At 34.5% G+C, this 141,902-nt stretch overlaps 6 protein-coding genes and 3 long non-coding RNA genes across 15 annotated transcripts; 3 read left to right on the top strand and 6 right to left on the bottom strand.

The window, feature by feature from the left end:
- Window positions 1–20,481: 20,481 nt before the first annotated feature.
- p (WD40 repeat domain-containing protein pink) lies at window positions 20,482–26,001 on the bottom strand. Its single transcript, XM_067763908.1, has 7 exons — window positions 25,901–26,001; window positions 24,469–24,689; window positions 24,028–24,387; window positions 23,811–23,957; window positions 23,276–23,752; window positions 23,007–23,214; window positions 20,482–22,942 (listed from the first exon to the last, which is right to left on the bottom strand). Exons 2-7 carry the CDS (start codon window positions 24,550–24,552, stop codon window positions 21,675–21,677), a joined length of 2,544 nt encoding a protein of 847 aa, XP_067620009.1. The 5' UTR covers window positions 24,553–24,689; window positions 25,901–26,001; the 3' UTR covers window positions 20,482–21,674.
- Window positions 26,002–27,965: 1,964 nt separating this feature from the next.
- ema (C-type lectin domain containing ema) lies at window positions 27,966–35,425 on the top strand. The gene is made up of 12 exons (XM_067780665.1): window positions 27,966–28,436; window positions 28,554–28,693; window positions 29,251–29,399; window positions 29,473–29,615; window positions 29,826–29,912; window positions 29,996–30,903; window positions 31,857–31,973; window positions 32,048–32,506; window positions 32,572–32,879; window positions 32,948–33,216; window positions 34,483–34,686; window positions 34,755–35,425. The coding sequence occupies exons 1-12, from the start codon at window positions 28,234–28,236 to the stop codon at window positions 35,089–35,091; spliced, it is 3,324 nt and encodes a 1,107-aa protein (XP_067636766.1). The 5' UTR covers window positions 27,966–28,233; the 3' UTR covers window positions 35,092–35,425.
- A 757-nt stretch (window positions 35,426–36,182) lies between these two features.
- Usp8 (Ubiquitin specific protease 8) lies at window positions 36,183–50,045 on the bottom strand. 6 transcript variants are annotated; one of them, XM_067780672.1, is made up of 9 exons: window positions 49,658–50,043; window positions 47,970–48,680; window positions 47,747–47,909; window positions 47,142–47,678; window positions 46,689–47,069; window positions 43,713–43,943; window positions 40,808–41,265; window positions 37,785–38,003; window positions 36,183–37,716 (listed from the first exon to the last, which is right to left on the bottom strand). In XM_067780672.1, the coding sequence occupies exons 1-9, from the start codon at window positions 49,759–49,761 to the stop codon at window positions 37,584–37,586; spliced, it is 2,937 nt and encodes a 978-aa protein (XP_067636773.1). In that variant the 5' UTR covers window positions 49,762–50,043; the 3' UTR covers window positions 36,183–37,583. The 6 variants fall into 6 exon arrangements, with proteins under 6 accessions (XP_067636773.1, XP_067636790.1, XP_067636782.1 ...); XM_067780689.1 differs by lacking the exon at window positions 49,658–50,043 and adding an exon at window positions 49,255–49,549; XM_067780681.1 differs by lacking the exon at window positions 49,658–50,043 and adding an exon at window positions 49,328–49,549.
- A 749-nt stretch (window positions 50,046–50,794) lies between these two features.
- Window positions 50,795–52,353, bottom strand: LOC137238880 (uncharacterized). Of its 2 annotated transcripts, none has more exons than XR_010949237.1 (4): window positions 51,864–52,353; window positions 51,599–51,787; window positions 51,306–51,532; window positions 50,795–51,019 (listed from the first exon to the last, which is right to left on the bottom strand). It is a non-coding gene; the product is annotated as an uncharacterized lncRNA (long non-coding RNA). The 2 variants fall into 2 exon arrangements; XR_010949236.1 differs by having other exon boundaries at window positions 51,306–51,536; window positions 51,864–52,351.
- Window positions 52,354–64,378: 12,025 nt separating this feature from the next.
- Window positions 64,379–66,494, top strand: LOC137249304 (protein transport protein Sec24D-like). Its single transcript, XM_067780646.1, has 6 exons — window positions 64,379–64,524; window positions 64,586–65,117; window positions 65,183–65,409; window positions 65,470–65,703; window positions 65,759–66,102; window positions 66,156–66,494. The coding sequence occupies exons 2-4, from the start codon at window positions 65,016–65,018 to the stop codon at window positions 65,591–65,593; spliced, it is 453 nt and encodes a 150-aa protein (XP_067636747.1). The 5' UTR covers window positions 64,379–64,524; window positions 64,586–65,015; the 3' UTR covers window positions 65,594–65,703; window positions 65,759–66,102; window positions 66,156–66,494.
- A 1,698-nt stretch (window positions 66,495–68,192) lies between these two features.
- LOC137249308 (uncharacterized) lies at window positions 68,193–69,991 on the top strand. Its single transcript, XR_010952336.1, has 3 exons — window positions 68,193–68,452; window positions 68,530–68,650; window positions 68,771–69,991. It is a non-coding gene; the product is annotated as an uncharacterized lncRNA (long non-coding RNA).
- Window positions 69,992–91,409: 21,418 nt separating this feature from the next.
- LOC137238879 (ubiquitin carboxyl-terminal hydrolase 8-like) lies at window positions 91,410–92,924 on the bottom strand. The gene is made up of 2 exons (XM_067763907.1): window positions 92,403–92,924; window positions 91,410–92,260 (listed from the first exon to the last, which is right to left on the bottom strand). The coding sequence occupies exons 1-2, from the start codon at window positions 92,504–92,506 to the stop codon at window positions 92,011–92,013; spliced, it is 354 nt and encodes a 117-aa protein (XP_067620008.1). The 5' UTR covers window positions 92,507–92,924; the 3' UTR covers window positions 91,410–92,010.
- A 16,711-nt stretch (window positions 92,925–109,635) lies between these two features.
- LOC137249285 (uncharacterized) lies at window positions 109,636–113,166 on the bottom strand. The gene is made up of 2 exons (XR_010952323.1): window positions 110,629–113,166; window positions 109,636–110,486 (listed from the first exon to the last, which is right to left on the bottom strand). It is a non-coding gene; the product is annotated as an uncharacterized lncRNA (long non-coding RNA).
- Window positions 113,167–125,804: 12,638 nt separating this feature from the next.
- Window positions 125,805–129,394, bottom strand: LOC137249254 (microfibril-associated glycoprotein 4-like). Its single transcript, XM_067780582.1, has 4 exons — window positions 129,230–129,394; window positions 128,789–128,875; window positions 126,176–126,844; window positions 125,805–126,104 (listed from the first exon to the last, which is right to left on the bottom strand). The coding sequence occupies exons 1-4, from the start codon at window positions 129,361–129,363 to the stop codon at window positions 125,978–125,980; spliced, it is 1,017 nt and encodes a 338-aa protein (XP_067636683.1). The 5' UTR covers window positions 129,364–129,394; the 3' UTR covers window positions 125,805–125,977.
- Window positions 129,395–141,902: the final 12,508 nt, after the last annotated feature.

Here is a 141,902-nt window from a genome sequence, read left to right as displayed (position 1 = left end):
TTGTTTGGGAACAAATATAACTTAATTAGTGGAGTATGTGTGCTTTTCCGTATTTAATCTGGTTTTATGGCAGTAAACAATAGATCACATAATTAGTTTGGGAACAAATATAACTTAATTAGTGGAGTATGTGTGTTTTTCCGTATTTAATCTGGTTTTATGGCAGTAAACAATTAGATCACATAATTAGTTTGGGAACAAATATAACTTAATTAGTGGAGTATGTGTGCTTTTCCGTATTTAATCTGGTTTTATGGCAGTAAACAATAGATCACATAATTAGTTTGGGAACAAATATAACTTAATTAGTGGAGTATGTGTGCTTTTCCGTATTTAATCTGGTTTTATGGCAGTAAACAATAGATCACATAATTTGTTTGGGAACAAATATAACTTAATTAGTGGAGTATGTGTGCTTTTCCGTATTTAATCTGGTTTTTATGGCAGTAAACAATAGATCACATAATTAGTTTTGGGAACAAATATAACTTAATTAGTGGAGTATGTGTGCTTTTCCGTATTTAATCTGGTTTTATGGCAGTAAACAATAGATCACATAATTAGTTTGGGAACAAATATAACTTAATTAGTGGAGTATGTGTGCTTTTCCGTATTTAATCTGGTTTTATGGCAGTAAACAATAGATCACATAATTAGTTTGGGAACAAATATAACTTAATTAGTGGAGTATGTGTGCTTTTCCGTATTAATCTGGTTTTTATGGCAGTAAACAATAGATCACATAATTTGTTTGGGAACAAATATAACTTAATTAGTGGAGTATGTGTGCTTTTCCGTATTTAATCTGGTTTTATGGCAGTAAACAATAGATCACATAATTAGTTTGGGAACAAATATAACTTAATTAGTGGAGTATGTGTGCTTTTCCGTATTTAATCTGGTTTTATGGCAGTAAAACAATAGATCACATAATTAGTTTGGGAACAAATATAACTTAATTAGTGGAGTATGTGTGCTTTTCCGTATTTAATCTGGTTTTATGGCAGTAAACAATAGATCACATAATTTGTTTGGGAACAAATATAACTTAATTAGTTGGAGTATGTGTGCTTTTCCGTATTTAATCTGGTTTTATGGCAGTAAACAATAGATCACATAATTAGTTTGGGAACAAATATAACTTAATTAGTGGAGTATGTGTGCTTTTCCGTATTTAATCTGGTTTTATGGCAGTAAACAATAGATCACATAATTTGTTTGGGAACAAATATAACTTAATTAGTGGAGTATGTGTGCTTTTCCGTATTTAATCTGGTTTTATGGCAGTAAACAATAGATCACATAATTTGTTTGGGAACAAATATAACTTAATTAGTGGAGTATGTGTGCTTTTCCGTATTTAATCTGGTTTTATGGCAGTAAACAATAGATCACATAATTAGTTTGGGAACAAATATAACTTAATTAGTGGAGTATGTGTGCTTTTCCGTATTTAATCTGGTTTTATGGCAGTAAACAATAGATCACATAATTAGTTTGGGAACAAATATAACTTAATTAGTGGAGTATGTGTGCTTTTCCGTATTTAATCTGGTTTTATGGCAGTAAACAATAGATCACATAATTAGTTTGGGAACAAATATAACTTAATTAGTGGAGTATGTGTGCTTTTCCGTATTTAATCTGGTTTTATGGCAGTAAACAATAGATCACATAATTAGTTTGGGAACAAATATAACTTAATTAGTGGAGTATGTGTGCTTTTCCGTATTTAATCTGGTTTTATGGCAGTAAACAATAGATCACATAATTTGTTTGGGAACAAATATAACTTAATTAGTGGAGTATGTGTGCTTTTCCGTATTTAATCTGGTTTTATGGCAGTAAACAATAGATCACATAATTAGTTTGGGAACAAATATAACTTAATTAGTGGAGTATGTGTGCTTTTCCGTATTTAATCTGGTTTTATGGCAGTAAACAATAGATCACATAATTAGTTTGGAACAAATATAACTTAATTAGTGGAGTATGTGTGCTTTTCCGTATTTAATCTGGTTTTATGGCAGTAAACAATAGATCACATAATTTGTTTGGGAACAAATATAACTTAATTAGTGGAGTATGTGTGCTTTTCCGTATTTAATCTGGTTTTATGGCAGTAAACAATAGATCACATAATTAGTTTGGGAACAAATATAACTTAATTAGTGGAGTATGTGTGCTTTTCCGTATTTAATCTGGTTTTATGGCAGTAAACAATAGATCACATAATTAGTTTGGGAACAAATATAACTTAATTAGTGGAGTATGTGTGCTTTTCCGTATTTAATCTGGTTTTATGGCAGTAAACAATAGATCACATAATTTGTTTGGGAACAAATATAACTTAATTAGTGGAGTATGTGTGCTTTTTCCGTATTTAATCTGGTTTTATGGCAGTAAACAATAGATCACATAATTAGTTTGGAACAAATATAACTTAATTAGTGGAGTATGTGTGCTTTTCCGTATTTAATCTGGTTTTATGGCAGTAAACAATAGATCACATAATTTGTTTGGGAACAAATATAACTTAATTAGTGGAGTATGTGTGCTTTTCCGTATTTAATCTGGTTTTATGGCAGTAAACAATAGATCACATAATTAGTTTGGGAACAAATATAACTTAATTAGTGGAGTATGTGTGCTTTTCCGTATTTAATCTGGTTTTATGGCAGTAAACAATAGATCACATAATTTGTTTGGGAACAAATATAACTTAATTAGTGGAGTATGTGTGCTTTTCCGTATTTAATCTGGTTTTATGGCAGTAAACAATAGATCACATAATTAGTTTGGGAACAAATATAACTTAATTAGTGGAGTATGTGTGCTTTTCCGTATTTAATCTGGTTTTATGGCAGTAAACAATAGATCACATAATTAGTTTGGGAACAAATATAACTTAATTAGTGGAGTATGTGTGCTTTTCCGTATTTAATCTGGTTTTATGGCAGTAAACAATAGATCACATAATTAGTTTGGGAACAAATATAACTTAATTAGTGGAGTATGTGTGCTTTTCCGTATTTAATCTGGTTTTATGGCAGTAAACAATAGATCACATAATTTGTTTGGGAACAAATATAACTTAATTAGTGGAGTATGTGTGCTTTTCCGTATTTAATCTGGTTTTATGGCAGTAAACAATAGATCACATAATTAGTTTGGGAACAAATATAACTTAATTAGTGGAGTATGTGTGCTTTTTCCGTATTTAATCTGGTTTTATGGCAGTAAACAATATATCACATAATTAGTTTGGGAACAAATATAACTTAATTAGTGGAGTATGTGTGCTTTTCCGTATTTAATCTGGTTTTATGGCAGTAAACAATAGATCACATAATTAGTTTGGGAACAAATATAACTTAATTAGTGGAGTATGTGTTGCTTTTCCGTATTTAATCTGGTTTTATGGCAGTAAACAATAGATCACATAATTAGTTTGGGAACAAATATAACTTAATTAGTGGAGTATGTGTGCTTTTCCGTATTTAATCTGGTTTTATGGCAGTAAACAATAGATCACATAATTAGTTTGGGAACAAATATAACTTAATTAGTGGAGTATGTGTGCTTTTCCGTATTTAATCTGGTTTTATGGCAGTAAACAATAGATCACATAATTAGTTTGGGAACAAATATAACTTAATTAGTGGAGTATGTGTGCTTTTCCGTATTTAATCTGGTTTTATGGCAGTAAACAATAGATCACATAATTTGTTTGGGAACAAATATAACTTAATTAGTGGAGTATGTGTGCTTTTCCGTATTTAATCTGGTTTTATGGCAGTAAACAATAGATCACATAATTAGTTTGGGAACAAATATAACTTAATTAGTGGAGTATGTGTGCTTTTCCGTATTTAATCTGGTTTTATGGCAGTAAACAATAGATCACATAATTAGTTTGGGAACAAATATAACTTAATTAGTGGAGTATGTGTGCTTTTCCGTATTTAATCTGGTTTTATGGCAGTAAACAATAGATCACATAATTAGTTTGGGAACAAATATAACTTAATTAGTGGAGTATGTGTGCTTTTCCGTATTTAATCTGGTTTTATGGCAGTAAACAATAGATCACATAATTAGTTTGGGAACAAATATAACTTAATTAGTGGAGTATGTGTGCTTTTCCGTATTTAATCTGGTTTTATGGCAGTAAACAATAGATCACATAATTAGTTTGGGAACAAATATAACTTAATTAGTGGAGTATGTGTGTTTTTCCGTATTTAATCTGGTTTTATGGCAGTAAACAATATATCACATAATTAGTTTGGGAACAAATATAACTTAATTAATGGAGTATGTGTGCTTTTCCGTATTTAATCTGGTTTTATGGCAGTAAACAATAGATCACATAATTAGTTTGGGAACAAATATAACTTAATTAATGGAGTATGTGTGCTTTTCCGTATTTAATCTGGTTTTATGGCAGTAAACAATAGATCACATAATTTGTTTGGGAACAAATATAACTTAATTAGTGGAGTATGTGTGCTTTTCCGTATTTAATCTGGTTTTATGGCAGTAAACAATATATCACATAATTAGTTTGGGAACAAATATAACTTAATTAATGGAGTATGTGTGCTTTTCCGTATTTAATCTGGTTTTATGGCAGTAAACAATATATCACATAATTAGTTTGGGAACAAATATAACTTAATTAGTGGAGTATGTGTGCTTTTCCGTATTTAATCTGGTTTTATGGCAGTAAACAATAGATCACATAATTAGTTTGGGAACAAATATAACTTAATTAGTGGAGTATGTGTGCTTTTCCGTATTTAATCTGGTTTTATGGCAGTAAACAATAGATTACATAATTAGTTTGGGAACAAATATAACTTAATTAGTGGAGTATGTGTGCTTTTCCGTATTTAATCTGGTTTTATGGCAGTAAACAATAGATCACATAATTTGTTTGGGAACAAATATAACTTAATTAGTGGAGTATGTGTGCTTTTCCGTATTTAATCTGGTTTTATGGCAGTAAACAATAGATCACATAATTTGTTTGGGAACAAATATAACTTAATTAGTGGAGTATGTGTGCTTTTCCGTATTTAATCTGGTTTTATGGCAGTAAACAATATATCACATAATTAGTTTGGGAACAAATATAACTTAATTAGTGGAGTATGTGTGCTTTTCCGTATTTAATCTGGTTTTATGGCAGTAAACAATAGATCACATAATTAGTTTGGGAACAAATATAACTTAATTAGTGGAGTATGTGTGCTTTTCCGTATTTAATCTGGTTTTATGGCAGTAAACAATAGATCACATAATTTGTTTGGGAACAAATATAACTTAATTAGTGGAGTATGTGTGCTTTTCCGTATTTAATATGGTTTTATGGCAGTAAACAATATATCACATAATTAGTTTGGGAACAAATATAACTTAATTAATGGAGTATGTGTGCTTTTCCGTATTTAATCTGGTTTTATGGCAGTAAACAATATATCACATAATTAGTTTGGGAACAAATATAACTTAATTAGTGGAGTATGTGTGCTTTTCCGTATTTAATCTGGTTTTATGGCAGTAAACAATAGATCACATAATTAGTTTGGGAACAAATATAACTTAGTTAGTGGAGTATGTGTGCTTTTCCGTATTTAATCTGGTTTTATGGCAGTAAACAATAGATCACATAATTAGTTTGGGAACAAATATAACTTAATTAGTGGAGTATGTGTGCTTTTCCGTATTTAATCTGGTTTTATGGCAGTAAACAATAGATCACATAATTAGTTTGGGAACAAATATAACTTAATTAGTGGAGTATGTGTGCTTTTCCGTATTTAATCTGGTTTTATGGCAGTAAACAATAGATCACATAATTAGTATGGGAACAAATATAACTTAATTAGTGGAGTATGTGTGCTTTTCCGTATTTAATCTGGTTTTATGGCAGTAAACAGTAGATCACATAATTAGTTTGGGAACAAATATAACTTAATTAGTGGAGTATGTGTGCTTTTCCGTATTTAATCTGGTTTTATGGCAGTAAACAATATATCACATAATTAGTTTGGGAACAAATATAACTTAATTAATGGAGTATGTGTGCTTTTCCGTATTTAATCTGGTTTTATGGCAGTAAACAATAGATCACATAATTAGTTTGGGAACAAATATAACTTAATTAGTGGAGTATGTGTGCTTTTCCGTATTTAATCTGGTTTTATGGCAGTAAACAATAGATCACATATTTAGTTTGGGAACAAATATAACTTAATTAGTGGGGTATGTGTGCTTTTCCGTATTTAATCTGCTTTTATGGCAGTAAACAATAGATCACATAATTAGTTTGGGAAGAAATATAACTTAATTAGTGGAGTATGTGTGCTTTTCCGTATTTAATCTGGTTTTATGGCAGTAAACAATAGATCACATAATTTGTTTGGGAACAAATATAACTTAATTAGTGGAGTATGTGTGCTTTTCCGTATTTAATCTGGTTTTATGGCAGTAAACAATAGATCACATAATTTGTTTGGGAACAAATATAACTTAATTAATGGAGTATGTGTGCTTTTCCGTATTTAATCTGGTTTTATGGCAGTAAACAATATATCACATAATTAGTTTGGGAACAAATATAACTTAATTAGTGGAGTATGTGTGCTTTTCCGTATTTAATCTGGTTTTATGGCAGTAAACAATAGATCACATAATTAGTTTGGGAACAAATATAACTTAATTAGTGGAGTATGTGTGCTTTTCCGTATTTAATCTGGTTTTATGGCAGTAAACAATAGATCACATAATTTGTTTGGAGAACAAATATAACTTAATTAGTGGAGTATGTGTGCTTTTCCGTATTTAATCTGGTTTTATGGCAGTAAACAATATATCACATAATTAGTTTGGGAACAAATATAACTTAATTAATGGAGTATGTGTGCTTTTCCATATTTAATCTGGTTTTATGGCAGTAAACAATATATCACATAATTAGTTTGGGGAACAAATATAACTGAATTAGTGGAGTATGTGTGCTTTTCCGTGTTTAATCTGGTTTTATGGCAGTAAACAATAGATCACATAATTAGTTTGGGAACAAATATAACTTAATTAGTGGAGTATGTGTGCTTTCCCGTATTTAATCTGGTTTTATGGCAGTAAACAATAGATCACATAATTAGTTTGGGAACAAATATAACTTAATTAGTGGAGTATGTGTGCTTTTCCGTATTTAATCTGGTTTTATGGCAGTAAACAATAGATCACATAATTAGTTTGGGAAACAAATATAACTTAATTAGTGGAGTATGTGTGCTTTTCCGTATTTAATCTGGTTTTATGGCAGTAAACAATAGATCACATAATTAGTTTGGGAACAAATATAACTTAATTAGTGGAGTATGTGTGCTTTTCCGTATTTAATCTGGTTTTATGGCAGTAAACAATAGATCACATAATTAGTTTGGGAACAAATATAACTTAATTAGTGGAGTATGTGTGCTTTTCCGTATTTAATCTGGTTTTATGGCAGTAAACAATATATCACATAATTAGTTTGGGAACAAATATAACTTAATTAATGGAGTATGTGTGCTTTTCCGTATTTAATCTGGTTTAATGGCAGTAAACAATAGATCACATAATTAGTTTGGGAACAAATATAACTTAATTAGTGGAGTATGTGTGCTTTTCCGTATTTAATCTGGTTTTATGGCAGTAAACAATAGATCACATAATTAGTTTGGGAACAAATATAACTTAATTAGTGGAGTATGTGTGCTTTTCCGTATTTAATCTGGTTTTATGGCAGTAAACAATAGATCACATAATTTGTTTGGGAACAAATATAACTTAATTAGTGGAGTAAGTGTGCTTTTCCGTATTTAATCTGGTTTTATGGCAGTAAACAATATATCACATAATTAGTTTGGGAACAAATATAACTTAATTAATGGAGTATGTGTGCTTTTCCGTATTTAATCTGGTTTTATGGCAGTAAACAATAGATCACATAATTTGTTTGGGAACAAATATTACTTAATTAGTGGAGTATGTGTGCTTTTCCGTATTTAATCTGGTTTTATGGCAGTAAACAATAGATCACATAATTAGTTTGGGAACAAATATAACTTAATTAGTGGATTATGTGTGCTTTTCCGTATTTAATCTGGTTTTATGGCAGTAAACAATATATCACATAATTAGTTTGGGAACAAATATAACTTAATTAATGGAGTATGTGTGCTTTTCCGTATTTAATCTGGTTTTATGGCAGTAAACAATAGATCACATAATTTGTTTGGGAACAAATATAACTTAATTAGTGGAGTATGTGTGCTTTTCCGTATTTAATCTGGTTTTATGGCAGTAAACAATAGATCACATAATTAGTTTGGGAACAAATATAACTTAATTAGTGGAGTATGTGTGCTTTTCCGTATTTAATCTGGTTTTATGGCAGTAAACAATATATCACATAATTAGTTTGCGAACAAATATAACTTAATTAATGGAGTATGTGTGCTTTTCCGTATTTAATCTGGTTTTATGGCAGTAAACAATAGATCACATAATTAGTTTGGGAACAAATATAACTTAATTAGTGGAGTATGTGTGCTTTTCCGTATTTAATCTGGTTTTATGGCAGTAAACAATATATCACATAATTAGTTGGGAACAAATATAACTTAATTAATGGAGTATGTGTGCTTTTCCGTATTTAATCTGGTTTTATAGCAGTAAACAATAGATCACATAATTTGTTTGGGAACAAATATAACTTAATTAGTGGAGAATGTGTGCTTTTCCGTATTTAATCTGGTTTTATGGCAGTAAACAATAGATCACATAATTAGTTTGGGAACAAATATAACTTAATTAGTGGAGTGTGTGTGCTTTTCCGTATTTAATCTGGTTTTATGGCAGTAAACAATAGATCACATAATTAGTTTGGGAGCAAATATAACTTAATTAGTGGAGTATGTGTGCTTTTCCGTATTTAATCTGGTTTATGGCAGTAAACAATAGATCACATAATTAGTTTGGGAGCAAATATAACTTAATTAGTGGAGTATGTGTGCTTTTCCGTATTTAATCTGGTTTTATAGCAGTAAACAATAGATCACATAATTAGTTTGGGAACAAATATAACTTAGTTAGTGGAGTATGTGTGCTTTTCCGTATTTAATCGGGTTTTATGGCAGTAAACAATAGATCACATAATTAGTTTGGGAACAAATATAACTTAATTAGTGGAGTGTGTGCTTTTCCGTATTTAATCTGGTTTTATGGCAGTAAACAATAGATCACATAATTAGTTTGGGAACAAATATAACTTAATTAGTGGAGTACGTTTGCTTTTCCGTATTTAATCTGGTTTTATGGCAGTAAACAATAGATCACATAATTAGTTTTGGAACAAATATGACTTAATTAGTGGAGTATGTGTGCTTTTCCGTATTTAATCTGGTTTTATGGCAGTAAACAATAGATCACATAATTAGTTTGGGAACAAATATAACTTAATTAGTGGAGTATGTGTGCTTTTCCGTATTTAATCTGGTTTTATGGCAGTAAACAATATATCACATAATTAGTTTGGGAACAAATCTAACTTAATAAGTGGAGTGTGTGCTTTTCCGTATTTAATCGGGTTTATGGCAGTAAACAATAGATCACATAATTAGTTTGGGAACAAATATAACTTAATTAGTGGAGTGTGTGCTTTTCCGTATTTAATCTGGTTTTATGGCAGTAAACAATAGATCACATAATTAGTTTGGGAACAAATATAACTTAATTAGTGAAGTACGTTTGCTTTTCCGTATTTAATCTGGTTTTATGGCAGTAAACAATAGATCACATAATTAGTTTTGGAACAAATATGACTTAATTAGTGGAGTATGTGTGCTTTTCCGTATTTAATCTGGTTTTATGGCAGTAAACAATAGACCACATAATTAGTTTGGGAACAAATACAACTTAATTAGTGGAGTACGTTTGCTTTTCCGTATTTAATCTGGTTTTATGGCAGTAAACAATAGATCACATATTTAGTTTGGGAACAAATATAACTTAATTAGTGGAGTATGTGTGTTTTTCCGTATTTAATCTGGTTTTATGGCAGTAAACAATATATCACATATTTAGTTTGGGAACAAATATAACTTAATTAGTGGAGTATGTGTGCTTTTCCGTATTTAATCTGGTTTTATGGCAGTAAACAATAGATCGCATAATTAGTTTGGGAACAAATATAACTTAATTAGTGGAGTATGTGTGCTTTTCCGTATTTAATCTGGTTTTATGGCAGTAAACAATAGATCGCATAATTAGTTTGGGAACAAATATAACTTAATTAGTGGAGTATGTGTGCTTTTCCATATTTAATCTGCTTTTATGGCAGTAAACAATAGATCACATAATTAGTTTGGGAACAAATATAACTTAATTACTGGAGTATGTGTGCTTTTCCGTATTTAATCTGCTTTTATGGCATTAAACAATAGATCACATATTTAGTTTGGGAACAAATATAACTTAATTAGTGGAGTATGTGTGCTTTTCCGTATTTAATCTGGTTTTATGGCAGTAAACAATAGATCACATATTTAGTTTGGGAACAAATATAACTTAATTAGTGGAGTATGTGTGCTTTTCCGTATTTAATCTGGTTTTATGGCAGTAAACAATAGATCGCATAATTAGTTTGGGAACAAATATAACTTAATTAGTGGAGTATGTGTGCTTTTCCATATTTAATCTGCTTTTATGGCAGTAAACAATAGATCACATAATTAGTTTGGGAACAAATATAACTTAATTAGTGGAGTACGTTTGCTTTTCCGTATTTAATCTGGTTTTATGGCAGTAAACAATAGATCGCATAATTAGTTTGGGAACAAATATAACTTAATTAGTGGAGTACGTTTGCTTTTCCGTATTTAATCTGGTTTTATGGCAGTAAGCAATAGATCACATATTTAGTTTGGGAACAAATATAACTTAATTAGTGGAGTATGTGTGCTTTTCCGTATTTAATCTGGTTTTATGGCAGTAAACAATAGATCACATAATTAGTTTGGGAACAAATATAACTTAGTTAGTGGAGTATGTGTGCTTTTCCATATTTAATCTGCTTTTATGGCAGTAAACAATAGATCGCATAATTAGTTTGGGAACAAATATAACTTAATTAGTGGAGTATGTGTGCTTTTCCATATTTAATCTGCTTTTATGGCAGTGAACAATAGATCACATAATTAGTTTGGGAACAAATATAACTTAATTAGTGGAGTACGTTTGCTTTTCCGTATTTAATCTGGTTTTATGGCAGTAAACAATAGATCACATATTTAGTTTGGGAACAAATATAACTTAATTAGTGGAGTATGTGTGCTTTTCCGTATTTAATCTGGTTTTATGGCAGTAAACAATAGATCACATAATTAGTTTGGGAACAAATATAACTTAATTAGTGGAGTATGTGTGCTTTTCCATATTTAATCTGCTTTTATGGCAGTAAACAATAGATCGCATAATTAGTTTGGGAACAAATATAACTTAATTAGTGGAGTATGTGTGCTTTTCCATATTTAATCTGCTTTTATGGCAGTAAACAATAGATCACATAATTAGTTTGGGAACAAATATAACTTAATTAGTGGAGTACGTTTGCTTTTCCGTATTTAATCTGGTTTTATGGCAGTAAACAATAGATCGCATAATTAGTTTGGGAACAAATATAACTTAATTAGTGGAGTATGTGTGCTTTTCCGTATTTAATCTGGTTTTATGGCAGTAAACAATAGATCGCATAATTAGTTTGGGAACAAATATAACTTAATTAGTGGAGTATGTGTGCTTTTCCGTATTTAATCTAGTTTTATGGCAGTAAACAATAGATCGCATAATTAGTTTGGGAACAAATATAACTTAATTAGTGGAGTATGTGTGCTTTTCCGTATTTAATCTGGTTTTATGGCAGTAAACAATAGATCGCATAATTAGTTTGGGAACAAATATAACTTAATTAGTGGAGTATGTGTGCTTTTCCGTATTTAATCTGGTTTTATGGCAGTAAACAATAGATCACATATTTAGTTTGGGAACAAATATAACTTAATTAGTGGAGTACGTTTGCTTTTCCGTATTTAATCTGGTTTTATGGCAGTAAACAATAGATCGCATAATTAGTTTGGGAACAAATATAACTTAATTAGTGGAGTATGTGTGCTTTTCCATATTTAATCTGCTTTTATGGCAGTAAACAATAGATCACATAATTAGTTTGGGAACAAATATAACTTAATTAGTGGAGTACGTTTGCTTTTCCGTATTTAATCTGGTTTTATGGCAGTAAACAATAGATCGCATAATTAGTTTGGGAACAAATATAACTTAATTAGTGGAGTATGTGTGCTTTTCCGTATTTAATCTGGTTTTATGGCAGTAAACAATAGATCACATATTTAGTTTGGGAACAAATATAACTTAATTAGTGGAGTACGTTTGCTTTTCCGTATTTAATCTGGTTTTATGGCAGTAAACAATAGATCGCATAATTAGTTTGGGAACAAATATAACTTAATTAGTGGAGTATGTGTGCTTTTCCATATTTAATCTGCTTTTATGGCAGTAAACAATAGATCACATAATTAGTTTGGGAACAAATATAACTTAATTAGTGGAGTACGTTTGCTTTTCCGTATTTAATCTGGTTTTATGGCAGTAAACAATAGATCGCATAATTAGTTTGGGAACAAATATAACTTAATTAGTGGAGTACGTTTGCTTTTCCGTATTTAATCTGGTTTTATGGCAGTAAGCAATAGATCACATATTTAGTTTGGGAACAAATATAACTTAATTAGTGGAGTATGTGTGCTTTTCCGTATTTAATCTGGTTTTATGGCAGTAAACAATAGATCACATAATTAGTTTGGGAACAAATATAACTTAGTTAGTGGAGTATGTGTGCTTTTCCATATTTAATCTGCTTTTATGGCAGTAAACAATAGATCGCATAATTAGTTTGGGAACAAATATAACTTAATTAGTGGAGTATGTGTGCTTTTCCATATTTAATCTGCTTTTATGGCAGTGAACAATAGATCACATAATTAGTTTGGGAACAAATATAACTTAATTAGTGGAGTACGTTTGCTTTTCCGTATTTAATCTGGTTTTATGGCAGTAAACAATAGATCACATATTTAGTTTGGGAACAAATATAACTTAATTAGTGGAGTATGTGTGCTTTTCCGTATTTAATCTGGTTTTATGGCAGTAAACAATAGATCACATATTTAGTTTGGGAACAAATATAACTTAATTAGTGGAGTATGTGTGCTTTTCCGTATTTAATCTGGTTTTATGGCAGTAAACAATAGATCGCATAATTAGTTTGGGAACAAATATAACTTAATTAGTGGAGTATGTGTGCTTTTCCATATTTAATCTGCTTTTATGGCAGTAAACAATAGATCACATAATTAGTTTGGGAACAAATATAACTTAATTAGTGGAGTACGTTTGCTTTTCCGTATTTAATCTGGTTTTATGGCAGTAAACAATAGATCGCATAATTAGTTTGGGAACAAATATAACTTAATTAGTGGAGTATGTGTGCTTTTCCATATTTAATCTGCTTTTATGGCAGTAAACAATAGATCACATAATTAGTTTGGGAACAAATATAACTTAATTAGTGGAGTACGTTTGCTTTTCCGTATTTAATCTGGTTTTATGGCAGTAAACAATAGATCGCATAATTAGCTTGGGAACAAATATAACTTAATTAGTGGAGTATGTGTGCTTTTCCATATTTAATCTGCTTTTATGGCAGTAAACAAAAGATCACATAATTAGTTTGGGAACAAATATAACTTAATTAGTAGAGTACGTTTGCTTTTCCATATTTAATCTGGTTTTATGGCAGTAAACAATAGATCACATATTTAGTTTGGGAACAAATATAACTTAATTAGTGGAGTATGTGTGCTTTTCCGTATTTAATCTGGTTTTATGGCAGTAAACAATAGATCGCATAATTAGTTTGGGAACAAATATAACTTAATTAGTGGAGTACGTTTGCTTTTCCGTATTTAATCTGGTATTATGGCAGTAAACAATAGATCACATATTTAGTTTGGGAACAAATATAACTTAATTAGTGGAGTATGTGTGCTTTTCCGTATTTAATCTGGTTTTATGGCAGTAAACAATAGATCACATAATTAGTTTGGGAACAAATATAACTTAATTAGTGGAGTATGTGTGCTTTTCCATATTTAATCTGCTTTTATGGCAGTAAACAATAGATCGCATAATTAGTTTGGGAACAAATATAACTTAATTAGTGGAGTATGTGTGCTTTTCCATATTTAATCTGCTTTTATGGCAGTAAACAATAGATCACATAATTAGTTTGGGAACAAATATAACTTAATTAGTGGAGTACGTTTGCTTTTCCGTATTTAATCTGGTTTTATGGCAGTAAACAATAGATCACATATTTAGTTTGGGAACAAATATAACTTAATTAGTGGAGTATGTGTGCTTTTCCGTATTTAATCTGGTTTTATGGCAGTAAACAATAGATCGCATAATTAGTTTGGGAACAAATATAACTTAATTAGTGGAGTATGTGTGCTTTTCCGTATTTAATCTGCTTTTATGGCATTAAACAATAGATCACATATTTAGTTTGGGAACAAATATAACTTAATTAGTGGAGTATGTATGCTTTTCCGTATTTAATCTGGTTTTATGGCAGTAAACAATAGATCGCATAATTAGTTTGGGAACAAATATAACTTAATTAGTGGAGTATGTGTGCTTTTCCGTATTTAATCTGGTTTTATGGCAGTAAACAATAGATCGCATAATTAGTTTGGGAACAAATATAACTTAATTAGTGGAGTATGTGTGCTTTTCCATATTTAATCTGCTTTTATGGCAGTAAACAATAGATCACATAATTAGTTTGGGAACAAATATAACTTAATTAGTGGAGTACGTTTGCTTTTCCGTATTTAATCTGGTTTTATGGCAGTAAACAATAGATCGCATAATTAGTTTGGGAACAAATATAACTTAATTAGTGGAGTATGTGTGCTTTTCCATATTTAATCTGCTTTTATGGCAGTAAACAATAGATCACATAATTAGTTTGGGAACAAATATAACTTAATTAGTGGAGTACGTTTGCTTTTCCGTATTTAATCTGGTTTTATGGCAGTAAACAATAGATCACATATTTAGTTTGGGAACAAATATAACTTAATTAGTGGAGTATGTGTGCTTTTCCGTATTTAATCTGGTTTTATGGCAGTAAACAATAGATCGCATAATTAGTTTGGGAACAAATATAACTTAATTAGTGGAGTATGTGTGCTTTTCCATATTTAATCTGCTTTTATGGCAGTAAACAATAGATCACATAATTAGTTTGGGAACAAATATAACTTAATTAGTGGAGTATGTGTGCTTTTCCGTATTTAATCTGCTTTTATGGCATTAAACAATAGATCACATATTTAGTTTGGGAACAAATATAACTTAATTAGTGGAGTACGTTTGCTTTTCCGTATTTAATCTGGTTTTATGGCAGTAAACAATAGATCGCATAATTAGTTTGGGAACAAATATAACTTAATTAGTGGAGTATGTGTGCTTTTCCATATTTAATCTGCTTTTATGGCAGTAAACAATAGATCACATAATTAGTTTGGGAACAAATATAACTTAATTAGTGGAGTACGTTTGCTTTTCCGTATTTAATCTGGTTTTATGGCAGTAAACAATAGATCGCATAATTAGTTTGGGAACAAATATAACTTAATTAGTGGAGTATGTGTGCTTTTCCATATTTAATCTGCTTTTATGGCAGTAAACAATAGATCACATAATTAGTTTGGGAACAAATATAACTTAATTAGTGGAGTACGTTTGCTTTTCCGTATTTAATCTGGTTTTATGGCAGTAAACAATAGATCACATATTTAGTTTGGGAACAAATATAACTTAATTAGTGGAGAATGTGTGCTTTTCCGTATTTAATCTGGTTTTATGGCAGTAAACAATAGATCGCATAATTAGTTTGGGAACAAATATAACTTAATTAGTGGAGTATGTGTGCTTTTCCATATTTAATCTGCTTTTATGGCAGTAAACAATAGATCACATAATTAGTTTGGGAACAAATATAACTTAATTACTGGAGTATGTGTGCTTTTCCGTATTTAATCTGCTTTTATGGCATTAAACAATAGATCACATAATTAGTTTGGGAACAAATATAACTTAATTAGTGGAGTGTGTGCTTTTCCGTATTTAATCTGGTTTTATGGCAGTAAACAATAGATCACATATTTAGTTTGGGAACAAATATAACTTAATTAGTGGAGTATGTGTGCTTTTCCATATTTAATCTGCTTTTATGGCAGTAAACAATAGATCACATAATTAGTTTGGGAACAAATATAACTTAATTAGTGGAGTATGTGTGCTTTTCCGTATTTAATCTGCTTTTATGGCATTAAACAATAGATCACATATTTAGTTTGGGAACAAATATAACTTAATTAGTGGAGTACGTTTGCTTTTCCGTATTTAATCTGGTTTTATGGCAGTAAACAATAGATCGCATAATTAGTTTGGGAACAAATATAACTTAATTAGTGGAGTATGTGTGCTTTTCCATATTTAATCTGCTTTTATGGCAGTAAACAATAGATCACATAATTAGTTTGGGAACAAATATAACTTAATTAGTGGAGTACGTTTGCTTTTCCGTATTTAATCTGGTTTTATGGCAGTAAACAATAGATCACATATTTAGTTTGGGAACAAATATAACTTAATTAGTGGAGAATGTGTGCTTTTCCGTATTTAATCTGGTTTTATGGCAGTAAACAATAGATCGCATAATTAGTTTGGGAACAAATATAACTTAATTAGTGGAGTATGTGTGCTTTTCCATATTTAATCTGCTTTTATGGCAGTAAACAATAGATCACATAATTAGTTTGGGAACAAATATAACTTAATTAGTGGAGTACGTTTGCTTTTCCGTATTTAATCTGGTTTTATGGCAGTAAACAATAGATCACATATTTAGTTTGGGAACAAATATAACTTAATTAGTGGAGAATGTGTGCTTTTCCGTATTTAATCTGGTTTTATGGCAGTAAACAATAGATCGCATAATTAGTTTGGGAACAAATATAACTTAATTAGTGGAGTATGTGTGCTTTTCCGTATTTAATCTGCTTTTATGGCATTAAACAATAGATCACATATTTAGTTTGGGAACAAATATAACTTAATTAGTGGAGTACGTTTGCTTTTCCGTATTTAATCTGGTTTTATGGCAGTAAACAATAGATCGCATAATTAGTTTGGGAACAAATATAACTTAATTAGTGGAGTATGTGTGCTTTTCCATATTTAATCTGCTTTTATGGCAGTAAACAATAGATCACATAATTAGTTTGGGAACAAATATAACTTAATTAGTGGAGTACGTTTGCTTTTCCGTATTTAATCTGGTTTTATGGCAGTAAACAATAGATCACATATTTAGTTTGGGAACAAATATAACTTAATTAGTGGAGAATGTGTGCTTTTCCGTATTTAATCTGGTTTTATGGCAGTAAACAATAGATCGCATAATTAGTTTGGGAACAAATATAACTTAATTAGTGGAGTATGTGTGCTTTTCCATATTTAATCTGCTTTTATGGCATTAAACAATAGATCACATAATTAGTTTGGGAACAAATATAACTTAATTAGTGGAGTACGTTTGCTTTTCCGTATTTAATCTGGTTTTATGGCAGTAAACAATAGATCGCATAATTAGTTTGGGAACAAATATAACTTAATTAGTGGAGTATGTGTGCTTTTCCATATTTAATCTGCTTTTATGGCAGTAAACAATAGATCACATAATTAGTTTGGGAACAAATATAACTTAATTAGTGGAGTACGTTTGCTTTTCCGTATTTAATCTGGTTTTATGGCAGTAAACAATAGATCACATATTTAGTTTGGGAACAAATATAACTTAATTAGTGGAGAATGTGTGCTTTTCCGTATTTAATCTGGTTTTATGGCAGTAAACAATAGATCGCATAATTAGTTTGGGAACAAATATAACTTAATTAGTGGAGTATGTGTGCTTTTCCATATTTAATCTGCTTTTATGGCAGTAAACAATAGATCACATAATTAGTTTGGGAACAAATATAACTTAATTAGTGGAGTACGTTTGCTTTTCCGTATTTAATCTGGTTTTATGGCAGTAAACAATAGATCACATATTTAGTTTGGGAACAAATATAACTTAATTAGTGGAGAATGTGTGCTTTTCCGTATTTAATCTGGTTTTATGGCAGTAAACAATAGATCGCATAATTAGTTTGGGAACAAATATAACTTAATTAGTGGAGTATGTGTGCTTTTCCATATTTAATCTGCTTTTATGGCAGTAAACAATAGATCACATAATTAGTTTGGGAACAAATATAACTTAATTACTGGAGTATGTGTGCTTTTCCGTATTTAATCTGCTTTTATGGCATTAAACAATAGATCACATAATTAGTTTGGGAACAAATATAACTTAATTAGTGGAGTGTGTGCTTTTCCGTATTTAATCTGGTTTTATGGCAGTAAACAATAGATCACATAATTAGTTTGCGAACAAATATAACTTAATAATTTAACTTAAAAACAAACTGTATTGTACTATTCACGTAAGCATGCCTTTCAGGTTTTCAGCTCATTTACTTATTTTTTTAACTTGATAAGCAGCATAACGTAAATAGCCCGTATATTTTATTTTCTCCTTGTGGACGGGGCCGCGGATAAAGGCTATCTAATATATATTATAAATGTGAAAGTTTGGATGTTTGTATGTTTGGATGTTTGGATGTTCAGATGTTTTCTTTGTGGCTCAATCACGCAAGAACGGCTGGACAGATTTGGATGAAATTTGGCACACATATAGCTAATAGTCTAGAAGGATACACTAGCTATATATTTTTCAAAAGGGGGGAGGTCCCCACTCCCTAGGAACAGTTATAATTTAATTGTTGTATTTTTTCGTCTTTGTGACTGAATCACGCCAGAACGGCTACACGGATTTTTATGATATTTGGAACACAGACAATAGTCTACTAGCGACATTTTTTTCGATCATGGAAAGGGGGTAGGGGTCCACGACCCCTTCGAAAAACTACTTTTTAATAATTTTTACACATTATAACTTTACCTTTACTGACCTTCACCACTATTACAAACTCAATAGGTCAAATAAGTCGAGGGCTTACCAAATGAGCAGTGACACCCTCCGCCCCCTCTCCTTCTCTCCTCTCTGGTGTAAAATCTATTAATTGATATAACACAATATAAATGTTCTCCTAAATCAATAATTTTTGGTATCTGTCTCATATAGATCGCGACCTAAACAATTTTGGAAAAACGATCGGTGGTGCTCTCCATCTCCTCCCGCCATCCACCCTCCTTCAATTGTTTTTAGTAGCACGCTTTTATTAGCTTCACCTGTATGTTTTTTTGTAACTTTTCATTCGCTCCAACGCGCCTGCTGCCTTATTAAACTGGTTTTATAATTAGCTTCACCTTATTTATAATCCCGTTAGGGTCATATCGAGACCCTTCCGGGATCATTTCGGGACTATTTCGCGATCATTTGGGGACCCTTCCGGCATCATTTCTGGATGGGTTTCGGGATCCGTCCGGCATCCCGTAGGGGTATTTTCGGGATCATTTGCGTATCTTTGAGATAAATTCTTGATGGTGTCCGGGATCATTACGGGATCCCGTCAGGGTAATTTCGGGACTATTTGGGGATCATTTGGGGTACCTTCCGGCATCATTTCTGGATGGTTTTCGGGATCCGTCCGCGATCCCGACGGGGTCATTTCGGGATCATTTGGGGTACCTACCGACATCATTTCTGGATGGTTTTCGGGATCCGTCTGGGATCCCGTCAGGGTCATTTCGGGACTATTAGGGGATCATTTGAGGACCTTTCCGGCATCATTTCTGGATAGTTTTCGGGATCCGTCCGGGATCCCGTCGGGGTCATTTCGGGACTTTTTCGGGATCATTTGGGATCCCTTCCGGAATCATTTCTGGATAGTTTCCGGGATCCGTAGGGGATCCCGTCAGGGTCATTTCGTGACTATTAGGGGATCATTTGAGGACCTTTCCGGCATCATTTCTGGATAGTTTTCGGGATCCGTCCGGGATCCCGTCAGGATCATTTCGAGACTTTTTGGGATCATTTGGTGTACCTTACGGCATCATTTCTAGATGGTTTTCGGGTTCCGTCCGGGATTCCGTCGGGGTCATTTCATGATAGAAAGAGAAAACTGAGATCAGAGATTCGCTTTCACAGATGCAGTACGACCTTTATGATTTGGTTTTGTTTCGTCGGAAAATAATCGGAATGAAAATCTATTAGTAGTTAAGAATCATTTTATTCATTAAATATAAATAAGTTATACATTGGTGAAATACAATATATATTATACTTAAAACATATATGTTAATATAGGGATGTTTAAAGCTCAATAATGTATTCTAAGAAGCAAATATGAATGTAGCTACTTAAAAAGACAATTGCTATGTGTACTTAAATTTCCATTTTTTTCGTATATGTAACTAAATATTATAGCTTTAGTTTGTTTATACAGTAAATTAAAGTTCGAATAAATAAGCGCAGTACATTTTTTTATTCATAATGTATGTATATATATGCGGTTTTGTATGTCGGAGTAATGTTGTTGTTGTAGTGTTAGTACGTGCACATGTTTATAATAACAGTACATGAAGACTCATAAATTGTTTCAATTGATCTCTGTGGCCGATCATAACAGTCATACAATAAAAACAGTATGTACATAAATACATATTTTTTGGAATATTTTGAACACAGCTTAGTTATATTTAGTTCAAATATGTATGTTGTTATTATACAAATTTTGTGTATATATATTAAATATAATACTTTGTGTAACTTTATGCAACGCGAGATTTCTAATGCATGTAATTGGCAAAAGCCAATATTCATATGTTTTTTATATGGCAAATATTTGTATTGCAATCGAATAACATTTTAAATTCGTCATAACCTTTTTCCATCTATATTAGAATTTATTTTATTTCCAAAGTGCTTTATTTTTTTAATTGCTGTTACCAATTTTATTAAATTTATAAATAAATACGTAATAAAATTTTCTTATAACTGGATACCTTGACAACAAAATTACCCAATTCAGGTAAATAACTACCTCTTTAGTATACAAATCTGCCTCATATTTTTAAAGGAGTCAGCCGGTTTAGAAAACTATTATAAATTGGTTTATCCTATTTCGGCTTTCGTTGGGAAAACGTTATCTCTCAAAATTGCAGAACTTAGCCCAAAAAACCTCCTTGTGCAGAATTTAATTATAATAAGCGCATTATTCGTTAATTTTCTCAATTAGGGCGTTCTTAACGAAAATTCGCTTGTAAGATGCCATAAGATGTCGTTCTGTCGCAGTGATGAGTTGCGAGCGCCAAGGCATGTATTACGAAAATATATTCCACAAATGCATAAATTGATTTTGTATTTTACCAATTGTAAATGCAATATGTTCAAATTTACACATTTAACCTTTCAGCAAACAACGAGTATAAAATTCACGATCAATGGCATCATTCGCTATAAAATTCGACCATTTAAAAATCATAGCTAAAATCTCTTGCGCTTGCAAATATTCCAATGCAATGCTTAAAAAGCAGTTCCATGTATAGAAAAAATGCTGGTTAACGTTATCAACCATTGTCACACATTCACAATTTACACAACATAAACGTCCTTGTTGCAGGTCTACAAATTGTTCAAAACAACGCGCCCATGCTGCTAGATTTAAACTTTTGCCCACTCCCATTAACAATTCTGGCTGTCGATAACTTAACAAAATTGGTACGACTTTTTCCACATTATTCTCAGCCATATAGAATTTAGCCAGAACATCTAATAATGCTGGCACTTGCATTAAAACATCAAAACATTTGACTTGCTCATTACGTGACCAATAATAACGCAACAGCACTGCGCCTAGTTCATGAAATGAGCAGGTGTTATCAAAACGCAATGGAAAGGCACAATTATCGCAACGCATGATGTTTGTTGAGGTATTGAGAAGAGTAAAACCTTCTGCTATATAGTCGCGCGTATAATCATCCATTTCCCATATAAGCTCAGAATTCAGGTAATTAAAGTACATTTCAAAGCAATTTTTACGTGACTGTTCAGCGCTATCACCATGTTCTTGCATTACTTTTTCTAATTTACTTAGTAAATCAATTAATTCACGCGCTGTATATTCATCAAATAGCGTGCGATAGCGTTCTACAAAATTTATATTACTTATTTTTGCACTTTTACAAATTAAATACAAATTATAAATCGTCTTCTCTTCAGCGCTTATTTGTTGACTCGTATTTGTAAGTTGAGAGTTATGTTTGCTATTTGCTTCAGCGTTTAGTGATTTTTTTGTTCGACATACAATCTCTTCATCGTTTTCATACATTGCCTTAATATCGTTAAAAGGTATTGATCGTTCATTCGAAGGTATAAGATCATGCACCAGTTTCTTTTGCTCCTCAGCGAATATATTAAATTTGTATTTGATGATGTTTTTACCAAATTTACCGGTAACTGTAAGCAGTGCGTCTTTAAAATGTTTTTCACTACCCTTTGAACTTTTAATATTTTCGCAAAATGCATTTTCTAAGACATACACTTCTCGGGCTGGCGGTTGTGTTGAATTGTTATTCGACGCCTGTACGTTGGGATAACCAACAGCGCCAACGCTTGCGCTACGCTCTGCCGTGCCGGAACTACTACCAGAACTGTTATTATCACCAACAGCTGAGAAGAACGAAAGATTTTTTTTTAGCAATGGAACATAAGGTGATGATTTAGTTTAACTTACCTTCGCATTGCATTATAGCATCAAAAATTACAGACAGATCATTTAGTAATTCAAATTCGTGACGATTGATCAAAAAACGCTTAACTTGATTGAGTATATTCAAATCATAATCTTCACGTGCTTTATCAGCAAAGTATTTCACATTCTTACGCATGAGACAAGCACATTCTAATAGTTTTTCTTGACGCACTAAAGTGCAAGCATGAGTCTGTGTAAGAATAAAGTTAAAAAGGTTGTATTGAACACACATTTGTAGATATATAACTTACTCTTAGCGAATTCAATTGCACACTATACAAGGAACCACTTTGTGTGAATATAACAATTTCTTTTCCAATTACACGACAATCAACAATTCTCTCAAACTGATTACACCACAACACCACAGTGGATGCACGCATGTCAAACACATACAAAGCAAACTCAGTGAAAGCAAGCAAAAAGCCTTTGTTAAGCATTTGAACTTTGGCGAATTGCAAATTTTGTGGCTGATACTCAAGCATTTCATCATTTTCTTCATACTTGCCATTTGCATCCTCTTCAAAACCCTGGAATTTATGTATTTTTACTGGTGGTATGGCAAGAGCAGTCTTGAATTGATGTGTCTGCAAGACTTCTCCTTCGAAGTCGACTTCCCAAATACGTGAACCTGGACGTGCGCAATAAATACGCGAGGGCTGTGCAGCTTCATTGGTAGAAATGGCAAAACAAGCACCAAATGCACCATCACGTGGACGATTGCCAATCTGAAAGTAGATGCATGCTTTTGTAAAGTATTTTGAGAATGTTAATACGATTTAATACCTGTTTATATTCCTCGTACTCTGTATTACACAAAATACATTTGGTGGAATTTGACACAAGCAGCAAAGATTGAAAATCATCAATTTGTATAACTGGCGATTCTAGGAATAGTATGGCGTGTACACCCATGCTAAGTAGGCTTTTCCCCTATTGGTAAATAACATGCAAATGTAAAATGTTTAAAAAATTTCTCAAATTAAAAACTGTGGCTACTTACAATAAAGGATGTTAGCAACACCAAATTAACTTGACCACGCGTATCACCATAGTAAAATTGTTTCTCATCTTGTGTCCAATGTATGCATGTCACTTGCAACGTCTGATCGCTACCTAATTTTGCATATATAACTTGAGGTGTTGTAAGCGCGGACAGATTTACTGCATAAACGCATATCATTGAACGTTGCGTAGAAAATGCAACATATTTCTCATTAGCTGATATAGCTAAATGAGTCACTGGTCCATGTTTGTTTGGTACGAGGTGCAGGAATTTGCCTGAACATCGATTGAATAGATACAATGAACCAGATGAAGCTCCAAATATCACATAATTTGTTGAAATATCAAAGCAGGTATACTAAAATTGATAAGAAATTTAATAAGCATACATATATACGTAATGGTTTTCATCCAGTAATTTCATGACTGTGACCCTCACCTTTATACGATTGCTGTGCTTGAGCGGTTCATTGAGCGCTGGTGAAAAATCAATAAAGTTGGAAAGGCAATATAGCTCAGTCATTTTGTATGCATGCCACACCAAGCACTTTGATTCTTGTTCAGATTTATTAAGCTTCAAGTTATTGGTTTGGATCCCTTTCTTTTTATTTATTTTAAGCAACAAATTCACCCACTATTTATTATTTTGTATGCACCTGCCTGAGTGAAAGAAGGTAAAGACGGAAAATTATTGATAGCTGAACATTATCGCGCCCATTGTGGCGATTGTTATCAAGTATCGGTCTTACTATCGCAACTATGGTAACTACCATCGCTAACTTTCTAGACGGTTTTAAGCGCCAAACGAACATTTCCGCGAACATTCCCGTTATGTCATGTTTCTGCGACCTTTTCTGTCGGGTATGGTGGTTTTAATTTTTGGCAAACATTTGCGCGAACTGTTCGTGCGTGTATGGCGAAATAGCTCATAATCGTAGTAATTTCTGAACGGAACAGACGTGCGCGGAAAAGTAAAATGGACAATAAAAAATTTCTGAGTGAATTTATTGAAATGTATAAATCTTTGCCATCATTGTGGCAAGTAAAAAGCAAAGATTATTGTAATAAAATTAAAAAGAATAATGATTATGCGACTTTAATCGAAAAATTAAAAGAAGTAGATCCTGATGCCACAAAGGATACAGTTATAAAAAAAATAAGTAGTTTGGGGCGCAATTGCCGTCAAAAATTTTAAGTCTTCAAAGCTATTGCCACTAGCTAGAAAGAGCAAAGTTAAAGCAAGGCGGTGATGAAGGGGAATCGCTTCTCTCATTATTGTATCCCTTTACGTTATGAGTGGCAAAATTTTTTGTAAAAGTTGGTCAAATGATGCCTTGCTCATACGAACGTAATTTTTAAAATCATTTTGTGACGTGAATTCCAGTTCTTTAATAAGCTCACTTTGTCCAAGAACTGCTCGTTTTTTAAACCATTCTTTGCACCAAATTCTTTTTTTGCGATCTTCTCTCTTTTTTTAAGCTTAATTGCCACAGCGAGAAATATTGCTGCAGCACAATTGTTGTCCGTGTTCATCGCTGTCTGAAAGAGAACTAATGTTCGGCCAAAAGTTCGTATGGTGTATGGCCAAAGCTGCGAACAAGATTGCGGAATGTTCGCGGAAATGTTCGTGTCGTGTAGTTGGCGCTTTACCGATATTGAAAATATATGTGAGCTGGTATCGCACTACAAATATCGAGTATGAATGAATCTTCAAACAAAAACACAATATCGATATAAATTTTACAATACAAAACCAATTTCGTGTAGACTAAAGTATTTGGTTTACTTTCAATCAAATGACGATTTATTTAACAAAAATCAATGTTTGACCCAAAGTCGGATGATAAAACAACATTGAGCTCGGTACTTACACAATAATAGTTTTAAAAATGTTCAGATCGATGGGAGCTAACGGTATGTTTCCGACTCATCTTCACTGAGTTTCAAAGGTAACAGAAGTTATATTAAATAGAAATGTCATCGATTCCTATGGAAAATCCACGTTGACAATAGAGTAACCACGACCATGAGAGCAAACATAATGGCTTGAATTTACACCATGATAGCTAGACCCATAATAGCACACAAAGTGGTTAAACAGGCATCTCAAGCAACTTCGATTGCAGGGAAGAAGTCATTCATTATGTACCTATCACCGGAGATGGAGGTGCTCATCGACACATAGTAGTATTACAGACAATCAAGCGAACCCTATCGAAAAAGGAAGGTTATGATACAGCTTCCACACATTACCAAAGATATAAGGTTCAGTAGAATTTTAGAGTGGTGGTAGGGGGCAAATGTAAATTGAACATTTCTAGATTTGATTTTGATCGGAACGTATATAGGGCCGAAAGTCTAAGATATTTGTATTTGTATTTATTAGGCAATTCATCCCAGCGCAACAATTTGGCAAACATTATTTTATAGTGCTAGTCGGCAAAAGGCATAAAATAGGAACAATTTAAACTTGCAACTTAAAGCTAATGACTATGGCTAACAAAAGGTTACAATAAATAATATATTTAATAAATAGTAAATAAATAAAATAAACGAATGATAGAGTACATTTGCTTAGAAGAAATCAGTATTTTAATTGTCTAGGTTATTATAGAAACTTGTTAATTCTTTATTGAAGAGCAGAGCATTGCTTATAAGCCTAAGTCTAGAAGGGAGCGAGTTCCAAAGACGTATGGAAGTAATGAAGAACTGGCGATCAGATATTAGCGTACGATGTCTGAAGTGGGTAAGGAGAACAGATCTAGACGACTGGAGAAAATTTAGCCTCCGATACAGATAGTCAGGTTCCTTCATATATATTAATTTATGTAGCTTAGTGAGCGTTTTAAGTTTAATAAGGTTATCGAAAGAAATGTTTAGCAACCTGTAAGCATGATGAGAGACGTGGTCAAGTCTTTTCAACCCATAGACGTATCTAGCAATGTTGTTATAAACAACATTAAGTTTCCTATTACATGCATAGTCACAATTAGAGTAAACCTCACAACCATAAAGGAGCGTAGGTATTAAGTACGCTTTTGCTATTAGTAGATGAATATGTAACGGAGTAAGTGTACGAAGCATCCCATACACTTTTCCCACTGTGCGGAAGATGTGATCTTTCCATGTCAAGGTTTTGTTGAAAACTACACCTAGATTTTTTGCCGTGTCAACGTATTCTATAATAGTGTTGTCTAAAATTAAATTTTCCATTCCACTTTTATCCAGTGACCTTATATGAATGACTATACATTTCGACTTCTTAGGGTTAAGACATAAGCCGTTCATAGAAGCCCACGTACCAATTTGACACAAATCGTAATTTAAGTTATTAATACATGAACTGGTACGATATATAGGTAGAGATAAAGTCCATGCTGACTTCTAACTGTGTGATGAAACGTAAACACCTAGCAACAGTGGAGTGAATGACAATCAGCAAGTGAACAGCTTAGTCAGAAAGAAGAACTAGCCGTGGATTAAAATCATAGGATTGTGTACAGGCATAGGAATTGGTGGGGGATAAAAAACAAAGCGTTGCAAAGCTATGACGATAAATAAATGAATTTGGCATTAAGTAGCCAAGGACTGTTGGCAGAGACTCTTACAGGTCATTAAAGCCTCAAAAGCCATTTGAACAAGCTGGAAATCTGCGAAATCTGCTCCAACAGCATCTGTTGTTCTTATTAGAGTTCGGAATTATAACACTGAAATAACACTTCCTAGTTCAACGCTCTATTCAAATAAAACATGTCTTAGTACTTGCTGTGTGAGTATTATAGTAGGCTTTAAGGTTTGAGTCGTAATCAGATAGTACTTTAATATCGAATGTTTCAAGATATCGATACCTCTTTCAATAGCTGAAAATTTCGTTCGCCTTCAATAATAATAATTTGACAATCATGTGTTTTTGACAGTTGACATAACCACAACAATATTTGTATAACTGTCAACGTAGTATGGCTCGAGGGGATAAAATCGTGTTTTTTGCGCTGAAGAGAATCAATTAAAAAATAAAGTGAATACGCAATTAAATGGAAGGATAGCAAAATAAAAACATTGCCACAATTATTTATGCATTCCAGGAACGGATGCAATATTTCAACAAATTACAATCAACATTTGTTATATGAAAAAGAAAATTGAGCCTTGGTTTGGTTGTGCAAAAAAAGAACAAACCCAAATTCATAAATAAAAATTGAAAATGTTTCGCAGTCGTAGTTGGTTTGGTGGGAACTGGAACCGCCCAAAGAATCGTCTTTCATTGGAGCATCTTAAGTACCTTTATAGTATATTGGAGAAAAACACAACAGTTTCAGAGAGCAATCGTGGGCTATTAGTAGAATCGTTGCGTTGCATTGCAGAAATACTTATCTGGGGTGATCAACATGATTCCTCTGTGTTTGAGTGAGTATAGTGCTACAAGGGCATATATGTATATATATACAAATATCTGCATATGTGTTTCTAAATATTTTCGACGCGCTGATAAATAATAATAATACCCTTTCCCTTTATTTGCAGTTTCTTTCTTGAGAAAAATATGCTGTCCTACTTTCTGCAAATAATGCGTCAAAAAAGTGGCGGATCGAGCTTTGTTTGTGTGCAACTATTGCAAACGCTAAATATTTTATTTGAAAATATACGCAATGAGACCTCGTTGTGTAAGTAAGAGCAATAATGCAAAATAGTATCCACACTACGCTTAACTAAATATGTATATTAAAGTGGGTCGTTTTTTTCCGACGTGGTTCTTAGAAAATTCGGATTGCCCAAACAAATAATGCTTCTCAAATTAGTAGAAGCTGGTTTTAGTAATTTTTAGTTTTCAATTTCAGTAAAATTTTAAACCTTATTACTTTTCAATTTTTCATATATAATTTTCATGCATGGTTTGCCACGACTTTTCGGCCTTGTACGGTTTCGGTAGTCTTCCGTTTCTGTTCCGCATTCAGTTTCAATTCCGGTTGGGGTCCTGTTCGGGCTTCGGTGGCGGATCCAATTCAAGATTCGGTTTTTTACAAAACAATTCAGGCGGAACAATATAGTCATCATAATTTTACTGTTTTTTCTTCCTAAAAAACAACAAAAGGTTTCCACACAAAAAATTTTAGTCTTAAAAATCGACCCACCCTAATGTATGTATGTATACGTACATACATGTACGTAATACTAAAAATGTGCAATTATCATATATAATTATTTTTATTTGTTTTTGTAGATTACCTTTTGAGCAATAATCATGTTAACTCAATAATAGTACACAAGTTTGATTTTTCCGACGAGGATGTAATGGGCTATTACATTTTATTTTTAAAGACGCTGAGCCTTAAACTCAATACACATACAATACATTTCTTTTATAATGAAGTAAGCATTCACTATCAATTTACATTGATTGAAATATAAATAACTTATTTAAAAAATATATTTTTCGTTACAGCATACTAATGACTTTCCGCTATACACAGAGGCTATTAAATTCTTCAATCATCCCGAATCTATGGTTCGCATAGCAGTACGCACAATAACGCTAAATGTATATAAAGTGCAAAATGCCAGCATGCTTCGCTTTATTAGAGACAAGTATGTGCATCGGATACGGATGATACGGATATAAGTACTCCTTAACCCGACGGCTTCAGGAATGATTTTTTTATACCAAACCACTATGTTTTATTACTTCTGTAGCCACTTCAAATTTTAAGAAATTTATATTCTTATTATTTCAACTCCTTATTCACCACAATTTATAACATAACTAAATTAAATATATATATGCCTCTGTTTCCACAGAACCGCTGCTCCGTATTTTAGTAATTTGGTTTGGTTCATAGGGAAACATATCTTAGAATTGGACACCTGTGTGCGTACTGATATAGAGTAAGTATTTTGTATTATTATTTTTATTACTTCTATTCTATCTGTTGAACTAAACCACATTATTTTTATATATCTTGATACAGTCACCAATCGAATCAAAAACTCTCTAATTTAGTAGCCGAACATCTGGATCACCTGCACTATCTGAACGATATACTATTACTTGAGATAGACGATTTGAATGCTGTACTCACCGAGCATCTATTGCATAAGCTCTTTGTCCCTTTGTATATTTTCTCATTAACGCCTGCGCCGCCTCCTACCTCACTCGCAGTGGTCACACAAAATTTAGCTGCTGTTTTGAATCGTCCAGTCGATATTGATATACAAGAAATTAGCAACCCACGTGTATCATCAATAGTCGCCTTGTACCTGCTATCTTTGGTCTTCTTGGTTGTTACACATGCGCCACTTGTACATGCACTTGCTTGGGTAATACTAAATGGTGATCATAGCGTATTTAAAGAGGGTGCTGCTGAAATATTAAATGCTTATGATGAGCATCGTTTAGCAGTTGTGCCTAGTTTTGGTGAGCCACGCGAAAGTTTAGAACAAGCATTAGAGACTGTTGGCGCGAATTCCACTAGTTATAGCTATGAGGAAGAGAGTTTAAATACAGCCGATACAGTTGCTAGTACAAGTAGCAGTGCAGCTTTAACGTTACGCAACAATGCACATAGCACAATAATAACGCCGGCAATACAAACAACTGATAGTACAGCGAGTGAGGAAGGGTTTTCAACGCGTAAAGTTTCGATAGGAAGCGCAAGTGCAGCGGCAGAGATTGTATTACAAAACGCTAAATTGGCTAATATCACCGATGAGGAGAAGGAAAAGCTACAGAAGCTAGTACAACAGCCGGTGTTAGTGGCATATAATGAATTGAGTCGTCCATTTTTAGAAATGGTGCTATCATCATTGGATTGCACAGAAAATGATTATTTAGCGCTTTTGTCTCTTTGCCTTATTTACGCAATGGCCTATAATAGAGGTGAGTAAGGTTGGAATGGGTGAGAAAAAATTTATTATAAGTGCATATCATAAAAGAAAAATATGTTTAATTTTTAATTTGCTCATCGCTTTGTATTCATGTAACAAACGCTAAATCAATTTACTACTAATGTACATTTATCGTTCATTTTCTCTTCCTTCATTTGTATTTAATGCAATCCATTAAAACAAACTCGAATGGTGATGTGTTTCTATTTTCACACTACTTAATTGCTTCATTAATTGACACCGTAGATGGTATGTATCGTGCTCATTTTGAATTGTATGTACATATCATTAGTATTTCATGAAAAGGGCATAGTCAAAGTTTGTAATATTTTTGCGGAGAACGCAAAAATCTTATGCATTTAAGGAGATGAAATTGGAAACATGGGAAATATAGTAAAAAAAAACATTTCACATTTTAGATACGCCTTTTTCATACTTTACTAATGAATGTTGCATCTAAATGTAATTCAAGTTTAAAAATATTAGATAAAGTTATATACCCAGTTGTGCTAGTATACAACTTGAGGATTCTGTGAGGATGGCCACTAAGAAGGAGCAGGAAAGGCTGCCATCTGAACGTATAAGTGGACCAAAATTGCCTTTTAAAATAGACAAAATTCAACCTCAGATATGTATATATGCGCTGATAAAAAACATAGTGTGAGGAATATTAGCAACACTAAGGGATACTATGATCTCTAAGCCGATACTAAGCAGTCACTTGTATCTACATAAACAAATCAATCATTAATTTAGCGATACGAACGTTAGGAGAAGGTGTGAAATAAGCGGAGTTTCCCTAAATTCGTGACAATAGCTTTCATTAAGATAGGGTCTATTAGCTGTTGTAAAGGCACAACTGGGTATATATTGCTCGGTACTCGAATTTAGACTTTTTTATTTGTTTAAACCACAATTCCGCCTTTATTTGCAAAATGTCTGTAGGCGTGAAAAACGATTGGTTCGAACAAGTACTCTCAAAATCCGCCAAAGGTTCCTACAGCTATAAAACGGAACTTATCGAACGACTACTACACATAATCACTCTCTCTAATCAGCTTTGTAAGTAAACATGTATACTGGAATATATATTTACAGTTTTCAAATTTTGAATTCTTTTTCTCTTCATAACACAGCTTGTCGCATACGCCTCATAACCATTGAAATATCATTGAAATTGTTAGTTACATTCACTAAACCCTGTACGGATGATGCTTGCATTACAGAGGCTCAGCAAGATGCTTTATTCTCAGCACGCAATCAATCTATGGTAGCGTTGCGCAATTTTTATAAATCTGAAGATATATTTCTTGATTTATTTGAGGATGAATTTAATGAAATGCGTAAAACCATTTTGAATGTTGAATTTTTATGTATGGATTCAACAATACTACTGCCACCAACTGGCACACCATTGACGGGTATAAATTTTACTCGTCGTCTACCTTGTGGTGAAGTGGAGAAAGCGCGTCGTGGTATACGTAACTTTTTTCTGCTACGCAAAACATGTCAACAGTTTTTGAATGAAAAAGAAACGCTACTGCCGCTAACAAATACAATGCAACTTGTACAGGTGGATGCGGTGTTGGACTTGAGTAAGTCGATTGATTCATACACTCGCCATTATTATAACTTAATTTTATCTATCTTTTTCATTCAGATAATAGCGATTTAATTGCTTGCACCGTTATTACAAAGGACAATACAAAGCAACGTCGTTTTCTTGTCATTGATTCGTTGCAATTAATACTCGTTGAACCAGATGCCAAATTGTTGGGTTGGGGTGTTGCTAAATTTGTTGGTTTTCTGCAGGACGTAGAAGTCTTGGGTGATAAAGATGATTCGCGTTGCCTTCATATAACAGTACATCGTGGTGGTGCTACACATAATCGTTCGCCGCTACTTTCAGCTAAATTTCTTTTTGACGATCACATACGCTGCATGGCTGCAAAACAACGTTTAACGAAGGTGCGATAAGTTTCTTTATTTCAAGAAATAAATTGTTTGCGTAACTTATATAAATATGTTATGTGTAGGGTCGCAGCAAGGCGCGTCAGAAAAAAATGTATCAAATTGCTCAACTTATTGAAATGCCTGGTCAAGTAGTTGACTCGCCTGTTTATGCAGTTGCGGGTTTGCGTGCTGGCAGCGTAGCGAGCAATAGTTCACGTACCTCACGCGAACATCGTCCCATTTTGTCAACATCGAATCGTGTGCCTGGGTTTGCTGCAGCTCTAAAACGTGATACTAATAATGGTGGTGGGGTTAGTCGCATCCAAATGGCTCAAAATCGTTCGATTGAAGGGTGAGTGAATGCAATAAGTTTTAAGTTTTTAATAAAATGTTAACTAAGTTTATAAAAACCCCTGTTAGTTGTTCATTTAATATGAGTATAGTACAGCTTTAAGAGAGAAGTTCTCCGGAAGATTTATGGTTCTGTCCGTGATACCGACGGCGAGCACAGAAGGAAGTATAATGATGAGCTGTATGAACTTTACGCAGATATGCTGATAGTGCAGCTAATAAAAACCCAAAGGCTTCGCTGGCTAGGTCATATTATGCGAATGGAGGAAGACGCTCCGACCAAGAAAGTATTTCAGTCGACAGCGCAGTTTGGAAGCAGAGGAAGGGGGACACCTCCACTGAGTTGAAAGAGACAGGTGTAGGAAGACTTGACCTCGCTTGGTGCTCCCAAGCTATCACGCAGCAGGGATAGCTGTCGTTACCTGCTACGAAACGGCTAAAATCGCTTAGAGGGCTGAGCGCCAATTAATGATGATGATAGCTTTGGTTTAGGTTTAAATTTCGATATAATTTTGAGATTCTTCTCGGGGTAACATTTTTGAACTAATTCGGGAAGAGAACATTTCAGGATCATTTTGGTACTATTTCGGAATCGCTTTAAAGAGCCAAAGTCATTTCGGGAATATTTTAGGAGTCTCGGGACTACCTGCAAATCGTTTGGCATTATATCGAAACTTTCTCCAGATCTTTGAAGCAATGTTTTCGATATTGTTTCATTTGGGGACAAAAATTTTGATATTTTCTGGAGCAACTATTTCGGGACTGTTTTTGCCATAATTATCTGTAAATTATTTAACAATTTACTTTCGAAAACATTTCGGGCCTATCTTCGAATTTTTTTGGATCATTTCGAATTTAATTCAAGACTAGTTCCTGATCTCTTCTGGGTTAAATTAGAACTATTTCAAAAACGTTTTATTTCAGGACATCGGCACTATCAACTGGTCAATTTAGAACTTTTTCGGAATTGTTTTGGGTATTTCCGAATCATTTAAGAATTTTTCACGAGATGATTTCAGGACTTTATCCGGATAATTGAGCACGCTTCGCTATTGTTTTCGGGATAATTTCCGGCACTATCTCTGGATCAATTTACCTACCGATAACACAAATAAAACCCCTTGTAGTCCTAACTGCAACGCAAACTAAGCTGAAATTCTTGGAAACAAAAAAATGTCTAAATATTTAGGGCAAAAGCTTCAGTTTCTTAGACCAAAATGACTACATCTTTATCCAATCGTTCTATTTTCCAACATTTTTGTTTAAGCATACGCAATGAGAGTGTCGGTCGTCCACGCAGGCGCAACTCCAATTCAAGTTCACATTCGTCTACATCGCAAAATCGAGATGTAAACTCTTTATCGGGGCGTGAACATTCGCCTGGTGGCAGCTCAACACAATCACGTGAAAATTCACAAAACCGTACCCCAACGCGTTCGCGTGATAACAGTCCGCGCATGCCCCGGCCAAGGTGTGTACCACATAAATACACGCATTTGTATCTCAGAGCTAAACAATTTTGTATCTACATATTTCTAGATCCGAGGAAATACCACTTGAAGACTTTCAACATTCACGCAACAACAGTCCACATTCGCGAGCCAATACAACAAATTCGAATACACCAACACGTGCGCTTACACCAGCACGTGCTCTAAATTATGAACAGATTTCTATTGCAGTGCATAATAACGCAACAACGCGTGAAACACATCACTCACCAGCATCGTATCATGCTTCACAACTTAATGGTGTTGCTATAGCAAAAGAAGTTGTCGTACCTGCAACCAGCTCGGAGGAGACATCGTTCATTGGAGGGGCGGAAGATGGAAGTATGGGCGAACAAAGACGTCGAGGTATTATCGAAACAGTATAAGGAGCGCAATAAATACTATAACAACTATATATGTATGTATGTATGTAAATAAAAGAAAGAGTTTATAACTACATATATTTTAGTCGAAGCTTTCAATTAAGTATACGATAAATAGTAACTGTTTGGACAAATTTAAAATAATTCATCGTTTATTTTTTTAGCTTGCTTTTGGGGTATTGAATAAAAACCATAACTAGCATTTGTTTATATTTAATTATACAAGGAAATCAGTAATTAAGAGTTTTTGACCCATGTTTAGAATATTAAGCTAATAAGCCACTTTTAATTCGAATTGTAAAGAATATTTATTAAATTTATTGAAACATTAAAACAATAGTTTTCTTTTTAACCAGTCCCCTTCCTACGAGTACACATAAGATCCCATAACTTCAAATAATTTCTACGAATAGGTTGACAGATTCATACTATCATTTGAGTGAAACTGCTTTGCGATACGTGATCGTATAACACGATACGGGCCCAGATTAACTTACGAAAGTCGATTGTGGCGGAAGTAGTCTTTGAACAGTCCCAAAACTACACGAACTGTGCCTAAAATGAAACCTAACTATGGGAGAGATTAATGGCATTGTACACTTTTACAAAATTTCTTAGAACTTTATATATGAGTCGTTGCTTTCAATAGTGGTAAAATTCCACTTAATTATATTTTGTCTGGTTTCCCAGTGTTAAGTTTAACGGCTCATATATGACCTATTTTCCAAATATCATTATCTATATCAAGTAGACTGTATTGAATGCCCCATGTTTCGCCCGAATTCGTCCAACCGTTCTGGTATGATTGAACTATACAAATGATTAAAAAGAAACCTGCTACCAGGGGGCGCTGAATCTGTAGTTATATCTCCCTATCAGTAAATGAATAAAAAAACATGTTTTTTACATAGTCATATATATATGCATGTATATTTTATTCACATATTATTTTTCTCCTAAAAATAGTACGACTCTTCAAAAACTTTTCATTTTTTAGCTTTAATATAATACGCGTGTAGTCTTAATTTCTTTAAATTTTAAACATTTAATTTTTTTTCGCTTTGCACATTTTTTTTCTTTAAACAATCCAAGGATTACTTTAAAATATTGCATAAAATGTTATATTTTATTTTGTTTATACATATGTATTTGACTTGTATAAATTCGCGCATAAACAATGTAGAGTGAAAATTGGAAACGATTTCCAAGTAATTTAGTAGGTAGATATATGTACATACATAGGTCCACATACATATAAATAGTGTAAGATAGTGTACTTGCATAATATGCAAATATGCAATTTTAGTTATTAGAATTTCAAATTTACAATAACAATGAAGGAAGTAAACGAAAAAGGAACAAATTTTTAATTTTTTTTTTTAATTAAATTTTTATGCTTACTTTTAAGTATGCGCATTTTGCGTTATTAAAGAAAATTTCAGACCACAAAAAATTGTGTTTAAGGTCAAAATGTAAAATTCATTCATTCCCAACAAAAGTTTTAGACCCAGCTGTTACTATAGGGTCTGTTTGACTATTAATTTATTATAACAAATGTCGAAAAAAACGACAGTTTAAGGACAAAAGGAAAGTTTAAAACGACTTTACAGTGACGTCGATTTTTATAGACAACAGTCATTTTAACAGTATTTTATCTGCGACTAGACCATTAAAGTCGTTCAAAAAATTAATAATTAACAAATGCAATGACTGTTTGAATTGCCTTCTTGTTTTTCTTTATATAAATTTTGCTTTCGCTTATAGAGCAAGAGCCCGTGATTGCCAGACCTTCGTCATTTTATAAAGACTGATTTTCATACATGGTCTTCGTCACGTTATAAGCAGCCACTAGCCTCATTGCCAGACACTTGCCATGGTGGCTTTGATTAGCCAGACACTTAATCCTTCTAAACTTCAAAGAACATCGAAGCAATTTTATACTGAAATTGGAATACAAAATTACAAAAAAAAACTTGAAATTTTGTTTGCCGTAAAAAAACTTTCAGCTTTCATTTTATGAAAAAGTTTAGTTTTGCATTACAAAAAGTGTCTGGCTGGACAAAGCCACTATGGAAAGTGTCTGGCAATGAGGCTAGTGGCTGCTTATATCATGACGAAGACCATATATGAAAATCAGTCTTTATAAAATGACGAAAGAAAGGTATATTTTTCTGCAAAATTTTTGCACGATATCTGTTAAAGCCGCTATGACTCAAGTTTTATAATAGACCAACGATCCTGCTTCAGTTGGAAGTATGCGCTAACGAAATTTCAACTTTTATAAAATGACGAAGGTCTGGCAGTCACGGGCTCTTAACAGACTATTATAACAGTTATCAACCTAACGTGATTGTTACCTATATATGTATGTAAGTAGTCTTCAAATTTTATATGTATATATTTTATGTAGGTACGAAAGCAATTCTTAGCGTTAATTTTGATACGCTTATCAAAGTATGGTCGTCAATTCGGATTTCTGTGAGTAATTTATAAGGCTAGTTCGTGTTGTTGTTGTTCTCGGTTATTTGTATGGGCGGTAACCAAGTATAGAAAAGTATATAAGCACCACTGGAGACTACATTCGATGTATCTAATGGAGTAACAACTTGATCATCAAATTTGAACCATCTATGCAAGAAACAGGAAAGTTGGTAAATCAATTTCTGAATACAATTTACAAAAAGCTCTGTTCGTACCTGCCATAATTGCCGCTTTTGCAGAAAGCTGTATAGTGTCCACTCTCCATGGAACCATAATGATTGGAAACGCCATAAAGTTGGTAAGTTTTCGGTGTTACTGAACGTAATTCGGATTTGGCTATGTAAGGCGTCATATCGAGGTTTTCCAGCGGAAAACGAACATAGTTTTGTTTCTTTTTGTACGAATTGCCAATAATATCAGAATCGGCATAAAATCTGTAATTGAGATGAGAAATACTATGATAAGGTACAAGTATTTAATTATTTTTATCAAATTATATTTTTGTTAAAAGCAGGTCTGTTCCATTGCCGGATGTCATCCTCTCGCCCTTTTTCTGTGACTCGTATGTAAAAAATTTCTATAATTCCAGTGATTTTTTTTTCAGATAGTATTATATTTAACGGTTAACCAGTAAAAGCAATTCGGTCTTTCAGGGATAACAGCCGATATCCAAGAACAAAAAAGGGAATTTTTCAGTGAGATAGGTTTCGGTCTTTCACAGTGATTAATTTTTATTTTCAAATGTTTTCTCGCTATCACTAACATCACCAAGTAAGTATATGACTAAATCGGGGATAAGTCAGCAAATATTTCGCGACTATTTTGGTATAATTTAGCAGAGCTCGGAAGAATGTATTTATGAATACGAAAAGTGTAGGGTTACTTGGAACGCGTTTATAGACCACACAAGTAGTCAAGTTATACTGACCCACATAATTACATGAACTCAGCAGGAGTTCAACATCATACGTATTAGTAATGTCGAAATATTTTGTATGAAAGAAAGTACTTTGAGAATAAAGAATTCAATCATATTCTATCAACGAACCTATGTTGAACACTTTTATCATTTAATCCTCTTCAAAAGTTTATTGGTAGATTATCGACGTGTTATGGGATTACTATAGAAAAGTTATTTATTTTTATGTATGTTTGTTTAATGGTGTGTTCCGTTTATACTTATATTTAAGAATTCATGAGCTTAACACCGGCTTATAATAATTGAATTTCAATTATTATGTTTTCTAAGAGAAACTGAATAGAGAGAAACATTTACTGGCATATTGCGATGGAACCATTTCGAAAACCGCCAACGTAATCATCATCAGACAATTTTGTAATGTTATCATAGGTTTCACCGGGATTCGAACCGTGAATCACATGGTGAAACTGCAGTTGCCTTAACCACTAGGCTATACTGCTGCTATCCGAAATAAAAAAAAATTTTAATTCGGATAAGCCGTTTCTTTGTTATCAAACGGGACTTTTATTTTGGCCGTAAAAAATAAAAGTCCGGATTTAACTTTATTTGTGGACTTTTATTTTTAAAAGTCCGAGTTTAACTAGTTCTATCGGACTCAAAAAATAAAAATACAAATTTTACTTTTATATGTGGAGTTTTATGGAAAAGCTCGAAAAATAAAAAGGATGCATGATTCGACATGATATTGCTATAAGGATACCTGGGAACTCAAACATTTTCACCTAGGACAATTTTTTGACCAGGACTTTTTCGAATAAAAAAAAAAAATTATTCAGGGCTGTCATGGAATCCAAGTCGGTTTTGCGTTTTGTCGGAATTACAAATCAATATTGATTTAAATTGGTGTCATAAAACCGTATTGGCTTTGCTCTTTTCGAATGTAAATAAAACCGATGTTCGAATCAGCTGTTTTGTGGTGCACCGGCAATTTTGATGATAATTTTTGGGATTCAAGGGGTTGTGTAGCGCAATATATAGCTTCTCCAACCCAATTGTCAACCTCACCTTCGAGCGGAGAATCCCGTTTCACTAACAGACGACCCCAAGCTCCTCATGGAACTTGGGGGTGGGGAGGGAGGGATGGCCTGAAGGTTTAATGTGGGCATATAAATCGTTCCCGAGATGGTCGGGCCAGCACCTTAATGGTGCTGTGTTACCGGAGCGTATCGGATCTGTATCCGACAAAGGACCATCACATCGATAACACTCCCCAAAGCCTTCGGGGAGTAACTAATCGCTACAACAACAACAACATGATAATTTTTTTGGCAAAATTTTATAAAATAGTTATTTTGTGCCTTTAAACAGAAATAAACAAATTTATTGACATCAAAATGGCATCAGCAGTTGTAGCATTTATATTATTGGAAGAAGAAAGTTGCGAGAAGGTCAAAAGGAAAATTTTGAGAGATCGCAGCAATCCATTTGAGTTTCCAGAGACAGCGTAATTAAATATTATTTCTTAATGTGGGTTTATAAATATTTATAGTGTATTTGCAGTTACATTGCATACTATCGCATAAACAAAGAGGCTTTCCGAATGGTATTGGACACCATTGAAGGGCGCTTAACTCGGTCGGAAGATCTGCCAGTGCTGCAACTAGCAGCTACGTTACGATTTTTAGCTGAAGGACCATATCAAAGATCAGTTAGCAAGGATTCTAGCATGAGTGTAGGTAGAAGCACGGTGTCAACTATTTTAGATGATGTGCTTCGTGAAGCCCTTCGCAATATCTGAACATTTTTCCATAAATTCAGTCAAAATACTGTTTTGCATTGAATTTTTATGTTTTCCCTTATTAAGAATGAAAATATATGTAAATTTACATTTATTTTTATAAAATAAACCTTTATTTACTTACATTTTTAGAAAATACTCAACTGCAAGAGAAATACAACTAGGAAAAAATGAAATCCAACAGCATTTAACTGATTGGATTGTTTCCGATAGCAAAATCGATATTATCGGATTCTGTGACACCTAAAACCGACACTAATTCCAATTCGAACATTAAACCGATAACATTGGATTTCATCACACCAAAATAATTATTTTGTCGTTTTTAAATCCGATTCCGACAACAATTGGATTCCATGACAGCCGTGATTATTTTCCGTCCCTGATAATAATTTCGGGAAAGTGCGTTTGCCAGTTTCAATAATGGCGTAAAGAAAGCTTATAACATATAAAAAAAAAATAAAAAAAAAAAAATAATAAAAATACACATGTACAATACTGTTTTACAAATTATTTACCTTTTGAGATGTATCACTAAGACAGGTGGCAATTTCGAGATATCCAATTTTTTCACAGCATCACGTTTTTTTTTACAATTCGGGCAATTCCAACCGTGTATACGTTCGCCACTAAAATACATATCCATACATTGATTTAGATAGCAAACGTTTGAATTTGACGGCAATTCTAAACTTAAATTTGAAAAAGATTCGTAAGTAGCGGACTCCTTATTGCACTCAACACATTTAACGGTGCTTTTAATTTGGCCATAGAATAAATGCAAGATAAGACTTTCTTTTGCTTTAGTAAACTCAAGCCATGCCTTCTCTGAGGGTGTTATATTATCACGTGGCTTTTCGGGTACATTTAATGTTTGTAAATCGGAATGTAACCAATCCATTAGTATAGTAAGAAATTCATGCGAATCCTGTTGTTCAATGCCACGGAATATTTGCTGATATTGACCCATGACATACTGCACAATTTGATAGTAAAAAGGGAAATTTGTTTCATTAGAAAATTGTTTAACTGATGATAAGTACCTATGTATGAGTAGCTAACTAAATATTTCTTATTTTGTATGTATATTAGGGTGGGTGAAATTTATTGTTGAAAAGGCACATCCAGTTTCTGAATCCATGGGTCATACTGAGTAATATTGTCCATGGGATCATACGTCTGAAATGAATTTCGATCCTCCCTAATTTTGTTAGAAAATTTTATATCCCAATCCGTATCCGGATTTGACATTTATTTTCATGAATTTTATTTGTGAGCGCCGCTATTCGGATTGGGATATACAATTTTCTAACAAGATTAGGGAGGCTCGAAATTCATTTCAGACCTATGGTCCCATGGACAATATTACTCAGTATGACACATTGATTCAGAACCTGGATGTGCACCTGAAGTTTTCCCCCCATTTTTCCCCATACAATTTGACCCGCCCTAATGTATAAATATTTATATACACTAAAAAAAGGTTGAATACCACAGGCAACTGTAAACCGTATTTTTATACTCAGCGTGCTTTGCACACAGTGTATATTAACTTTGATTGGATAACGGTTGGTTGTACAGGTATAAAGAAATCGAGATAGATATAGACTTCCATATATCAAAATCATCAATATCGAAAAAAATTTGATTGAGCCATGTCCGTCCGTCCGTCAGAGATATCTTGATGAAATTTGGTATGTAGGTTCCTGGGCACGCATCTCAAATCGCTATTTAAAATGAACTATATCGGACTATAACCACGCCCACTTTTTCGATATCGAAAATTTCGAAAAACCGAAAAAATTCGATAATTCATTACCAAAGACGGATAAAGGGATGAAACTTGGTGGGTGGGTTGACCTTATGACACAGAATAGAAAATTAGTAAAATTATGGACAATGGACGTGGCACCGCCCACCTATAAAAGAAGGTAATTTAAAAGTTTTGCAGGCTGTAATTTGGCAGTCGTTGAAGATATCATTATGAAAATTGGCAGGAACGTTACTCCTATTACTTTAATTATGTCAATATTCAACTCCAGTAATGATATGGTGCAACAAAATACAATAATACTTACCAATCCTTGTGAAATTTTGTAGGGGCATAGATCCTATGACGATAACTGTTTTCTGTGAAAATGGGCAAAATCGGTTGAAGCCACGCCCAGTTTATATACACAGTCGACTGTCTGTCCTTCCGCTCGGCCGTTAACACGATAACTTGAGCAAAAATCGATGTATCTTTACTAAACTTAGTTCACATACTTATCTCAACTCACTTTATCTTGGTATAACAAATTGGCGAAATCCGACTATGACCACGCCCACTTTTTCGATATCGAAAATTATGAAAACTTGAAAAAAATGCTATAATTCTATACCAAATATGAAAAAAGCGATGAAACATGGTAGCTTTGTAAAATGGGCGTGAGACCTACCATATTAAGTAGAAGAAAATGAAAAAGTTCTGCAGGGCGAAATCAAAAGCCCTTGGAATCTTGGCAGGAATACTGTTCGTGGTATTACATATATAAATAAATTAGCGGTACCCCACAGATGATGTTCTGGGTCACCCTGGTCCACATTTTGGTCGATATCGCGAAAACGCCTTCACATATAAAACTAAGGGTCATTCCCTTTTAAACCCCTCATTAATACCTTTCGTTTGATATCCATATCGTACAAACACATTCTAGAGTCACCCCTGTTCCACTTTTATGGCGATATCTCGAAAATGCGTCCACCTATAGAACCATGGTCCTCTCCCTTCTAAAATATTCTTTAATACCTTCCATTTGATACCCATGTCATACAAACACATTCCAGGGTTACGCTAGGTTCATTTTCCTACATGGTGATTTTCCCTTATTTTGTCTCCAAAGCTCTCAGCTGAGTATGTAATGTTCGGTTACACCCGAACTTAGCCTTCTTTACTTGTTAATAAATAAAACGTGAAGCATAGTATGTACATTAGACTGGTAACAACAAAGGTAGCAAAGATCCATTCCTAATTTGAAGCTTACTTTAAATCAAAAACAGCCGATTTTGCCTCTTTGTTGTAACTTGGTAATTTGTAAACCGATTTTTTAAATTGATATATAAACTAGTTTGGCTTGATGAGCTCTATTTTTAGTTTTATTGTTCTTTTTAAGTTTGAAGTCGCTTTCATATAGTTTTGATTGCTAAACAACGTGTAGCCCCTTAAACTATGCTTCTCGATTTCCCTAACGACGAAAAAAAAAATGATAAGCTGAAATTGAGCGGCTGTTTTTTTGCATGTGGTTGCCAAAAGAGTCGAATGTACATTCGTCACGACATACTTACCCGTATAAATATGACATACATGCGTAACTACGACTGCGTTTAACAGACATATTTGCCCACCCAACCCAAAAAGTATTCAAGCGTTTATTATTAACTTACACGCAAATCTTTACTGGCTACACATTTGTAATTGCCATTCCATAAAACTTTGATGAGCGCGGCCACTTCCTCCACAATGTGCCCCTTCGTCTTATTACTGCGACTTATATAGTTCTTATATTTATCTGTTATACAGTATTCTGTTAGTTGTGGTGTATTGCTGAGGCACTGTATTATACTGTTCATATAGCAGGTGTTACCCAGGTTCTTTAGGCCGGTCAAACCGCGTTCCTGAAAATGCAATAAATATATATGTAGTTGATTAACCTTGGAATATGAATTTGATAATGAGAATTGATATTTTTGTATGTTTGTTTAATTAAATATAAGGATATGTTAAAATCAATATGTAAAAAGAACATAATTTGAAAATGGATTTCGAACTGAGTTTCCACTATGACTGTGAGTGATTGTACGCATACAAAGCAATTGGCCAGCCGATTGCATGCTACGCGTTCCCTATATGGTCGCCAAGACTAAAAACTACCCACTGGAAGAAGCTACAGGCCTGCCAAAATACTGCTCTCAGAATCGCCACGCCCCCAGAACACCATCTACATAATATGGCGATAATACTCCCCATCAGGGAGAGAAATGAGATGCTAACCAAACAGATCCTGTTGAATACCCAGAAACCTGGGCATCCCAACAGACATCTGATTGATGAGCCAACACCGCCTAGGGGGTTAAGGAGTCATCTCCGTAAGCATTTTGAGGAAATACGGCACCTGAGAACTCAGCCGTATGAAGCAAAAAAGCATAAGCAGGTCCTTGGTGAACGCCACAAACAGGCGTCGGACCTTTATGCCAGGAATTGCCCGGTGAATCCAGTACTCAAGGAACAGTACCCAAAACTTGCGGAAGAGGAACGCATACTCCCAAGGGAAAGCTCAACTTCTTTCTGGATACTGTAACAGGTTAAACTCTTACCTATCCAGAATCAACCCCGACATACAAAATGTATGCCCCGCTTGCGATGTTCCCCACATGACACCAATCATCTCTTTAATTGTAATGTGGAACCAACGCCTCTAACACCCTTTTCATTATGGTCCACCCCTGTTGAAACAGCAGGTTTCCTTGGACTCCCGTTAGAGGATATTGATGACAATTTGTGATCGGTCGCAACTATTAGGTGGGGCGAAGCACAGCTACAACAACAACAACATTGTACGCATAGTTATGTACATATGTATGTAATATGGATATGTATGAGCATATATTTTACCTATATTCAAAACATAGAACTTGAAAGCGCCTAGTTAAGTAATTTGTTTTTATTGCTCCCTTGTGATTCGTTAGCTAAAAAAAAGGCATATGATTAATAGCGCACAACGGCATTTACTTTGAGTCCGGTTTAGCCATGACAAAGACTGGTGGAGGTACAAAGTGTCCTGTACTCGAGCAAAATAAATTTTAACAATTTTTTTAAATTAATGTGTCATTATTTGGTCTTCTACATTTCCTTTTTATGTCCTTTTGATCTCTGAAGCTTTATCTGTTAATCAGTTGCAGACCCGGTGAATATGTTTCTCGTGCTATCAAAATCTGATAAAAGCGACTACGTGAATACCGGTACAGAGCTCAAAAAGATCTGGGAAAGACTAGAATAATAATATAGCAAATAGCCAAGTTAAAACAAAAAGTAGTCCGCGATTTTCACAAGGATAAAAAAGCTTCATTGAAAAATCGTAACTAATTACGCTTAAATTTTGGCGCCAGAGTTATCAATAAGGCCCGGGTTTTCAGGTTAATCTAGTCAACTTTAACTGCAGTTTAAACCCGCACTGAAAAACCGTGTATAAGAAGGGATTACTGAAATGATTTTAGTGATGTTGGTGCGCCAAAGCGCCTTAAAATATGCTAACATATACGCTTAACTCAATAATAAACAAATTTGGGCAATAACACATCACAAATTGTGCATAAATACACACATGTGCATTGATCAAACACAATTTATACAATATACCAAATTTAAACAAATTTACATACCCTTTTTAATGGAAAAAATGATGTATAAATTTGAATATGCGTTACAGGTATATTTAATATTACCCCTGCCACCATAATCATCTTAAATTATTTATATTATTTTTAATACTATTTGTGTCACTTGATATAAAATCTATAAAGAATTGTAAAATTGTTGGCTTTAAGATGGCAAGTACTGTTGAATTTGATTGCGCGCACAACAACATGCTTTGAGTAAGAACAACGACAGACTAAAATTCAAAACAAAAGATATATACCAAATTTGTCTTATTAGTTGCTGACTAAGAAAAAACCAAAGCAATAAAACTTAACGCATACATAGGCAAATGTCCAAAGTTTTAGACAGATTAACAAGTATATACGTATGTATGAAGGTATTTATGCAAATAAGCATGTGTATGGTGAACTTAAACAAAAACACTAAAAGAAATTAAATGCGAAATATTTTGTGTTGCCTATAACTAGGCGTTTTGACTGACATGCATAGAAACACTTGTATGGAGCTTGCATACTTAAATGTGATGTGGGAATAACAACGTGTGAAACAAAATTGAAGCATGTATTGATCTTGGCTTGATAGATATTCTGACGGCCATTGAAAATCGAACCGTTTGCACATGTTTTAGAGTACATTGCTTGTTGTGCTTACATATATGTATATACGAATATATTATATCATAAAAAGCAATATATAAAACAGCTGTGAACCGGTCACGTTAAGAAAATTAACAGTCGGTCATTAACACGTTAAATGCAGACTGTTGACTTGTTTATACAAAGGGCGCATGCATAATGTCGCCAAATGTGACTGAATGCATACAAAAAAATAATAAATGAAAGTTCTAATAACATTTAACATAGGTATGAGGTGAAAGCGTGACATCAGCGGCGAACATGAGTCTATTGTCTACCATTGTAATTTTTGATGCTCAATTTTTATTTTTTTTGCATGAAGCATGTGCCTATTTAAGCTAAACTCACCATTGCACCGGGTATCGGTGAAAAATCACGTTGTCTATCCATTATATAGGTGGATGAACTGCTCGTCGTCATAGAAGACATAGGCGGTTTAACGGATCGATCAAATAGTGGTATTTTCGGTTTGCATATTTCATCATCGTCTTTATTGTCAATGGATTGACGAGGAAAACGTGCAATAGCCATGGCTAACTGTTGATCTCGTTGCTGTTTTTCACGTTCCAACTGTTCGTTAAGTTTTTGACGTTCTTGTATTTTATGCTCAATCTGACGTGTCGTCTGCTCGAGCACTTCCTTTTCGTTGGGCGTTAGCACGTCCTCTTGTTCTTGCTTAAAGCTCTTATATTTTTCAATTTCATCGAGCAGACGATCATTTTCAGTTTTCTGTAATTAAAAGAAGTACGTTTTATCAATAGAACTTTTAAATATTCACATAAAATTTATCTCAACACATACATAATCTAGCGCCTCGCTCTCCAACTGCATTATGTAGTATAACAATTCTTTCTCTGTAGCTGTTATTGACTTCTTATCTGGACTTTGCTTATTTTTTCCAAAAATCGAATCTAATTTCTGTGAAGCTTCTTTCAATTGCTCATCGTTAACATGCGCCTTCTCCATTAATTGATCCTGCTCCTTGGCTAATTCTACAATAGGCTTTTGTTTCAATTCATATGATTTTACAGCAGCCATTTTACTAGTGCGATCTACGCTTGGCGGTGCATGCGCCGGTGATGCAGCAAAGATTAGCGGACGTGCCATACTACTACTACCTGGGCTAGAAGTATAACTTTGACCACTTATTTCATCTTTCATTGTAATATCGTGTATTGAAGGATATTCAATATCATCTATTAAATCAAAATCGATGCTATTTTGTTGCGGTGCTTGTACGCTTGGATTGGTGCACAATGTTGGATACAACATGATGAAAAACTCATAGCCACCTTGTAGTATTTTGATTGGAGATCGATACATAACATCTGGATCCCACTGCAAATACAATATATAGCTGTATATAAATAGAAATTCTTGTTAAATATATGAAAAATATTTCTTACATTTTGTAGTATATCAAGAAGTATGCCAATTGGCGAACTTGGTGAGGGTTTGTTATCTTTCGTATTCCAATCCAACAACACAACTTGATCCTTAACCGAACGCGCAGACCACAAAACTTTGGAGCCATTCCCAAGTTTATCTTGTAATTTTCCAGCCGACATGCTATGAAACAAAAACAATTATTAACAATTTAGATAGTGTAAATATTGTGTATACACTCACCCAGGCGTAATAAGTTCTTCGGGCACATTGAATGAGTAGTTATATGTTAGATGTGATAGCTCATAATCTTTACTCGATCTACAATCCATTATCAGCACACTACTATTTTTCATACGTTCAAACAATTCTTCACATTTCATTACATTCAACGATTGCAAAGTATAGTAACCATCATATGATGCTGCTGGACTTGCTGGACTCTGTATACCCGCTTTCACCAGATCAAATTTCTCTGATGCGCTCAACTCATTGTAGTTATGTACATTCAACGATTGCAAAGTATAGTAACCATCATATGATGCTGCTGAACTTGCTGGACCCTGCGTAGCCGCTTTCAACAGATCAAATTTCTCTGATGCGCTCAACTCATTGTAGTTATGTACTTGTTCGTTTGTTTGCTTCATTGTTGTACGTGTTGTTGATTCAGCTGCAGTTTTATGGTGCACATTAGCATTAGCCAGTTGTTTTGCCTCATAACGTCGGCTAAGTGATGAACTTAACAGTTCTAGCTTGTCCATAGTACCTTTAATGTGGGCATTGTTGCCCAAAACTTGGCGTACAGTTTGCTTATGTTCAGAGTAATCAGGTTTCTTGTGTATACAAGTAAGTAAATTGAAATATTTCATATATAATATATACGCCAACTCTTCATCGCCTTCTCGATAATGTTTGTCTGCTTCACGTATTAACTTTCTTGCGGACTCCACCAAACTGTAAAAAAAAATGATGCAGTAGATATATTTCATAATTTTTTTTTTTTTTTTGAAATTTGGTTTAATGGAGGGGACTATATTAAAAGTCCCATATTCCAGGTTATTATCAATATTATATGTCGTTTAATTAATGGATTAAATTTCCAATGTTGTATAGACGCACGTTGAGCTCCACCAGTACACAATGGTAATACCAATTCGGCCAGAACCATGTGTAGCAGCTTGCTATTAGTATTTGACTATCCGTAATTTGTAAAATGGTATTTAGATGGCACCACGCCAGATTATATTCAAAGTCTTCGTATTTAGTGTTATATATTTTTATTTTATTTTTTTTGAGATGTAATTTCAAAGAGGCCAGAACCACGTGTAGCAGCTTGCAAATGGATTTATATTCAATTTGTCAATTAATTAATTAATGATCACAGAAAGTGATTTTAAAATTTTTGCAATCAAAATTGCAATTTAATGTTCATAGATATGCACAGTATTGCATAGCTTTTAAATTCCTTAATTTCCAGTATATGGCCTGTTGCCATGTGCTGAACATTTTCCCGTTACGACAGTTATACGTAAATCGAGTTGGTATTATGTGGCCCACGCCAGGTTATCAATTCTAATTTTTCAATATGCTTTCACTTATACTTTCACTGATTCCTGTTGGGAGTGCACAACCACTATCTGACACCAGATCAGTGAAGCACTGCATCTCCCAACTCCGCCGAAAAGCCAAAAGGAAGCACAAGGCCAACCTTGAGGCCTATTAAAATTTTCGACTCAACTAAAAAAGCCCGACAAATTATAGTTGAACCGAGGATGACCCGCACGATCACTCTGACTGAACGACTAGAACGGAATGAATTTCATAATTTTTATTATTTTTTGGGCACTTAGCCAATTATGTATATACTGTAGATACATTCGTTTGCTTATTAACGCGTGCCGATAGTATAGTTTGTGCGTGTGTGTACTTACATTTGCGTTTTCTTACTGCGTGCATCTGGAATTTCTGATTGTTTTTCCAAATCATGTAAGGTTTTGCCCAAATGCAAATCTTTGACTTGTGCCATTTTCGGCATTGCTACGCTGGAAAATTTCGTTGGTGCAATGAATTACGGTCCAGCCGGTGTTTGTGGGCGGTGGGTGTCTACCATACACCTTTTTTGTCAGCAAAACTTTGCACACTTTGGTTAAACGAAATTTCAGTTTTCTTAACAGTTTCACATTTAATACATATAATTCTTATTATAAACAAATATTTGGCAAGAAATATGGGCTAATTAAACACGAAATACAAATAAGAAAATGTCCAATAAAATTGCTCGTAAAGTTCCATTTTGCGTCAGCGTGAAGATGACGTTTTGTATTTGCCTATCGATAAGTTGCAGTCAGCTGACTACGTTCGTGATGGGTGTTGGTAGTTATCGATAGCATGGAAACATAAAAGCCCCGACACCAAACTGACGTCTCTTATATATCTATCCTCTTTGGCGGTACGCAGATCACAACCCTACAAGACAGGTACCCGTTACCTAATCGATTACTTAATCGTTACGAATAACTTGTTCACCAATTATCGCTTAATGACTTTTACATTGCTGTCATGAAAAAGGTAACGCATGCGCTCTCCCAAAATAGTGTACGTGTGACCCGCTTTCTCGCTCTTACCTATTGTGTGTTCGACATTCCTTCTCGCTCGATGTTATTTACATTTTTAAGTTACTTCATTAGGTATGTTTTCGTTATTGCTAACCAAAATATATGCAACAACAACACGGGTTACTGGCCTATCGGTTACCTACCGGTTACCTTCTGTCAATTCGCTTTTTATATGAATGAAACGCGTCCCTTTTGTTTAAATATATTTAATTATGAATGAATTATGTATACAATGGTTTTTACAAATAATTTCCTTAATTTTCTAGTAAACCTTACATATGTGCATATTTATATGTACAAACTACATATGTAAAGACATAAACTCATTCGTAGTCGTGCCCACTCTGAAACCATTTTGAGTTTCGAAGCTCACACTGATGGTGCTCAATTTTTCCTGCACGGGTGGTGTTTTTAGTATCAGTTTGCATAGATATGAGTGTTGTAGATATAATACCGGAATATATGCAGCCCCATTTCGTGCTATCAAAGTCGATTTGCAGGTGATGTTGAGCCTTTGAACTTGACCCTTTCCCATAATATGCGTGGTAGGGCCTTATATGTGATACTAAAAAGGCCGAGGGACAGTTGTCGCAGTTTTCTTGTAGTTTGAGCAAATGTACGTTCTTCTTACAGCCACAGCTGGAATATTGCTATGCCCACATCGTCAAATCGAATTACCTAGAATGAAAAAGAAACGAATATCAGTAAGGGAAAATTATAAAAATCCTATAAATCTACTGATCATAATTAATTAATCCCTCCCTTTCTATGCAGTTGTATGCATACATACATATGGGTTTTGTTCTCCAAACGCTATTTAAAGAAATCAATTGGTATTTACATGAACTTCGAACTCTTTGGTATTTGCCTTCTTCAGTTGATTATCAACAAAAGCATGACAAATTATCACTAACAAATTCATACATGTTGTTTATATATTTAATATGGTAGGCAATTTACTTACCCTTTCTGGTGCGATGATCCTGGACATTCGGGCCTGACTAGACGAGATTTATTTTGCTTTAACATAGCGTGCTTAACGCGAACCATATCATGTTAGGGCACAATTTCGATTATGCAACCAATCAAAGAAATGTCGTGCTTGTAATACTGCTATGATAGCAGCAGCAGTTCCCGGTGGCGGCACATAAACAACAGTTGCATGCGGATCAGTTGCATTTTTTGCTTCGGCTACCTATTCAATTTTAATTCACATTACATTATCTACTATTGCAATTTTTAATCAATATAAATTACCGAAGCAAATACTGGCAAACCAAGATGCGTAGTTCCACCTTTTTTGGGAAAATACATCCAACCAATTTTGTACCGTATTCCAAAGCATGTTGGTTGTGGAAAGTACCTTGTTTACCGGTAAATCCTTGGCAAATGACACGTGAATCTGCATTTAATTGTAGGTTTCTTGTTGTTTTGGCATATCCTGAGCTGAATCGCACCCCGGCAGAGATGATATATATTAGAATAATATAACATTTTTTTTATTATTTAAAAATACACATACGTATGAATGAAAAGCAGAGAGTAAATAATGTTGCTTTGGTTGTAGCGATAAAGACACTCCCCGGGAGCGATTTAGTATAACCACCTGAAACCTTCTAGGCCATCCCGTCGATTCTATACAACTTTCAGATTCTAAAAACGGATCTCGACACGCGTCTTTTGATACCACCTTTGTTTAGGTTGTGCACTGTCTTGAAAACGTTACCTTTTTTGGTTTTGGAAATCGAATCTTCCAATTCCAATTGGTGGCAAGAGGACTTGGCTGCCTCTAGTTAATGCGCCAGGTTAATTTAGAAGTGCCTAAACAGCTAACACACGTCACACCTAAAAGCCCGTAGAACAAGCACTTTTTTAGTTTATTAGTTTAATTACCACAATTATAGTTTTTCATCGTTTTAAAATGTTTCCCGGAATAATTTATAAATTGTCGTATTAAGATGACGCTGTCATCTCGATGACAGCAAGAAACGTCGATGTGTTAGTGGAGAGCGAAAAAAGCTTTGAATGTGTGGGTGAACTAGTTACCTCCGTCTTGTAGGGAAGTAATTGCTCAAACACTCGCGTTTTCAAACTCGTCGTGAACGGTTCGCTGAAATTCCTTGCAGCTCACCCACATGAAAAATTGGACTTTGTAACATGTGGTTGAGTACAAATCCAGACCGCAAGGAATTTCACAGCGTTACGCGTAAGTAAAATGTGTTCCGCGTTAAATAACTAAAAAAAGTGAAACATTTTTAACAAATAACATACAAACCAATCACGGGAAGTGTTAAAATATATGTATAAAATTTTCGTTTTATACGCAAATTCAGTTGCAAAATCATACAAGTGCTATCGGGCTAATAACCGAAAAAAATTAACTTCAAAAATTACTATAATGTTTTAATTAATTTTTTTGTTGGTTTTTGGCCTTTAGTTTGTAACATGGTACAATTACCAGGTAGAAGCATTAGCGAAAATGCAACCATCCCGTGTATTTTGTTGTTGCCGATTGTACATAAACTGTCAATCGTTCTTTCAGTTTCTTCTGTCAAAAGTGATGGAAGAAGAAAAATGTCACATGTAATTTTTGTCGACAAAGCCAAAACAAAAAAAGAAAAAAGTTGGTTTGCTGATGAAGCTGGAGGAAAAAGGCATTTTTAATGGAAAATAAAGGTAATTAGCTGATTTTTAAATGGTATATATTTAATTTATTGTTATTATTTATTTACATATAGCAGCTGAATCACTTCTTCAACGTTTCCAGCGCATCAACTCTTGGTAATTCTATACGACAGCATGACACTGATAATATGCGTCCATAAATATCGAGAGAGGTTTTAAAAGACGCGCATTGACCTCGAAAACAATAATCAGTTGGACAAGAGATATTTGCAAAAGAAGTTGAAATTTTCAATTTAAAATTTTCATGTGCGCGTTGTAATGTTGATGATATTTGGTACCCACAAAAAATTTGTGGACATAAGTGTTTTGCGCAGATATAGTTTTGGTCTCCAAACCGGTGTTGGACCCACCCAGATTAATTTTTTATAAGCGCGGCCGAAGGCCGCCAGCGCAAAAATACTATGGATCCCACCCCGGTCTCGAAGCACTCCGGGGTCATTTTTCGGTTTTTTGGGAATATCTTTTGAACGAGCTAAAATTTTTCTTTTCCGCATTCGGATTATTGTTATTGGATTTGGTGCTGCATGTTATCTTGCACTCAAAGAAATGGAATATGATAAGAAATTTATAGGTTTTCTGTCGAAACGTTTATATGATCGCATCACTTCAAGATTATCACATGGTATATGTAATGGTGATCCAGAGCAAAGGTATAGTGGTTTATTAAATTTATCATTACTTATGACCTTAAAAGATGTGGCCTTGTCTAGTGCCTCAGCATGTACTTCTGCATCACTGGAACCTACGTGCGATTGGAATTGATGAGGATTTGGCACATAGTTCAATAAGGTATACGAGTTTACCGTACTGAATTGTTTAGTTAATTTGAAAGTAATTTATTGTTAAATTTTTATAGATTTGGTATTGGTTGTTTTACCACCATTGAATAGGTTGATTATATTACCGATACCTGCATCAAACATGTCGAACGTTTACGTGAAATGTCTCCATTATGGGAGATGATTCTAGAACCAATTGATTTGAAAAAAATCCAATGGTCACAACATTTATTTTGTTTATGATATATAAATAAGGGACCGTTTTGTATTGTATGCATATTTTAGTGTATGTATTTATATTCCAAAGCAGTTTAATGTAAAGTGAGATACAACTTTTTAGGAATTATATTGTTCCTACGTTGTCTGCCTAAGGTCGTTATTTTGTAGTATTAAAATTATATTAGGAAATGCTATTGATAAATGTTTTTTGTAGTGGACCTTATTTTCAATACATGTATGTATGAATGCTAACGTTACTGTCTCCAAGAGATGTTGAAAATTTGGGATGAGATTGTATATAAAATGCTGAGTTAATAGTATATTCATGAATAAGTACTGATTTATTTTAAAACTTCATGTATTTTGTAAAGTAAAAATTAAGTAATTTAGTAACCTAATAAATATCGAAGATACATATATACATAATAACGTTTAACGTTGGAAACTCGTCGTGTCGGTCTTTGAGGTGCAGATTTCTTTGAAGCATATGTACTCCATGTCTTTAGATGTAATCTTTTTTAATTAAAAAAAAGCACGGGTGTGTTAAAAATTTCAAATGAGTCGCTATGCCACAGAACTTTCGGGTTCAGCGCCATTGCATGGTTGTTTTGATCCAATTTTTCTTTTGGCTCCTCTTTTCGGAACCGATTTTGCTTTCGGTTTAATTTTTGGATACTGGTTCGGTTGTAGTACTGACTTCAATTACGGTTCCGGGTTTTCCTTCTGGCTCTAGCCAGGAGGCTTTTGTAGCAATTTCGGCTTTAGGTTGGATCTGGTATCGGTACCTGCTACGGTAAAAGTTCGGCTTGGAATATTTCTGTTTTCAACTCCAGTATCGGTTATACTCCAGTTTTTTTCTTGTCATCATATGGATGATATAAATAATCCAAAAGTAAATCTATAGCATGTAAAACATAATTGTCTAGCAATATATTTCCTCTTCGCAAACTATTTGTGGCCCTGTTGACTAGTATATATACTTGTACAGCATATTTTCGCTCTTTGTAAACTAATGGTGGCCCTGAAACTAGGGGAGGTTACTGCGTCTGGGTTTCACGGCTTATTCGTGGTACATCATGCATATCCGTTTGTGTGCTGCAGCTGTTCCGTGCGAAGTATTGACCTTTCGCTCCAATGGTGTCGCTTAAAAAAAAAGCGAACATGTAGAAGGGACTTTATTATTTATCCTTCGTCCTTCCTCCACGTTGTAGCGGCGAAAGTATTGTCCGATATTTTGGTAGATAACTGTAGGAATGACCGTTGGGGACGATGAGACAACTTCCGTTTTTTACAAACTCTTGATTAGCACTGCTAAGTCATACATAAAATTATATTATATTTTTTATCTTACAACATTCGGGAAGCAATATTTACATCAAAGAGGGTAAATATAGCGATGGAGTGGAGTTGGGCATCAAATGAGCTCCCACAATAAGGTCACAGGCCTGAAAATGGAGCGAAAAAATTAAGCAATTTTAGGGAAGCTAACGCCACAAGCTTTTTCCCAATTTTTCCTCTTCCTTGATGTTGTTGTTGTTGTTGTAGCAATGCTCGCCCCACTGGGGTCACACTGAAATGACAGTCCTTGGTCGGGAAAAATCCCGAGTCGCTCCGGTACATAGAACCGACTGCCTTGTGATCCTTGATCTTGCGGGGTAATTCTTTACTTTAGCTCACAACTGCAAAAACTCGTGCAAAAATATCGGGAGGTGTCAAAAAAATGTGTTTTGGACTCAGGACGACGAATCCGAAAGCGAAAATTAAAAATTTTATTTCTGTCAAAAAATATTCCCAAAAAAACTGAAAAATGGCACCGGAGGTGGAATCCATAGTATTTTTGCGCAGATAATAGTCCAGTTGAGGGGTTGACTGCTATTACGCTACCAAAAATATCGATAGAGGTGTCAAACGATGCGTCTTGACATCAGTATTAATAATCCGAAGGCGGAAATTAAAAATTGTAATTCGTTCAAAAGATATTAACGAAAAACCGAAAAAAGGCCCGCGGGTACCTCCGAAACCGGGGATGGGATCCATGGTAATTTTGCGCAGAACACCTTTTTGCGTTGGCGGCCTTCGGCCGCGTTTATAAAAAATTACCATGGGAGGCCAAATCTACTAATTACAACAGCCACATGAAAATTTTCAACTTTGTAAATATATCTGGAAAGAAATAAAATTTACAATTTCCGTTTTCGGATTCGTGGTCCTGGGTCCAAAGCGCGTCTTTTGACACCTCTCCCGATATTTTTGGACGAGTTTTAGTAGTTGTGAGCTAAAGTAAAAAATTACCTAATAAGTTTTCACATCAAAAGTAAATAAACAAAAAATGTAAACATAAACAAAGTTTGACATTTTATGACCACCTTCGAATGAAAAAATATGTAAATGCAACTCTGATGCGTTTACCTGGTTATTGTACCATGGTTTGTAAAAATGTTTGTAAATTGTCGAGCTCGAGGAGGCCATACAATATTAAATAACTAACAAAGAAAACTGTTTATTTGTATATGTTATATATTGTCGTTTTTTATTTATCGATATTTCGACTTCAATAAGAAATCATCTTCAGGACTAGAATTGCAAAAATACAAGTATTATAATAAAAAACATAAAAGTACATGTATACATTTGACTTACATCGTTCGATGTACCAGATCGACTAATTTAAAATTTGATATGACAAAAACGAAAATAAACATAAAAAGTAAACAAATAAAGAACCGTAATTATAAACAAAATTCTTAACTAACTACAATATAGCATAAAAAGTTAAACTGTGAGCGACACCCATAGCATAAGTATGTATTAAATTCCCACCAGGTAAATGTTGTTGTATAACACTCTCAGCATTAATTTTTGCAATTTTGCTTTACCAATTGTCTGTATGCGTGAGCGCATTGGCCTGTGTCTGACTTAAAATTATGGCGTAGCCTAGGGTTATTTTTTATAAGCGCGGCCGAAGGCCGCCTACGGGGATTCAAGGGGTTGTGTAGCGCAATATATAGCTTCTCCCACCCAATTGTCAACCTCACCTTCGAGCGGCGAATCCCGTTTCACTAACAGACAAGGCTCTGGCGACCCCAAGCTCCTCATGGAACTTGGGGGTGGGGAGGGAGGGATGGCCTGAAGGTTTAATGTGGCCATATAAATCGTTCCCGAGATGGTCGGGCCAGCACCTTAATGGTGCTCTGTTACCGGAGCGTATCGGATCTGTATCCGACAAAGGACCATCACATCGATAACACTCCCCAAAGCCTTCGGGGAGTAACCTAATCGCTACAACAACAACAACAAGGCCGCCTACGCGGAAAGGTGTTTCAACTTTTCAAAATGAGTAGTAGAAATGTATATTTTCCTTTTTCTTTATTAACTGAAAGGTGGTAAGGTAATATTTATATTTGTTTTTTTTTCTGTTTATGTGGCAGCACAGCTTTGTAATTCATCAATAAAATATATGTATATAAATGTACATGTTGCTACAAAAGCGCGATTGATTTAATAAAAACATTTATAATAAGTAAAACCAAAGCAAAAATTAAATGTGAAATATACAAAAATGCAATTTAAGTTTATCGTTGCCAATTTATATAGATATGTATGTGGATTAAGGTTTTGAAAGATGCGTAAATTGTAATTTAAAGTGCTATAGAAATTTGCTAAATTTGAAAACTTTAACAACAAATAACTTTTAAATTATAAGTTTGCGCACTTTAAAATATATATATTTGTGATCTGGACAACTCCCTCTTTCATTTGATACCCAGTTTTACCCCGAACTCGGGGGGTGCTATTCTAAAATTTTCCCCAAATTTCTACGATTGGAATTGCAACTTTATGATTAAAATATTAATAATCTACATAAAGAAAACAAGTCACCACTTGGAATTACCCAAAAAGCTGAATTATTTAACAAATTAACATGACACATTTTTTTTTTTTTTTTTGAGATTTGGTTTAATGGAGGGGACTATATTAGAAGTCCCATATTCCAGGTTATTATCAATTTTAAGCTTTGTTTAATTAATGGATTAAATTTCCAGTTTTGTATTGACACACGTTGAGCTCCACCAGTACACAATGGTAATACCAATTGGCCAGAACCATGTGTAGCAGCTTGCTATTGGATATATTTTCCTTGAAACTTCTCAAATTGAGCAGTATAGTTAAACGAGCTGCTTTTCAGCAATTATATATGTGATAATTTATCTTTTATACGCCTGTCAAATATTGTGCAGGGTTGATTCTTAACATGCAACGAGTAGCTTGTCAGCAAAAACATATTTTTTATTTGAAATCCATATTCGAAATTGTCACTTCATTGTCGGTTTGATTAGATTTATTTTCAAACGTAGTTATTATGAGATAATTTTCCGCCACATATAGGGGAATAAAGTAGACGCAGTTCCTCTTGGTCCCAGTGTTGAGAGTTCATGTAATGCGATATAATGATCAGGCGAGCAATGATGTCTTGAAGCGCAGATTGATGTCACGCGCTGAGACTGGACTAAAAAGGAAGTGTGCTTGGTGGACACGGATGTATGTTATGAAAAAATACTTAACGCGAAATTAAGTTATACCCAAAGGTTATACATGAAATGAAAAGTTGCATTAAAAATGTGATTTAAATAAAATGCTACTAGTTAAAATGAGAAATTTGCTCTCTGTAAAAACTTAGATAGTTGTGTGATATTGGCTTTGTCCTTGCTTAAGAATATTTCTTCAAAATTTGTGTATTTATCAAATATATCAAACTTTGCACGCATGATAGTAAAATTACGACAGTGAAAGGTCTGGTGAATGTAATCGCCAGTATCGCCACAGCCACAGCGAGGTGAGGTGATAGCATTGATCCTGTAAAGGTACTGTTTGTCATATGTGTGTCCTGAGAGTATTCTATTTAATGTTTTGATTTGAGTTGGGGGAAGGGATAGGTTCTTGAACCAAGGACTATTCTTTCTACATGGAAAGGTTTTGGAAAATAGGTTGGGGTTATCACTGGAGTAATCTAAAAATTTGTTATACCATTCGGAGTGAATGTTGTCTTTAATTAGCTTAAGAGCTTCGTCAATATTTAGCTTCACCTGCCTATTCGGACTGTTTGTAATGGCTAATTTGGCCATTTGGTCAGCTTTTTCGTTACCATTTATACCCATATGGCTGGGAGTCCATACTAAATGAATTAGTTGGTTCTGGCTATTTATTAGCTTATGTATTCGTATGGCTATACTATTATTAGTGTTTCTATTTTTTAGTATGTGGCATGAGATTAAACTATCGGTAAAGATAGTTATTTTGTGTAACTTTTCCTTGATAGCAATATTAATTGTTTCTTCGATGGCGAGTAGTTCTCCAAAAGCTGAGGAGGTTTTAAAGGGTATGTGAAAAAGATGTTCGGTATTTGCAGAATAATCGTATATTGCGCATCCGGTTTTGTTGTCTGAAAGTGAGGCATCAGTATAGAAAACAGGCAAATTATTGGAGGTGTATCTTTCTAGTAGTTGTGCATATTGTGTTTGTGCCATTTCAGGCGTTAAAGCAGATTTTTTGATAGGTAAGTGTTTATCTATGATTGTGATCTTGCTGTAAGTGAAGAAACGATCAACATAATCCAAGGAATCAAAAATAGTTTCGAATTTGTTATACACTGTAGAATAGCTAGAATTTATATGAGGGTTGGAGGAGATGACCATTGCATAGGGATCCTTGTAAGCGAACAGTTTAACCAGCTCCTTGGCAGTGAGCCAAATTACCCTTTCATTAGGTGGTAGTTCGTTGGCTATGGCATATAACAAATTTATGGGAGTTGATGGAGCTAAGCCCAGACTTCTTAAAAACTTATTTTGTAGTGTACGAATTATTTGGGTGGCTGATTTGGAACAGTTTGCAGCAGTAGTGCTGCCGTATTCGATCTTTGATCGATCGTACAAGGGATTATATATGTTAAGAGCCTTTTGTGGATGTAGGCCAGATTTGATGTTGGTGATGTATTTGAATAGGTTGATGTTATTAGTAGCGTTTTCGACTATGTTATTGCTAAGTGATGTAAGTGATTTATTAATAGTTCTACCAAGTAATTTGATGGAGGATACTTGTTCGAGGCCGGTGTTGTTGATTGCAATATTAATTACTTTTCTGGATCCTTTACTTACGTGCATAATTTTGGTTTTGCTTGGGTTAAAGGATAAGTTGAGAAGGTTGCATTCCTCGGTGAAGGAATTCAATGTATGTTGTAGATCGTTTGTGGTATCATACAAGTTAGAGCCGGAAGCTATGAAAATGAAATCGTCTGCAAATTGGTACATTTGTGTATTAATAGTACTTAAATCGTGAAGTTTGGCTGTATATATATTGAAAAGAAGTGGTGAGAGACAGCTTCCTTGCGGAAGTCCGTTGTGAATTTCCGTGGTTTTATTGCCAAGTTTAAGAATCCTTAGAGATAGAAAATTAATGACCCAGTCCACATAAAGTTGATCGATATTGAGATTTAGGAGTATTTCATGAAGAATGGTGATGTTAATCCAGTTATATGCATTAGCGATATCTGTAACGCATAAAATGACTTGTTTATTTTGACTTTTCAGAACTCGAATTTGGTGTTGAATTTGATTAATACAAATGGCAGTGGATTTGTTTTTCCTGTAGGAAAAGTTATTGTTGGGTAGAAAATTGTGTTTCTCGATGAAGACGTCCAGTCTGTTTTTAATGCATGAGTTGATAATTTTAAGTAGAACAGGTATTAGAGCAATCGGTCTGTAGTTTTCAAAATTATTTAAGTCTTTATATTTTTTAGGTATAGGAACAATTTTGATTGTTCTCCAATGCAATGGAATCACATTAGATAAGAATAAGTCATTTAGAGCTGTTTTGAGGTTGTTGATGGCCACGTCGGACATGGATTTGATCATACCGAATGAAATTTTGTCAGCACCAGCTGCTGTGTCTTTCTTTTTGGAAATTACTGTAGTGACTTCTTCAAAGGTGAGCGCAAGCTCTGGATTGGGAGTTGTGCGTATGTTTACTGCAGGAGTTGGTGTTGAATTGGGTACCTGATTTTTAAGAATGTTTAGATAGTTTTGATTGTGCTCATCATTCCATCCAGTGTTGTTTTGTTGACTATAGTCACCTCTAAGAGCCGTGACAAATCTCCAAGCTTTTTTGCCCATGTTGGAATGTAATTCCTCGATTTTGCCATTAAAGTTTTCTTTTTTTGCTTTTTTGATTGTTGTTTTCCAAAGCTTTTGTTGAGCTATAAGGAGCTCAAAGTTTTCTGGGCTGGGGTTATTTTTAACTTTTTTGTTAGCAATTCTGAGGAATCGGTAAGTTTTATCAACTTCTTCATTCCACCAAGCTTTTGGAGTTTTGTTATTTGTAATAGTATACGTGGCATTTTTAATTTCTTCCTGTAAGTAGTTTTCAATGTTACTGATTGAAGATTCAAATGGGATTTTTTTAATAGAATTTAGAAGTTGTTTTTTTGCAACAAACTTTGTTAATTGTTTTTGGAAACCATTAATTTCGATTGTGACCGGGAAATGGTGACTTCCCCCAATTCTGGTGTGATCTACATACCAATTACATGGTTTATTGCAATTTGTAAAAGAAAGATCAAGGATCGAACCATTGTTTGTATTGAGATTATGCTTGTAGGTGTAACCACCTTGATTTAGAAGACGCAGGTTGGATTGTATGATGAGGTTTACTAAGTGTTTACCTCTATTTGAGTCAAAGTTATCCCCCCAATTTACACCACGCGCATTGAAATCGCCGATTAAGAAGACATTTTGTAGCGGTTCGATAAAAGTTAAAATTCTTTGAATTTCAGAGTTAAATTCATTTATCCCTAGACTTGGCGGAAAGTATACATTGTCAATGACAATGTTGGGACATAAATTGGTGGTTCTGATAAACAGGACGTCATGATCTGTATTAAATTGTATTTATTTTAATTTAATGTCACGTTTTATGGCAATGGCCACTCCTCCATACCCGTCATTTCTATGTTTTTTGATCATGTTGTAGTTGATAAGTTTTCTATATGGGGTGTTGTGTGAGTGAAAGATTTCATTTAAGCATACTATTTCATGGTTGTGATGGTTAATATAGTATTCTATGGTGTTTAAATTGGCTTTTAGTGATTGCACGTTATATTGGAGAATCTTCATAATTAGATTCATGAGTTGATGACTCCAAAAGTTGGAGTTCATCATATTGGAGCGATTCGAATCTATTTCTGATAGATTGAATCTCATTGATGATTTGTCGATTTGTTTGCTCTCGGGAGAGCTTTTGTGTAATTTTTAACATTTCGGTCATAAGTTTCTCGATTTCCGAGACTATACCTTTTTGGTACTCTGCAGTGTTGAACACTGGCTTGATGGGGGTGCTGTTTGTACTACGTCTGTAGTTGTTGTTGCTTTTTGCTGTTGTAGTTTGCCTGTTGACAGGCTTACGTACAACCTGGCTAAAGGTGCGTTTCCTAAAATTACTGTTTATTACTTCATCCTTATCAAGTATGTTCTGATTCTCCACGCTGAGCATGGGGAATGTGGCTTCTTCATCCTCTAAAATTTCAAATCTGTTTGAGTTTTTGGGGAAGTATTGGTCTAAGACCTCACGTCTGGAAAGTTTTTTGATAGTTTTAATTCGATTGATTTGTGCTTCTTTCTCCCATTGAGGGCAAGCACCTCTCTCTTTAGCTGTGTGGTTCGTTCGACCGCATAGGATACAAATGGTTGTGTTACAGTCTTTATTACATTCATTCTTTCCGCAATTAATGCATCGAGACTTGCTTTTGCACGACATTTTGGTATGACCAATACGCCCGCAGTTGTCGCATTGTCTTAAGGGAGGAAAATATGGTTGAACATTTAGTTTCGTGTAGTTGTATAAGATATATTTTGGAAGTTCTTTACCCTCGAAACCTATTTTTACTGTTGTCGTTGGGACATAAGTACCTTCTTTATCACCTTTTCTGGTGAATCGTCTTGCCGATCTAATTTTGATAGTGCTAGAAGCTTCCAGTAAAATGTCATTGTCTTCGAAGCAGGTGGGTATGCCTCTCACCACGCCGTATATTTCAAGTGCAGTGCGTGGAATGAAGGGTTTAAGGCCACGTTTTGTGAGTCTGTTGTCCAGTGTGAAATTATTGGCTGCGTACGTGTTTTTAAAACTTACTTTGTATAACGTTTTGCCTATTGCCTGTAAGTGTATTATGTTCTTAAAACGTAAGTCTTTTATTTGTGTGAAAAGATTCAGTCCGGAGGTCATTTTTTCGTTATTCATGTACGAGTTGTCTGTCGCATCGACTAAGACAAAAATATCGCCAAGAAAACTTTGAGGGTACAAAGTTATTTCTTTTTTATCGTTGTTGGCATCAATTGTAACAGTTTTGGTTGAGTTTGAAGTACCGTTGCCTGTATGTATGTCATCGTGTATGTCCATGTCATTTGAGGTTAACGGTTCTTTCTCGCCGCTATGTGCGGCTGCGAAATCACCTAACCTCACTGTCGTACTGTCCGAGCATGAGGCTTCAATGTTACAGGATTCTTCCTGAATTTTCACCAGACCCTCATTTGAAAGTTCATAAAAACCTGTCACTATTTTTTCTTCTAAAACTTTAGGTTTTTTGTTAGTATTTCTGCTTGAAGACTCAGACGCCAACGACTGCTTCGTTGACGCCATTTTGCCCCTTGCACTTTTTAATGCAGCTGCGGACAAAGGCAGCTTTTTCCTTTTTTTTTCCTTTATGATGATCAGATTAGAATTTCTTAGATAAAAAAAGAAATAAAAGCACACAAAGCCACTATCACTCACCGCTAATATAGAATGCGCAAATCCCCACTTTAATAGAAGTCACCAGATATTGTATTGAAACAAACAGTTCGATTTGATATGTAAAAATCTCTCGCTATTGGGATACCCGCGCGTGTCCACACTCGCCAGTTTCCAAAGTCCGACTGTAACATGACACATGATGACTATATTAACATTGCTATTACAATGGGAGGATGTCTGAAGCCAATGGCTTGGGCATGATGGGGGTACCACTTGCTGGATGGGAGTGAAATTATGATACATACATAAATATATAATTCACGATGAATTGCAAATTTTGAAAAAGCACATGGCAAAAAGCCATATATTTAGCAATTACAAGGAGAAAATTTGTGCTACGGGTTTTTACTTTGCGACATATGTTAGCTGCTTATGCACGTCTAAATGTTGCAAGTATATTACCCTTATACGTTTGTTAACCTGGCGATTTAAGAGGCAATTTAAGGTCCTCTTGCCATCTATTGGAATTGAAAAATTCAATTCCCAAAACAGGAAAAAAAAAGTAATTGTTCAAGAAAAATTTAGCCTTTTTTCTTGCGTGAAAAATAGTAGTATGGAAGTAATTTTGACGTTTAAAAATCCACGGTGAATAGTGAAACAAGTAAGAAGAAGAGCACATAAACAAAAGAAATATAAAGAAAATCACTTCCCTTATTGGCGAAAGTATACGCAAACATATATTTTTAAATAATTTTCGGTCTAATAAATGTTGTTATTTTTCTAGACTGGTCCTCAAGTTGGGCAGCTACACCACCAACATCAATTGCAAGCTGTGTTACATCTCCATACCAGCAAACAGGTTAACAGCAAATGCCACCGCAACTGAGTCCAATGCCACGACAGTCTGGTCTAATGCAGTCACAATCCGGTCAAATGCCACCTCAACACCCTATGCACCAGCCATTTGGTGGCCATGAGCAACATGGTCCTCCAGGTATGCCGCCCGCATCTACTGGACCAGGTGGGGCAATGACACCACATCCAGTTATGCCAAGGTATATACCACAACAGCAACCGGGTTATGCAATGCCACGACAGCAGCAGTAACAACCTTCCCAGCCTGGCTATCTGACAATGCCACAACAGCCGGGCTATCCACCACAACCTGGTTATCGTCAACTCCAGGTTATCCTCTACAACAACCAGGTGGTTACATGGGTCAAATGATGCCACCAACACAACCTGGGCAGGCGCCAATGCTTAGTCAGCCACCAATACCGGGTCAACCCCCAATACCCGGACGTCCTGGTTATAATGTATGCTAATACATTTAATATATTTCAAATATTGCTGATGATTATTTTTGTATTATTTTCTTTAGCAACTCCGTGCACCTGGTACTGGTATATATCAACAGCCGCAAGAGTATGATCAAGCCCAACTCCGTTTAGATCCCGATCAGATGCCAAATCCGATAAGCGTTATCATTGAAAATCAAAATAGCGCTGGTGGTGCTTTTATTACTAATGAACAGGGTTTATTACCACCATTGGTGACCACAAAATATGTGGTACAAGATCAGGGTAACTCCTCGCCACGTTACTTTAGGTATTGATATTCGAAATTAATGTTTTGTTTGGCAATTACATTGATCTTTCTCCTTTGCAGGTCCTCTTTGTATTGCATACCTGCAATAGCTGATTTATTAAAAAAAAAACAGCTTTGTCCATTACACTTACCGTCTCACCAATGGCACGCACGGTCGAGGGTGAATATGAGCCACCCATTGTAAATTTTGGTGAATTGAGTCTAATTAGATGTAATCGTTGCAAGGCTCATATATGCAATTTGTAGATGCTGGTCGTCGTTTCCAATGTCTTATGTGTAAAGTAACAACAGATGGTAAAAAATCTTTCACTTTTACTTGTGTTCATTGATCCATATTTTTTCTCAACAGTGCCAACTGAATATTTCCAAAATTTGGGCCACACCGGACAGCGTGTCGATAAATATGAATGTCCTTAACTTGTATTGGGTACATATGAGTTTTTGTGAAAAAAATGTTTGGGTACCGATAGCTCTCAAGGTAAACCTCAACTCATATCCAATATCAATGCCTCTCAATCAATTGTGGACGCTATACGCACTACATTGGATCCACGCAGTATGGACAAGCATATTGTTGATTCCAGTGGTAAGGCCACAATTTCAAATGGTTGTGCAACCTGTATGAAACTATTGCATATTGTGCATCCAGCCGTAAAACTCGTAATCGACATCGCCAAATCTCAAGAGGCTGAGGTAAGTTTTTTGTTATATTAGTATGTGTAGAATAAAAATGTTTCTCTTATCAGGTCAGCGATGGCACCACTTCAGTAGTACTTTAAGCAGGTGAAATCTTAAAACAAGTTAAGCCATATATTGAGGAAGGCGTGCATGCACGTGTCATCATTAAAGCTATATGTAAAGCATTACAATTATGCATGGCCAAAATATGGCTGTATATGTAGAAGCGCCAATCAAAGGAACAACAACATGCTTTATTGAAAAAATGCGCTGCCACAGCAATGTCCTCCAAACTTATTCATCAACAAAAATATTTATTTTCTAAAATGGTTTTGACGCTGTACTTTCCCTTGATGGACCCAAAGTCATACAAAAAATATAAAATCGCATTATTAAATATAGAATTGAAGGCTTTTATTCAGTCTATAATTTTCAATTTCAGACTATGTATGTATATACAAAGATACATTAAAAACTACAAATAAATATACATACAAAAAGTGGCTCCGAAATCTATAATAGAAGCCACCTAAACAAAAGTTGCAAAAGTTACAAAGTATTAATTAAACTTTGAAAAACGGGGATCAAAATTTGCACCTTTTTTGGCAGAGGATCTAGCAAATTTTTGAGTACGCAGTTTTGTAGCCCAATCAATTTCAAAATAATAGTGGTAATGCTAGAACGACGAAAAAGTTTATCTGAATTTTCAGAACTTTTTTGTAGAGGCTGTTCAACATTTTCTTCCATACAAAAGACAATTTTTCTCATGTGTTGTATGAAAGAAATTTCTCAACAGCCTTTAGAAAAAAATTCTGAAAATTCAGATAAACTTTTTAGTCGTTCTAGCATTTACACCATTATCCTGAAATTGATTGGGCTACAAAACTGCGTACTCAAAAATTTGCTACACACTCTGCCAAAAAAGGTGCAAATTTTGATGTCCGTTTTTCGAAGTTTGATTAATTCTTTGTAACTTTTGCAACTTTTGTTTAGGTGGCTTCTATTATAGATTTAGCTATCACCCCTATTATGAACTCGTACGATAGCCGATAAACGCTTGCAATCTGTTCTACCGTATTATGAAATAAATTCTAGCGTGTGAAACTCGATCGTTAGCGTTTATCGTTTATCGTGGTATTGCCATACGCTAACTATCGCATACGCTGTTCAATTTTCTACGCTAGCTATCGCTGATAAATTTTTCCACGATACGTTGGGAACTATTTAAATAGAAGTAAATATACAATTATTACATAATCCAAAATAATCCAACTACAGCCTCATTCCCAACACACTGTTGCAACACCCTGGGCAAGAAGCCTTAAAGTGGCACAAACCTTCAAAATATTTGGGATGGATGGCCTATTTTTACGGGTGCGCAAACTGCCTTGTATTTCTGTTAAGACATACTCTGACATCAATTTTGTTTATTAAACTTTTTTTACTTTACTTTTTTACTTTACTAAAACTACAAATAAATATACATACAAACAGTGGCTCCGAAATCTATAATAGAAACCACCTAAACAAAAGTTGCAAAAGTTACAAAGTATTAATTAAACTTTGAAAAACGGGGATCAAAATTTGCACCTTTTTTGGCAGAGGATCTAGCAAATTTTTGAGTACGCAGTTTTGTAGCCCAATCAATTTCAAAATAATAGTGGTAATGCTAGAACGACGAAAAAGTTTATCTGAATTTTCAGAACTTTTTTGTAGAGGCTGTTCAACATTTTCTTCCATACAAAAGACAATTTTTCTCATGTGTTGTATGAAAGAAATTTCTCAACAGCCTTTAGAAAAAAATTCTGAAAATTCAGATAAACTTTTTAGTCGTTCTAGCATTTACACCATTATCCTGAAATTGATTGGGCTACAAAACTGCGTACTTAAAAATTTGCTACACACTGCCAAAAAAGGTGCAAATTTTGATGTCCGTTTTTCAAAGTTTGATTAATTCTTTGTAACTTTTGCAACTTTTGTTTAGGTGGCTTCTATTATAGATTTAGCTATCACCCCTATTATGAACTCGTACGATACCCGATAAACGCTTGCAATCTGTTCTACCGTATTATGAAATAAGTTCTAGCGTGTGAAACTCGATCGTTAGCGTTTATCGTTTATCGTGGTATTGCCATACGCTAACTATCGCATACGCTGTTCAATTTTCTACGCTAGCTATCGCTGATAAATTTTTCCACGATACGTTGGGAACTATTTAAATAGAAGTAAATATACAATTATTACATAATCCAAAATAATCCAACTACAGCCTCATTCCCAACACACTGTTGCAACACCCTGGGCAAGAAGCCTTAAAGTGGCACAAACCTTCAAAATATGTGGGATGGATGGCCTATTTTTACGGGTGCGCAAACTGCCTTGTATTTCTGTTAAGACATACTCTGACATCAATTTTGTTTATTAAACTTTTTTTACTTTTAGTATGTCAAGTACTTACAGTGTAGAGTTCATTTCAAGAAGATTGGAAGGATCTCTCAATTTTCTTCTTTCTGTGGAATCTATGCAAGTTTCGTCAATTTGTTCATTTGAGTTTATATAAAAGGTAACAGAGGTTGCATAAAACATTTTATTATAACAGCTTTTAAAAACTTTTACCACTTTTACGTACATGACAAATGAATTGTTAGTATTTACGTTTTGTTTTGCTATCTGTTTCGTATAGATTCACAAAAATTTGTAAACAAAACTCTGCTGTCATTCACAATAGTACATCTATCGGGCGTGTGGAAATCGCAATATGAAAGCTGATTTTTTACGATACGCTAGGAAGCGTTTATCGTCTATCGTATGAAAATTCATAATAGGGGTGTATATATTTTGCAAATTAGAGTGCCTTTCTGTTATGCAAATTATGCAGCCTTCCTGTTATGCATTTTAATCGAGATTTTGATACAATATAAAATATTTAATGGTTCATGTAATGCCCTGATTAGATCAATATTTAAAAAATGGCACTCACGCTTCTGGCAAGCAAGTGACGATATGTACAGTGTGCGCCAAAACTAAAGCACCGAGAAGTCTCTGTTGCTTTTGGTTAAATAAAATCTTAAGTGCAAGTTCTTAATTCAATGGGGCTTATACTTTAAATAAGTTGCAACTTTTTTGACAGATAGCCCATTTGAAGTTTTGTCAAAAAGCTACAACTAACTTTAAGTACCCACTTAATTCTGACTATGAATATGCCCCAATATTTTGCTTTTTATTATGAAGGCCACGACGGCTGAGTGGAACATCACCGTATTTCAAAACATTTTTCGAAAATGCCCTTTCTCAGAAATTGTTTCACGAACGCCTTAAATTAGAACTTGTTTCAAAAATGCGCTATTTCAAAACTTGGTTCAAGAACGTCCTATCTCAGAATGAGTTTCAAAAACGCCCTATCTCAGCTGGAAATGTATTTAGTTTTCATTCAAATATTACATTTTGTAAACTCATTTTAAGATACGGCGTTTTGGAACTAAGTTATAAAATAGGGCGTTTTTCGAAAAAATTCTAAGTTAAGGCGTTCTTGAAACAATTTCTGAGAAAGGGCATTTTTTTTAATGTTTTGAAACAGGGTGATCTTCCACTCAGCCGTCGATATACTAAACAGTTATATATTATATTGAGTATATGTTCTTCCTTAATAAAAGATACTTAGTTCTAGGAAACTTATAATTTGACTTTTGTTAAGCTACGTAGATTTTCTGAAAGGAATTTCGGTGCTTTATTTATGTCGCACACTATATATCATAAATTTCAACAACAGACTTCAATATTTACTCTTTGAGAGCTCATTAATAATACAATACAATAAATAATAATAAAGGCATGCTTTCAATAAGGGCCTATAAATTTCCCCTCTTATCCATAAAAAAATAAAATAGGTTTATTACGCTCTTATAATTGGAAATTTGTATGGAAATGTCATTTTAAAATGCTTTATAAACCTTCAATATTTTGTATGAATAATGAGATTAAATAAATATACCCCCTTATTCATAAAAAAATATTGAGGGTTTATAAAGATTTTTAAAATGACATTTCCATACAAATTTCCAATTACAAAAAAATAAAATAGGTTTATTAAGCTTATAATTGGAAATTTGCATGGAAATGTCATTTTAAAATGCTTTATAAACCTTCAATATTTTGTATGAATAATGGGATTAAATAAATATACCCCCTTATTAATAAAAAATATTGAGGGTTTATAAAGATTTCTAAAATGACATTTCCATACAAATTTTCAATCACAAGAGCTTAATAAACCTATTTCATTTTTTATGAATAAGGGGGATAATTTATCACAAACATAAAATAATACTTCTTTTTATCTAATAATATATTGGGTTATATGAACAAAAGAGTTTACTAATATACTTCAATATTTGGACGCTTTAAGAGCTTATTAAATTCATTAAATGTATACTTTCAATAAGGGCCTGTATTAGGCTGAGGCGATTTGGCAACTTATACCGCGCCGTCGAAATTATAGTTCCTCTTGTTCGTACGAACCAAAAATTTAATGTTGTTACAAAAAAAAAAAAATTTAAAACTTAGAAGGAATCATTCGCAAATCTACTACTTTTCCATTTTGAATTCAGAATACGTCAATTGAATTTCAGAATAGGTAATTGGATTTCAGAATTTGTCATTTGGATTTAATAATAGTTATTTGGATTTCAGAGAACTATAATTGGATTTCAGAATAGGCAATTGGAATTCAGAATGTGTGAAATGGATTTCAAAAATAGACAATTTAATTTCGGAAGGCATCAATTGGATTTCAGATATCATACAATTTATTGCGCAAAGCTGGAAAATAATTTGTAAGTTGAAGGCATTTCATAAATTCATTTAAATGTAAAACAGTGCGAAAGGTATTTCCTGAAATCCAATTCACACATTCTGAATTCCAATTGCCTATTCTGAAATCAAATTAACATATTCTGAAATCCAGATAACTATTCTTAATCCAAATGACAAATTCTGAAATTCAATTAACTATTCTAAAAGGTGTAATTTGGCAATGAGTGTATGTCGTAGACCAATTTTTTGTTCGTACCAACATAAGGAATCATAATTTCGACGCCGCGGTCTAGCCTGCTTACTTAAATATAATTTATAACAATTTTTCATGAGGACGATATGTGATATGTGATCACAGGTGGTGCACTGACGTACAGACCAATTTATTCTGTGGTCTGGCTGGATTTGTGTTCCTCGACTTTCTGTAGAAGGATATTGTTTATGTGAAGAATCATGTCATCTCCGACAGAGCGTGACAGCTTATTTAGCAGCCAGTCAAAAGTCGATAATGCCTGGGCGTATGGGGATTTCTTACGATCCTCCAAAAACTCCTCTTGCTTTTTTAAAATCGTTGTCACTAATTTGCGTGCTGTTCAAGTTCTCTGAGGGATCTAAGGGAGATTGGCTTGATTCCTCACTGAAATTCGATGAGGATGTAAATGTCCTGCAAGAGAGTACATGTACAATGTTAACATTTTTTGAAGTATACACACATAATTCAGGACAATGGATCAAACTTAGAAAGAATTTTTATCAAAATTTGAATTTTTTTTATCCGAATTTCCAAAAATTTTTCGAATATGCAGTTTTGGAATGTGCAAGTTAGAAGTTTGTCAGAAGTTTCCCCGAATTTTTAGAACTTTTTTTGTCGATAGTGTTGGTTATTTTCATCCAGGCCTGCATAATAACGTTATTTTCATAAAAAAAATAAAAATATTTAAATTTTTATTCGATATTCAAAAGTTTCATTTCGTTGATATCAAAGTAAAAAAAAAATTGATTTTTAGAGTTTGAGTATATTTTCCATACAAAAATTGCTCAAAAATTCAAATTTTTTTATTTTGTTTCTGATGCCAACGAAACGAATTTAATTTTATTTTGTTTTTTTTTTGATTTCGTTGTCGAAAAAAAATTATTTGTTTATTTGGTTGTGCAGCCTTGTTTTCTTCCATACAACTCATGCACAAAAAGTGATTCTTCAATCAAAACATGGAAAAAATACTCAACACTCTCGACAAAAAAAAATTCTGAAATTTCGGGGAAACTTTTGAGGTATTCTAACTTGCACATCTATATATATAAAAATCAAATTATGTATGTATGTATGTAGGTATAGATAGAGTTGCGTCCTAAACGTATAGACCGATCACAACCAAATTTGCACAACCCACTAGAAACCTTCCACGGATGGTCATAGGCTAAAAATAATATCGATATATAAAAGGGGTGTGGCACCTCCCATGCAAAATGAATATTTAGTACTACATAACTCTATCACTAATGTAAATAACACATACAAATAAATGTAATACTTTGCATTTGCTCACAATTGTTAAAACATGTTCAAAAATGTCGCGAGAGGTATATAAAGATGTGTTTTGACTTCCGTACCAATAACACACTTGCAGTTTTCGGAACACCCAATATTTGTGCGTACACGAACTAAATGGAAATTACAGAAAAGTTCCAACTTTGCTTGCAAATACCTGTTTATAAAAGACAAAACGCGTCTTTTGACACTCCCCCATATATTTTTGGACGTGGTTTAACAGTTTTGAGCTAAAGTAAATAATGACCAATTAAAATACACAAATATGGCAATTGTTTACTTTAGTGCAAAAACCCGACCAAAAATATCGGGAGAGATGTGAAAAGGCGCGTTTTGATCCCAGGACCACGAATCCGAGAGCGGAAATTCAAAATTTCATTTCTGTCAAAAGTTATTTCCCAAAAAACCGAAAAATGGCCCCGGAACGCTCCGAAACCGGGGGTGGGATCCATAGTATTTGTGCGCAGAGCACCTTTCTGCATTGGCGGCCTTCGGCCGCGCTTATAAAAAATTACCCTGGGTGGGTCCACCGGTTTGGATACCAAAACTATATCAGCGCATTTGCATATTTTTACGACGAACTGATAACGCGCACAATTCTTTAGTATTTTTAAATGTTTTTAATTAAATTTTTTGTCATTTCGATTCACGCACTATCCGCCATTTTACTCCCAACCGCATTAATAGTCCCTTTATAACACACGGTTGAGTTGTGGGGGAAACCGAACTTGACGCGACGACGTCACAAAACGAAGTGAAAGGGACTTCTTAAATAATTTTTTACACTTCATCACAATATTAAGAGAGAAATTTTATTCATAACCAACACTTTAAAAAGTGGTTGTTGTTGTTGTTGTAGCAGTGATTCGCCCCATCCAACAGGTGCGACCAATTTCAAATTGTCATCAGTCAAACATTTTGCGCGTTCATGTTGTAAATAAGGTCGCCGATGATTTGGTCGGTGACAATGTCAGGTTTCGCGTGGTGAAGAAACTGGAGATATCAGGGAGATAGCTGTTTATTTTGTTGCAAAGCTCATCGATCGACTGCACAATAATGGCCAAACGCCTAGACCCACAGATCGATGAGCTTTTTTAAAAGTGGTAGTTCTTTACTTTAGCTCACAACTGCTAAAGCTCGTCCAAAAATATCGGGAGAGGTGCCAAAAGCGCGCTTTGGACCCGATATCACGAATCTGAAGGCGTAAATTGGAAATTTTATTTCGTTTCGGAGATATTTGCAAACAAAATTGAAAATTTTCACGTGGTTGTTGTAATTTTGATGATTTTGTTGTACCCGCAAGAAAAACTGTGGGTAAAAGTATTTAGCGCGGATATAGTTTTGGTCTCCAAACCGGTGTTGGACCCACACAGGGTAATTTTTTATAAGCGCGGCCGAAGTCCGCCAATGCAGAAAGGTGTTTTGCACAAAAATACTATCTCACCTCGGGTTTCGGAGCTCACCGGGGCATTTTTCAGTTTTAATGCAAAATTTTTTTGACAGAAAGCAGTTGTGAGCTAAAGTAAAGAATGCTGTGGTCTGCTCCTGCTGAGATGGGCATCGGAAAAGCTAAGGTAATGTCGGACAAAAACTACATCTTATGGGGAGTTTGATCCTTTGGGTAGTAGAGTGGTAGTCTGAGGATATTATTGACGATTCGGGTTCTGGGCGCCCGATGATGCAGGACCCACGTACGAGCTCCGCCTCCCTCTATCATTGGGTGTTTACAGGGGTTATGAAGCGTATGTTATACTATCGAGTCCTTGTTTGGTGGACTGCCACACGAAAAAAACCTGAGTTAAATCTGTAGGAATTATAAGTATAACAATATTTTTTAAATCAGGCAAGGGTAGGCAGATTATCAATGGTGAACATAACAGGAACTTGGGGATTTTAGGCCAGCGCAACTGTGCTGACCTTAATCACAGCAGTGTGTTTTGGGCAGAAGGGTTAGCCGTCACCAAAGCAGCAGAATATGAAGAAAATTGCATAAAATCTGGCCGGACAAATTTTTACAATGACATCCTGGAAGCCAAAAAGGGGTTGTCTAGTGCAACACCCACAAACAGGTTGCAGGAGCAATTTATAGATTCTCCTACCCAATCCTTGACTTCACCAACCCGTTGTGGATCATGTTTATTTAGCAGGCGAGGCATTGCTTATCCCAAACTCCTTACAGAAGTATGACCTAAAGCAAAGAGGATAGATATATCATGATGAAATTTGGCAGGAACGTTACTCCTATTACTATATGTGTTCTAAACAAGAATTAGCGAAATCGGATGACGAACGCTCCCACTCTTTAAAAAAAAATTAGTTTAAAGTCAAATTTTAACAAAAATTTAATATCTTTACAGTATATAAGTAAATTATGTCAACATTCAACGCCAGTAATTATATGGTGCAACAAAATACAAAAATAAAGGAACATTTCAAAATGGGCGTGGCTCCGCCCTTTTTCATTTAATTTGGCTAGAATACTTTTAATGCCATAAGTCAAACAAAAATTTACCAATCCTTGTGAAATTTGGTAAGGATATCGCTTCTATGACGATAACTGTTTTCTGTGAAAATGGGCGAAATCGGTTGAAACCATGCCCAGTTTTTATACACAGTCGACCGTCTGTCCTTCCGCTCGGCCGCTAATACGATAACTTGAGCAAAAATCGATATATCTTTTCTAAACTTATTTAATAATTTGGGAAAAATTTAAACGTGACATCAGGACGGACAAGGCGACAGCTGTTTCGATTATACCTTGTAAATTTCTTCAAAGCCTTTTCTCCCGGGAGTGGGAGTCGAACCCGCACTCCTACGATAGTTGAAATGGTTATAAACAACAACTAAGGCATGACGTGGTTGAATGCGTTTATAACCATTTCAACTATCGTAGGAGTGCGGGTTCGACTCCCACTCCCGGGAAAAAGGCTTTGAAGAGATTTACAAGGTATAATTAAAACAGCTGTCGCCTTGTCTGTCCTGATGTCACGTTGTTTAAATTTTTCACAAATTATTAAATAAATTATAAAATTAAAAATTGCTTGAAATAAATGTTTCCATACATTTAAAATCAATACGGGCAATCCCCGATTAACTCATACGAATTTACTAAACTTAGTTCACGCACTTATCTGCACTCACTTTATCTTGGTATTAAAAATGGGCGAAATCCGACTATGACCACGTCCACTTTTCCGATATCGAAAATTTCGAAAAATGAAAAAATGCCATAATTCTATACCAAATACGAAAAAAGGGATAAAACATGGTGATTGGATTGGTTTTTTGACGCAAAATATAATTTTAGAAAAAAACTTTGTAAAATGGGTGTGACATCTGCCATATTAAGTAGAAGAACATGAAAAAGCTTTGCAGGGCGAAATAAAAAGCCCTTGGAATTATGGCAGGAATACTGTTCGTGGTATTACATATATAAATAAATTAGCGGTACCCGACAGATGATGTTCTGGGTCATCCTGATTCACATTTTGGCCGATATCTCGAAGACGGTCACCTATAGTAGTTTTCATTTGATACCCATGTCATACAAACATATTCCACGGTTACCCTAGGTTCATTTTCCTACATGGTGTTTTTCCCTTATTTGACAAAGGATTAAGGAAAGTCGTTCCAAAACGTCACCCTTGGTCTACAATTTGGTCGATATTTCCCAAATGTATGTGATATGGAATTAAAAACCACTTATAAACCATCTACGAAACTCTACGAAACCAACGCAGCAAAGTTCTCACCTGAGTACGTAATCTTTGGTTAATGTTCGGGAACTTAGCCTTCTTACTTGATTTTTTTAATTCGATTAATTGCGAAAAAACTTAAATAAATTGTTTTTGTGCTTATTCATTTAAGTCTAATAATACATACTTGAATCCTTTCAAAATTAGGATTTTAAAAGTTTTTAAATTTTAGCCAATTTGTATGAAAGAAATTGTAAAACATAAAAGGTTTAAGCCTCTACTTTGTTAGATTAAAATGAATTGTAGTAGAATACTGCATACTCGAGAAATTTCCACCATCTACATAAAAATGTATTTTTATGAAGGTTTTAAGAATATTCTGGAATATTCGAAGACGGGTTCGAATTTGGTTTACACACTTTGTGTAAATTTAATATTTTTTAAGAAACTATAAAGTTTTAGAAACTATAAAGTTGTTATCTTTCGTATTCCAATCCATCAACACAACTTGCTCATTAACCGAACGTGCAGACCATAAAACTTTGGAGCCATTGCCAAGTTTGTCTTGCAACACAAACAATTAATAACAATTTAAATAGTGTAAATATTGTGTATACACTCACCCAGGCGTAATAAGTTCTTCGGGCACATTGAATGAGTAGTTATATGTTAGATGTGATAGCTCATAATCTTTACTCGGTCTACAATCCATTATCAGCACACTACTATTTTTTGTACGTTCAAACAATTCCTCACATTTCATTACATTCAACGATTGCAAAGTATAGTAACCATCATATGATGCTGCTGAACTTGCTGGACCTGTGTAGCCGCTTTCCACAGATCAAATTTCTTTTTTTTTCGTTTTGGGAATTGAACCTTTCAATTCCAATAAATGGCAAGAGGACCTTTAAAATGCCTCTTAAATCGCCAGGTTAACAAACTTATAAGGGTAATATACTTGCAACATTTAGACGTGCATAAGCAGCTAACATATGTCGCAAATTAAAAACCCGTAGCACAAATTTTTTCCTTGTAATTGTTAAATATATGGCTTGTTGCCATGTGCTTTTTCAAGCTTTGCAATCCTTCATGAATTATTTTTTTATGTCGGTATTATAATTTCACTCCCATCCAGCAAGTTGTACCCCATCATGCCCAAGCCATTGGCCACAGACATCCTCCCATTGTAATAGAAATATTAATATAGTCATCATGTGTCATGTTGAATTGTTAGCTAATTCAGCTTTTTGGGTAATTCCCAGTAGTGACTTTTTTCTTTATGTAGATTATTAATTTTTTTAATTGTAAAGTTGTAATTCCAATTGTAGAAATTTGTTTAATTGTAAAGTTGAAACCAGGTTAGACAAGGTATTATAATGCGCGTGTTATAGTTGATATGCTATGCTTATCTGCAGACTGTACATTAAAATATGAAGATGTTTTCCATCCCGTTATTTGTCCTCAGTAGTGTTATATGTATTTTTGTAAAATATACATGAGGTAATCTCTACCCCTTTACATGTTACGTTACTCGCACTTAGATTGCAGCTCATATTTTTTATTGTGTCAAGTCGTGTAGATTTTTAAAAAATTCCAGCTGGTACCATATGTGATGATTTGTTTTCCTCATGTGATTATTAGTTTTTATACAATTTTTCATGTATTTGTATTAAATGTTGGGTAGAACTAATTATGCAATTAATTTTCATTTTACAGTTTTGATTGTAACTCCAATTGTAGAAATATGTTTAATTGTGAAGTTTTTTTTGCAGAGATAAAATTATGTATATATGCCAGCTTATATGTATTTTAACATAACTTTGACCATGTGAATATGCATGTGTATGTATCCATTTATATATCAGCTCCTATTTGTGGCTACTCATGTGTCATGCTAATTTGTTAAATACTCCAGCTGGTGCCATAAGTGATAAATTGTTTTATTCATACGATTATTAATTTTTATAACATGTTTAATGAATTGGTACTAAATTTTGTATTAAATGTTTAGTTGAACTAATTACGCAATTAATTTTCATTTTACAGTTTTGTAGCTCTGTTAGCTAACTGTGATACACAAATTTTCGTAGTTCCGTTATATCAAGTACATATTGTACTTCTCATCTTTTAGCTCCATTGTATCATACGACTATGATACTAATTTTTAAATTAAAGTTGATAATATTTTTTTATTTATTTGATATTAATTATTCCGGATTTTTGCCCGTTTGCAGATTTTGAAAGCTATTATATGTACCATCTTGTAGCTCCATTGTATCATACGCTATGATACTAAATATAAATTTTAAATTTACACATAATTAAAGTTTTAATAAAAGAAATTCTATATAATTAATAATAATTTTAAATTACATACTGCACATTTTCTTTACAACACAACATATATTACATTAAAGCGAATATGTAATATGTATAACGCGAACATTTTTAAAAATTACGATGTTGCTACTTCAGCGATGTTTTTGCGATTGTAGATCAAATTTCTCTGATGCGCTCAACTCATTGTTCGTTTGTTTGCTTTATTGAAGTACGTGTTGTTGACACAGCTGCAGTTTGATGTTGCACGTTAGCATTAGCTATTTGTTTTGCCGTATAACGCCGGCGAAGTGATGAATGTAAGAGTTCTAGCTTGTTCATACTAAGGTTATTGGTGGATTTGCCGCCCAAAACTTGGCGTACAGTTTGCTTATGTTCAGAGTAGTCAGGTTTCTCGTGTATACAAAGGAGTAAATTGAAATATTTCATATATAATATATACGCCATCTCTTCATCGCCTTCTCTATAATGTTTGTCTGCTTCACGTATTACCTTTCTTGCGGACTCCACCAAACTGTAAAAAGAATTATGCAGTGGATATATTTCATAATTTTTATTATTTTTTGGGCAATTAGCCAATTATGTATATACTCGAGATACATTCGTTTGCTTATTAGCGCGTGCCGATAGTATAGTATGTGCGTGTGTGTACTAACATTTGCGTTTTCTCACTGCATGCATCTGGAATTTCTGATTGTTTTTGCAAATCCTTTAAGGTTTCACCCAAATGTAAATCTTTGACTTGTGCCATTTTCGGCATTGGTACGCTGGAAAATTTCGTTGTTGCAATGAATTACGGTCCAGCCGATGTTTGTGGGCGGTGGGTGTTATATCAACTATTAAATTGATATTTTAAAAATTATTTATTTTCTGTTGGAGGTATAAAATTTATTTTTGTTTATTTTTGAGTTTAAATATTTTAAATCTAATAAGAATTTTCTTTTTTGAAGTAATTCAAAAATTTTTAAGTTAACATGAAAACTCAATTAAAAATTATTTAAAAAAAATTAAAGTAAAGAATACAAAGTAGTTAACACTATATTTACTCCCCCTCCAAGAAAATTTAAAACAAAGAAATTATTAATTAATATTAAATGTAACCTTTTTTTGTTTTTTGTTGTTTAATGTATTTTTATTTGTATTTAAATTAGTGTTAATAAGTATGTTTGCTGGTTTAAGTAAATCAATTGAAATATTTTTAATAGTATTTTTGTATTGAATTGTAAATGTTTTATGTTTCTTAGAGATAACTTTAAAAGGTCCTTCATAAGGTGATTCTAAATTAGATTTACGAAGAACTTTAACAAAAACATACTCACAATTTTCTAATTTTTTTGGAACGAAAAAGTTTTCTTTGTTATGATGAAAAACTTTAGAACGAACAAGCGAAAAATATTCTCTTATTTTGTGAAGAGCGTCATTAGAAAAATCATGTTCTTTATTACTATTTGAAATAATTAATTCACCAGGTATTCTAAGTGTTTGGCCGTAAACAAGTTCAGCAGATGAACATTTTAAATCTTCTTTAACAGAAGTTCGTAAACCAAGTAGAATGAATGGTAAAATATCAGACCAATGAACCGAGTCGTTTGATGCTATAATTGCTGCTTTAAAAGTTCGATGAAATCTCCCTATCATGCCATTTGCTTGGGGATGGTAAGGAGATGCATGAATTTTATGAGAACCTAAAAGTTTAGTTAATTCTGTAAAAAATTTTGATGTGAATTGTGAACCTTGATCTACTGTAATATTTAATGGTATACCAAATCGTGGTATATAATTTTGAATAAAAGTTTTTACTATAGTATTTGTTGAAATATCTTTAACTGGATAAGCTTCAGGCCAACGTGAAAATCTATCAATAATTGTTAAAATATAACAATTTTCATTTGAAACTGGAAGAGGTCCAACAATATCCATATGAATATGTTCAAAACGATCTGATGGTATTTGAATTTTTTGAATAGGAGATTAAGTATGTCTTAAAATTTTGGACTTTTGACAATTGATGCAAGATGAAGTCCAATCGTTAATTTCTTTACGCATGTTAGGCGAATAATATTTATTTTGAATTAATTTTCTAGTTGTTCTTATACTTGGATGAGATAATGAGTGAATTTTGTCAAATATAATTCTTCTCATAGAATGTGGAACATAAGGCCGAAAAGGTTGTAGAGAAATATCACACCATATGTTTAAATTAATAACTAGAATATGAATTTCTTTTAAATTATTTTTAGAATTTTGATCAGAAATGTTTTTTTGTAAAAATGTATCAGTTTGTTGTTCTTTATATAAAGTTTCTAAATTTATATCTTAAGTTGAAATTGCATTTATTTCTGGAGTACGGGAAAGCATGTCGGCAACTATGTTGTCTTTTCCACGTATATATTGAATATCATTTGTAAATTCAGCAATATATTCAAGATGACGTAGTTGACGAGGAGATCTATCTACTTTAGAATTTAGAACATGAATTAAAGGTTTATGATCAATATAAATTGTAAAAGTTCTACCTTCAAGAAAATGTTTAAAATGTTTAATTGAATTATAAATTGCCAAAAGTTCACGATCAAATGCTGAATATTTAGTTTCTGTTGTAGTTAATTTTCTTGAAAAATAAGCTAAGGGTTCTAGTATATTATTGCTAGTTTGTTGAAGAACTGCTCCAATAGCAACATTTGATGCATCTACTGCTAATGATAAAGTACCATTTTTGTCGAAATGTGTAAGTAATGTATTTTTAGCAAAAAGTTTTTTAACATCTTCGAAAGCTGTTGTGGTTTCATTTGTCCAATTTAATTGTTTGAGTTTTTTTTTAATTGCATGTGTTAACATTTCATGCAGAGGACTAAGTTCTGTTGATAACATTTTAATATATCTGTGATAGTAATTTATAATACCAAAAAATTTTTGTAACTTATTTATAGAAATTGGTTTTTCAAAATTTGTTATGATTTCAATTCGATCTAAAGATGGTTTAATACCTTCGCCTGAAATTTCGTAACTTAAGAAATTTAATTTATTTACACCGAGAGTACATTTTGAAGGTTTGATATTTAAATTATATTCTTCAAGTATTTTGAAAACTGATTTTAAATGATTTATATGTTGATCTTCATTATCACTGGCAATAAGAATGTCATCAATGTATGTAAATACAAAATCTAAATCCGAAAATACTTCGTTAATAAAGCGTTGGAAGGTTTGATCACTGTTTCGTAAACCGAAAGGCATTCTTACGAATTCAAACATTCCAAAAGGGATAGTTATTGCAGTTTTATGAATGTCTTCTTCTGCCATGGGAATTTGGTGGTAAGCACGCACAAGATCAATTTTGGAAAAAAATTGTTTGTTTTTTAAATCAATTGTTAAATCGTGGATATGTGGTAAAGGATACCGATCTGGTGTAGTAATAAAATTAAGTCTTCGATAGTCTCCGCAAGGTCTCCAATCATTTGGTTCTTTTTTAAGAACGAGATGAAGTGGAGATGCAATAGGAGAATTTGAGGGTCTGCATATACCCGTTTTAACTAAAAAATCAAATTCAGCTTTAGCAATTTTAAGTTTGATTGGATCAAGACGTCTGGGTTTCGAAAATGGTAAAATACCTTTTGTTTCTATCCTGTGAACCGTATGGTGTTTAACTTTTTTAGTATAATCTGGTTCACAGGTAATAGATGGAAATTCATTAAGTAATTTTGAAAACTTATTTTCGACAATAGGAGTTTTGAGTGAGAAAATATCAGAAAATCCAGAAGATCCAGCAACTTTAAAATTTGTAGTAGAATCGATTATTTCTTTGCTTTTAATATTGACAATAATTCCGAATTTTTCTAAAAAGTTTGCTCCTAAAATTGGTGTATCAATGTTCGCAATAATGAATGGAAAATCAAAATCTCTTCTTAAGCCTAAATCAATTTTAAGAAGTTTGGTACCAAAAGTTTCAATTGAAGAACCGTTTGCTGCAGTCAAAGTAAGATCTGAATTTCTTTTATAAATTTTAAATTTAGAAAAAGGAATAACTGATTCGCCGGTATCGATAAGAAAATTAAGTTTATTGAATTTATCAAATATGAATAGGCGATGAGAAGGTTTAATAATAGTTCCATTATCCGTCACCGTCATAATGGATTCTTTCAGTTTAAATTTTGTTCGGAATTTGAATTATGATTTTGATTAAAATTACATGGGGGTATACATTTAAGAGCGTTATTCTTAAATTTTTTGTGATACCAACAAATATTTGTTTTGAATTAAAATTACGATTGTTTGAAAAATTTCTGGATCTTGAAAAATTTCGAGATTGAGATCTATTTCTTTCTAGTAATTAATTCAGTTAAATTTTTAACGCATTGTTCTAAAATATAATTATTTATACTCGAAACTATAGGAGATTTGGAAGAATGAGGTTTGTTGATTAAATCAAAAAGTTTGTCAGCTAAAATAATTCCTTCATCTTTATTTTGATTATTGCTAGAAGTTAAATGGATTTCTATTTCTTGTGGCAATTTACGAATCCATAATTTGAAAAGTAATTCTTGACTCACAATGGAGTCAGTACCTATAATTGATTTCATAAATCTGAATAATTCAGATGGTGAACGATCACCAAGTTCAGTTTTTGAAAATAATTGTTCTAATCGATTCTCTTCACTAAGAGAAAATCTTTCACATAAAATTTTTTTGATTGTATCATGTTTATTGAAAAGAAGAGGAGGTTTAATAACGTCTAAAATTTTAGATATGGTATCTCGTTGAAGAGAAACTAAAACATTTTGAAATTTTAAATTATCATCATTGATATTGTTAATTTCAAATTGTCCTTTAAGAAGCAAAAACCAGGCATTGGGAGATTCTTGCCAAAATTGTGGTAATTTAATTGATTTAGTAGAAGAAGTATCTTGTGTTATATTAGAGATGTTGTTTTGTGTTGTATTAATGATAGAATTTTGAGTTGTATTGTGAGCCACTGTGTTATTTGTGTTATTTGTATAGTTGTTATTTTGATTTTCTGAATTTGTAAAATTGCGAGTTCGTATTGGTGACGTAGAACCATATAAAAAAAAATTTAAATGAAAAATTGGAAAATTAGAAAATATTTAATATTTTTTTTGGAAAGGGAGTTAAAAATTTAAATAAAATATTTATTTATATATAAAAAAAAATAATAATTAAATTTAAATAATTTATATAAAATTGTTAAAATATAAAAATAATCTCAAAATAAATTTGAAAATTTAAAAGGTTTAATATTTTAATTTAAATTATAATTGAAACATTTTTAATTTAATATTAAAATAAAAATTATACTTACATAAAATTAAATTTAATAAAAACAAGTAAGGAAGGTTAATTTCGGGTGTAACCGAACATTACATGCTCAGTTGAGAGCTATGGTGACAACATAAGGGAAAATAACCATGTAGGAAAATGAACCGAGGATAACCCTGTGTTTGTATGACATGTGTATCAAATGAAAGGTATTAAAGAGTATTTTATGAGGGAGTGGGCCATAGTTTTATAGGTGGACGCCATTTAGGGACATCATCATAAAGGCGGATCAGGGGTGACCCTAGAATTTGTTTGTAGGATATGGGTATCAAATGAAAGGGGTTAATGAGAATTTTGAAAGGGAGTGGGCCTAAGCACTATAGGTGGACGCCGTTTCGAGATATCGCCATAAAGGTGGACCAGGGGTGACCCTAGAATTTGTTTTTACGATATGGGTATCAAATGAAAGGGGTTAATGAGCATTTTAAAAGGGAGTGGGCCTTAGTTCTATAGGTGGACGCCTTTTCGAGATATCGCCATAAAGGTGGACCAGGGATGACTCTAGAATGCGTTTGTACAATATGGGTATCAAACGAAAGGTGTTAATGAGTATTTCAAAAGGGCGTGGGGCTTAGTTCTATAGGTGGACGCCTTTTCGAGATATCGCCATAAAGGTGGACCAGGGGTGACTCTAGAATGTGTTTGTACGATATGGGTATCAAATAAAAGGTATTAATGAGAGTTTTAAAAGGAAGTTGTGGTAGTTGTATATGTGAAGGCGTTTTCCAGATATCGACCAAAATGTGGACCAGGGTGACCCAGAACATCATCTGCTGGATACCGCTAATTTATTTATATATATATATTACCACGAACAGAATTCCTGCCAAGATTTCAAGGGTTTTTTATTTCGCCCTGCGTAACTTTTTCTTCTACTTAATATGGTAGGTGTTACACCCATTTTACAAAGTTTTTTTCTAAAGTTATATTTTGCGTCAATAAACCAATCCAGTTACCATGTTTCATCCCTTTTTTCGTATTTGGTATAGAATTATGGCATTTTTTTCATTTTTCGTAATTTTCGATATCGAAAAAGTGGGTGTGGTCATAGTCGGATTTCGGCAATTTTGTATACCAATACAAAGTGAGTTCAGATAAGTACGTAAACTGAGTTTAGTAAAGATATATCGATTTTTGCTCAAGTTATCGTGTTAACGGCCGACCGGAAGGACAGACGGTCGACTGTGTATAAAAACTGGGCGTGGCTTCACCGATTTCGCCCTTTTTCACAGAAATAAGTTATCGTACCAGAATCTAAGCCCATACCAAATTTCACAAGGATTGGTAAATGTTCGTTCGACTTATGGCATTAAAAGTATCATAGACAAATTAAATGAAAAAGGGCGGAGCCACGCCCATTTTGAAATTTTCTTTTATTTTTGCATTTTGTTGCACCATATCATTACTGGAGTTGAATGTTGACATAATTTACTTATATACTGTAAAGATATTAAATTTTTTGTTAAAATTTGACTTAAAAAAATTTTTTTTTTAAGTGGGCGTGGTCATTCCCCGATTTTGCTAATTTTTATTAAGCATACATATAGTAATAGGAGTAACGTTCCTGCCAAATTTCATCATGATAATTCAACGACTGCCAAATTACAGCTTGCAAAATTTTTAAATTACCTTCTTTTAAAAGTGGGCGGGGCCACGCCCATTGTCCGAAATTTTACTAATTTTCTATTCTGTGTCATAAGTTCAACTCACCTACCAAGTTTCATCGCTTTATCCGTCTTTGGTAATGAATTATCGCACTTTTTCGGTTTTTCGAAATTTTCGATATCGAAAAAGTGGGCGTGGTTATAGTCCGATATTGTTCATTTTAAATAGCGATCTGAGATAAGTGCTCAGGAACCTACATGCCAAGATACCTCAAAATTTACTCAAGTTATCGTGTTAACGGACGGACTGACATGGCTCAATCAAATTTTTTTTTCGATCCTGATGATTTTGATATATGGAAGTCTATATCTATATCGATTCCTTTAAACCTGTACAACCAACCGTTATCCAATCAAAGTTAATATACTCTGTGAGCTCTGCTCAACTGAGTATAAAAATATTAAAATTAATAAGTAGTTGATTGATGATTGTTGAAAAATTTCTTGAAGTTAATATTTGTATTGTTCGATGTCGCAATGGTTTTAAAATATGCAATGGCTTTGTTGTTTTCTTTATAATTAACTACTTTGTATTCTTTACTTTAATTTTTAAAATAATTTTTAATTGAGTTTTCATGTTAACTTAAAAATTATTTTAAAAATTAAAGTAAAGAATACAAAGTAGTTAACACTATAGGTGGCTACGATACACCTTACCTTAGGTATGCCTGTCGTAAGAGGCGACTAAAATACCAGATTCAAGGGGCTGTGTAGCGCAACCTTTCAGGTTGCCAGCGCAATATATAGCTTCTCCAAACCCAATTGTCAACCTCACCTATCCGCGGCGAATCCTGTTTCACTTACAGACAAGGCTCTGGCGACCCCAAGCTCCTCATGGAACTTGGGGGTAGGGAGGGAGGGAATGGCCTGAAGGTTTAATGTGGCCACATAAATCGTTCCCGAGATGGTCGGGCTATCACCTTAATGGTGCTATGGTACCGGATTTATATCCGGCAAAGGACCATCACATCGATAACACTCCCCAAAGCCTTCGGGGAGCAACCTTATCGCTACAACAACAACAACAACATACACCTTTTTTGTTAGTACAACTTTGCACACTTTGGTTAAACGAAATTTCATTTATCTGAACACTTTCACATTTAATGCATATAATTCTTATTATAAACAAATATTTGGCCAGTAATTTGGCAAGAAATATGGGCTAATTAAACACAAAAACAAATAAGAAAATGTTCAATAAAACTGCTAGCAAAATTCCATTTTACGTCAGCGTGGAAAAGACGTTTTGTATTTGCTTATCGATATCCTGCAGTCAGCTGACTATGTTCGTGATGGGTGTCGGTAGTTATCGATATCATGGAAACATAAAAGACATTAGGCGCCTTCAGAGCATTCTATTTTCGTTGATACGTTGCAAACATGTTTCCGTCAATTAAGTAATAGAAATCATATTCTATGAACGATAAGTTAGTTGCCAACTGTGAAATGAAAAAACTACCTTCCTACTTTAAAGAAAGGGACTTCTTAAACAATATTTTACACTTCATCACAATATTAAGAGAGAAATTTTAGTCATAACCAACACTTTAAAACGTGGTTGTTGTTGTTTTTGTAGCAGTGATTCGCCCCATCCAACAGGTGCGACCAATTCCAAATTGTCATCAGTCAAACATTTGGTGCGTTCATGTTGTAAAAAAGGTCGCGGATGATTTGGTCGGTGACAATGTCAGGTGAAGAAACTGGAGATATCAGGGAGATAGCTGTTTATTTTGTTGCAAAGCTCATCGGTCGACTGCACGATAATGGCCAAAGGCCCAGACCCACAGATCGATGAGCTCTTTTAAAAGTGGTAATTCTTTACTTTAGCTCACAACTGCTAAAACTCGTCCAAAAATATCGGGAGAGGTGCCAAAAGCGCGCTTTGGACCCGATATCAGTAATCCGAAAGCAGAAATTCAAAATGGTCCTGGGATCAAAACGCGTCTTTTGACACCTCTCCCGATATTTTTGGTGGAGGTTTAGCAGTTGTGAGCTAAAGTAAAGAATTACCCATCATAATATTACGAGGAAACATTGTATTCATAACTAATTCTTTAAAATGTGGTAATTCCTTACTTTAGCTCACAACTGCTAATATAGTTTTAGTCCCCAAACCGGTGTCGGACTCACCCAGGGTAGCTTTTTATAAGCGCGGCCGAAGTCCGCCAATGCAGAAAGGTGTTCTGCACAAAAATATTATCTCACCCCGGGTTTCGGAACTCACCGGGACCATTTTTCAGTTTTAATGGAAAATTTTTTTGACAGAAAGCAGTTGTGAGATAAAGTAAAGAATGCTGTGGTCTGCTCCTGCTGAGATGGGCATCGGAAAAGCTAAGGTAACGTCGGACAAGAACTACATCTTATGAGGAGTTTGATCCTTTGAGCAGAAATTGGATAGTAGAGTGGTAGTCTGATATTATTGACGATTCGGGTTCTGGGCGCCCGATGATGCAGGACCCACGTACGAGCTCCGCCTCCCTCTATCAATGGGTGTTTACAGGGGTTATGAAGCGTATGTTATACTATGGAGTCCTTGTTTGGTGGACTGCCACACGAAAAAAACCTGAGTTAAATCTGTACAAGATTTTTTAAATCAGGCAAGGTTAGGCAGATTATCAATGGTGAACATAACAGGAGCTTGGGGATTTTAGGCCAGCGCAACTGTGCTGACCTTAATCACAGCAGTGTGTTTTGGGCAGAAGTGTTAGCCGTCGCCAAGGCAGCAGAATATGAAAAAAATTGCATAAACTCTGGCCGGACAAATTTTTACAATGACATCCTGGAGGCCAAAAAGGGGTTGTCTAGTGCAACACCGACAAACAGGTTGCAGGAGCAATTTATAGATTCTCCAACCAGTTGTGGATCATGTTTATTTAGCAGGCGAGGCTTTGCTTATCCCAAACTTCACTCGGTTATCGGAGTCAAAGTGGAGTTCAAGGTTGTTCATGCCTCATGAGCAAGAGGGGAGGGATGACTCCACCTGACACGGACGGTCTTCTACCGCTTTCCTTTATTTTTCTTTCTTTCCATTGTTTTCTTTCTCTTTTTTGACTCCTTTTCTGGTCCCTGATCTCCACTAATAGGCATGATAATTATAATTTTGTTTTTGTGACTGTGGGTCAAGGAAGGTGGCAAGAACCGCGCCTCAGCCGGGCTACCACCATGCCTAACCGCCACCCTGCTCGCCCCGGACCAAGCAGTTACATTACATACCTCAAAGATATAGGCCAGGAAAACATTATGAAAGACCCTTCAAGGACATTAAATGGAGACGAAACCAGCTTTTGTCTATGACCGAAAACTGGGAAAGTTATAGCCCCCAAGGGCTACAAAAATATTTATCAAATCGCAGCCGGAAATGAAAAGGAGATTCTACCGGTTTTAATAGTATTTTCAGCTGACGGAAAACTTTTTGAACCGATGGTGGTTTTTCCATACATGCGCCCACCAAAGGTAATTGTTGACAGCATGCCAAAATCTTGGTTCTTGGGACGAAGTGAGAGTGGTTGGATGAAAAGCGAAACATTTTTTGAGTACGTCGCTAATTGTGTTCATAACCGATTGCTTGCTGATGAAGTTGAGCGGCCAGTTATCTTATTTGTCGATGGCCACAAATCACATTTGACCAGGGATGCACCTTAACGTTACGCTAATCGTTTATCAAAAAATGTCCACCGTTTCCGTTGAAACACTTCCAAATATTATCGATAAAGAAATTATCAAGAAAAATGATATCTCGTTTTTAACCGAAACGAAAAGCTTTCGTTAACGTTAACAAAAACGTGATACTTTATGTTTGAATTGTGCTGGCAATGCTATAGCCATGGTGAAGCCGTAAGGTGGTAACAGCGAGCGGACATCAAACTCCATGTAGTTTGTTTGTGTAATTCGTCGGTGGTAATGTCAAAAATACTCTGAGAAATGTTCGTACTGTCAAAATTCATGAGAAAAGTTGCAATCAGCTAGGCTAATGCTTTCACCTTTAATGACTCCGCCATCAAACAGCTTTGCCAGCATAGTTTGAAATTAATAATCAACATAAACAATTTGATTTCGTTTTGATATAGCAGAAAACGAAACGAAATCATTTCGGTAATTTGACGTTCTTAACATTAATAAACGAAACGAAATGACTTTGTTTCGTTTATTAGCGTAAATAATCGTAACGAAATGATATCGGTTCGTTGGTTAAGCATGCCTGCATTTGACCATGGAACTGAGCGAGTTTTGTAACAAGAATCAAATTATTCTATATGCATTGCCACCCAACACAACTCATATCATGCAGCCTGCGGACGTCAGTGTGTTTAAGCCATTGAAATCAGATTGGAAAAAAACGGTTCGGGGCTGGCAGTCAAAGAATTTAGGACAAATGGTTACCAAAAAAAACTTCTGTGCCCTTTTAAACGAAGCTATAATTAGAAATTCTTATATTGAAGGTGCTATAAAAATGGATTCCGAAAATGTGGTTTGTATCCATTGAATCCAGCGGCTGTTCAAAATGCGTCAAAAACAACGTTGAGAATTTAGTTCTCGCTGAAGCTCCACTCTCATCTGCACAAGAACATCCAGTTGACTGCTCAAAATTTGAAATAGCTGCTGAGGTTATTAAATCACTGTCAGGGCAGCATAAAGATAATGGTATTAATGCTGAAATTGTTTTAAAAGTGATTGAAACTGAAGCCTCGAAAACGCCAACACTTGACTTAACAATCTAGCCGTTGGAGATATCCTTGGACAATTAGGTGACCTAAGCGCAGGAGTTTACGTGTTAAACAGGGACGGAACATTGTGCAAATAATCTGGAGAACTACATGAAACCACTGAGATCAACCGCATTGAAGCTAAGACTGACCCAAAATCCTCGAAAAACAACAATCAAGATCAAAACTTAATAGACCTGCAAGAAATCGAAAAAGCTTACAAATACTTTCCCCAGGAACATCTAAATTATCAATAAACAATAATCAAGATCCAAACTTAATAGACCTGCAAGAAAGCCCTACAACAAACGACAGAAACAACTTACAAATACTTTCCCCAGGAACATCTAAATCCTTAATAAAGGAAAATCAAGATCCAAATTTAATAGACCTGCAAGAAAGCCCTACAACAAGCAACAGAAATAATTTACAAATCTTTTCCCCAGGAACGTCTAAAGCCTGCCAATCTCAACTCCTCGGCGCGCATAGTTCACCGAAAAGTTCAATCGCTACTCATTTGTTTTATCCAAAGCTTGCCTTTCTTAACACTAAAAGGAAAAGAAACCAGGAAAACAGTCCGTGCAGATCGCCGAGTGCAATTTCATCGGATGCTTGGCGAGAAATTTATTCCAAAAAAGAAAGTGAAAACCAGGACAAATTAGATGCCATAGCAAAAAGAAAAAACGAAAGATTATTGATAAAATCAACCCAGAAGCATGTGTCACGAAAGAGGAACACAAAAAAAAGGAAATATGCCAAAATTGCTTTGACGATCTTCAAAGTGATGTGGAGTACAAAGTGGCCTCTAAAAAAGACTATAGATGTAACTATTGCTGTGATAACGTTAAAATAAATACTGACTAAGCTTTGCATTAAATAACTTAATTAATTTTTTCCTAGCTATCGAACAAATGAAGTATTATTTTTTACATTTAAATGTTTCGAATATAATTCTTTTTTTTACAAAGATATATTTTGTTTTTAACCTTTATTTATGAAGGCGTACCTGAATTTTAATTTGTAAGATGAAAGCTATACGTGTATAATTGAATTAATTATTTTTACCTGAATTGGATTTGTTATTTGTTAGTTTTAAAAGATTATATTATTTATTTACCTTTAAGAGATATAAAAGCTATAAAAGCTGATGTAGAACTATCTTTTAAACTCCTTAAGTTGCCTGAATTTCTGATATACATATTTAAAAAAATGAAATAATAAATTTTTTATACAAAATAACATAAAAGTTTATTTATTTATGGCGCAAATGCTTGCAAATTCCCTCAAAATTTAAACGTCCGGATACTAAAAAAAAAATGTTCGGAAACTAAATTTCAGTGTCCGGATACTAGTGAAAATCGACTTTTTTTGAATTTCTTTTTTTCTTTAAATAATATTATATTTGAACTTTTTGTGGAAGTGATATTATTAAAAGATTTTTACACTATTACATGAAACCAACCCAGTGGCGGTAGCGTTTATAGCTAGAAAATTAGCAGAGGTCAAAATTAGGAAAAACGTTGTGTCCGGATACTAGTGCGTTTACCCTACTTGTTCGTTTGTTTGCATTATTGAAGTACGTGTTGTTGATACAGCTGCAGTTTGATGTTGCACGTTAGCATTAGCCATTTGTTTTGCTTTATAACGCCGGCGAAGTGATGAATGTAACAGTTCTAGCTTGTTCATACAAAGGTTATTGTTGCAATTACAACATATTATATTATATATGAAATATTTCAATTTACTCCATTGTATACACGAGAAACCTGACTATTCTGAACATAAGCAAACTGTACGCCAAGTTTTGGGTACGTTAGCATTAGCTATTTGTTTATAATTTGCTTTATAACGCCGGCGAAGTGATGAATGTAACAGTAATAGTAACAAATAGCTAATGCTAACGTACCCAAAACTTGGCGTACAGTTTGCTTATATTCAGAGTAGTCAGGTTTCTTGTGTATACAATGGAGTAAATTGAAATATTTCATATATAATATATACGCCATCTCTTCATCGCCTTCTCTATAATGTTTGTCTGCTTCACGTATTAACTTTCTTGCGGACTCCACGAAACTGTAAAAAGAATTATGCAGTGGATATATTTCATAATTTTTATTATTTTTTGGGCACTTAGCCAATTATGTATATACTCGAGATACATTCGTTTGCTTATTAGCGCGTGCCGATGGTATAGTGTGTGCGTGTGTGTACTTACATTTGCGTTTTCTTACTGCGTGCATCTGGAATTTCTGATTGTTTTTCCAAATCATTTAAGGTTTTACCCAAATGTAAATCTTTATCTTGTGCCATTTTCGGCATTGTTACGCTGGAAAATTTGTTTTTGCAATGAATTCCGGCCAGCCGGGGTTTGTTGGCGGTGGGTGTCTACGATACACCTTTTTTTGTTAGTACAACTTTGCACACTTTGGTTAAACGAAATTTCAGTTATCTTAACACTTTCACATTTAATGCATATAATTCTTATTATAAACAAATATTTGGGCAGTAATTTGGCAAGAAATATGGGCTAATTAAACTCAAAAACAAATAAGAAAATGTTAAATAAAACTGCTCGTATTCTATTTTCGTTGATACCACGTACGAGCTCCGCCTCTCTCTATCATTGGGTGTTTACAGGGGTTATGAAGCGTATGTTATACCAGGCATGCTTAACCAACGAACCGATATCATTTCGTTACGATAATTAACGCTAATAAACGAAACAAAATCGTTTCGTTTATTAACGTTAAGAACGTCAAATTAACGAAATGATTTCGTTTCGTTTTCTGCCATATCAAAACGAAATCAAATTGTTTATGTTGATTATTAATTTCAAACTATGCTGGCAAAGCTGATTGATGGCGGAGTCATTAAAGGTGAAAGCATTAGCCTAGCTGATTGCAACTTTTCTTATGAATTTTGACAGTACGAACATTTCTCACAGTATTTTTGACATTACCGCCGACGAATTACACAAACAAACTACATGGAGTTTGTGTGTGTATGTCCGCTCGCTGTTACCACCTTACGGCTTCACCATGGCTATAGCATTGCCAGCACACTTCAAACATAAAGTATCACGTTTTTGTTAACGTTTTTAACGTTAACAAAAGCTTTTCGTTTCTGTTAAAAACGAGATATAATTTATCATGATAATTTCTTTATCGATAATATTTCGAAGTGTTTCAACGGAAACGGTGGAAATTTTTTGATAAACGATTAGCTTAACGTTAAGGTGCATCCCTGGATTTAACTCAGGTTTTTTTCGTGTAGCAGTTCACCAAACAAGGACTCCATAGTATAACACAGGGATGCACCTTAACGTTAAGCTAATCGTTTATCAAAAAATTTCCACCGTTTCCGTTGAAACACTTCGAAATATTATCGATAAAGAAATTATCATGATAAATTATATCTCGTTTTTAACAGAAACGAAAAGCTTTTGTTAACGTTAAAAACGTTAACAAAAACGTGATACTTTATGTTTGAAGTGTGCTGGCAATGCTATAGCCATGGTGAAGCCGTAAGGTGGTAACAGCGAGCGGACATACACACACAAACTCCATGTAGTTTGTTTGTGTAATTCGTCGGCGGTAATGTCAAAAATACTGTAAGAAATGTTCGTACTGTCAAAATTCATAAAAGTTGCAATCAGCTGGGCTAATGCTTTCACCTTTAATGACTCCGCCATCAATCAGCTTTGCCAGCATAGTTTGAAATTAATAATCAACATAAACAATTTGATTTCGTTTTGATATGGCAGAAAACGAAACGAAATCATTTCGTTAATTTGACGTTCTTAACGTTAATAAACGAAACGAAATGATTTTGTTTCGTTTATTAGCGTTAATTATCGTAACGAAATGATATCGGTTCGTTGGTTAAGCATGCCTGCATTTGACCATGGAACTGAGCGAGTTTTGCAACAAGAATCAAATTAATCTATATGCATTGCCACCGAACACCACTCATATCATGCAGCCTGCGGACGTCAGTGTGTTTAAGCCATTGAAATCAGATTGGAAAAAAACGGTTCGGGGCTGGCAGTCAAAGAATTTAGGACAAATGGTTACAAAAAAAAAACTTCTGTCCCTTTTTAAACAAAGCTATAATTAGAAATTCTTATATTGAAGGTGCTATAAAAATGGATTCCGAAAATGTGGTTTGTATCCATTGAATCCAGCGGCTGTTCAAAATGCGTCAAAAACAACGTTGAGAATTTAGTTCTCGCTGAAGCTCCACTCTCATCTGCACAAGAACATCCAGTTGACTGCTCAAAATTTGAAATAGCTGCTGAGGTTATTAAATCACTGTCAGGGCACCTTAAAGATAATGGCATTAATGCTGAAATTGTTTTAAAAGTGATTGAAACTGAAGCCTCGAAAACGCCAACACTTGACTTAACAATCTAGCCGTTGGAGATATCCTTGTACAATTAGGTGACCTAAGCGCAGGAGTTTACGTGTTAAAGAGGGACGGAACATTGTGCAAAGAATCTGGAGAACTACATGCAACCACTGAGATCAACCGCATTGAAGCTAAGACTGACCCAAAATCCTCGAAAAACAACAATCAAGATCAAAACTTAATAGACCTTCAAGAAATCGAAAAAGCTTACAAATACTTTCCCCAGGAACATCTAAATTATCAATAAACAATAATCAAGATACAAACTTAATAGACCTGCAAGAAAGCCCTGCAACAAACGACAGAAACAACTTACAAATACTTTCCCCAGGAACATCTAAATCCTCAATAAAGGAAAATCAAGATCCAAATTTAATAGACCTGCAAGAAAGCCCTACAACAAGCAACAGAAATAATTTACAAATCTTTTCCCCAGGAACGTCTAAAGCCTGCCAATCTCAACTCCTCGGCGCGCATAGTTCACCGAAAAGTTCAATCGCTACTCATTTGTTTTATCCAAAGCTTGCCTTTCTTAACACTAAGAGGAAAAGAAACCAGGAAAACAGTCCGTGCAGATCGCCGAGTGCAATTTCATCGGATGCTTGGCGAGAAATTTATTCCAAAAAAGAAAATGAAAACCAGGACAAATTAGATGCCATAGCAAAAAGAAAAAACGAAAGATTATTGATAAAATCAACCCAGAAGCATGTGTCACGAAAGAGGAACACAAAAAAAAGGAAATATGCCCAAATTGCTTTGACGATCTTCAAAGTGATGTGGAGGATGACAATTTGAAGAACATTGGATGCGATTCATGCCCAAGATTGCTTCATCTAAGCTGTACATCGATGGCATGTTTGGAGTACAAAGTGGCCTCTAAAAAAGACTATAGATGTAACTATTGCTGTGATAAAGTTAAAATAAATACTGACTAAGCTTTGCATTAAATAACTTAATTAATTTTTTCCTAGCTATCGAACAAATGAAATATTATTTTTTACATTTAAATGTTTCGAATATAATTCTTTTTTTTTTACAAAGATATATTTTGTTTTTAACCTTTATTTATGAAGGCGTACCTGAATTTTAATTTGTAAGATGAAAGCTATACGTGTATAATTGAATTAATTATTTTTACCTGAATTGGATTTGTTATTTGTTAGTTTTAAAAGATTATATTATTTATTTACCTTTAAGAGATATAAAAGCTATAAAAGCTGATGTAGAACTATCTTTTAAACTCCTTAAGTTGCCTGAATTTCTGATATACATATTTAAAAAAATGAAATAATAAATTTTTTATACAAAATAACATAAAAGTTTATTTATTTATGGCGCAAATGCTTGCAAATTCCCTCAAAATTTAAACGTCCGGATACTAAAAAAAAAATGTTCGGAAACTAAATTTCAGTGTCCGGATACTAGTGAAAATCGACTTTTTTTGAATTTCTTTTTTTCTTTAAATAATATTATATTTGAACTTTTTGTGGAAGTGATATTATTAAAAGATTTTTACACTATTACATGAAACCAACCCAGTGGCGGTAGCGTTTATAGCTAGAAAATTAGCAGAGGTCAAAATTAGGAAAAAAGTTGTGTCCGGATACTAGTGCGTTTACCCTACTTGTTCGTTTGTTTGCTTTATTGAAGTACGTGTTGTTGATACAGCTGCAGTTTGATGTTGCACGTTAGCATTAGCCATTTGTTTTGCTTTATAACGCCGGCGAAGTGATGAATGTAACAGTTCTAGCTTGTTCATACAAGGTTATTGTTGCAATTACAACATATTATATTATATATGAAATATTTCAATTTACTCCATTGTATACACGAGAAACCTGACTATTCTGAACATAAGCAAACTGTACGCCAAGTTTTGGGTACGTTAGCATTAGCTATTTGTTTATAATTTGCTTTATAACGCCGGCGAAGTGATGAATGTAACAGTTCTAGCTTGTTCATACAAAGGTTATTGTTGCAATTACAACATATTATATTATATATGAAATATTTCAATTTACTCCATTGTATACACGAGAAACCTGACTATTCTGAACATAAGCAAACTGTACGCCAAGTTTTGGGTAGGTTAGCATTAGCTATTTGTTTATAATTTGCTTTATAACGCCGGCGAAGTGATGAATGTAACAGTAATAGTAACAAATAGCTAATGCTAACGTACCCAAAACTTGGCGTACAGTTTGCTTATATTCAGAGTAGTCAGGTTTCTTGTGTATACAATGGAGTAAATTGAAATATTTCATATATAATATATACGCCATCTCATCGCAATTACAACAATAACCTAGTATGAACAAGCTAGAACTGCTACATTCATCACTTCGCCGGCGTTATAAAGCAAATTATAAACAAATAGCTAATGCTAACGTACCCAAAACTTGGCGTACAGTTTGCTTATGTTCAGAGTAGTCAGGTTTCTTGTGTATACAATGGAGTAAATTGAAATATTTCATATATAATATATACGCCATCTCATCGCAATTACAACAATAACCTAGTATGAACAAGCTAGAACTGCTACATTCATCACTTCGCCGGCGTTATAAAGCAAATTATAAACAAATAGCTAATGCTAACGTACCCAAAACTTGGCGTACAGTTTGCTTATGTTCAGAGTAGTCAGGTTTCTTGTGTATACAATGGAGTAAATTGAAATATTTCATATATAATATATACGCCATCTCTTCATCGCCTTCTCTATAATGTTTGTCTGCTTCACGTATTACCTTTCTTGCGGACTCCACCAAACTGTAAAAAGAATTATGCAGTGGATATATTTCATAATTTTTATTATTTTTTGGGCAATTAGCCAATTATGTATGTATATACTCGAGATACATTCGTTTGCTTATTAGCGCGTGCCGATAGTATAGTATGTGCGTGTGTGTACTTACATTTGCGTTTTCTCACTGCATGCATCTGGAATTTCTGATTGTTTTTGCAAATCCTTTAAGGTTTCACCCAAATGTAAATCTTTGACTTGTGCCATTTTCGGCATTGGTACGCTGGAAAATTTCGTTGTTGCAATGAATTACGGTCCAGCCGGTGTTTGTGGGCGGTGGGTGTTATATCAACTATTAAATTGATATTTTAAAAATTATTTATTTTCTGTTGGAGGTATAAAATTTATTTTTGTTTATTTTTGAGTTTAAATATTTTAAATCTAATAAGAATTTTCTTTTTTGAAGTAATTCAAAAATTTTTAAGTTAACATGAAAACTCAATTAAAAATTATTTAAAAAAAATTAAAGTAAAGAATACAAAGTAGTTAACACTATATTTACTCCCCCTCCAAGAAAATTTAAAACAAAGAAATTATTAATTAATATTAAATGTAACCTTTTTTTGTTTTTGTTGTTTAATGTATTTTTATTTGTATTTAAATTAGTGTTAATAAGTATGTTTGCTGGTTTAAGTAAATCAATTGAAATATTTTTAATAGTATTTTTGTATTGAATTGTAAATGTTTTATGTTTCTTAGAGATAACTTTAAAAGGTCCTTCATAAGGTGATTCTAAATTAGATTTACGAAGAACTTTAACAAAAACATACTCACAATTTTCTAATTTTTTTGGAACGAAAAAGTTTTCTTTGTTATGATGAAAAACTTTAGAACGAACAAGCGAAAAATATTCTCTTATTTTGTGAAGAGCGTCATTAGAAAAATCATGTTCTTTATTACTATTTGAAATAATTAATTCACCAGGTATTCTAAGTGTTTGGCCGTAAACAAGTTCAGCAGATGAACATTTTAAATCTTCTTTAACAGAAGTTCGTAAACCAAGTAGAATGAATGGTAAAATATCAGACCAATGAACCGAGTCGTTTGATGCTATAATTGCTGCTTTAAAAGTTCGATGAAATCTCCCTATCATGCCATTTGCTTGGGGATGGTAAGGAGATGCATGAATTTTATGAGAACCTAAAAGTTTAGTTAATTCTGTAAAAAATTTTGATGTGAATTGTGAACCTTGATCTACTGTAATATTTAATGGTATACCAAATCGTGGTATATAATTTTGAATAAAAGTTTTTACTATAGTATTTGTTGAAATATCTTTAACTGGATAAGCTTCAGGCCAACGTGAAAATCTATCAATAATTGTTAAAATATAACAATTTTCATTTGAAACTGGAAGAGGTCCAACAATATCCATATGAATATGTTCAAAACGATCTGATGGTATTTGAATTTTTTTAATAGGAGATTAAGTATGTCTTAAAATTTTGGACTTTTGACAATTGATGCAAGATGAAGTCCAATCGTTAATTTCTTTACGCATGTTAGGCGAATAATATTTATTTTGAATTAATTTTCTAGTTGTTCTTATACTTGGATGAGATAATGAGTGAATTTTGTCAAATATAATTCTTCTCATAGAATGTGGAACATAAGGCCGAAAAGGTTGTAGAGAAATATCACACCATATGTTTAAATTAATAACTAGAATATGAATTTCTTTTAAATTATTTTTAGAATTTTGATCAGAAATGTTTTTTTGTAAAAATGTATCAGTTTGTTGTTCTTTATATAAAGTTTCTAAATTTATATCTTAAGTTGAAATTGCATTTATTTCTGGAGTACGGGAAAGCATGTCGGCAACTATGTTGTCTTTTCCACGTATATATTGAATATCATTTGTAAATTCAGCAATATATTCAAGATGACGTAGTTGACGAGGAGATCTATCTACTTTAGAATTTAGAACATGAATTAAAGGTTTATGATCAATATAAATTGTAAAAGTTCTACCTTCAAGAAAATGTTTAAAATGTTTAATTGAATTATAAATTGCCAAAAGTTCACGATCAAATGCTGAATATTTAGTTTCTGTTGTAGTTAATTTTCTTGAAAAATAAGCTAAGGGTTCTAGTATATTATTGCTAGTTTGTTGAAGAACTGCTCCAATAGCAACATTTGATGCATCTACTGCTAATGATAAAGTACCATTTTTGTCGAAATGTGTAAGTAATGTATTTTTAGCAAAAAGTTTTTTAACATCTTCGAAAGCTGTTGTGGTTTCATTTGACCAATTTAATTGTTTGAGTTTGTTTTTAATTGCATGTGTTAACATTTCATGCAGAGGACTAAGTTCTGTTGATAACATTTTAATATATCTGTGATAGTAATTTATAATACCAAAAAATTTTTGTAACTTATTTATAGAAATTGGTTTTTCAAAATTTGTTATGATTTCAATTCGATCTAAAGATGGTTTAATACCTTCGCCTGAAATTTCGTAACTTAAGAAATTTAATTTATTTACACCGAGAGTACATTTTGAAGGTTTGATATTTAAATTATATTCTTCAAGTATTTTGAAAACTGATTTTAAATGATTTATATGTTGATCTTCATTATCACTGGCAATAAGAATGTCATCAATGTATGTAAATACAAAATCTAAATCCGAAAATACTTCGTTAATAAAGCGTTGGAAGGTTTGATCACTGTTTCGTAAACCGAAAGGCATTCTTACGAATTCAAACATTCCAAAAGGGATAGTTATTGCAGTTTTATGAATGTCTTCTTCTGCCATGGGAATTTGGTGGTAAGCACGCACAAGATCAATTTTGGAAAAAAATTGTTTGTTTTTTAAATCAATTGTTAAATCGTGGATATGTGGTAAAGGATACCGATCTGGTGTAGTAATAAAATTAAGTCTTCGATAGTCTCCGCAAGGTCTCCAATCATTTGGTTCTTTTTTAAGAACGAGATGAAGTGGAGATGCAATAGGAGAATTTGAGGGTCTGCATATACCCGTTTTAACTAAAAAATCAAATTCAGCTTTAGCAATTTTAAGTTTGATTGGATCAAGACGTCTGGGTTTCGAAAATGGTAAAATACCTTTTGTTTCTATCCTGTGAACCGTATGGTGTTTAACTTTTTTAGTATAATCTGGTTCACAGGTAATAGATGGAAATTCATTAAGTAATTTTGAAAACTTATTTTCGACAATAGGAGTTTTGAGTGAGAAAATATCAGAAAATCCAGAAGATCCAGCAACTTTAAAATTTGTAGTAGAATCGATTATTTCTTTGCTTTTAATATTGACAATAATTCCGAATTTTTCTAAAAAGTTTGCTCCTAAAATTGGTGTATCAATGTTCGCAATAATGAATGGAAAATCAAAATCTCTTCTTAAGCCTAAATCAATTTTAAGAAGTTTGGTACCAAAAGTTTCAATTGAAGAACCGTTTGCTGCAGTCAAAGTAAGATCTGAATTTCTTTTATAAATTTTAAATTTAGAAAAAGGAATAACTGATTCGCCGGTATCGATAAGAAAATTAAGTTTATTGAATTTATCAAATATGAATAGGCGATGAGAAGGTTTAATAATAGTTCCATTATCCGTCACCGTCATAATGGATTCTTTCAGTTTAAATTTTGTTCGGAATTTGAATTATGATTTTGATTAAAATTACATGGGGATATACATTTAAGAGCGTTATTCTTAAATTTTTTGTGATACCAACAAATATTTGTTTTGAATTAAAATTACGATTGTTTGAAAAATTTCGAGATTGAGATCTATTTCTTTCTAGTAGTTAATTCAGTTAAATTTTTAACGCATTGTTCTAAAATATAATTATTTATACTCGAAACTATAGGAGATTTGGAAGAATGAGGTTTGTTGATTAAATCAAAAAGTTTGTCAGCTAAAATAATTCCTTCATCTTTATTTTGATTATTGCTAGAAGTTAAATGGATTTCTATTTCTTGTGGCAATTTACGAATCCATAATTTGAAAAGTAATTCTTGACTCACAATGGAGTCAGTACCTATAATTGATTTCATAAATCTGAATAATTCAGATGGTGAACGATCACCAAGTTCAGTTTTTGAAAATAATTGTTCTAATCGATTCTCTTCACTAAGAGAAAATCTTTCACATAAAATTTTTTTGATTGTATCATGTTTATTGAAAAGAAGAGGAGGTTTAATAACGTCTAAAATTTTAGATATGGTATCTCGTTGAAGAGAAACTAAAACATTTTGAAATTTTAAATTATCATCATTGATATTGTTAATTTCAAATAGTCCTTCAAGAAGCAAAAACCAGGCATTGGGAGATTCTTGCCAAAATTGTGGTAATTTAATTGATTTAGTAGAAGAAGTATCTTGTGTTATATTAGAGATGTTGTTTTGTGTTGTATTAATGATAGAATTTTGAGTTGTATTGTGAGCCACTGTGTTATTTGTGTTATTTGTATAGTTGTTATTTTGATTTTCTGAATTTGTAAAATTGCGAGTTCGTATTGGTGACGTAGAACCATATAAAAAAAAATTTAAATGAAAAATTGGAAAATTAGAAAATATTTAATATTTTTTTTAGAAAGGGAGTTAAAAATTTAAATAAAATATTTATTTATATATAAAAAAAAATAATAATTAAATTTAAATAATTTATATAAAATTGTTAAAATATAAAAATAATCTCAAAATAAATTTGAAAATTTAAAAGGTTTAAAATTTTAATTTAAATTATAATTGAAACATTTTTAATTTAATATTAAAATAAAAATTATACTTACATAAAATTAAATTTAATAAAAACAAGTAAGGAAGGTTAATTTCGGGTGTAACCGAACATTACATGCTCAGTTGAGAGCTATGGTGACAACATAAGGGAAAATAACCATGTAGGAAAATGAACCGAGGATAACCCTGTGTTTGTATGACATGTGTATCAAATGAAAGGTATTAAAGAGTATTTTATGAGGGAGTGGGCCATAGTTTTATAGGTGGACGCCATTTAGGGACATCATCATAAAGGTGGATCAGGGGTGACCCTAGAATTTGTTTGTAGGATATGGGTATCAAATGAAAGGGGTTAATGAGAATTTTGAAAGGGAGTGGGCCTAAGCACTATAGGTGGACGCCGTTTCGAGATATCGCCATAAAGGTGGACCAGGGGTGACCCTAGAATTTGTTTTTACGATATGGGTATCAAATGAAAGGGGTTAATGAGCATTTTAAAAGGGAGTGGGCCTTAGTTCTATAGGTGGACGCCTTTTCGAGATATCGCCATAAAGGTGGACCAGGGATGACTCTAGAATGCGTTTGTACAATATGGGTATCAAACGAAAGGTGTTAATGAGTATTTCAAAAGGGCGTGGGGCTTAGTTCTATAGGTGGACGCCTTTTCGAGATATCGCCATAAAGGTGGACCAGGGGTGACTCTAGAATGTGTTTGTACGATATGGGTATCAAATAAAAGGTATTAATGAGAGTTTTAAAAGGAAGTTGTGGTAGTTGTATATGTGAAGGCGTTTTCCAGATATCGACCAAAATGTGGACCAGGGTGACCCAGAACATCATCTGCTGGATACCGCTAATTTATTCATATATATATATTACCACGAACAGAATTCCTGCCAATCCAGTTACCATGTTTCATCCCTTTTTTCGTATTTGGTATAGAATTATGGCATTTTTTTCATTTTTCGTAATTTTCGATATCGAAAAAGTGGGCGTGGTCATAGTCGGATTTCGGCAATTTTGTATACCAATACAAAGTGAGTTCAGATAAGTACGTGAACTGAGTTTAGTAAAGATATATCGATTTTTGCTCAAGTTATCGTGTTAACGGCCGACCGGAAGGACAGACGGTCGACTGTGTATAAAAACTGGGCGTGGCTTCACCGATTTCGCCCTTTTTCACAGAAATAAGTTATCGTACCAGAATCTAAGCCCATACCAAATTTCACAAGGATTGGTAAATGTTCGTTCGACTTATGGCATTAAAAGTATCATAGACAAATGAAATGAAAAAGGGCGGAGCCACGCCCATTTTGAAATTTTCTTTTATTTTTGCATTTTGTTGCACCATATCATTACTGGAGTTGAATGTTGACATAATTTACTTATATACTGTAAAGATATTAAATTTTTTGTTAAAATTTGAGTTAAAAAAATTTTTTTTTTAAGTGGGCGTGGTCATTCCCCGATTTTGCTAATTTTTATTAAGCATACATATAGTAATAGGAGTAACGTTCCTGCCAAATTTCATCATGATAATTCAACGACTGCCAAATTACAGCTTGCAAAATTTTTAAATTACCTTCTTTTAAAAGTGGGCGGGGCCACGCCCATTGTCCGAAATTTTACTAATTTTCTATTCTGTGTCATAAGTTCAACTCACCTACCAAGTTTCATCGCTTTATCCGTCTTTGGTAATGAACTATCGCACTTTTTCGGTTTTTCGAAATTTTCGATATCGAAAAAGTGGGCGTGGTTATAGTCCGATATTGTTCATTTTAAATAGCGATCTGAGATAAGTGCTCAGGAACCTACATGCCAAGATACCTCAAAATTTACTCAAGTTATCGTGTTAACGGACGGACTGACATGGCTCAATCAAATTTTTTTTTCGATCCTGATGATTTTGATATATGGAAGTCTATCGATTCCTTTAAACCTGTACAACCAACCGTTATCCAATCAAAGTTAATATACTCTGTGAGCTCTGCTCAACTGAGTATAAAAATATTAAAATTAATAAGTAGTTGATTGATGATTGTTGAAAAATTTCTTGAAGTTAATATTTGTATTGTTCGATGTCGCAATGGTTTTAAAATATGCAATGGCTTTGTTGTTTTCTTTATAATTAACTACTTTGTATTCTTTACTTTAATTTTTAAAATAATTTTTAATTGAGTTTTCATGTTAACTTAAAAATTATTTTAAAAATTAAAGTAAAGAATACAAAGTAGTTAACACTATAGGTGGCTACGATACACCTTACCTTAGGTATGCCTGTCGTAAGAGGCGACTAAAATACCAGATTCAAGGGGCTGTGTAGCGCAACCTTTCAGGTTGCCAGCGCAATATATAGCTTCTCCAAACCCAATTGTCAACCTCACCTATCCGCGGCGAATCCTGTTTCACTTACAGACAAGGCTCTGGCGACCCCAAGCTCCTCATGGAACTTGGGGGTAGGGAGGGAGGGAATGGCCTGAAGGTTTAATGTGGCCACATAAATCGTTCCCGAGATGGTCGGGCTATCACCTTAATGGTGCTATGGTACCGGATTTATATCCGGCAAAGGACCATCACATCGATAACACTCCCCAAAGCCTTCGGGGAGCAACCTTATCGCTACAACAACAACAACAACATACACCTTTTTTGTTAGTACAACTTTGCACACTTTGGTTAAACGAAATTTCATTTATCTGAACACTTTCACATTTAATGCATATAATTCTTATTATAAACAAATATTTGGCCAGTAATTTGGCAAGAAATATGGGCTAATTAAACACAAAAACAAATAAGAAAATGTTCAATAAAACTGCTAGCAAAATTTCATTTTACGTCAGCGTGGAAAAGACGTTTTGTATTTGCTTATCGATATCCTGCAGTCAGCTGACTATGTTCGTGATGGGTGTCGGTAGTTATCGATATCATGGAAACATAAAAGACATTAGGCGCCTTCAGAGCATTCTATTTTCGTTGATACGTTGCAAACATGTTTCCGTCAATTAAGTAATAGAAATCATATTCTATGAACGATAAGTTAGTTGCCAACTGTGAAATGAAAAAACTACCTTCCTACTTTAAAGAAAGGGACTTCTTAAACAATATTTTACACTTCATCACAATATTAAGAGAGAAATTTTAGTCATAACCAACACTTTAAAACGTGGTTGTTGTTGTTTTTGTAGCAGTGATTCGCCCCATCCAACAGGTGCGACCAATTCCAAATTGTCATCAGTCAAACATTTGGTGCGTTCATGTTGTAAAAAAGGTCGCGGATGATTTGGTCGGTGACAATGTCAGGTGAAGAAACTGGAGATATCAGGGAGATAGCTGTTTATTTTGTTGCAAAGCTCATCGGTCGACTGCACGATAATGGCCAAAGGCCCAGACCCACAGATCGATGAGCTTTTTTAAAAGTGGTAATTCTTTACTTTAGCTCACAACTGCTAAAACTCGTCCAAAAATATCGGGAGAGGTGCCAAAAGCGCGCTTTGGACCCGATATCAGTAATCCGAAAGCAGAAATTCAAAATGGTCCTGGGATCAAAACGCGTCTTTTGACACCTCTCCCGATATTTTTGGTGGAGGTTTAGCAGTTGTGAGCTAAAGTAAAGAATTACCCATCATAATATTACGAGGAAACATTGTATTCATAACTAATTCTTTAAAATGTGGTAATTCCTTACTTTAGCTCACAACTGCTAATATAGTTTTAGTCCCCAAACCGGTGTCGGACTCACCCAGGGTAGCTTTTTATAAGCGCGGCCAAAGTCCGCCAATGCAGAAAGGTGTTCTGCACAAAAATATTATCTCACCCCGGGTTTCGGAACTCACCGGGACCATTTTTCAGTTTTAATGGAAAATTTTTTTGACAGAAAGCAGTTGTGAGATAAAGTAAAGAATGCTGTGGTCTGCTCCTGCTGAGATGGGCATCGGAAAAGCTAAGGTAACGTCGGACAAGAACTACATCTTATGAGGAGTTTGATCCTTTGAGCAGAAATTGGATAGTAGAGTGGTAGTCTGATATTATTGACGATTCGGGTTCTGGGCGCCCGATGATGCAGGACCCACGTACGAGCTCCGCCTCCCTCTATCAATGGGTGTTTACAGGGGTTATGAAGCGTATGTTATACTATGGAGTCCTTGTTTGGTGGACTGCCACACGAAAAAAACCTGAGTTAAATCTGTACAAGATTTTTTAAATCAGGCAAGGTTAGGCAGATTATCAATGGTGAACATAACAGGAGCTTGGGGATTTTAGGCCAGCGCAACTGTGCTGACCTTAATCACAGCAGTGTGTTTTGGGCAGAAGTGTTAGCCGTCGCCAAGGCAGCAGAATATGAAAAAAATTGCATAAACTCTGGCCGGACAAATTTTTACAATGACATCCTGGAGGCCAAAAAGGGGTTGTCTAGTGCAACACCGACAAACAGGTTGCAGGAGCAATTTATAGATTCTCCAACCAGTTGTGGATCATGTTTATTTAGCAGGCGAGGCTTTGCTTATCCCAAACTTCACTCGGTTATCGGAGTCAAAGTGGAGTTCAAGGTTGTTCATGCCTCATGAGCAAGAGGGGAGGGATGACTCCACCTGACACGGACGGTCTTCTACCGCTTTCCTTTATTTTTCTTTCTTTCCATTGTTTTCTTTCTCTTTTTTGACTCCTTTTCTGGTCCCTGATCTCCACTAATAGGCATGATAATTATAATTTTGTTTTTGTGACTGTGGGTCAAGGAAGGTGGCAAGAACCGCGCCTCAGCCGGGCTACCACCATGCCTAACCGCCACCCTGCTCGCCCCGGACCAAGCAGTTACATTACATACCTCAAAGATATAGGCCAGGAAAACATTATGAAAGACCCTTCAAGGACATTAAATGGAGACGAAACCAGCTTTTGTCTATGACCGAAAACTGGGAAAGTTATAGCCCCCAAGGGCTACAAAAATATTTATCAAATCGCAGCCGGAAATGAAAAGGAGATTCTACCGGTTTTAATAGTATTTTCAGCTGACGGAAAACTTTTTGAACCGATGGTGGTTTTTCCATACATGCGCCCACCAAAGGTAATTGTTGACAGCATGCCAAAATCTTGGTTCTTGGGACGAAGTGAGAGTGGTTGGATGAAAAGCGAAACATTTTTTGAGTACGTCGCTAATTGTGTTCATAACCGATTGCTTGCTGATGAAGTTGAGCGGCCAGTTATCTTATTTGTCGATGGCCACAAATCACATTTGACCAGGGATGCACCTTAACGTTACGCTAATCGTTTATCAAAAAATGTCCACCGTTTCCGTTGAAACACTTCCAAATATTATCGATAAAGAAATTATCAAGAAAAATGATATCTCGTTTTTAACCGAAACGAAAAGCTTTCGTTAACGTTAACAAAAACGTGATACTTTATGTTTGAATTGTGCTGGCAATGCTATAGCCATGGTGAAGCCGTAAGGTGGTAACAGCGAGCGGACATCAAACTCCATGTAGTTTGTTTGTGTAATTCGTCGGTGGTAATGTCAAAAATACTCTGAGAAATGTTCGTACTGTCAAAATTCATGAGAAAAGTTGCAATCAGCTAGGCTAATGCTTTCACCTTTAATGACTCCGCCATCAAACAGCTTTGCCAGCATAGTTTGAAATTAATAATCAACATAAACAATTTGATTTCGTTTTGATATAGCAGAAAACGAAACGAAATCATTTCGGTAATTTGACGTTCTTAACATTAATAAACGAAACGAAATGACTTTGTTTCGTTTATTAGCGTAAATAATCGTAACGAAATGATATCGGTTCGTTGGTTAAGCATGCCTGCATTTGACCATGGAACTGAGCGAGTTTTGTAACAAGAATCAAATTATTCTATATGCATTGCCACCCAACACAACTCATATCATGCAGCCTGCGGACGTCAGTGTGTTTAAGCCATTGAAATCAGATTGGAAAAAAACGGTTCGGGGCTGGCAGTCAAAGAATTTAGGACAAATGGTTACCAAAAAAAACTTCTGTGCCCTTTTAAACGAAGCTATAATTAGAAATTCTTATATTGAAGGTGCTATAAAAATGGATTCCGAAAATGTGGTTTGTATCCATTGAATCCAGCGGCTGTTCAAAATGCGTCAAAAACAACGTTGAGAATTTAGTTCTCGCTGAAGCTCCACTCTCATCTGCACAAGAACATCCAGTTGACTGCTCAAAATTTGAAATAGCTGCTGAGGTTATTAAATCACTGTCAGGGCAGCATAAAGATAATGGTATTAATGCTGAAATTGTTTTAAAAGTGATTGAAACTGAAGCCTCGAAAACGCCAACACTTGACTTAACAATCTAGCCGTTGGAGATATCCTTGGACAATTAGGTGACCTAAGCGCAGGAGTTTACGTGTTAAACAGGGACGGAACATTGTGCAAATAATCTGGAGAACTACATGAAACCACTGAGATCAACCGCATTGAAGCTAAGACTGACCCAAAATCCTCGAAAAACAACAATCAAGATCAAAACTTAATAGACCTGCAAGAAATCGAAAAAGCTTACAAATACTTTCCCCAGGAACATCTAAATTATCAATAAACAATAATCAAGATCCAAACTTAATAGACCTGCAAGAAAGCCCTACAACAAACGACAGAAACAACTTACAAATACTTTCCCCAGGAACATCTAAATCCTTAATAAAGGAAAATCAAGATCCAAATTTAATAGACCTGCAAGAAAGCCCTACAACAAGCAACAGAAATAATTTACAAATCTTTTCCCCAGGAACGTCTAAAGCCTGCCAATCTCAACTCCTCGGCGCGCATAGTTCACCGAAAAGTTCAATCGCTACTCATTTGTTTTATCCAAAGCTTGCCTTTCTTAACACTAAAAGGAAAAGAAACCAGGAAAACAGTCCGTGCAGATCGCCGAGTGCAATTTCATCGGATGCTTGGCGAGAAATTTATTCCAAAAAAGAAAGTGAAAACCAGGACAAATTAGATGCCATAGCAAAAAGAAAAAACGAAAGATTATTGATAAAATCAACCCAGAAGCATGTGTCACGAAAGAGGAACACAAAAAAAAGGAAATATGCCAAAATTGCTTTGACGATCTTCAAAGTGATGTGGAGTACAAAGTGGCCTCTAAAAAAGACTATAGATGTAACTATTGCTGTGATAACGTTAAAATAAATACTGACTAAGCTTTGCATTAAATAACTTAATTAATTTTTTCCTAGCTATCGAACAAATGAAGTATTATTTTTTACATTTAAATGTTTCGAATATAATTCTTTTTTTTACAAAGATATATTTTGTTTTTAACCTTTATTTATGAAGGCGTACCTGAATTTTAATTTGTAAGATGAAAGCTATACGTGTATAATTGAATTAATTATTTTTACCTGAATTGGATTTGTTATTTGTTAGTTTTAAAAGATTATATTATTTATTTACCTTTAAGAGATATAAAAGCTATAAAAGCTGATGTAGAACTATCTTTTAAACTCCTTAAGTTGCCTGAATTTCTGATATACATATTTAAAAAAATGAAATAATAAATTTTTTATACAAAATAACATAAAAGTTTATTTATTTATGGCGCAAATGCTTGCAAATTCCCTCAAAATTTAAACGTCCGGATACTAAAAAAAAAATGTTCGGAAACTAAATTTCAGTGTCCGGATACTAGTGAAAATCGACTTTTTTTGAATTTCTTTTTTTCTTTAAATAATATTATATTTGAACTTTTTGTGGAAGTGATATTATTAAAAGATTTTTACACTATTACATGAAACCAACCCAGTGGCGGTAGCGTTTATAGCTAGAAAATTAGCAGAGGTCAAAATTAGGAAAAACGTTGTGTCCGGATACTAGTGCGTTTACCCTACTTGTTCGTTTGTTTGCATTATTGAAGTACGTGTTGTTGATACAGCTGCAGTTTGATGTTGCACGTTAGCATTAGCCATTTGTTTTGCTTTATAACGCCGGCGAAGTGATGAATGTAACAGTTCTAGCTTGTTCATACAAAGGTTATTGTTGCAATTACAACATATTATATTATATATGAAATATTTCAATTTACTCCATTGTATACACGAGAAACCTGACTATTCTGAACATAAGCAAACTGTACGCCAAGTTTTGGGTACGTTAGCATTAGCTATTTGTTTATAATTTGCTTTATAACGCCGGCGAAGTGATGAATGTAACAGTAATAGTAACAAATAGCTAATGCTAACGTACCCAAAACTTGGCGTACAGTTTGCTTATATTCAGAGTAGTCAGGTTTCTTGTGTATACAATGGAGTAAATTGAAATATTTCATATATAATATATACGCCATCTCTTCATCGCCTTCTCTATAATGTTTGTCTGCTTCACGTATTAACTTTCTTGCGGACTCCACGAAACTGTAAAAAGAATTATGCAGTGGATATATTTCATAATTTTTATTATTTTTTGGGCACTTAGCCAATTATGTATATACTCGAGATACATTCGTTTGCTTATTAGCGCGTGCCGATAGTATAGTGTGTGCGTGTGTGTACTTACATTTGCGTTTTCTTACTGCGTGCATCTGGAATTTCTGATTGTTTTTCCAAATCATTTAAGGTTTTACCCAAATTCCGGCCAGCCGGGGTTTGTTGGCGGTGGGTGTCTACGATACACCTTTTTTTGTTAGTACAACTTTGCACACTTTGGTTAAACGAAATTTCAGTTATCTTAACACTTTCACATTTAATGCATATAATTCTTATTATAAACAAATATTTGGCCAGTAATTTGGCAAGAAATATGGGCTAATTAAACTCAAAAACAAATAAGAAAATGTTCAATAAAACTGCTCGCATTCTATTTTCGTTGATACCACGTACGAGCTCCGCCTCTCTCTATCATTGGGTGTTTACAGGGGTTATGAAGCGTATGTTATACTATGGAGTCCTTGTTTGGTGAACTGCTACACGAAAAAAACCCGAGTTAAATCCAGGGATGCACCTTAACGTTAAGCTAATCGTTTATCAAAAAATTTCCACCGTTTCCGTTGAAACACTTCGAAATATTATCGATAAAGAAATTATCATGATAAATTATATCTCGTTTTTAACAGAAACGAAAAGCTTTTGTTAACGTTAAAAACGTTAACAAAAACGTGATACTTTATGTTTGAAGTGTGCTGGCAATGCTATAGCCATGGTGAAGCCGTAAGGTGGTAACAGCGAGCGGACATCAAACTCCATGTAGTTTGTTTGTGTAATTCGTCGGCGGTAATGTCAAAAATACTGTGAGAAATGTTCGTACTGTCAAAATTCATAAGAAAAGTTGCAATCAGCTAGGCTAATGCTTTCACCTTTAATGACTCCGCCATCAATCAGCTTTGCCAGCATAGTTTGAAATTAATAATCAACATAAACAATTTGATTTCGTTTTGATATGTCAGAAAACGAAACGAAATCATTTCGTTAATTTGACGTTTTTAACGTTAATAAACGAAACGAAATGATTTTGTTTCGTTTATTAGCGTTAATTATCGTAACGAAATAATATCGGTTCGTTGGTTAAGCATGCCTGCATTTGACCATGGAACTGAGCGAGTTTTGCAACAAGAATCAAATTATTCTATATGCATTGCCACCGAACACCACTCATATCATGCAGCCTGCGGACGTCAGTGTGTTTAAGCCATTGAAATCAGATTGGAAAAAAACGGTTCGGGGCTGGCAGTCAAAGAATTTAGGACAAATGGTTACAAAAAAAAAACTTCTGTCCCCTTTTAAACGAAGCTATAATTAGAAATTCTTATATTGAAGGTGCTATAAAAATGGATTCCGAAAATGTGGTTTGTATCCATTGAATCCAGCGGCTGTTCAAAATGCGTCAAAAACAACGTTGAGAATTTAGTTCTCGCTGAAGCTCCACTCTCATCTGCACAAGAACATCCAGTTGACTGCTCAAAATTTGAAATAGCTGCTGAGGTTATTAAATCACTGTCAGGGCACCTTAAAGATAATGGTATTAATGCTAAAATTGTTTTAAAAGTGATTGAAACTGAAGCCTCGAAAACGCCAACACTTGCCTTAACAATCTAGCCGTTGGAGATATCCTTGGACAATTAGGTGACCTAAGCGCAGGAGTTTACGTGTTAAACAGGGACGGAACATTGTGCAAAGAATCTGGAGAACTACATGCAACCACTGAGATCAACCGCATTGAAGCTAAGACTGACCCAAAATCCTCGAAAAACAACAATCAAGATCAAAACTTAATAGACCTTCAAGAAATCGAAAAAGCTTACAAATACTTTCCCCAGGAACATCTAAATTATCAATAAACAATAATCAAGATCCAAACTTAATAGACCTGCAAGAAAGCCCTGCAACAAACGACAGAAACAACTTACAAATACTTTCCCCAGGAACATCTAAATCCTCAATAAAGGAAAATCAAGATCCAAATTTAATAGACCTGCAAGAAAGCCCTACAACAAGCAACAGAAATAATTTACAAATCTTTTCCCCAGGAACGTCTAAAGCCTGCCAATCTCGACTCCTCGGCGCACACAGTTCACCGAAAAGTTCAATCGCTACTCATTTGTTTTATCCAAAGCTTGCCTTTCTTAACACTAAAAGGAAAAGAAACCAGGAAAACAGTCCGTGCAGATCGCCGAGTGCAATTTCATCGGATGCTTGGCGAGAAATTTATTCCAAAAAAGAAAATGAAAAACAGGACAAATTAGATGCCATAGCAAAAAGAAAAAACGAAAGATTATTGATAAAATCAACCCAGAAGCATGTGTCACGAAAGAGGAACACAAAAAAAAAGGAAATATGCCAAAATTGCTTTGACGATCTTCAAAGTGATGTGGAGGATGACAATTTGAAGAACATTGGATGCGATTCATGCCCAAGATTGTTTCATCTAAGCTGTACTTCGATGGCATGTTTTGAGTACAAAGTGGTCTCTAAAAAAGACTATAGATGTAACTATTGCTGTGATAACGTTAAAATAAATACTGACTAAGCTTTGCATTAAATAACTTAATTAATTTTTTCCTAGCTATAGAACAAATGAAGTATTATTTTTTACATTTAAATGTTTCGAATATAATTCTTTTTTTTACAAAGATATATTTTGTTTTTAGCCTTTATTTATGAAGGCGTACCTGAATTTTAATTTGTAAGATGAAAGCTATACGTGTATAATTGAATTAATTATTTTTACCTGAATTGGATTTTTTATTTGTTAGTTTTAAAAGATTATATTATTTATTTACCTTTAAGAGATATAAAAGCTATAAAAGCTGATGTAGAACTATCTTTTAAACTCCTTAAGTTGCCTGAATTTCTGATATACATATTTAAAAAAATGAATTAATAAATTTTTTATACAAAATAACATAAAAGTTTATTTATTTATGGCGCAAATGCTTGCAAATTCCCTCAAAATTTAAACGTCCGGATACTAAAAAAAAATGTCCGGAAACTAAATTTCAGTGTCCGGATACTAGTGAAAATCGACTTTTTTGAATTTCTTTTTTTCTTTAAATAATATTATATTTGAACTTTTTGTGGAAGTGATATTATTAAAAGATTTTTACACTATTACATGAAACCAACCCAGTGGCGGTAGCGTTTATAGCTAGAAAATTAGCAGAGGTTAAAATTAGGAAACACGTTGTCTTCTCCGAACCCAATTGTCAACCTCACCTATCAGCGGCGAATCCTGTTTCACTAACAGACGAGGCTCTGGCGACCACAATCTCCTCATGGAACTTGGGGGTGGGGAGGGGGGAATGGCCTGAAGGTTTAATGTGGCCACATAAATCGTTCCCGAGATGGTCGGGCTAGCACCTTAATGGTGCTGTGGTACCGGAGCGTACCGGATCTTTATCCGGCAAAGGACCATCACATCGATAACACTCCCCAAAGCCTTCGGGGAGCAACCTTATCGCTACAACAACAACAACAACAACAACAGGAAACACGTTGTGTCCGGATACTAGTGCGTTTACCTTACTTGTTCGTTTGTTTGCTTTATTGAAGTACGTGTTGTTGATACAGCTGCAGTTCGATGTTGCACGTTAGCATTAGCCTTTTGTTTTGCCCTATAACGCCGGCGAAGTGATGAATGTAACAGTTCTAGCTTGTTCATACAAAGGTTATTGTTGCAATTACAACAATAACCTAGTATGAACAAGCTAGTGTGGGGACACACATAGCACACAACATCTGGCAATACAATTCTATGTGGCAGTTCTTCTTCGTTTCTGTTTCCTCTTGTCATTCGCTGGCGGTTGCAAGTTCGAATTGCAACCGGAGACAATTCATTGAATCGCTACCAACTGAACTAAGCTGACGCTTCTATATAAATTAATAACAATTCAATATTTAACATTTCCACATATTTTGTAACTTAATATAAATTATCTACATAATAAATATACATACGTTCATTTGATACAAATTAAATTGGCTAAGTGGTTAACAACCACAATTGGTGACCCCGACGTGATTTGTACAAGCGGCACTACATCACAAAAAGACAAAGCCATGGCAGAAGCAGGAGATTCTGCAACTAACGTAGGTGATAGCACTGAACCGGTGAATGGAAACCAACAAGACGAATTCTTCGAAGCAACGGGTGCTCAAACTTTGCATCAACTGGGTGCACACATCGATAAATACGAACGACTGGAACTTCCACCTTTTTGGAACCAAAAAGTCGAACTATGGTTTATTGCGGTGGAGGCTCACTTCCAGCTGAGGAGGATTACATCTGACGCAACGAAGTATTACGCTGTTATCGCCCGTCTCGATCAAGACGCACTTATTGTCATCGAGGGTATTATTACAGACCCTCCAACAACTGATAAGTATTTAACACTCAAAGAAATTCTGATAAGCCATTACGGTATTTCACAGGAACGACGGTTCAAAATGTTATTGTCTGGTTTGGCACTAGGTGATAGACGTCCCTCCGAACTCCTGGCCGAAATACATAGATTAGGCGGAATCAAACTCAACCCCATTTTCGTAGGCACTATTTGGCTTGAACAACTTCCCACACAAGTACAGCTTGCGCTTGCTGGAATACACGAGACAGACAACGCCAAATAGCAAACCAAATGATGGAAGTACAACGCGACGCTGCTAGCCGATCCGTTATGCCTATTTCCGAAACTGCTGCTTCAAACAATGGCAATTTAACGGAACAAATCGACAAGCTGACGAAGCAAGTTAAAGACCTGACAACAAAGGTTACACAATTAGCACCGGAGGATGGTTTTCGGCGTCGGCAAAACCTAGACAATACCACAAGTATACGGCTCGGCTCAGAACCAAGCAGGCAACCAGCATTGTGCTTCTATCATCGTAGGTTTGGAGTGCGCGCAACCATGTACATATGTAAAGGAACAGGGAAACGCAAGCAGCCACCAGTAGATTCGGCGACGTCTGGTGGTAAAAATCTACCCCGCCGTTTATTTATATACGACCGCAACTCGGGAATGAAGTACCTCGTCGATACTGGCGCAGATATTTCTGTAACTCCACCCACTAACAAAGACAACCTTTCACCAAAAGCACTTCGAGTTAAAGCTGCGAACGGCACCCAAATCGAAACGTTTGGCGAAAAATCAATTTTGCTCGACTTTGGCTTTCAACATCCGATCCGGTGGGTATTTTGCATTGCCAATGTCCCATACCTAATCATCTGCGCAGATTTGATCCATGAACATGGGCTAATGGTGGATCTGAAGCGCGCGTGTATCATCGATCGAAGCTCCGGTTCACGTAGCACAGGCTCGTTCGCTACAGCACCTATCACAAACATTACGGCGCTCAGCGGTACGAGCAGGTTTACAAGCATCCTCAAAAGCTTTCCTGAACTGTTAGGTAACCCGTCCAACCTCACGGCAACCAAACATTCAGTCAAACACTACATTACAACCACTGGCCCTCCATGCGTACAACGCGTACGGCAATTATGCCCTGAAAGACAAAGTTGCTAAGGATGAATTCCGGTTACTGGCCGAAATCGGTCATGCCAGACCGTCTAACAGCCCATGGGCCAGCCCTTTACACATGGCCAGGAAGAAATCAGGGGATTGGAGACCGTGCGGGGACTACCGCAGACTGAATGAGCAAACGGTTCCCGATCGGTATCCGATTTCATTACTTCATGACTACTCCGCAATTTTAGCAAACAAAAATATTTTTTCCACAATCGACCTCAAGCGCGCATTATTCCACCATATTCCGGTAGCAGAGGAAGACATCCCAAAAACAGCCATAATCACCCCGTTTGGACTGTACGAGTTCGTAAGCATGCCGTTCGGACTCCGCAACGCAGCCCAAACGTTCCAACGCTTCATTAATGAGGCACTAGCAGGTCTCGACTTCGTATACGCATACATAGACGATCTGCTAGTGGCATCAACAGGAGAGCAGCAACACGAAAGACACCTTCGAGCAGTATTCCACCGGCTGAGCAAATACGGCCTATGTGTTAACGCCGACAAATGCGTATTGGGTGCAGCCACGGTGAATTTTTTGGGGTATCGTTTATCAGCGGCCGGGTCAACACCACTACCGGATAGAGTTAAAGACCTGCTTAATTTCCCGAAGCCAAATACCATTTTGGAGTTACGAAGGTTTATTGGAGCTGTGAATTTTTATAGACGCCACATGAAAAATGCCGCCACGGTTCAAGCTCCACTCAACGAATTTCTAAAAGATTCAAAGAAAAACGATCGAAGGCCAGTGCCATGGACAGCAGAAGCAGAGTCTGCTTTCGTTTCCATAAAGGACCATCTCGCGAAGGCCACTTTACTTGCACACCCATGTCCATCAGCCGAAATTCGGATCACATGTGACGCCTCCAGCACAGCGCTCGTAGCAGTACTCGAGCAAAACAGCAATAGCACTTGGCAACCTTTAGGATTCTTTTCAAAGAAACTGTCACCGGCACAAAAGAATTATAGTACGTACGACAGGGAATTGACTGCGGTATACGAGGCAATAAAGAATTTTCGCCATTGGGTAGAAGGTCGCGAATTTGTTGTCAGGACCGACCACAAGCCCCTTATTTACGCTTTTAAACAACAATCTGACAAATCATCGCCTCGACAAATCAGGCAGCTCAGTTTTATCAGCCAATTCACCACCAATTTTCAATATATTTCCGGTACTAACAATAATGTAGCGGATACGTTCTCACGGATTGACACTATGCACCTCCCATTGGCAATTGACCATGACGAACTATCTCGAGCCCAAACAACAGATGAGGAGCTACAAAGACTGTTGGTTCACAACGACACATCGCTCAAATTTCACCCACTGACATTCGGCCATAGTCAACAAGTAGTACACTGCGATATTTCTACCAATAACGTAAGACCATTCGTGCCATCAGAACTTCGTCGTAAGGTTTTCGACGCACTGCATAATCTAGCACACCCCAGTGGGAGAGCCACAGTCAAAATAGTCGCGCAGCGATACGTATGGCCGTTCATGAACAAAGACATCACCCGATGGGCTCGCCTCTGCCTCCCTTGCCAACGTTCAAAAGTCAATCGCCACGTACACGCTTCACCAACCTTTTTCGACAGTCCCGATGAAAGATTTGACCATGTACATTTGGATTTAGTCGGGCCTTTGCCAGAGTCACAAGGATATAGGTACTGTCTCACGATGATTGACCGATTTACTAAATGGCCGGAAGCCGTCCCCATAAAGGACATAACAGCAGATGCAGTCGCAAGTGCTTTCTATTCTAATTGGATCGCACGCTTTGGATGCCCTAAGCTTATGACAACCGACCAGGGTACGCAGTTCGAAAGTGCATTATTCACGGCCCTGTCGAGATTAGTTGGAGGCAAACGAATTCGAACCACGGCGTATCATCCAGCCTCTAATGGATTGGTTGAAAGATGGCATCGTACCCTCAAGGCGTACATTATGTGCCACCAAATTCCCCAGTGGACCCGAGCGTTGCCAACAGTCTTGCTGGGATTGAGAACGTACTACAAGAACGATTTAAAAGCATCACCAGCCGCATATTTATACGGAACGACACTCAAGGTTCCTGGTGAATTCTTCACGAACGCAGAAGCCCCAGTAGACTCACAGAATTTCATCAACGATTTCCGCAAACATATGAGAACTATTCGGCCAGCTCCCACCACACACCATTGCCGACAGAAAACGTTCTGCTTTGAGGACTTATCTACATGCACCCACGTTTTTATAAGAGTCGATGCAACCAAGCGTCCCATGGATCAACCCTTGCAGGCCCACATAAAATAATCAAAAGAGTAGACGAGCGAATCTACACTGTCGACGTGAATGGCAAGCACTCCAACATTAGCATCGAACGTCTCAAGCCAGCTCATGTAGCAAGTGACGAATTTTTTGGAGAACTACCTCACCGACGTGTTCTCATCAATTCAAACATGCCTCAACAACCGTCACTTTCAACAAGTTTACCACTACAACAAAATTCTACAGCAATACCATCACTTAGGGGGGAGTAATGTGGGGACACACATAGCACACAACATCTGGCAATACCATTCTATGTGGCAGTTCTTCTTCGTTTCTGTTTCCTCTTGTCATTCGCTGGCGGTTGCAAGTTCGAATTGCAACCGGAGACAATTCATTGAATCGCTACCAACTGAACTAAGCTGACGCTTCTATATAAATTAATAAGAATTCAATATTTAACAATTCCACATATTTTGTAACTTAATATAAATTATCTACATAATAAATATACGTTCATTTGATACAAATTAAATTGGCTAAGTGGTTAACAACCACACTAGAACTGCTACATTCATCACTTCGCCGGCGTTATAAAGCAAATTATAAACAAATGGCTAATGCTAACGTACCCAAAACTTGGCGTACAGTTTGCTTATGTTCAGAGTAGTCAGGTTTCTTGTGTATACAATGGAGTAAATTGAAATATTACATATATAATATATACGCCATCTCTTCATCGCCTTCTCTATAATGTTTGTCTGCTTCACGTATTAACTTTCTTGCGGACTCCACCAAACTGTAAAAAGAATTATGCAGTGGATATATTTCATAATTATTATTATTTTTTGGGCACTTAGCCAATTATGTATATACTCGAGATACATTCGTTTGCTTATTAGCGCGTGCCAATAGTATAGTGTGTGCGTATGTGTACTTTTTCTTACTGCGTGCATCTGGAATTTCTGATTGTTTTTCCAAATCATATAAGGTTTTACCCAAATGTAAATCTTTGACTTGTGCCATTTTCGGCATTGTTACGCTGGAAAATTTGTTTTTGCAATGAATTCCGGCCAGCCGGGGTTTGTTGGCGGTGGGTGTCTACGATACACCTTTTTTTGTTAGTACAACTTTGCACACTTTGGTTAAACGAAATTTAATTTATCTTAACACTTTCACATTTAATGCATATAATTCTTATTATAAACAAATATTTGGCAAGAAATATGGGCTAATTAAACTCAAAAACAAATAAGAAAATGTCCAATAAAAGTGCTCGCAAAATTCTATTTTACGTCAGCGTGGAAATCAAAAATGACTTGATACGAAACATTTGTTTACGCTCTCATTTTTTGCGCTCTCACGAGGGATTTATCTCAAATTTGAGCTGGCAACAATCACAGATAAATCCCTCGGGCCAGCTGAAGCGGGTGCCAGAACAAAAAATGTGCCAGCTAAAATGAAAAACGGGCCAAAAAGTTCAAAAGTTATGGGAAAAAGGATAAAATACTTGTTTTTGTGTAGATATTATTAGTTCGAAGGCGGAGGGTAAATATTATTTCCTATTCAAAAGTTATCACTAAAAACAGGTTTTGTAAATATGAAGTCCCGATGCAACCAGTCCATTTTGACCACAGAACCTGGAACGTCAGACATGTAGGATAAGCCCTATCCATTAAATGATGTTAACTATTATATCATAGGTCCGATTTACTGAAATTTCAAAAGAGTATATGGTTTTCACTGCGAGTTAAATGCGTTACAATATTTGACTAATTAATTTAATCGAAATGTTAGTTTTACTCAGATTTGTTTATATTTGACTCTAACTAGTCGTATTATTGCAAAATAAGTTTATAGAAATGAATATTTTACGACTATCAATTTATTAAATGATTGAAACTATAATCGCCGAAATGTATGTCAAAAATCCCCATATTCAGATCTTTTAATTTTTGTTTGGAGTGGCATCATTGACAAATGTTATAAAAAATGTGCATTTTGACAGCGCTCTCTCGAAACAAAGAGTTGCAAATCCATTCATCTATGGTGGAAATGACGTTTTGTATTTGCCTATCGATATCCTGCAGTCAGCTGACTATGTTCGTGATGGGTGTTGGTAGTTATCGATATCACGGAAACATAAAAAACATTAGGCGCCTTCAGAACATTCTATTTTCGTTGATACGTTACGAACATGTTTCCGTCAATTAAGTAATAGAAATCATATTCTATGAACGATGAGTTGCCAACTGTGAAATGAAAAAACTACCCTCCTACTTTAAAGAAAGGGTAAGAAGTAATATTTTACACTTCATCAAAATATTAAGAGAGAAATTTTAGTCATAACCAACACTTTAAAACGTGGTTGTTGTTGTTGTTGTAGCAGTGATTCGCCCCATCCAACAGGTGCGCCCAATTCCAAATTGTCATCAGTCAAACATTTGGTGCGTTCATGTTGTAAATAAGGTCGCCGATGATTTGGTCGGTGACAATGTCAGGTTTCGCGAGGTGAAGAAACTGGAGATATCAGGGATATAGCTGTTTATTTTGTTGCAAAGCTCATCGATCGACTGCACGATAATGGCCAAAGGCCCAGACCCACAGATCGATGAGCTTTTTTAAAAGTGGTAATTCTTTACTTTAGCTCACAACTGCTAAAACTCGTCCAAAAATATCGGGAGAGGTATCAAAAGCGCGCTTTGGACCCGATATCACTAATCCGAAAGCAGAAATTCAAAATGGTCCTGGGATCAAAACGCGTCTTTTAACACCTCTCCCGATATTTTTGGTGGAGGTTTAGCAGTTGTGAGCTAAAGTAAAGAATTACCCATCATAATATTACGAGGAAACATTGTATTCATAACTTATTCTTTAAAATGTGGTAATTCCTTACTTTAGCTCACAACTGCTAATATAGTTTTAGTCCCCAAACTGGTGTTGGACCCACCCAGGGTAGCTTTTTATAAGCGCGGCCGAAGTCTGCCAATGCAGAAAGGTGTTCTGCACAAAAATACTATCTCACCCCGGGTTTCGGAGCTCACCGGGGCCATTTTTCAGTTTTAATGGAAATTTTTTTTGACAGAAAGCAGTTGTGAGCTAAAGTAAAGAATGCTGTGGTCTGCTCCTGCTGAGATGGGCATCGGAAAAGCTAAGGTAACGTCGGAAAAAAACTACATCTTATGAGGAGTTTGATCCTTTGAGCAGAAATTGGATAGTAGAGTGGTAGTCTGAGGATATTATTGACGATTCGGGTTCTGGGCGCCCGATGATGCAGGACCCACGTACGAGCTCCGCCTCCCTCTATCATTGTGTGTTTACAGGGGTTATGAAGCGTATGTTATATTATGGAGTCCTTGTTTGGTGGACTGCCACACGAAAAAAACCTGAGTTAAATCTGTACGAATTATCTGTACAACAAGATTTTTTAAATCAGGCAAGGTTAGGCAGATTATCAATGGTGAACATAACAGGAGCTTGGGGATTTTAGGCCAGCGAAACTGTGCTGACCTTAATCACAGCAGTGTGTTTTGGGTAGAAGTGTTAGCCGTCACCAAGGCAGCAGAATATGAAGAAAATTGCATAAACTCTGGCCGGACAAATTTTTACAATAACATCCTGGAGGCCAAAAAGGGGTTGTCTAGTGCAACACCCACAAACAGGTTGCAGGAACAATTTATAGATTCTCCAACCCAATCCTTGACTTCACCAACCCGTTGTGGATCATGTTTATTTAGCAGGCGAGGCTTTGCTTATCCCAAACTCCTTACAGAAGTACGACCTAAAGCAAAGAGGATAGATATATCATGATGAAATTTTGCAGGAACGTTACTCCTATTACTATATGTGTTCTAAAAAAGAATTAGCGAAATCGGATGACGAACGCTCCCACTCTTTAAAAAAAAAATTTGTTTAAATTAAAATTTTAACAAAAATTTAATATCTTTATATTATATAAGTAATTTAATTTATGTCAACATTCAACGCCAGTGGTATGGTGCAACAAAATAAAAAAAATAAAAGAAAATTTAAAAATGGGTGTGGCTCCGCCCTTTTTCATTTAATTTGTCTAGAATACTTTTAATGCCATAAGTCGAACAAAAATTTACCAATCCTTGTGAAATTTGGTAAGGATATCGCTTCTATGACGATAACTGTTTTCTGTGAAAATGGGCAAAATCAGTTGAAACCACGCCCAGTTTTATACACAGTCGACCGTCTGTCCTTCCGCTCGGCCGTTAATACGATAACTTGAGCAAAAATCGATATATCTTTACTAAACTTAGTTCACGCGCTTATCTGCACTCACTTTATCTTGGTATTAAAAATGGGCGAAATCCCACGCCCACTTTTTCGATATCGAAAATTTCGAAAAAGAAAAAATGCCATAATTCTATACCAAATACGAAAAAAGGGATGAAACATGGTGATTGGATTGGCCTTTTGACGCAAAATATAACTTTAGAAAAAAACTTTGTAAAATGGGTGTGACATCTGCCATATTGAGTAGAAGAACATGAAAAAGCTTTGCAGGGCGAAATAAAAAGCCCTTGGAATTATGGCAGGAATACTGTTCGTGGTATTACATATATAAATAAATTAGCGGTACCCGACAGATGATGTTCTGGGTCCTCCTGGTCCACATTTTGGCCGATATCTCGAAGGCGTTCACCTATAGAACTAAGGTCCACTCCTTTTTAAAATACTCTTTAGTAGTTTTCATTTGATACCTTTGAACCCTAGGTTCATTTTCCTACATGGTGTTTTTCCCTTATTTGACAAAGGATGAAGGAAAATCGTTCCAAAACGTCACACTTGGTCCACAATTTGGTCTATATTTCCCAAATGTATGTGATATGGAATTAAAAACCACTTATAAACCATCTACGAAACCAACGCAGCAAAGCTCTCAGCTGAGTACGTAATGTTCGGTTAATGTTCGGGAACAGCCTTCCTTACTTGATTTTTTTTTAATTCGGTTAATTGCGAAAAAACTTAAATAAACTGTTTTTGTGCTAATTCATTTAAGTCTAATACATACTTGAATCCTTTCAAAATTAGGATTGATTTTAAAAGTTTTTAAATTTTACTCAATTTGTACGAAAGAAATTGTAAAACATAAAAGGTTTAAGCTTCTACTTTGTTAGATTAAAATGAATTCTAGTAGAATACTGCATACTCGGGAAATTTCCACCATCTACATAAAAATGTATTTTTATGAAGGTTTTAAGAATATTCTGGAATATTCGAAGAGGTTTTCGAATTTGGTTTACACATTTTCTGTAAATTTAATATTTTTTAAAGTTAGCTAGAAACTATAAAGTTTTCAGGAAGGCTTTTTCGAAACTTATTTACATAGTTTTCATGAACTGAAAAGATATTTAAAAACTACTTGAATTTACGAATTCTTTCCCAAACGTTTTCAAAATTGTTTTACATAATTTTGGTAAATTTAGGTTGTTTTGAGTTTAAGGAAAATTTGAAAATTTTCAGCAGTATTGTTCTCGAATTTTCGTGACCCTATTTTCGAAATAGTTTTTCATTATTTTTTAAACAAAAAAAAAAAAAAGAAGAAAGACACCTATAAAATTTGCAAGACAATTTTACTGCTATATTTTTACTCGCAGATGTAAGTACACATTAAACCTCCTAATAAATATCTTTATAATAAAAAAAAGTTTACATATAATAACAGGAATATTCACTTATTTTTAATAATATATATTATTTACATATCATCGTTTGTCGTGCAATACCGCTTATATGCACAGTTTGGTTCCTTTCGATAAAAAATTGAACTTAATTTTGGATGAAAAGTTTAGTAGTCTGTCGATGAAAATAGATCACGCTCCACATCATGCTCTACTCTAAATATATGTAGGTAGTAGAACACATCCTTAAGCAGACGGGATGTAAATTGGAGTATGCGAGAAAAAAAGTTACGAGAATGAAGACACTACGATCCTCAAGACCTACGATCGTCCGCATGTGGCAGCAGAGGAATGGGGACGCACCAAATGAATTGGGAAACTGAGTTGAAGCATGACTTGAAGCCCCGACTGCTCTCTATTGGCGTCAGTTATTGTGCGAAAACTTGATGACTGACTTGCTTTGCTACGAGGCGTTAAAGTTACTCAGGTAGGCTTAGCATCTGTGAACGATGATGGAAATATGTATGAACACTAACAGCATTAGACGAGATGACTTTGATGAAAGTTTTACAGAGCTGGGTGCGATGTGAACAGTACCGCCAGCGGGTTAGGGGGTCAGAATATACCCGCGGTAGGTATGCCTGTCGTAAGAGGCGACTAAAATACCAGATCCATGGGGCTGTGTAGCGTAACTCTTCAGGTTGCCAGCGCAATATACAGCTTCCCCAAATCCAATTGTCAACCTCACCTATCCGCGGCGAATCCTGTTTCACTAGCAGACGAGGCCTTGGCGACCCCAAGCTCCTCATGGAACTTGGGGTGGGGAGGGAGGGATGGCGTGAAGGGTTAATGTGGCCATATAAATCGTTCCCGAGATGGTCGGGATAGCACCTTAATGGTGCTGTGTTACAGGAGCGTACCGGATCTGTATCCGGCAAAGGACCATCACATCGATAACACTCCCCAAAGCCTTCGGGTAGCAACCTTATCGCTACAACAACAACACCAACACCAACAACAACAACAACAACAACAACAACAACAACAACAACAACAACAACATGTGGACAGTAAGTATAGAATGGGATATAGTGCTGTGGAGATTTACACAGATTTAGACATGGACAAGAACATGTTATGCATATGAATTGAAATTTTGTTTTTACCGCCCGTCGTTTGTTGAGCAGAAAGCATGAGCCGCTCACATATTTGACAAAAAATTTGTGTACGTATGATTTTGTCACAGCGACTGTATCGAGCCAATGAACCAATAAACCTGCGATTTTTGCTCCGATTATACAGCAGTAAGCAAGCTTTAGACAACGGCAATGCTCGCAGCTCACTGCATAAACTCTAGTCAACTTGACTCTAGCCAACTTGAACTGCAGTTTAAACTCGCTCTGAAAAGCCGGGCATTAATCTCAGCACAAATCATATATTCATTAATTCATAAGATCGCGACTAATTGCTGTGATTTTTATCATTACATTATTAAGCAAATCCAATTTTTTTTTAAATACTGAGCTATAACGATGAAATAACTTCTTTGTTATGGCTGCATCTCTTTAAAAAGATTGGTTTTATCCCATACTTAGACGTGAACAGTGTGCGGTCGCAGTCATGTCGCTGCGACTGATGACTGACAATCAAAAATCACGTTGCTCCTCGAAAATCGTGAAACTGTACAAAATTAAGTGAATAAATGATTGTACTGCTTCTGTATCTTGAAGTTGTATATAAAACTGTTCCGTAGAAGAGTTGACTGAACGGCGGCCAACGTTGGACTCGCTTTTAGCAGCAAATAAAGAAATGTTGGTTTAAAGTTTTGAGTAACCATCTTATTACGCGCCAAACGACAACATATAACTTGAATTACAAATACACATACATACATAGAATTTATTACATAAAATCGTACTTTGAAAATTTTAAAACAAAAGCAAACATACATATGTATAACACTTAATTAAGTAAATAAAAACCATTAAATTAACACTTGGCGCGTATTGACATTTTCATTCGTTTTAACGAATATTCTGAACCATGGAAGGCCTCCCAATACATGCCCTCATTGACTTTATCTGTTTCACCACCCAAATACTTTCCAAAGATGTTACTATAAAGGAAGAAAAAAAATTTTTAATAGGATAAGTACCACTCAATCAGGAGTACATCAAATGTACTTACGCTTCCATGCAGCTCTTAAACCAACCAGCACTATTATATTGTTCACTGCAACTACCCTGCGATTTAGCATCGTTATCACGATCTATCGCACTAAATTGTTGTCCCTCATGATACATAAACGAATCACCGGCTGTACCATGATAAATGCCCAATATACCCATTTTATAGGCGGACTGTTCATTGAAAATGCTAAAATCACTATAATGTGCATATTTGTGAACACCCTCATGGTCCTCCATATCAATGCGTAACTCAAAGAAACCATTAAACGTGAGTTCGTGTAAATGTTGTAAACCCAAAAAGAATTCACTATTTTCACCAATACTACCAAAACCTTGCTTATACATATCCCAGGTGCGATTGTGAAAAGCGACAGAGCCATCCAAACGTTGTAGTACTACGATCCAACGCTCAGCATCACAGAGCACTGGAAATGGTGGAATTTTCATATTATCCAGCTGAATTTCACTCACTCCAGCCGTTTGACATATCCCGGCTAAACGTTCCGTGCATTTGTGGTTGTTGTTTTTATTGCTTTTATCATCGTTGGTGGTAGTGGTGGTGGCGGCTATAGAGCGCACTGACTGTGTATTGTGTGTGTTACGACGTTGTTGTTGGGTCGTTGTTGGTGCTGTATCTGTTGCTGCCGATTCTGCAGCCTGCTGAGGTCTATGTATGTATATAGAGCGCAAAAAACCGAGAGAGAGATATGTGAAAATGTTAAAATAATTTAAAATATATACATAATGAGTTATGTACTACTTTTCGCCTATGTTGGTATATATGTAGATTTATTAGGGTGACTCATAACAAAAGTTTTTTTACGGGAAATTTTTTATTAAAATATACGTTAGAGGGATTATATATTCGATATGATAAAAACTTGCAAAATACTAAGCTTGAAGCTTTTGTTGAGAGGATTTTGGAATTTTTAAAAATCGATAACTTACTAAAATAATGGATATTGGCAAGCTCTATAACTCGTTCTAATCTCTATTTGTGCCAATGCGAATCTATGTCAGGTGGTGGCAAAGCGATTTCAATCAATTCGCCGTGCAGATGAATGTCAAGTCAAAAGAAAATTTTCATAGGATTCGATTAACGGACATTTTGTTGTACAAGGCTTTGTATGGAAAATTATCTAGAAGAAGCAATCCGCTGATGGGATAACACCACCTGTAATGAATTCGCCTTGATTTGTGCTCTGAAGCAGTTTTCATTTCCATACATACACATGTTCGCTAAACGAGTTGCCGCTCCTTAAAGTATGCTTCTTGTTTCAGAAAATTGCAAAAACGACTGTATGAAAGCGACTCCAGATACTATAGTTGATAAAGTTGTCCCTTACAGAGGTTTGTTATTAAAGATTTTTTTCATATGTTTGTTTTTTCAAGTGCAATAAATTTTATATAACAGGCAAATAAAACGCAGATTTACGTCAACAAAAAAAAAAAAAAAAAAAAAAAAAAAAAAAACAAAAACAAAAAAAAAAACTATTGGAAGTAAATCAAAAACTAAATCAGAAATAGTACAACAAATTTATTTTAGCAAAAGCGAGCTAAAGTTTTAGGCCCACTTGTAGAACGGCAAGACATTAGAGGTTAACTTAAATTAAAATCAATTTTAAATAAATAGGCTTGCAATTTTACAAATTATTTAAATTTAAATTATTTTTAAAATTGCAGTTATCCATAAAAAATAATTTTCAAAATTTGTGATGTTGTTGTTTGAAGCTTATGAGCTCATGTTCTCCTTATGTGAAGTCGGTGTGTCATTTAATTTCTCATATATATGAATTTACCGTTTGAAAATACATTTTTTTTCGTTATTCTTTTTTTTGCGATGAAGTAACTTTTTTCTCGGCAAAAATAAATTTTTTTCTATCGACTACGTTTTTCAAAATAAAGTTACTTCCCTTTTAAGTTATATATAAATTTTTAGGCAATTGCTAAGAAGTTGTACATATACACTTAAAAAAAAATATATATATTTTTTCAATACAAAGCAAGTTTTTATAATTTTCTGCTAAACAAATTTTACCTTAATAAATAATGTGAATTTTTTTATGGCAAAAATTTAAACTTTATTAATTTTGAAGAAAATATTTGTATTGCTAACTCTTTTTGAAGTCTTCCCTGCTTTGAGAAAATTTGTTTTTTAAGTGTAATAGGTACATCTTCTTAAGCACATCGTGCAAAAAGGATCTGTGCCACGTTTTTAACGTTTTACAGAAAAAAGAGTAAATTTATAACTTTGAAATTTGAAAGGCACTGTTATCTAAAAAAAATAGTGGGGTTGCAAGTTGGTTAAACGTTTTTTTTCAATTTACAATTTTGATTTAAAGAAGAAATTAAAAATGTACCTACTTGTCAACTGATTTTTTGTGAAGTTGGACTGGAGGGAAGATACAAAAAAATTCGAAGTAAATTACATGAAAAATAGAATTTTCAGCTACATTTACGATTTTCTTTCTCAAAGAGCATTTTTTTTTGCATGAAGACTTGTTTTATTATAATTTTTTTCAAACTCACTCAAGGTGAAATTGGGGGAAAATAATAATTTAAAAACGAGACACCCTAATGTTTATATATATGAGTAATTTTAAGGACATACTTATTTTCTGTTGGCTGCTCCGGTTGTGTAGATGCTAAAATGGACTCGATGGTCAGTACTGTTGTTGGTTCCGATAAAGTTTTTAATCTGAAATTAAAATAGAATAAAAAAAAAAGATATTACCTATGTGTTGTAAGAAAGTGTGCGGTTACTTAACGGTATCTACATCAATAAAACTTCAAGTTATTACATTTACAGCACAATAAATACAACGCACACAAATAAAATTTTGCTAAAATTGGTATAAACTAAGCTAAAAGTTTTTCCTACAAACTTTCACTACTTTTTTTCTTCAAAAGTAAAAGCAAAAAATATTGGACCCGTTATTTTTCACTTGTTACAAATTTTTTTTTTAAATTTTTCACTTTTTTATACCACATAACGGTATGCAAAAAATCACATAAAATATTATTCAAAAACAATTTTAGGTACTTTTCTTACCTTGCCAGGACTTCATCTAATTTATTTTCCAAACATTCAGAATCACATCCTACACGTGCCGCCTGCGCCCGTTGTGTGTATAGGACGAAAATTATAAAAATTGCTAAGGAAAATTTGCCGCGGTACCACAACATGTCTGCAAATTTCAAAGTTCAATTTACTAATGATTTTTAAATCTCTTGCTACGCTTACTTTCATAAATTTTTATGCAGAAAGAATATGTACAGTTTGGTTTGTATGTATGTATGTTTTATACATGTTATATATACAGTACTGTGCTAAATTGTAGCAGTGAAAATGTTAGATTTTGAACTTAATTGAATTTTGCACAAATTCTTGTTATTCATTATATCTTGATTTTCTTTGAATCAAATTTTATTGACCAAACCTAAAATTTATTTAAATAATTATTTAGTATTTATAAGTTAGTTTAGTTTCACATACTTTTTTTTCTGATTGAAAAAATGTTAAATGGCACCAATCAAAATTATTCTTATATATACATTTGATTGTTATTTATTGAATTATTTATTTTTAATCATACTTAAAATTAATAAAAAATTATAATTAATTTATATTTATATTTTAATTTACGTTTATCGAACTAAATTACCAAAATTCCTTTTCATTTATCTACCAATAGCGAAATTCACTAACTTTAAGCGATGTGCTTTGTTGAGATTTTAGGTAACGATTTTTCGCTTGTAATACCAATTCTGCTTCTCAGTAACTTAAATTAAATAACGCCAACAATTCGATATTTTAATTTAAATTGCCTACAAAATAAGTGAGTTGTTAACAACATTAACAAAATATTCTATTATTTAGCGACAGTAGGGATTGACGAATATCAATAAAAAGTTGTTACTTGATACCAGAATCGTTTTTTTAACTAAGCGATTTTTCGAGATTTTAAATAACGATTTGTTGTTTGCGATAACGATTGCGTTGTTCACTGATTTAGTTTTAACAACGTTAACAAAGTGACAATTTTATCTATCTCACATTTATGACAGCATCCTTAATAATTTTAAAAATTTCTTCTATTATTAATAAAAAAAAAAAAATGGTTACTGAATACCGAAATTGTTATAGCTACTGATTCGTTGTTGTATATCGATTGCGAATGTTATGCGAAGTTCTTTAATATTTTTAACGACATTTGCTATCGTCAAATCAGCAAAGTGATAACTCTAACGACTTTGGTTTTCTGTAAAATCTTTTTTATAAATACAAGTTAACCTATGCGGCTGATAATAGAAGAATATCTTATACCATTTTTCATATAGAATATTTGTTTGATGATAACTAAAAATTGTCCTTGCGAATCTACAAAACTTACTGATAATAAGAAATTTCCACTTAGTTTTAATGAAAAATTTTATTTGCAAATATGTTGACAATTTTTTTGTATGATTTAATCGGGGATTGCCCGTATTGCTTTTTTTTTTTTTTTTTAAATGTATGAAAACATTTATTTGAAGCAATTTTTTAATTTTATAATTTATTTAAAACTTTACAACAACTAAGGCATGACATAGCTGAATGCGTTTATAACCATTTCAACTATCGTAGGAGTTCGACTCCCACTCCCGGAAGAAAAGGCTTTGAAGAGATTTACAAGGTATAATCGAAACAGCTGTCGCCTTGTGCGTCATGATGTCACGTTGTTTAAATTTTTCCCAAATTATTAAATAGACAATTTTTTTCGTTTGCCAATTGGTGTCCTATAAATAGATAATGCCACAAAAATTTGGGTTCTGGGCGCACACTGATTTATCGACTTCGAGTTAGTTACGTGACATAATCGAAACTCATTTAAGACCAAATGACCAGCGGGTCATTTTAAGTCAAATGTCAGTCATTTTGCCCCAATGGAAAGCTAACATAAATTTTTTTTATAAAACGTACTATCTCAAAATGTTTATAATGATGCCCTATTTTGGAACTCGGTTGAGGAACGTGCTATATCAGTTATCTCTAGGTCACACTGAACAAAGTTTTCTCTTGCATTTATAGTTCAAGTTTTTGACGAAACTATAAACAAAGTAAAAACTGCGGATGCAAAAATTTAGGTAACGGTAATGGTAGATAAAGTATGCCCTTATTTTGCACATCACTGTATATATATATGTTAAAATGTGTGTATTTTAAATATTCTCTATTTTACAGTTTCACAGGGCTATTCGTTTGGTGATTTTATAACTGTTATGTTGGCACTAACAGCGCACCAATTAGGTTTCTTTTGCTAAAAGGTGTTGCTGGGTCTGGCCTCACTCTCAGCCATTGCCCAACATAGCAAAATACTTATTCGTACAAATCTATATTCTTAGAAAATGTGTGAACTTTGTACACACATATATAGTACATATAGAGAGCTGTAGATTTAGTTTAAAGACAATAGCGGCTCTCCCCTAGGGGCGCCGAGCCTTAAAGGGCAGCAAAGCATAAAGAAAGTTCAGTGAATATTTTTTCAAGTGTAAGAAGAGTAAGATACCCATAATTAACTTCACGAAAGGTCGGTTTAAGGATGATAGTTTATTTATAATGCTATACTGGGATCCCTTTTAAGGATGGGTAGCTTTCCATCTTTGGGACTATGTTGGTGTTCTTCGAAGCCCTTAGAAACAGTTGAAGAGATGAAATTGAAAGCGTTTGTTTTATCTGTGCATAAGTCTTTGAGTATGCTTGGTTGAGTCAGTTTGAGTCTCTACAAATAATATGATCTCAAAAAGAAAAGCCAGCGTGAATAATTAAAATTGTATTGGAAAATGTTGGGGTAATTCGTATAAAAGTCGCCTGTGGACATCTCTTAATAAAAGTACGTCCCTGATATGTACTTTGAGTTGAGGAATAAAAGCGGTTTTCTTCAACAACAAAGTAAGTTAAATAAATTGACTAAGCAATTTTACATACAAATATTTCGCAAAAAAAAAAAAAAAATATTACATGCGATTCACAATGGGAATTCTTATCTCATGCAAAGGCGGTGAAGCATCAAACAAAAATTGATTACGTGCGTATGAAATGTAAAAAAAACAAGAAAGGAACAAACAGCCTTCAGTAATAGGATATGGTTATAATTTTTTTTAAATTACACGAGATGAAATTGTTTACCTAATTTCGAGATATCTGTAGGTAGCGGGGACAATAGTTGGTAAGCCATAGGCATAATTTGGAATAACAACAAAAACACAGACTACCGAATATCCTATTACAACACATGCAATTTAATATGCTGAAAGCGAACCCGACATTAAAATTAGCCTATCGGTCGGTCCTAACCTCAATAAATGCAGACAATCACTGGAAATAGCGTTTAAATTGAAGTCAGAGCCATATTAAGATTCATTAGGGCCATTCGGATAGTGGACGCGCTACCTGGGTGTTATAACCAGTTGATCCGAATCATGCGTATTACCTGCTGGTCCCAGAAAAACGGAGGTCGCTTTGTTTACGCATAGGCACGGTATTCCTGAATATATGTAGACTGCCCCCTATTGGGGAGTACCACAGGTACTTTCTGTCAGGTTTAGGTACCTTGGAGTTATTCTTGTCAGCAATCTTTCATGGAAGCTTAATCTGGAGAAAAGGGCTAGGTCCTAGGTACATTAGCTGTACGGTAGGGTGGTCAAGCCGATCCTTTTACGGCTTGTTATCTGGTGGAGATCACTAAACACTTCTTTCATGGTCAAAAGGTTCGAAGCGATGCAACACCTTCACTGGCACTAAACGCAATATTGAGGATATACACGGCTGACATCGTAGAAAAAATAAGCGCAGCCTGGGCAGTTATATTCCTTCAAGGGGTTGTAGGAGTGAAGAATAAATATGGGACGGTAGTCTAGTGAACCGGTTCACAGATAGATTCAGGCTAGGCGGTAGGCTTGTGTTCCGCTATGAGCTCGGTGTTAGGTGGAAATCCACGCCGCTATAACGGATGCGGTACATTTGATGCTTTCCGCCGTTATAACTGTTATGGAATATAACATCTACCCAGATAGTCAGGCGGCTATGAAGGCGCTAAAACACAATGAGGTCGAAGAAGGCTATGAGGAGTTCCGAAAAAATTGTCGAAACTATACTGGAACATTCACCCCATTGACTAGTACGGGAACAGCTCTGTCTCATAAACAACTCAGAACAGGCTTAAACAAACAAGGCACTTGCAGAGTGTTTAGCTGTTAATTTTATATATATAGATGTGATGAAAATATTATTACTAATACTTAAAAAAGTGGGAGCAGACACCCTTTATCGGTGGTAGTTAAATTGCTGATAATTTGTTTCTAAGCTTTTGCGTTTCATCAGCCAGCTCGTAAAGAAGACACGCTTGGGAGATGATTCCGCTCATGAGTACTATTCTGCTTAGAAAAGTTGTATTTTGGTTTCGGGTCGGTACAACAATGTTTTGGTTTTTTTAATTTTCATAGACCAGTGTAATTTAATCAGCACGCATGAGTGCCAGTAATGGTAATTTTAAAGACATTGTAATGGAAAAACACTTACTACGCTAGGACCCCTCGCATATACATGAAACAAGCACTTTTAACATGCTACCACTGCGTAAGTCTTATATACCTAGACGAGTGTTATCAAATTTTCAACACATTATTTTGAATTTCTTTTACGTATTCTCGCGAATGCGGTGAACGTAAATTTGTTTGATAAGGTTCTACAAACAGGAAAAAAACGATAGCCATTGACTTTTGGGCACGCGTCATTGTTGTTTTGCTTGATAATGCTAATTGGCGTCAATAAGCACGAGAGCGTAACGACTGGCGCTATTGTTTGAACTTTGCCACAGCTTTCCTGAATGCTTCGCTTTTTATCTCTAGGTCCGTTCTTGCATTTCCATGACTATGTAGAATTCAAAAAGGTTTGTTATATCACTATCCAAATGTATAGAAAATGCAAGAAAGCTGTGTATAGAAACTGTCTTGAATGATTCCGAAAATTATATTGACATGATCTACAATTAGTGCTGAAATAATCTCAAAAAAATAATCATGAAGCAGCCTCGATATGATCCTAAAACCAATATCGAATGCTTAGTCTAGAAAAACGTCGAAATGAAATTTCCCGAACATAGTGACGGTTTCATACCGAAACTGGTTTGAAATGACCCCAAAAAGATAACGAAATGATAACGAATACAACACGGAAGTAATCTTGAAATAGTACTGGAATTATTCCGAAAAAAAAAAAAAATTAAAATAAATTTTAACAGTCTTAAATTACACTTATAAGATCACGAAACATTTCTGGAATAATTGAAATGATCTCGAAAGCAGAAGCGAAATAATCTCCAAGTGGTTCCGAAATGAACCTGTCTTAAATTTAACCAAAAATGATCTCGAAATTATCTTGAACGAAGTTCTCGCAATGTTGTTAAAGTTCTCTTCTGTGTTCTCTGTCACAAGTCCGCCATTATAGTCGCTATAAGATGGTAATTAGTCGTGATAACTACAGTTACCATATCAAAAAAAGAAAACTGCGGATACCCATTATTGTTTGTGATAATAAATCACGTACCAGATTTTTTCCCGCTCTTGAAATCAGAAATTCAACGAGAAGCCTACGACGAAGTGTTTGTATTAGTAATTTCCTGAGTCGCTGACGAAATGTACAGAGAAGGTAAGGAAAATGAATATAAGCGAGGCGGATAGCTCTCAAAGGTCACCACTCGGAAATAAGGATATCTTCTTAGGATAAACGAGTACTCCACTGTTACAGTATGGCAGTTCAGTACTGCTGATAAATCGACTTACCGTTCTCTCCAAAAGTCTGGGAAAATATGTGATTCAGTAAGGATTGCTTATGTTGTGTCTGCTAATAAATTTTTAAAATGTTTTGCTAATATGACATCACATGAAAATCCAAACATTGTACTCCAGTAAACAGTGGTTGTTATATTGATATCGGCAACAGACAAAAGTGGCGCTTTGGGAAGTTACAACAACTAAATGATGCTTACATATGGTCAAAGCTCCATTCATGAGTTGGTGGTCCTTTGCCGGATATATAACAAGCAATATTAAGGTACTAGTCTGACCCCACCCTCTAGCTCCATGAGAAACTTTGGGTCCCCGGAACCTCGTCTGCTAAATATGTGTATGATATTTACATGCATATTTGTAACAAAATGTGCCTCGTGTAGGTGAGGTTGACAATTGGGTTGCGGAAGCTATGAAATACACTTATACAACTCTTAAATCCTATTGTGCCGGCCGTAGGTGGCTCTGAGACAATCGCTGTCTTATACTATTTTCACACAGACGGCTTATTGAATAATAAAGGCAATACATTAAGACGCTTATTGAGCTCAATCTTCCCTACAAAATTCGAATCTATTATTATTTCATTAGTAGCTAATCGAATGCCTAATGAAGTCAAACGCACAATGCAACTCTGTTGGCAGCATTCCGCTTCCCTTTCCGCTTCTTAGTTTTTGGTGTGGTCAGTGCTTAAAAATGTCATTTGTCAAAGCAAATGTCATTGTCTGCATGGCGGAACGGTACAAGGTGGCCGCATCGAACAGCTGATTATAACCTTTTTTATTTGATTTGATACATCAAATACCGGCGCAGTACGATTTTGACATTTGTCCATCGAATTTACAAGTACATGGAATTTTTTTTGTTTGTAGGTATGTCACCATGCTTCCACCTTGTATCGTTCCGCCATGATTGTCTGTCTCATCCTTCATACTAATCGAGCAGTTACTTCTGTGTGAAAGCAAAAAATTTACGATTTCATTAGCAGGTGAAATGAGATCATTAAGTTTCTGTGTGAAAACAGTATTAGATTGATCAATAAATCAACTGTCCCACTGGGCATTCGGTTAGCATCAGCTCGGACGAAGTCATTCAACCTGTTCAAACTGTTACTTTACGTGATAACACCCCATTTTTTCTGCAGGGATGCTTTCAATGAGATGGGGAGTTTGTAAGTGGAATTTTAAGTCATATCTTTACTAAATTTGTATATGAAGATGTAATGTATACACACTTTACGGTTAACCCTGTATATATATGTATGTTTTAAGAAGTAATCACTGTTGGAGTGCAAGGTTTATCAGTGCGCTGGAGTAAATCGTCGGTGACGTATTCACCGTTTAATGTTATTTATTCAAGGAAAGAGAAAAATTCGTAATGTCTTAATACATAAGAGAACATATACAAAAACAACCCATGCTTTTTAGCTGTTCGTGCGTTTATAAATATGAATCTAGGAATGTAATTCATGCTTGTTTATATAAAGGGAAGTACATATTTAGAGGATATAATATTTTTTTGTCTGTATCCTTTTGGGTGTTGAGCTTTTCCAAGAAGTTCGAGACCATCTCTTGCAAGTTGTTACCTACATTCGTACATACATACATACATATGTATTCATCAAGTAGTGATAACAAGATTTTTGAATAAACAATAAAAAATCAATATACCCGACAACATTAAATTTTACATATGGGGCATTCCATTACAACTAATCCTACCACCATATATGGCATAAGTGATTTTGTTGAAATTTGGACTTATTTTGAAAAAGGTACCTTTGACTATTTTTTAATTTTTTCTTCAAGTCAATCGGGAGATATCGATTTTTTTAAATGTTGCAAGGGCTCCGAAATATTTGATACTGGTAAGTACTGCCGACATTTTTTTTTCCTACTTGACTTGGTTTTTTCAGAAATCGTTTTTAAAACTAACATTGTTTTGGATAAGGGAAGCTCTTTATTTTCTTTTAATGTTTTTTGCAGCTCCGAGGTGTGAATATGAACACAACCTAAACGAGTTGTAGCCCCTTAAAGTATGCCTCTTGTTTTACTAAGCCAAGAAAAAAGAGAATGGGAAAACGATTGAAGAGCCCAAAAGGACATAAGAGTAAATTGTATGCAGAAATGCACAAAGCCAAAATATTGTCATACCAATTGGCTGCCGACGTGATGTGATGGTAACGTGCTTCCCTAAAAGAACATCAGAATACATACCTACATTAGAAAAAAGTTTTTCTAAGCGGAAGTGGTCCGTCGGCAATGGTTTGGCAAACACTCCGAATGACTGCCTTAAAAAGCTTTTTAGCCAAGGTTTATCTAGAATTGTAAAGTAGCACAAAAGCTCGGTATCTAGCTTTTTTCAAGCTAGATTTGGATTCTTTCTCCGTTTAGCTGGAAAACTTGTGATTTAGCTTTAAACTTTTTTCAGCTTTTTACAGAAGTCTTTAGCTTTTGTTCAATATTTTAGAAAATCTAGTTAAACAATTTGGTGTAGATTAAATTTTAAGAAAATTTAATGAATTTGGGCTGGACGGTAAAACTTTGAGATGCCCAATAACAGATAATGCAAGAATAGTAACTTTATTAAAGCTACATCAACCTAATAGCGACTAGTTAGTTACGTTTGTTTGCCATTCGATTGAAAAGGCCGTTTCACCTGCTTCAAAACTACTTCCGAGAGAAATTAAAATTGTTGATTTCAAAATCATTTAACTGGTTTTCTAAGCTCGCAAGTAGACAAAAGGGCTCCACAATGCTATTTGCTGCCATTAAGGGTGAGCTTGAACCATTGTGAGCTGCATCTAAATGATAAAACGTTTCTCTAAAAGTCCAAAATTTAGAAAAAATTTCAAAATGAAACAAGTAAGGAAGACTAAGTTCCGGTGTAACTGAACATTACATACTCAGCTGAGAGATTTGGAGACAAATGTTGGAGTTGAATGTTGACATAATTTACTTATATACTGTAAGGATATTAAATTTTTTGTTAAAATTTGACTTAACATTTTTTTTTTAAAGTGGGCGCGTTTGTTATCCGATTTTGCAAATTTTTATTTAGCACACATATGGTAATCGGAGTAACGTTGCTGCCAAATTTCATCGTGATATCTTCAACGACTGCCAAATTTCAGCTTGCAAAACTTTTAAATTACCTTCTTTTAAAGTGTGCGGTGCCACTCCCATTGTCCAAAATTTTACTAATTTTCTATTCTGTTTCATAAGGTTAACCCAACTACCAAGTTTCATCGCTTTATCCGTTTTTGGTAATGAATTATCGCACTTTTTCGGTTTTTCGAAATTTTCGATATCGAAAACGTGGGCATGGTTATAGCCCGATTTCGTTCATTTTAAACAGCCATCTGAGATGAGTACCCAGTAACCTACATACCAAATTTCATCAAGATACCTCAAAATTTACTCAAGTTATCGTGTTTACGGACGGACGGACGGACATGGCTAAATAAATTTCTTTTTTCCCCAGATCATTGTGGTATATAGAAGTCTATATCTATCTCGATTAGTTTATGCCGTTACGGATTACCGTTATGCAAACAAAATTAATATACTCTGTGAGCTCTGCTCAGCTGAGTATAAAAATAAGTGCTTTGAGTAGCTTTTTAATAGTTCATGTAAATGGGGAAATGAGTTCTGCAAAATTACGCCCAATTATCACATTTTTCAAATCATTTCATCCTTTTTAGGAATTCAAGAACTATTGAAAAGCTATTAAGAACACCAATTTTTTTAAAATAAAAAATTTTTTTTTTGAAAATTTTCGACTTTTATAAAAATGTAATTTTGGAAAACCCTTTTAGTCATTTTTAGGTACTCCAGAACCATTGTAAAGCTACTCAGGACATTTTTTTAAATCTGTTTTGTTAAATTTTTCGACTTTGGGAAATATTTGAATATTGGGCATAAAATTGCTGACATTTTTTTCCTTTTCAGGAACTCTATAGCTATTTGAAACATAATAAGAACAGTTCTGGTTTTTATACGCAGCTGAGCAGAGCTCACAGAGTATATTAACTTTGTTCGCACAACGATAATACGTAACGGCATAAACTAATCGAGATAGATATAGACTTCTTATATCAAAATGATCTGGGTGAAAAAAGAAATTCATTTAGCCATGTCCGTCCGTCCGTCCGTCTGTAAACACGATAACTTGAGTAAATTTTAAGGTATCTTGATGAAATTTGGTATGCCGGTTCCTGGGCGCTCATCTCAGATCGCTATTTAAAATGAACGAAATCCGACTACAACCACGCCCACTTTTTCGATATCGAAAATTTCGAAAAACGGAAAAAGTGCGATAATTCATTACCAAAGACGGATAAAGTGATGAAACTTGGTAGGTGCCTTATGATGTTGACCTTATGACGCAGAATTGAAAATTAGTAAAATTTTGGACAATGGGCGTGGCACCGCCCACTTTTAAAAGAAGGTCATTTAAAAGTTTTGCAAGCTGTAATTTGGCAGTCGTTGAAGATATCACGATGAAGTTTAGCAGGAACGTTACTCTTATTACTTTATGTCTGCTTAATAAAAATTAGCAAAATCGGAGAACGACCACGCCCACTTTTTAAAAAAATTTTTTTTAAATTAAAATTTAAAAGAAAAGTTAATATCTTTACAGCATATAAGTAAATTATGCCAACATTCAACTCCAGTAATAATATGGTGCAAAAAAATACAAAAATAAAAGAAAATTTCAAAATGGGCGTGGCTTCGCCCTTTTTCATTTAATTTGTCTAGGATGCTTGTAATGCCATAAGTCGAACAAAAATTAACCAATCCTTGTGAAATTTGGTAGACGCTTAGCTTCTAGGACGATAACTGTTTTCTGTGAAAAAGGGCGAAATCGGTTGAAGCCACGCCCAGTTTTTATACACAGTCGACCGTCTGTCCTTCCGCTCGGCCGTTAACACGATAACTTGAGCAAAAATCGATATATCTTTACTAAACTCAGTTCACGTACTTATCTGAACTCACTTTATATTGGTATAAAAAATGGCCGAAATCCGACTATGACCACGCCCACTTTTTCGATATCGAAAATTACAAAAAATGAAAAAAATGCCATAATTATATACCAAATACGAAAAAATGGATGAAACATGATAATTGTATTGGTCTATGGACGCAAAATATAACTTTAGAAAAAAACTTGGTAAAATGGGTGTGACACCTACCATATTAAGTAGAAGAAAATGAAAAAGTTTTGCAGGGCGAAACCAAAAGACCTTGGAATCTTGGAAGGAATACTGTACGTGGTATTACATATATAAATAAACTAGCGGTACCCGGCAGATGATGTTCTGGATCACCCTGGTCCACATTTTGGTAGATATCTCGAAAACGCCTTCACATATACAACTAAGGGCCACTCCCTTTTAAAACCCTCATTAAAACCTTTAATTTGATACCCACAACGTAGAAACACATTCTAGAGTGACCTCTGTTCCACCTTTATGGCGATATCTCGAAAAGGCGTTCACATATAGAACTAAGGCCCACGCCTTTTTAAAATACTCATTAACACCTTTCATTTGATACTCATATCGTACACAAAAGTTCTAGAGTCACCCCTGGCCCACCTTTATGGCGATATCTCGAAAAGGCATCCACATATAGAACTAAGGCCCACGCCCTCTTAAAATACTCATTAACACCTTTCATGTGATACTCATATCGTACAAACAAATTCTAGAGTCACTCCTGGTCCATCTTTATGGCGATATCTCGAAAAGGCGTCCATCTATAGTACTTAGGCCCACGCTCTTTTAAAATACTCATTAACACCTTTCATGTGATACTCATATCGTACAAACAAATTCTCGAGTCAGGCCTGGTCCACCTTTACGGCGATATCCCCAAATGGCGTCCGTCTATAGATCTATGGCCCACTTCCTCTTAAAATACTCTTTAATACCTTCCATTTGATACACATGTCATACAAACACATTCCAGTGTTACCCTAGGTTCCTTTTACAACATGGTGATTTCCCTTACTTTGTCTCTACAGCTCTCAACTGAGTATGTAATGTTCGGTTACACCCGAACTTAGCCTTCCTTACTTGTTCAAGCTAGATTTGGATTCTTTCTCCGTTTAGCTGGAAAACTTGTGATTTAGCTTTAAAAATTTTTCAGCTTTTTTCTAGAAATTATTTAGCTCTTTTTAGCTTTTTTCAAAATTTTAGAAAATCTAGATGAGCAATTTGGTGTAGATTTTGAGGTGCTTAATAACAGATAATGCAAAGGTTATGGTAGGCAGAAAGCGAGAAATAGTAACTCTATTAAAGCTACATCAACCTAATGGCGATTTACTTTCGTGTGTTTGCCATTCGGTTCAAAAGGCCGTTTCATCTGCTTCCAAAATACTACCGAGCGAAATATAAATGTTTGATTTCAGAAACAGTTAACTGGTTTTCTAAGTTCGCAAGTAGATAAAAGAGTTATACAATGCTATTTGCAGCAATTAATGGTGAACTTGAAAGTTTTATAAAAATGTGATTATTGAACGCAATTTTGTAGAACCCTTTTCCTTATTTTTAGGTACTCCAGAACCATTAAAAAGCTACTTAGAACATTTTTTTTATTAAAATTTTTTTTTGTTTGTTTTTGTTTGAAACCTAATTAGAAGAGTTCTTGTTTTTTTTTGTTTTGCGAGATTCAACTTCACAGATATGCTGTATCAGTATTAGTAGAAGAGTGTTAAATGTGCCATTTTAAACAACTTTTACAAAACACAAATTGCATATGTAAATTATTTTAATGATTTTCTATGAAGTTGGAGTACAAATTAATTTAAGTTTTTTACTAGAAGTATTAAATGTTTATATTGAGACGTTTTTTATGAATAAAATGTGAAAAACGCTTGAAAAGTTGCCT

This window comes from Eurosta solidaginis, chromosome 1, assembly GCF_040869045.1.
Source record: "Eurosta solidaginis isolate ZX-2024a chromosome 1, ASM4086904v1, whole genome shotgun sequence".
Taxonomy (NCBI): Eukaryota; Metazoa; Arthropoda; class Insecta; order Diptera; family Tephritidae; genus Eurosta; species Eurosta solidaginis.
This window is presented reverse-complemented; position numbering and strand designations above follow the sequence as displayed.

What these genes read in the sequence shown, in the direction of transcription:
- p (XM_067763908.1), bottom strand. Translation starts at nt 24,552, where the DNA reads ATGACTGAGCTATATTGCCTTTCCAACTTTATTGATTTTTCACCAGCG. An exon ending in TGTTGCTAACATCCTTTATT is followed by an intron (nt 23,958 to 24,027) that starts GTAAGTAGCCAC and finishes ATTTACCAATAG; the next exon opens with GGGAAAAGCCTACTTAGCAT. An exon ending in AGTACGAGGAATATAAACAG is followed by an intron (nt 23,753 to 23,810) that starts GTATTAAATCGT and finishes ATCTACTTTCAG; the next exon opens with ATTGGCAATCGTCCACGTGA.
- LOC137238879 (XM_067763907.1), bottom strand. Translation starts at nt 92,506, where the DNA reads ATGCCGAAAATGGCACAAGATAAAGATTTACATTTGGGTAAAACCTTA. An exon ending in CGCAGTAAGAAAACGCAAAT is followed by an intron (nt 92,261 to 92,402) that starts GTAAGTACACAC and finishes TTCTTTTTACAG; the next exon opens with TTTCGTGGAGTCCGCAAGAA.
- LOC137249304 (XM_067780646.1), top strand. Translation starts at nt 65,016, where the DNA reads ATGGGTCAAATGATGCCACCAACACAACCTGGGCAGGCGCCAATGCTT. An exon ending in CCGGACGTCCTGGTTATAAT is followed by an intron (nt 65,118 to 65,182) that starts GTATGCTAATAC and finishes TATTTTCTTTAG; the next exon opens with CAACTCCGTGCACCTGGTAC. An exon ending in TCCTCGCCACGTTACTTTAG is followed by an intron (nt 65,410 to 65,469) that starts GTATTGATATTC and finishes TCTCCTTTGCAG; the next exon opens with GTCCTCTTTGTATTGCATAC.
- Usp8 (XM_067780672.1), bottom strand. Translation starts at nt 49,761, where the DNA reads ATGCCGAAAATGGCACAAGTCAAAGATTTGCATTTGGGCAAAACCTTA. An exon ending in CGCAGTAAGAAAACGCAAAT is followed by an intron (nt 48,681 to 49,657) that starts GTAAGTACACAC and finishes TTTTTTTTACAG; the next exon opens with TTTGGTGGAGTCCGCAAGAA. An exon ending in AGAGCGAGGCGCTAGATTAT is followed by an intron (nt 47,070 to 47,141) that starts GTATGTGTTGAG and finishes TTTTAATTACAG; the next exon opens with AAAACTGAAAATGATCGTCT.
- ema (XM_067780665.1), top strand. Translation starts at nt 28,234, where the DNA reads ATGTTTCGCAGTCGTAGTTGGTTTGGTGGGAACTGGAACCGCCCAAAG. An exon ending in TACATTTCTTTTATAATGAA is followed by an intron (nt 29,400 to 29,472) that starts GTAAGCATTCAC and finishes TTTTCGTTACAG; the next exon opens with CATACTAATGACTTTCCGCT. An exon ending in CACTCTCTCTAATCAGCTTT is followed by an intron (nt 31,974 to 32,047) that starts GTAAGTAAACAT and finishes TTCATAACACAG; the next exon opens with CTTGTCGCATACGCCTCATA.
- LOC137249254 (XM_067780582.1), bottom strand. Translation starts at nt 129,363, where the DNA reads ATGTTGTGGTACCGCGGCAAATTTTCCTTAGCAATTTTTATAATTTTC. An exon ending in TTAGATGAAGTCCTGGCAAG is followed by an intron (nt 128,876 to 129,229) that starts GTAAGAAAAGTA and finishes TTTTAATTTCAG; the next exon opens with ATTAAAAACTTTATCGGAAC. An exon ending in GAGCAGCCAACAGAAAATAA is followed by an intron (nt 126,845 to 128,788) that starts GTATGTCCTTAA and finishes ATACATACATAG; the next exon opens with ACCTCAGCAGGCTGCAGAAT.